Here is a 144,179-nt window from a genome sequence, read left to right as displayed (position 1 = left end):
AGTTATGAGTCAGAACCTACCTGATGGCACCTAATAACAACAACAACAGGTGGTGAAATGGTTAAGTGCTGGACTGCTAAATGAACGGTTGGCAGTTCAAACCCACCCAGAGGTACCTTGAAATAAAGGCATAACAATCTGCTTCTGAAAGGTCACAGTCTTGAAAACCCTGTAAAGGGCAGCTCCACTCTGCACACACGGGGTCCCCAGGAGTTGGGATCTGCTTGATGGCAACTAACAATAACCTTAAAGTAAAAAAAAAGGAAAAAAGTCTAGTGGTGAAAGGGAGAGCCCCCATTCTTTCTGAGGGGAGTGTTTGGGCTTATGAGGCTCTCTTCTTCCTACAGGACTGCCTGAGAGCAGCTCCCAAACCGTGCTCTGTGCTGTCTCCCACCCTAGTGAGTGAAGTAGGCCCGCCCTCCTCCTCTCGGGGTGGCCAGAGCAATGCTCAGTGTTCACACAGCATTCCTGTCTGCATCTTAATCGTGTTTGGTAGTTGCTGTTGCTAGCTCCTGGCACAGGCATGGTGATCTTGTGTGCCTCAGACCAGTGCTGCCTGGTCCTATGCCATCCCCATGAGCCGTTGTGGATCAGACCATCGTGATCCATAGGGTTTTCTTGGGTGATTTTCAGAAGGAGATCACCAGGTTTTTCTTCCTAGTCTGTCCTAGTCTGGAAGCTTACTGAAACCTGTTCAGCATCATAGTGACATGCAAGCCTCCACCGGCAAACAGAAGGTGGCTGTACATGAGGTGTATTGTTCGGGAACCAAACTCAGGTCTCCCACATGGAGGGCGGGACTTCTCCCACTGAGCCATTGACACCCACATCCACATTTCATGTTTCTGAAATCAGGATGCGCTTACAATCGCCGTGCACGTTGAAGGTGGTCGGGTTCCCCACCCCCCAAAAAGCTGATACTAAATTGACAGTGCATCTTACAATCAATGGTGCCTCAGACTCTAGAATATTCAATAATTCAAAGGCCCAAGAGTCCATGCTGCTTTGACTGTGACATTAAAAAAAAAAAGAGAGGATTTGCGCTGCTGTCTCCAACAGCTCTTCTCTTTTTGCAGATGTGCAGAAATAACCACTAATAAACAAATTCCAAGCTCTATTGGGTAATTCCTCTCGAAAAGAAACAAAAGCAACTGAGGAGTATCTGGATGATCATAGGAATTAGTGGGACAAATATTTGAGGGAGTACATTTGTAGCCACACTTAATAGTCTGAGTTCAGCAGGGAAAAATGGCCACAGCCAGGGGCCGTGGCGGAGGGGCAGGCTGCAGTGTGCCCCTTGCTGGCTGTGGGCTGAGAGTGCCTGGTGGCTGTCGACACAGCTTCTGAGTCTTCTTCACAGCAGCCCTGTGACCATCGTTCAGATGTGGAAACTGAGTCTCGGGAAGGGAAGGTGGCTTCCCAAGGCCACACAGCACAGAGGTGTGTGGTCAGGACTTGAACGCAGGTCATTTAACCCCATGGCCCCATAGAGGTCCCAAGAACACTGCCCGGGATGCTTAATCCCCAGATGTGATCCCTTCCTTTAAAGTTCTTCCTTGCAGGAAGTGGCGTGGGATATCACCTCCCTGCTGACCACACCCCTGTGTTAAAGAGAAGTCAACAGTCAGGAGTACGCTCCTGAACCTACCTTATTTCCAGCTCTGCTCTCCAGGATGTGCTGGGAAGTGATCCTTTAATATCCCCTGTGACAGCCATCAACTTCTGGCAACTTTCAGATATTAAAATGGCTCAGTCCGCAGAAAAACTAGATGGTGCCCAGCTACAACTGATGACTGCCCTGACAGGGAACACAACAGAGGACCCCCGAGGGAGCAGGAGAGCAGTGGGATAGTGGGATGCAGACCCCAAATTCACGTAAAAAGACCAGACTTAATGGTCTGACTGAGACTGGAAGGACCCAGGTGGTCATGGTCCCCAGACCTTCTGTTAGCCCAAGACAGGAACCATTCCCAAAGCCAACTCTTCAGACAGGGATTGGACTGGAGAATGGGATAGAAAATGATACTGGTGAAGAATGAACTTCTTAAATCATGTAGACACATGAGACTATGTGGGCATCTCCTGTCTGGATGGGAGACGAGAGGGTAGAGGGGATCAGAAGCTGCAGAATGGACACGGAAATAGAGAGTGGAGGGAAGCAGTGTGCTGTCTCATTGGGGGAAACTCAGTTAGGAGTACATAGCAAGGTGTACATAAATTTTTGTATGAGAGGCTGGCTTGATTTGTAAACTTTCACTTAAAGTGCAATAAAAATTAAAAAAAAAAAAAATGGCTTGGTCCAACCTCCAATCCAGCTGGCCTCGGCCTAGCCCAGCACTCTCCCTCGCCTCATGGTGAGGGGCTTCATCCCGTTCACCCATCTCTCTTCTGGGTCCCTGCTCCAGCCCTGAAGGCTGGGGGAGGGCCAGCAAGTGTCCTTACCACGCTCCTTCGGTTTGACTGGTCTTTGTGTCATGCAGTCTTCGGGTGGGGTGGGGTAGGTTGGGGGCGGCTGCCACCTCCTCCCAGGCCCAGCAGGCCGTGCCCCTGTCCTCAGACAGGAACATTCAGAACCCAGGCCAGATGTCCCCCAAACTCCCACCATCCCACGTGGGCTCACACAGTCCTTCACTCAGTCCACAGCCAGCCAGACACAGCAGGACCAGGCTCTCCCTCTGGGCACCCCAGGTTGGAAGAGGCACCCCCAGAGCCCACCTCCTTCTCCTGGCCAGGGTTGAGGAGAGCCTGATAATGTCAACCTTTGCACCTCCCCCCACCCTTGTCCTCTCCTCCTCCAGGCTGGGGAGGGATGGTGTGAGGGCTGGTTCTGGTCGCTGTGACGAAGGAAGCTCTCATTAGAATGCGAAAACTCAGGCCTTTTATTTGCAGGTGTGGGCCTCGGTGCCCACGGTTTGGGTTAGGAAGCCAGGGAGCAGAGCTCACCTCTCCTCAGACAACAGCTTAAACACCCTGATTCCCCCCATTTCAGTAGCAGCATTCTCACCTTCCGTGCAGGAGACCCGGTTGGATTCCTGGCCAACGCACCTCGGGCACAGCCACCACCCATCGGTCAGTGGAGGCTTGCGTGTTGCTATGATGGTCAACAGGTTTCAGTGGAGCGTCCAGACTAAGATGCAAGAGAAAGAAAGGTCTGTCGATCTACTTCTAAAAATCAACCAGTGAAAACCCTGTGGACCACAACAGTCCAATCCTCAGCTAATCACGGCAGCGTTTCGTTCCATTGCACGTGGAGTCTCCATGAGTCAGGAGTCGACTCAATGGCAGCTAACAGCAATACCTCCCTGAAGCAATGCCAAAAAAAAAAACACCCCAAACCCATTGCCATCCAGTCGATTCTGCCTAGTAGTGACACTATAGGACCAAGTGGAACTGCCCTATAGGGTTTCCAAGCAGTGGCTAATGAATTTCAACTGCTGACCTTTTGGTTAGCCTTAGCCGCTGAGCTCTTAACCACTGTGCCACCAGGACTCTTGAAACAATACATGTACACGACGTTTCTTTCAGCGCTGGATGCGTGCGTTTTCACGGTCTTCCATCACTTAGTGTAAGGCCGATGTGCAAACTGAAAGGTGGGTCCTCACCCTTCCCAGCTCATCATGTGTGCAAAGACACAAGGGAAGGGTGACTAGACCAAGGGCCCACAGACAGGTGAGGTTTAACAGGTGACCAAGCCTCCCAGATTCTCCAGAAAAGCTACGACCCCAAGTCTTTTACACCTCATGCCTCAGAAATTGTCAAAATGTCCCCCAAATCAAATTTCAGCTACAAAATGTTCTTTCCCAAGCTGTCCCCAGGCCCTCAAATAGCATAGAAACCCTTTGAGAGACCCTCAGTCCAGATTTAGTGTTCAGAAAATACAGCCACCAAATGTGTAGACCCTTCCATAAAGACCTGGCCTCATTCCAGACTCCTTTTACCCAGCAGGGGAGAAACCTGGTTTCTACTGCTCTCCAGACACACATGAAGGTGGTCGGGGCTGGGCCCACCCCACTGTAGGCCAGGCAAACCCTGCTGTGCCAACAGACTTGGCTGACACCCAGGCAAAGTGGACAAGCATGAAACGATGATGCCTGGCCCTCAGGGTGCCCATCCCTGTGCTGAAGCTAGTGTGAGCAGCCTGAGGAGGGCAGCCCTAGGTCCCTGCTGACCTCTGGGCCTAGCTCCTCACACCAGATCCCTGCCCATCTGGACTTGAACATACCTCAGCCCTGGTGGTTATTAGAATAGTGATGCCATAAATATGGTTTTAGTAAAAGGAAAGAGTTTCTCTTACTTGGGGAGAGGCGATGGGGGCGTGACAGGGTCCAGCCAGAAAATCCAACTTCTGCCTTTTTCGAGACAGGTTTGTTGTTGTTGTTAGCTGCTGTCTTTAGTTTGCTAGGGCTGCTGTAACAGGAATGCCACAGTGGGTGGCTTTCAAGACCAAAACTTTATTTTCTCACAGTTCAGGAAGCTAGAAGTCCAAATTCAGGGTGCAGGGGGGTAATCCTTGTTTCAGTTTCTATAGCTAGGCATTTCTCTATTTCCTGGAGACCTTCAGGTGGCATCTGTCTTGCCCCATTTGTGCTTACTTCTCTCTAGCCTAATATGCTCTTCTTAAGTCTTCAAGGCGGTTAAACTTAAGGCACACTCTACACTGGTATGGTCTCAATAACGTAACTAAGAAAACCCCATTCCCAAATGGGATTACATCCACAGGTATAGCGGTGAGGATTCCGACACATATTTCGGGGGACACAGTTCAACCCATAACAGCTGCTGACTCATGGCACAATGGAACGAAACGTTGCCTGGTCCTGCGCCATCCTCATGATAGTTGTGGATTGGACAATGTTCTACTGTGATCCACAGGGTTTTCATTGGCTGATTTTTCAGAAGTAGATTGCCAGGCCTTTCTTTCTATTCTGTCTCAGTCTAGAAGCTCCACTGAAACCTGTCTACCATAGGTGACCCTGCTGGTATTTGAAATACCAGTGGCATAGCTTCCAGCATCATAGTAACATGCAAGCCACCACAGTACAAGAAGCTGGTGGCCTTTATCTTTACCCTGAGGGTAATGTAGTCTCTACCTCATGGAGTCACTGTGAGGGAGTCAATTACATGTGGAGCACACAGCAGGCACACACACACACACATACACACACACACGCCCTCATGTACCCGCACTGTGAATAGCTTTTAACGAGCATAGCTTTCAGGCCCTCAGAGCCAGCAGAGTCCTGACAAGTCACCTAGTCACACAGTCCTGACAAGGAAATGGTGGCCCAAGGGGAGGCCATGCTCACGGCTCCTGGCAGAGTGGACAGCCCTCGGCCTCCTCCTCCGTCACTGTGCGCTGTCCTGTGTTTTCTTCATTACACCAGTTAATTAACAATGTCAGGAAAGACTATTTAATCTATCAGCCTCCTATTACAGGAAGGAAACAATTTTAAAACAGCATCTAGAAATGGCCACTTAGGGTAGGTGGGCACAATGATACTCAGCCCCCACTTCCCCAGCCACATTTCCATAAGGGGTTTTTTGAGATGTGTGTGGGTGTGTGTGTGTGTGTGTTTAGAAACAAACAAGTCTGAGTCACAATTTAAATCTAAGGAAGGGAATTTTCAAGCGAGTCTTTTCAGTTCCAAATCTGTGGGCCCAACCAACTTGGGCCATCTATTTACTTTGTTATCCAGTTGCTGGCCCGAGAGATGAAATATGGGAGTAGAGAGAGGGAGGAAAAAACCACCATGTGTAAAGAAATGAGGAACAAAATCCCCCATCCAAACAAAAACAAGTAGGTCTCGCCACAACTTCCTCTTCCTCGGCTGCCTGTCGCCACACCTCACTTCAGCTGAAGTAAACACACAGGCGAGGAAAAGGCAACTCACTGAGCGCTGTACTTCCCCACACACGGCTGGTTCCTGGAGGGGACGCAGGCGTTTCCCAGCCTCGGCTAAGTGGCCAGATGTTTTCCTCATTAAGACCTTCCTGGGGCAGAAATGAGGCTTGACTATTTAATGCTCTAGTAGATTAGGAGTCGTTTTTTCGAGGCCTGGGAACTGTCTCCTTTCAGTTGCCTTGAGAGATGAAACTCTTAACATGTACTCTATCTAGTACATAGCATCATCCACGAAACACGCTTGCCAAGAATGCTCACCCTGAATCCAACCTCACTGCTCAGCCAACTTGCAGTTTACAGGAAATACTAAAGATAGAGGAATAAGCTAAGCGACACCAGCAAGAAACAATCACGTAAATCCAGAACATTCTCCACGACAACTGTTTGGGACTCTTCAGTCAATCTCATGAGATGAAAAAAAAAGTAGGAGGTAGTGTTCTAGACCAAAAGGCCACAAACTCACCATCAAACCCAACGTGTAAACCAAGATTACACACCAGCTGCCATGGAGTCAACTTTGATTCCCGGCGACCCCATGTGTACCAGGTAGGACTGTGCCCCACAGGGTTTCTAATGTCTGACTTTTCAGAAGGAGATCACCTGAGCCTTCTTCTTAAGTATCTCTAGGCGACTCAAATCTCCAACCTTTCAGCTGAGCATGTTAACCATTTGTACCACCCAGGGACTCCAAACCAAGATTACAAAACCAGAAAACCAGACTGTTACTGTTGAATCAATTCCAACTCATGGTGACCCCAATGTGTTACAGAATAGAACTGCTCCATAGGATTTTCTTGGCTGTAATCTTTACAAAAGCAGCTCGTTAGGCCTTTCTTCCACGGAACTGCTGGGTGGGTTCAAGTCACCAGCCTTTAGGTTAGCCACTGATCTCAAACTGCTTATGCCACCCAGGTCCAAACCAAGATCAGATCCTAGTTAAAACAACATCAGAACAGTTGTAACTGACATTCTTGTGGCAATTGGGAAAATTTGAATCTAAACTGGATGTTAGATTAGGTTATGGAGTCACCAATATTTTCTTAGGAATTGTATAGCTATTGTCGTTATAACAGAGAGCTTCCTTACTATTGGATGCAGGCAGGCTGAAATATTTAGGGATAAAGTGTCATGAGGTCCATAACTTACTTTTAATTGGTATGGGCCTTCAGGGTGCCCATCCCTGGGCTGAAGCCAGTTTGTATGTATAGATACACAGAGATGAAGCAAAGATGATGGATATACAAATATGCATTGTATAACTCTTTCAACTTTACAGTGTTTGAAAATTCTCATATTAAAAAGCTGGGCAAAAAGGGCTTTCATTGACGGTGACGAAAAAATTTGGAAATGGAGAGTGGTGATCGCTGCCCAACATGGTGAATATAGCTAATGTCATTGAATTGTGCATGTAAAACTGGTTACAATGTTTTATTACATATATTTCACCACAATAAAATTTTTTTTTTTTTAATTTTTAAGTGTTGAATTTTATCAAATAATTTTTCTGCCTCTGAGGAGTGATTGGACATGGTTTTTCTCCCTTAATTTGTTGTTGTGGTGAATCACATCAATAGATTTCGTAATGTTAAGCCAATCTTGCTTTCTTGAAATATGCTCAACTTGGTCACGATGGATTTCTTTTAATATATTGTTGGATATATTTTATTTATGATTTTAATCTGTATTCATAAATGAGATTGTGTAAAAAAAATTTCCTCCTCACACTGTTCTTGTCTGATTTGGGTTTTAAAGTTATAATGATAACAATTTTAAAAAACCTAACCCATTGCCATTGAGTCGATTCCCACTCATAGCGACCCTGCGAACTACTGACTCTTTTTTCTAGAGCCTTTTGTTTAATTATTTAATATCTGTAAAATCATTTAGGTCTCATTCTTCTATCGTTGTACAATTTTAACTATACTATCTATTTAAAGTCTCCTTTTTTTTTTTTTTGCCTATTCAGTGTTTCTACTCCTTTTTCAAATCAGCTTTATTAAATTTTTTCTTGAAAATATTCTATCCGACCTAATTTTTCAAGCATATTCACATTTTACAGCATTTTTTTATTAAGTTTGTAGTCTCTGCAGCTACATCTTAGTTTTATTCTTAACGTTTTTATTTGCTCATCATGTCACCCTCTGTTTTTTTAACCAGTTTGCCACAGGTTTGACTGGTCTCTTCAAAGAATCATCAACTTTGTCTTTTTTATCCTTTCTATTGAATCTTTTTTTATTGTGTTGCTTTCTGCTCTGATTTTTAATATTTCCTTCTTTCTGCTATCTTTGTTTTTACTGTTGTTCTTTAACATTTGGAGTTAAGAAATAATTCAGTAATATTCTGTCTTTAAGGCTATAGTTTTTCTTTATGTATCATTTTAGCTGCCCTCTACAGATGTTATGTAATATTTTCATTATTAAATTTTGAGTATTTGCAACATCTATTAGAATTTCTTCTTTGATACATTATTTAGAAATACAGTGTTCTAAATTTTCTTACATACGAAATTTTAGAAGTTATTTTTCTGTTTCATTTTTGGTTACTAAATAAATGATTTTCTTTGTGTTGACAACATTCTTAACCAAAGTTAGTAACTTTTAAAAATTGTTAAATTAGGCATTTTTTCTAGTAATTTAATTAAAAAATTGCCCCTCCGCACCACTAGCAGCAGTGACATCATGTTTTGTTTTTTTTAATCAATTGCAAAGCGAAAAGGCAAAAGGTTCTGCGGTATACAATGTTCATTACAAATCCTAAATAAATTGTTGGTTCCTGAAAAAGAAAGTCTGAGGAAAGAAAAAAAATTAAAGAAAAATAAAGACAGAGAAAACCAAAAGAATAAAAATAAAGAATAACTATTTTTAAAATTAAAAATTTTTTATAAGTTGAGGAAATTTTATTCTAGTTAGAAGATATGCATTCTACTTTGTCTTCCGAAAAATGTAATTGAGAAAATATTGCCAGGATGTTTATACCAAAACTAAAATCTGTTGCCATTGAGTCAATTCTGACTTATAGCGGCCCTATAGGACAGAACAGAACTGCCCCACAGGGTTTCAAGGCTGTAAATCTTTATGGAAGTAGACTGCCACATCTTTCTCCCACAGAGTGGCTGATGGCTTGGAACCACCAGCCCTTTGGTTAGCAGCCGAAGCTTAACCGCTGCATCACCAGGGCTCCTTGGTACATGACAAAGCTAGTACTAAAGGAAAAAGGAAAGGAGAGCAGGGGAAAAGTAAAAAGCAGGGTAGTGGTGACTTCTCAGGGGAGGGTAGGGGAAGAGCAGAGGCATAAATGGAAGCTGTCAGTTCTCTGGCCCTTGGGTTGTGTGGAGGCTTCACGGGTGTAACATGGCTTTCATAAATGAATAAATGAAATGAATGAGGACCATGCACGGGCCAACAATCCAAAAACCAAAAACATCAAACCCGTTGCCATCAAGTCAATTCCGACTCATGACGATCCTATAGGACAGAGTAGAACTGTTCCCTAGGGTTTCCAAGCACCTGTTAGATTCAAACTGCCGACCTTTTGGTTAGCAGTTGTAGCTCTTAACCACTATGCCACCAGGGTTTCCAGACAAACAATAGTGGCTCAAATTTCAAGTAAAATAAAATACCGTCCATTTCCTCTATTTGGTTACTGTGAGTGTGAGTGATGAGAAAATGTTCACATGTCAGAGTCTTCAGCCCTCTGGATATTGAAATAAAACAATTATACTTATTCTGGGATGTTTCAATTTATCTGTTTAGCCCTGGTGGTGCAGTGGTTAAGCGTTCGGCTGCTGTCCAAAGGTCTGCAGTTCGAATCCACCAGCCACTCCTTGGAAACCCTATGGGCAGTTCTACTCTGTCCTATAGGGCCACTGAGTTGGAATCGACTCACTGACAACGGATTTAGCTTTTTTTATGGGCTGTTTTGATTTATCTGCTCATTCATTCATTGCACAAACTGCTATGTGCCAGATACGTAGGTACACACGTACATATTTTATAACGTCAAACGCTGTGAAGAAAAACAAAGGGGCTTGGGAGCAGCGGGTCTAGCCTTTTGCCCTAGGGCCTGGGGAGAGGTCTCCTCCAAGGTGCCCTTTCAGCGGAGACAGGACGGAGCTGGCAAACAGCCATGTGACCTGGCAGAGCAGCAGTAAGCACAGGAGAGGCAGGAGGGCACTTCTGTGTCCAGGGAACAGAAAGAGGCCAGAGCAGGTCGAGTGAAGAGCAGGGGAGAGTGATTATGGGTCAGAGAGGGTTTTGAACCATGGTAAACACTTCAGATTTGGTGTGTTGGAAGCAACCAGCTGGTTTTGAACAGGAAGAGATATATCTGCTTTGTACTTTTCAAGATTAACAGTTGAGTGCTGTTCTCGAAAGAGTGACCAAGCCGGTTGCTGTCAAGTCAACTGGGGCTCACGGCAGCCTGTGTGTCAGAGTAGAACCGTGCTCCGCAGGTTTCCAATCGCTGGCTTTTCAGAAGCAGATCACTGGGACTTTCTTCCAAGGCACCTCTAGGTGGACTGGAACCTCTATCCTTTCGGCTAGCGGTCAAGTGTGTTAAACTTTTGCACCACCCAGGGGCTTCTGAAAATAGTGAACCAGAACACTATTACACCCACAAAGGCAGGGGGGATATTCGAAATACAGTGCAACTTTCAAGACAAGCGCTCCTGTCCAGGCAGAGCGAACACTGGTCCTTGAACAAGAGCCAGGGGCCTGAGCGTTCTTACAGGGCAGGTGTCTAATCCTCCTGGATCTCAGTGAGGTCTCCCAGGTCAAGGAGGGCTGGGGCAGGAAGCATTGGAGGGCTCAGGGGAGTGCCTATTTACCCACCTGTACGGAAATATTTTAACGAAAGAATGGATAAACACACAGCTGTGTAAAGATATGATGAATATAAATAAGAACAAAGCATGTCTCTATTGAACTCTGTAATTCAGCCAAGATAGACCTGAAAGTTTAAGGTAACCCAATCAGGGTCATCAATGAGCAGCTCTACTTCTTCCCCAGCTCCCTTTGTCCATGAGCGATTCAGGAATAGTCTGTCTTTAGCCCAGCTCATGCACACAATCAACAGTTACTGAGCTCCTAGCACGTGTCAAACACTGTTAGTACTGCGGCTATAACAGGGAACAAAACAGGCAAGGTCATAGATCTCACCGGGTGCACATTTTAATGCAGACGGACAATAAACAAACAGGCATAAAGGAAATTTCAGCCTGAAGAAACAAAAGCTCTTGGTGAAATTGTGACTGGGATACTGGGTAGATACTTTAGATTCGGGAAAGAAATCAGAAAGAAAAAGATAAGATCAAAGAACTGGTTACTGCTGCATTCCCAGGCCCCAGAGAAGTGCCCACACGTGGAAGGTGCTTAATAGATATTGGATGAAAGGTAAAAAGAATGCTGTGGAATATTACTGTATTTTTATGCAAATAGCACACACTTTCTACATTTGTTTGACAACCACTCCCTACCCCTGCAAGGTATTTTCATAAGCGCTGGGTCATGGATTGAAATATGTCCCCCCAAAAATGTGTGTATCAATTTGGCTGGGCCATGATTCCCGGTATTGTGTGATTTTTCTATATGTTGGAAATCCTGCCTCTATGATGTTAATGAGGGAGGATGGGCGGCAGTTGTGTTAGTGAGGCAGGACTCTACAAGACTGCATTGTGTTTTAAGGCAATCTCTTGAGATATAAAAGAGGAGTGAGCAGTGAGACAGGGGACCTCATACCACCAAGAAAGCAGTGCCAGGAACAAAGCGTGTCCTTCGGACCCAGGGCCCCTGAGTGGAGAAGCTCCTAGTCTGGGGGAAGATTGATGAGAAGGGAAACAGAGAGAGAAAGGTTCCCCTGCAACTGATACCCTGAATTTGGACTTCAGCCTACTTTACTCTGAAGAAATAAATTTCTCTTTGTTAAAGCCATCCACTTGTGGTATTTCTGTTATACCAGCGCTACACACACACACCCAGTGCCCTCAAGTCGATTCCGACTCATAGTGACCCTATAGGATGGAGTAGAACTGCTCCATTGAGTTTCCAAGGAGCACCCGGCAGATTCGAACTGCTGACCCTTTGGTTAGCAGCCATAGCACTTAACCACTACGCCACCAGGGTTTCCATACCAGCACTAAATGACTAAAACATGCCGCTCTGCCAATTTTTTTTTATTGGCAAACAAACATGGAAGATGCGCACTAGTTGCATGAAAATACGGTATTCAGGCATTAACAAGAATCAGGGGTATCTGTACCACCTGTATAGAGAAAGAGCTGGAAGAATATCTCCTGCATGGTTAATGCTGGGAGGGGAGGAGAAGTGGGCTTGCACTTTTTACTTAATATACTTGCTTATTGTTTACATTCTAAGGGTACAACTCATTTTGAAATAAGACTTTTCAAAAGATGCATACATTGATTATCTGCATCAGGAAAAGTGACCTAAAGATGGAGTGTGGATATTGGTGGATAATACCTGTCTTAGGCTGGGTTCTCTGGAGAATCAAAACTAGTGAAGAGTGTATATATACATATATACAGACAGAGAGACAGAGATATAAAAAAAAAAAAAAAGAGAGATATAGCTCAAGAAAATGACCCATGTGGTAATAGAGGCTGCAAGTCCCAAGTTCTTGGGTCAGGCATCAGGCTGGAGGCTTCTCCTGACTCATGTAGCTACAAGGGCTGATGAACACAAGATCAGCAGGCAATATGGCAGGCCACTGGCTCAAGCTCCAAAAACTGGAGGTCAGGTGATAATGAGCTGGATGCTAGATCCAGAGCAAACAGGTGAGCTTTGCCAGAACATTCATATACATATAATGGATGCAGGCCACATCCCTGAGGAAACTCCCCTTAGAACTGATTGGCTGATCACATCAGATCACATCATGGAGGATGACTACATCATTGTATAACTTTCAAATTACATCATTAAATAACTGCCAAATCACTGAGAATCATGCCCTATCCAAGTTGACATACAGAATTAACCATCACAGTCCACCCCTTGTCAACTTGTCTGTGATGCTGGAAGCTATGTCACTGGTACTTCAAATACCAGCAGGGTCACTCATGGTGGACAGGTTTTGGCAGAGCTTCCAGACTAAACACACTAGGAAGAAGGACCTGGCAGTCTACTTCTGAAATGATTGGCCAGTGAAAACCTTATGAATAGCAGCAGAACGTTGTCTGATATAGTACCAGAAGATGAAGCTCTCAGGTTGAAAGGCATTCAAAATATTACTGCAGAAGACCTGCCTCCTCAAAGTAGAGTTGACCTTAAGGATGTGGATGGAGTAAAGCTTTCAGGACCTTCATTTGTCGATGTGGCATGACTCAAAATGAGAAGAAACAGCTGCAAATTTCCATTAACAATTGGAATGTGCAATATAGAAAGTACGAATCCAGAAAAATTGGAAGTTATCAAAAATGAAATGGAATGCATAAAGATTGATATCGCAGGCATTAATGAGCTGAGACGGAGAGGTATTGCCCATTTTTAATTGGGCAAAAATATGGTCTACTATGCCAGGAATGACAAATTGCAGAGGAATGGTGTCGCGTTCTTTGTCAAAAAAATTTTTCAAGATCTATCTTGAAGTACAACACTGTCAGCGATAGGATAATATCCATACACCTACAAGGATGATCAGTTAATAAGGCTATTGTTCATATTTACCCATCAACCGCTAAGATCAAAGATGAAGAAACTGATGATTTTTACCAACTTCTGCAGTCTGAAACTGATTGAACATGCAATCAAGATACATTGATAATTACTGGTGATTGGATGTGAAAGTTGGAAACAAAGAAGAAGGATCAGTAGTTGGAAAATATGGCCTTGGTGATAGAAATGATGCTGGAGATAGCATGATAAGATTTTGCAAGACCAACGACTTCTCTTTTTTCAACAACATAAATGGTGATTATGCATGTGAACTTTGCCAGATGGAATACCCAGGAACCAAACTGATGACATGCGTGGAAAGAGACAATGGAAAAGCTCAAAATAATCAGTCAGAACAAAGCCAGGAGCTGACTGTGGAACAGACCATCAATGGTTCATACGCAAGTTCAAGTTGAAGCTGAAGAAAATTAAAGCAAGTCCACAAGAGCCAAAATACAGCCTTGAGTATATCCTACCTGAACTTAGAGACAATATTAAGAATGGCCTTGATACATTGAGCACAAATGACTGAAGATCAGATGATCTGTGGAATGACATCAAGGACATGATGCATGAAGAAAGCAAAATCATTGAAAAGACAGGAAAAAAAGAAAAGGCCAAAATGGATGTCAGAAGAGACTCTGAAACTTGCTCTTGAACACAGAGTAGCTAAAGCAAATGGAAGAAATGATGAAATAAAAGAGCCAAATGGAAGATTTCAAATGGCAGCTCAAGAATACAAATTATTATAAGGAAATGTAAAAAGACCTGGAGTGAGAAAACCAAGAGGGAAGAACACACTCGGCATTTCTCAAGCTGAAAGAACTGAAGAAAAACCTCAAGCCTCAAGTTGCAACACTGAAGGATTCTACAGGGAAAATATTGAATGACACAGGAAGCATCAAAAGAAGAAGGAATGCACAGAGTCACTGTACCAAAAAGAATTGGTCGATGTTCAACCATTTCAGGAGGTAGTATATGATCAAGAACCAATAGTAGTGAAGGAAGAAGTCCAGGCTGTACTGAAGGCTTTGGCGAAAAACAAGACTCCAGGAATTGACGGAATGCCAACTGAGATGGAGGTGCTCACTCATCTATGCCAAGAAATTTGGAAGACAGCTAAAAGAGATCCATATGTGTGCCCATCCCAAAGAAAGGTGATCCAACAGAATGCAGAAATTATTGAACGGTATCATTAATATCACAAACAAGTAAAAGTTGCTGAAGATCATTGTAAAGTGGTTGCAGCAGTCATCAACAGTGAACTGGCAGAAATTCAAGCCAGATTCAGAAGAGGACACAGAACCAGGGATATTGTTGCTGATGTCAGGCGGATCTTGGCTGAAAGCAGAAAACACCAGAAAGATGTTTACCTGTGTTTTATTGACTATGCAAAGGCATTCAACTGTGTGGATCATAATAAATTATGACTAACATTGTGAAGAACGGGAATTCCAGAATACTCAGTTGTGCTCATGAGGAATCTGTACATAGACCAAGAGGCAGTTGTTTGAACAGAAACGTGGTTTAAAGTGATGAAAGGTGTGTGTCAAGGTTGTACCCTTTCACCATACTCATTTGATCAGTATGCTGAGCAAATAATCCAAGAAGCTGGACTCTGTGAAGAATGCGGCATCAGGATTGGAAGACGACTCATTAACAACCTGCTTTACACAGATGACACAACCTTACTTGCTGAAAGTGAAGAGGATTTGCAGCACTTGCTGATGAAGATCAAAGACTATAGCCTTCAGTATGGATTGCATCTCAACCTGGAAAAAACAAAAAGCCTCACAACTGGACTGTCATGGATTGAATTATGTCCCCCCAAAAATGTGTGTATCAACTTGGTTAGGCCATGATTCCCAGTATTGTGTGGTTATCCCCCATTTTGTGATTGTAATTTATGTTAAGAGGATTAGGGCAGGATTGTAACACCACCCTTACCAGGTCACCTCCCTGATCCAATGTAAAGGGAGTTTCCCTGGGGTGTGGCCTGCACCACCTTTTCTCTCTCAAGAGATAAAAGGAAGGGGAAGCAAGCAGGAGTTGGGGACCTCACACCACCAAGAAAGCAGCACCAGGAGCAGAGCGTATCCTTTGGACATGGGGTCCCTGCGCCTGAGAAGCTCTTCAACCGGGGGAAGATTGAGGACAAGGACCTTCCTCCACAGCCAAAAGAGAGAGAAAGTCTTCCTCTGGAGCCGATGCCCTGAATTTGGACTTTGTAACCTACTTTTTTTTAACCTACTAGACTGTGAGAAAATAAATTTCTCTTCGTTAAAGCCATCCATTTGTGGTATTTCTGTTATAGTAGCACCAGATGACTAAGACATGGACCAATAAGTAATATCATGATAAATGGAGAAAAGACTGAAGTTGTCAAGGATTTCATTTTACTTGAATCCACAATCAAGGCCCATGGAAGCAGCAGTCAAGAAATCAAATGATGTATTACATTGAGCAACTCTGCTGCAAAAGACCTCTTTTAAGTGTTAAAAAGTAAAAATATCACTTTGCAGACTAAGGTGCACCTAACTTAAGCCATGGGATTTTCACTTGCCTCATATGCACGCAAAAGCTGGACAATGAATAAGGGAGACAAAAGAATTGATGCCTCTGAATTATGGTTTTGGTGAAGATCATTGAATATGCCCTGTATTGCCAGATTGAACAAGTCTGTCTTGGAAGAAGTATAGGCTGAATTCTCCTTAGAAGCAAGGATCGTGACACTTAGTCTCACGTACTTTGGACATGTTATCATGAGGGATCAGTGCCTGGAGAAGGATGCCATGCTTGGTAAAGTGGAGGATCAGTGAAAAAAAAGAGGAAGACCCTCAACCAGATGGACTGACACAGTGGTTGCAACAAGGGGCTTGAGCATAACCTGATGTGAGGATGGCACAGGACCGGGCAATATTTCATTCTGTTGTACATCAGGTCACTACAAGTTGGAACAGACTCGAAGGCACCTAACAACAACAACAACAACAACAGTGTCCTTCAGGGAGGTTCCAGAAAAGGGCTGTAGTGCCGCCACTGTTCACTTTCAAGGGTGCCTGCATGTTGCACAGAACCATCTGTAAACCAGGCACGAGTTTTCTCTTCTTCAGTCAACTGATCATAAGGAACTCCCCATGAGGCCATAGGTGCAGACTGGAAGAGGGCAGGTGTCATGGATTGAATTGTGTAGCCCAAAGATATTTGTCAACTTAGCTATGCCATGATTCCCAGTAGTGTGTGATTGTCTACCGTTTTGTCATCTGATGTGGTTTTCCTAGGTGTTGTAAATCCTACCTCTAAGATGTTAATGAGGTGGAATTAGTGGCAGTTATGTTAATGAGACAGGACTCAATCCACAAGATTAGATTATGTTTTAAGTCAATCCCTCCTGAGATATAAAAGAGAGAATTGAGCAGAACCACATACCACCAAGAAACAAGAGCCAGGAGAATAGTGTGTCCTTTGGACCCAGAATCCTTGTGCTGAGAAGCTGCTTGACCAGGGAAGATTGATGACAAGGACCTTCCCCCAGAGCCAACAGACAAAGGCTTCCCCTAGAGCTGGCACCCTGAATTTGGACTTCTAGCCTCCTATACTGTGAGAGAATAAATTCCTCTTTGTCAAAGCCATCCACTTGTGGTATTTCTGTTACAGCAGCACTAGATGACTAAGACAGCAGGTAATGTGACAGGAGTGGAGACCCTGGGCATTTTGGCCACTTCCTCATGCAACCTACTGGTTCCTTCAGGTCCTGCTCAGGCCCGATCTCATACATACCACTTCCATTTAATGAGGGAGAACCGCTGTGCATGTCCAGATTTATGGCTCTTTGGGTCAGACAACACCCAGTTCATGATGGGCAGCTCAGACCACAGGGTGACTTGGTGGCCCGTGGTTAAGCATTCAGCCTCTACTAGGGCCCAGTAACAAGCCGAATGCTGTTTCTCAAAAGGAGAGTAGTTATCTGCAGAGGATGGCAGGGCTTTGCTCCAAAATCCTAAGGGTCTGTGCTGTGATTCACCAATAGGGGCCTGTCAAAGACTCTAAACAGCATCTCTATCTGCCGCTGACCCTTCAAACACCACTGGATCAGCCAGATCATATGGCCTATGTGGCAGACCGGCTTGCACCGCAGCCTGAACTTGTTTTAAAACGTTCTCTTGTTCTGGGCCCCACCCAACCACTGGCAGCTTACTGAGTTACCTGATAAATAAGCCAGAGTAGCACACCCAAACGAGGGATGCATTACCTCCAAAATCCCAAGAGACCTCCTTTTTAATTGTAGGAGGGACCAGATGTAACAAATTATCCTTTACTTGAGAAGGAATATCTATACATGCCCCATACCACTGGACTCTGAGATATTTCACTGAGGTGGTGAGCACCTGAATTTTTATGGAATTAATTTCCTACCCTCTATGAGTTGGAATCGACTCGATGGCACTGAGTTTGAGTTTTTCAGAGCACACAAATGTTTTACCAATAAATCCAGAGTCACTGACACTTCTTTCTTACTAGGTCCAATCAGATAATGTTATCAACGTAATGGGCCAGTGTGATGTCTTGTGAAAGGGAAAGGCAATCAAGGTCCCTGTGGACTAAATTATGACATAGGGCTGGGGAGCTGATAGAGCCCTGAGGCTGGATAATGATGGTGTATTGCTGGCCTTGCCAGCTGAAAGTAAACTGCTTCTGGTGTTCCTTTGAAAACCAGAATCAAGAAAAAGTCGCTAGCTGTATCAATAAATCATACCAGATATCAGGAAATGTATTAATTTGCTCAAGCAATGAAATCACATCTGGAACAGCAGCTGCAACTGAAGTCATCACTTGGTTAAGTTTATAATAATCCACTGTCATTCTCCAAGATCCTTCTATTTTTTTGCACAGGCTTAACAGACAAGTTGAGTGGAGATGTGGTGGGAATCACCACCCCTGCATCCTCCAAGTCCTTGATGGTGGCCCTAATCCCTGCAATCCCTCCAGGAATGCAGTATTGCTTTTTGGTTTACTATTTTCCTAGGTAGGGGCAGGTCTAATGGCTTCCACTTGGCTTTTCCTACCATTATAGACCTCACTCCATTTGTCAGGAACCCAGTGTGGGGGTTCTGCCAGTTGCTGAGTATATCTATTCCAATTATGCATTCTGGAACTGGGGAAATCACTACAGGATGGGCTTGGGGACCCACTCAACCTACCATGAGATGGACATGAACTAAGACTCCATTAATAACCTGACCTCCATATGCCCCCACTCTGACTGGCGGGCCACAGTGATGATTTGGGTCTCCTGAAATTAGTGTCAGTTCAGAGCCAGTATCGAGTAATCCCCCAAAAGTCTGATTCTTTTTCCCAAATGAACAGTCATTCTCATAAAAGGCCATAGTTCCCTTTGGGGAAGGCTGGGAGAAAGATTAATAGTATAAATTTTTGGCAGAGTAGTGGGGTCCTTCTTCAAGGGACCCAGCTTCCACTTCATTCAAGGGGTTGTGGGTCCGTAAACTCACTCAAGGCTAGGAATTGATGGAGGGGCTTGACTGTCTATTCTGGTGATTTGAGTTAGATCGCCATTCACTTGACCGAGAATTATTTTGCTTGTACAGATCAAGTAAATATTTAGTAGACTTCACATCTATTTCATTCCTAGGGACACCATGACTAAGTAGCCAATGCCACAAGCCCATAGGAGTCAGACAATTCTGATTACTACTTTGACTCTGCTGTCCATTACAGTAACCACACCCACCTCGTCTTTGTCAATATACTGCTGCCACTTGACCCCTACCCCCACAGGGTCCAATCAACCCCATTGTAATTAGGCGTCTTAATTCAGCTGGGGCAGTACCCACTGTCAAATCTGATTTACATAAAATGGCAATCACAGCAGTTTTCAAAGATGCTGGGGCTCCCTTCACAAATTTGTTCCTCAGCGTTGTGGTAAAAGGTGTGTCCTCTGGGAACCCCATGTGTGGTTCTGTGGGTCTAAACATATAAACCCAGTTTAACATGCCAATTTCTCTAAGCCTTTTGATTCCTTCTTCTACAGTATACCAGGGAAGGTCTGGTACTTCAACTTGATTTAGTGTAGGCCACCGCATATTCCACACTTCAGAGAACCAACCAAATAATCTATTAGATCCTTTCCTAACCTCTCAAGCTGAAAGATCAAATGAAGAATCTGTGCTTAGTGGGCCCATATGATATATGCTCAGACTGATCCAACTTTTTATATTCCTTGCACTGTTATCCCACACCTTTAATAGCCATTCCCCACATATATTCCCCAGGTTTCTGACTGTACATATTAGAAAAGTCAAGAATTTCTTTTGGAGTGTAGCATACCTCCTCCTGGGTCACACTTTGTCATTTATCTTTTGGGGCTTGCTGGGGCTTAAGTCTAGGTATAAGTCTAGAAGCCAAAATGCGTGGTGGGGGTGGGTCCTGGGACTATTCAGCAAAGTCCTATAAAGCATCTACCTCAGGCAATGCCCCAGGCAATGACTCAAACACCACCCCCGGCTATAGCTCAGACAAAAGCTCTTCAGACACAGCTGGGTTAATCTCATCAGCTGGGTGGAGGGGATAATGGTTTTACTGTGGAGGGTGGCTTAGCCAACAAAGATGGAGTAACCTCTTCAGATGGGAGTAAGAGGGCTGGTTCTGTTGGCAGGACTGATTCAACAGAATTTAGGAGCTCAATGTCCCCAGCTTCCTGACTATCTGCCATCATGTCCCATCCTAAGTTTCAGGATCCCATTTCTTCCCAATCAATACCCTCACTTTAACTTCAGACACCATTTGAGGTTGGGAATTCAGCTGGCATTATAATTTAGCCACTATTATGATAAGACTCTGGGTTTGGTTTTTGCAATACGAGCTCTGTGACTACAAGAAATAAGGCTTTCTCTCAGAGCACAAATGACAACTTTGAGGTCTTTTATGTGGTACTTGAATTGTAACTCTGAAGCCCTGAGCTCATTTCTGTCTTTCACCACTTTGTCTAGCAAAAGTAGGACCAACCAACCAACTTTCCTATACTTCTAATTCTGATAAAACTGCAGAAAAATATCAAATATGTGATCATCCAGAGCCTTGCTTCTCACCAGTAGGTCACTGACCTATTGGTGGTGATATTTTCATATTAATATTGCCCCCTTTACTACTGGAAGCATAGCCGTCAGCACCTGTAAGACTAGTCAGACTTTAGAACCAATTTAAAAAACTCACCCTTATGATTCTGTTTCTCTGGAATCACTCTTGGTACCAAATGTCATGGGCTGGGTTCTCCAAAGAAGCAAAGCCGGTGAAGCATATATACACACAGAGAGAGAGATTTACCTCAAGGAAACGGCTCATGCAATTGTAGAGGCTGGCAAGTCCCAAGTCCGCGCGCGGGTCAGCTGTCAGGCTGGAGGCTTCTCTTGACTCACATAAATGTAGCGGCTGGCTCACAGGTCGTGGAAACTGATGAATCCCAAGATCAGCAGGCAATATGGCAGGCTGCTGGCTCATGTCCCAAGAATCAGAGGTCAGGTGGCAATGAGCTGGATACAAGATCCACAGCAAGCAAGACAGCTTTGCCAGAACATCCATGTATGTATTGGATGCAGGGCACATCTCTGAGGGAACTCCCCTTACGACTGGTTGGCTGATCATACCAGATCACATCATGGAGGATGACTACATCATTACATAACTGCCAAACCACTGAGAATCATGGCCCAGCCAAGTTGGCACAAAACCTTAACCATCACAGTGCCCAATACAAGGGCCCTTTACAGGTGATAACTCTTCCAACATTTGGGCAAAGGTAGCTCATTCACAGGCAGTGCTACCAGCCAAGCTCCGTGATACTTCACTGGGTCTCTTGTGTGTCCAAGGAAATCCGTGTGTAGAGCATGTTGCTTTTCCAATGCATGCGTGTTATCTCAGAAGCAAAGGGCAGAAAGTGTAAAAGTGGAGATAAAGGAGAAGTATTGCATCCTGGTGGTGCAGCTGAAATCCCATGCCAGGGTGTGCTGGAGTTTACGGAGGAAAATTAGAGACACTGCCTCGACACACTCTCGATCCAGGGAAATTTCTTAACGGTTTACAACAAAAAGAAGAACCGGAAAGGATGATGCTACCCTTTCTTGTTTTATACCCTAAAGAGACTTGCTTCTCTTTGGGAATTTTGCAAACCTGAAACAAAAACATCTGTACTGATGTTGTGTAAGTATTAGAAAACTGAAAAACAAAACCAAAGACAAACCAGCTGCCATTGAGCCAACTCTGACTCACGGCAACCCCACGTGTCAGAGTAAAACTGTACTCCACAGGGACTTCAAGGGTTAATTGTTCAGAAGTAAATTGCCAGGCCTTCCTTCTGAGGTGCCTCTGGGTGGACTTGAACCTCCAACCTTTTGGTTAGCAGCTAAGCGTGTTAATCTTTTGCATCACCCAGGGACTCTAGAAAACTAGCAAGCATATCCTAAATTCTCCTGGGCAGTGTTGGTCCCAGAGCCGCACCATGCATGACTGCACACAAAACACTGGAAGGTGGGATGCCAGCAGAAGAGATCCTGGGGTGAGGGCTCCCTGAGGCCGACAGGCAGATCAGGTGACTCAAACTCCTAAAGGACGCTGTCATTCTCAGTGCACTAATGGGAGTGGGAGGGAGAGGTGATCAACATGTATGTGAATCAGCTTTCAAGTATTTAATTTAATTAGACAAGGAAAATGAAGTTTCTTTAAAATTCTTCCTTGGTATTAACTTCTGTCACGAAGCAGCCTAGCGTAATTGGTAAGAGTGAAAAAGTGATTATCGAGACTTAAGCTTATTTATCACAGCGACTGCACCTTTACAAAGTGAGTTTTATGGTTCTAAACCCTCCACCAGAGCAGGCCAGCCCCAGAGCACGGATTATAGTCGTTTCATGAACTATGACTACCTCTAATAAGCCCTGGTAATAGGGTGGGTGGCTGGGGAAGAGAGCAGGTAAACCAACAGCACAATTCGGGGCTCACAGCTCGCTCTTTTGCCCATTCTCGTCCGCTCCTGGCTTATCGTGTTAGAATCATTTGGTGCAGATGGTGGGAGGTCGAGGTGCCCTTAGCTCATCTTGTCTAACCTGGGCAAAGGACCTGCCCAGAGCCACACTGTCAGTTAACAGCAACACCAGATTTCAACCCCAGCCCTGTGGTGCCCAAGTCACTGGTCTCTTTCATCTTCAGCAAGGTCATCAGAAAGAAAATGGAGCTGCATCTTGGGAGCCCAAAGTAGACATGTTCTGCAGCAGCAACCCTTTGTCTCTTTTCTGTGTTCCTTACTGGTTTTTCAGGTTCCCTGGGTGGTGCCAATGGTTCATGCAAGTTGGCTGCTAACTGAAAAGTTGGAGGTTCAAGTTCACCCAGACGCACCTCGGAACAACGTCCCGTGAAAGATCACAGCCACTGAAAACCCTATGGAGCATGCTTCTACTCCGACACACGGGGTCGCCATGAGTTGGAGCTGACTTGTCGACAACTAGTTTATTGGTTTCCCATTGTATTAGTGATTGTCGTTCGTCTTCTCTACTCTTTCAGGGTCTCAGTATTTGAAAGGCAGGCTCCAGACCTCATTTCTCTCCGATCACCCCGGGCTTACCGGAGAACACTGTGTCTAGCGCCTGAGCATGACTTTGTTCAGTGTAAGAAATAACTCTCCACATTAGTAACCAAGGTCACCGACATACTTTAGAAGTCAATTTCCTCCGCTAAAATACAAGACAGTAAAAGTCAAGGGAGTGTTTGGATGTTCACAATGTGCCGAGCTCTTCTGGGTTCCAAAACTGAGGGAAAAACACAGACCCAGCCCACAAAGAACTTACAATCAAGGGAGGTGAGAGAGCAATTTTTCTTTTCATTTTTATATTTTAAAATGTTAAAATAAAGGCACAGAAAGATAATAGCACAAACACCCAAGTACTCATGACCTAAACACTTAAATGACATATTCACTTCACCTCTCTCAACCCAAAACAAACAAATAAAACCATTATTATAGCCGGCTAGGAATTGTTTATAATCCTGGACTGCTAGACCAGTAATTCAGCCCCATTTTCCCTTTAGAAAAATATTCAATTAGGAGAGCTAGGGGAGGCAGGGGCTGGAAAGAGGGCTGTTGAAGTCCTTCAAATAAAAAGACCTGAAATATTTTATCGAGCACCTTTTCATAATTGATTTCAGATCCCTCCTCTCCCTTACATCTGGGAAGGGGTGTGGTTAAGAGGCCATGAGACTGACAAAAGGGGTAAGGCAGGCCAGCAGCAGTGCCCCATCCAGGGACCCCTAACCAGGCTTTGGAGCGAGGGGTACGCTAGGCTGGATGCCCCTCCAGTAAGTTCCCTCAGAACCTTTGGGAACACCATGGCTATCCTGGCCACATGCGTCCTCCCTGCTTCCCCACCCCCAAGGCCATCGGCCACTCCTCATTCATCCTAGTCCTGGAGCCGGCAGGGGCATGTGTAGTAGTTCGTTATACTTCGAGGAGAAATTTTGGACATTCATTTTCCTTCAAGTTGTCTGTTTTTCCACTTCACAAACGGGAACCGAGTCGTTTTAGCAGGCAGATTCCATCCAGAGAAGATGCCTCTCGCAGTACAGCTTCTGGACCAGCAGCAGAGGTGGCATCTGGTATGTGGCTACAGTCACCTTCTGTTTTTTTTTTTTTTAAATGCTGACACGCAATTTTTTTTTTCTGAAAGCTGGTAACACCCAATTAGCTCCCAAGAAGTCCAGGAAGTCCAGGCTACATCCAGGGCTGGGGAGAGTGTAGGTCGGGACTGTGATTCTATTTGTGCTGCCCCAAGCTGCATCCAGCTCCAAGCCATCCCTGGATGGCTCAAATCGTTAAGTGCTTGGCTGCTAATGGAAGGGTTGGAGGTTTGAGTCCACCCGGAGGTGCTCAGAAAGCCTGGTGATCTACTTCCGAAAAATCAGCCACGGAAAACCTTGTGGAGCAATTCTACTCTGACACACGCAGGGTTGATCTGAGTTGGAATTGACCTATTGACTTGATGGCGACTGTTTGTTTTTGTTTTTAAACTGGTCATTTGGCAAGGTGTTTTCTGTCTGCTATCAGCACTTGGGGCAACACTGCTGATTCCTCTTTCCATCTTGGGAGGCTCTTGGCAGGCAGCCTCACAGGCAGTGCCGAGGCACATGCTGGCGGAGGCAGCTGGAGCCGTTGTTTCTCCCACCCTTGAGCAGGCCAGGGCTGTCACGATTAATGCGTAGCAGACATGCTGTTTACGAGCTGCTAAACGAGGCTGAAGAACAATAACAGCAGGGCAACACAACTACAGGCTACTGGTTTTGTCTGTGCCCAACTTAAATTAAGTTGCAGAGGATAATTGGAGACATGCAGGCCTAGACAGAGTCAGCTCGCAACGTGGCAGGGTAGATCTGTATTCTTTGTTAACTCGCCACATACAGTACTATTCGTGGCTGTCCACGCAGGTAAGGAGGCTCATTTTTATTACACATGGGTTCTGAGAACCACCACAACTTTTATTCCCAACTCATGGACAAGTGGGTAGGTGATTTCTGTAACATCTCATAGTGATTATTGAGCTTCTTTCTCTCTCTCATCTTTTTTTTTTGGCCATGGAAGAGCCCAAATACCCTACAGCAATGGCTTTCAAAGTGTGGTCCCTAACATCAGCATCACCTGGGAATTTGCTAGAAACGAAAATTCTGTCCCACCCAGACCTGCTGCAGCAGAAACACTGGGGGTGGAGTGTAACACTCATTTTTTAAAGTCCTCCAGGGGCTTCCAAAGATGCAGAAGTTTGAGAACCACCGCCCGAGTACATAGAAGAACAAGCAGTCAGCTGGTAACTGAAAGGCTGCTGGTTTCGACCCACTTGGGGGCTCTGGGCGATCTGCTCCTGTACAGACGGCAGTTCTACTCTGTCACATGGGGTCACTGTGTCAGAACTGACGCCAAGGCCCTCAACAACAACCGTATTGTATACAGTGCCCAGCACCACCACCATCCGCTGCCGCCCAGGCGTGGCGACCCCATGTGTGTCGCAGCAGAACTATGTTCCACAGGATTTTCAATGGCTAATATTTTGGAAGCAGGTCACCAGGACTTCCTTCCAAGGTACCTCTGGGTGGACTCAAATAGCCAACCTTTTGGTTAGTGTCCTAATTCCACACTCCAGGAACTGTGTACATTTTGAACTTGGAAAGGTGAAAGTCCTTGGCCATGCACAACACCCCTCGTCCATTTCTACCCACCTTAGTCACCCCACACCAAGCCTGCTCCTTTCCTCTATTGTCTCTGTACCTGCCGCAGCCCCGCCTGAATGCTCCACTACTCTGGCCCCCCCATCACAGGCACTCAGTAAGGAACACAGGTGTGATGCCTGTAAAAGGTATACAAGGAATCTCCACATGCAGGATTAAACTGGAGGGCAAAGGGACCCCTTTCAGAACCTTTATTATGTAATTTCCTGGATATACTCCGACTTGAGGAATATCTCAACCTACATACATGCAAAGATTAGCTTCTCCTAAGCTGGCATTTTATTATTGTCCATTAAAACAGAAGGCGATTAAAAAAGCACTTTTTAATTAAAAAAAAAAGTTATTAAATGGAGTAGGAAGTAACAGTATCCGTTAATCTTAGGAAGTTTTTTTTTTGAACCCCCGAATAGCTTCCTGAACATCAAGCATTTCCACGAAGCTAGCCAAAGTAACTTAATTACAGGCTTCATGAGTAAGTGCTTCCACAGAACTCTCAAAGGAATTGGCAGGATCCTTACATAATATAGGGTTTGGAGGTTCCACACAGGAGCCTATATACCAACCCTTTTATCTTAATGCACAAAGGTGTCCCAAAGAGAATGCAATGAGTTAAACACCAAGGGGAGCCAGTCTGGCTCAGGGATGAGGCAACTGCCTGGAGGCTGTGACTTCTGTTGCCTGCACCCCACCTGCCCGGTCCTGGCCCCCAAAGGGTTCTGCTCAGGATACAGTGGCTCCCAGGGACATTCCTGGGCAGTGGAGCACTCTCACAGGCAGTAACATCACAGCTCATCGTCCAGAACACTCGGCGTTGCTACTGCTCCTCAATGCTCTTTCTTCTGTTTCCGCACAGGCAGAAAACCAGGTGGGCATTGCAATGTGGGAGCCTTCTGGAAGCTGGGTCAAGGACAATGCAGTGCTCAGACATCTAAGCAGCAGAGCCTGACCCAGCATCACCCCAAACCTTCAACCTCTTATACCCTTGGGGTTATCTCCTCTCTGCTAAAACATGGTGGCCAGACTCCCTGAGGTCCCTTCTAGCTCAAAATCTCTAATTATTTGTATACTGTTTCTCTGCTCTCTAAGACCTTTTCACTCAAGACTGTAATGCCCACGTAGAAATATTTAAGTGGCGATGAAGAGAAGTGGAGGGGAGAGTAGGGCACAAGGGAGCAGTCTCTGAGTGGCAGCCTGAGGCAGGGCCAGATGGACACTGGAGGGCAACGGGGGTAGGGGGCAGTGTGTGCACACCCCCACACCACCTGATGCAACTCCACATGCTGGGGATCTGTGCAAAGCACATGGGCAAGACTACAGATGGAGAACTGCATGCCTCCTGCCATCAAGCGCTGGGCCTGCAGAGCAAACCCAGGCTGTCAGTCACTGTCCATAAATCACATACTGGGCTGTTCCTTAGTATCAATGGGAGTCTGACCCTTGGACAATTTGATCAGGCCACAGACCCTTTTCCCAGAAAAAGTAACACGCACACATACAACATCTTGCATTTAGAGAGGTTTCGAGCCCTGAGGAACACAAGTACATAAGAAGAACATGGCAGTGGGAGATTGGAGTCATAATATGGGTAATGAAGTAGGCCTGTGGGGACCCATTAAGGGTAATTCCAATTCAGAGGCTGGGGCAGTGTTCCTGGAAAGAAGGCAGGGGAAGGGAAGGGTGGGGCCGAGAAGCCCACTCAACTACTGCGTCTTCATCTACAAAACTGTCATCACACCTACCTTGCAGGCGGGTGCTGAGACTAAAGAAACGCAAAGTCCCTTAACATGGTAGGTACTTCAACACTTCAAATGTTGATTCCCTTCCAGTTTTCCTACCTGCCCAGGTCCCTCACTCCAGACATCTGCTAGACCCGTGACTACATGCAGGCATTGTTCTAGGCTGTTGGGCCACAAGGCCTACGGCCCAATTCCTGCCTTCCAGAGGCTTCCAGGCAGTGGGCAGAGAGAGACAAGGCAAACCAGTTTTCCCACTAGACAGAGGGACTCCAGGGCAACCCCTCTAAATAGGACTTTGCAAGGGACAAGGCAGGGTCAAGGATGGGAAGCCAGAGAGAAGGGGCATTCTCACGACTTAGTCTTCAAGCTGTCCCCAGAGGCAGCCTTAGCTACCTATTAAGGGCCAAGTGGCCTTTTCCTGTTCACCCTGCCACAGAACCACCAGGTAATATCTGCTCCTCAGCATGACTATCTCAGCTCCTCCTCCCCTCAACAGTTTCCTATCCCATTCTCGATGCAACAAATCCCGTTACTATGAATCCCCATTACTACAAATCCACCTAAGTACTCTTGATGCCCACAATCTTACCCAGCCTCTCTCATGAGGCAGCAACAGGGCTGGTCTTACATCCCTGGGAAGGGACAGGGCTGCTGTCTCCTCCCTAACACACTAATTTTGTCAGGGCCTCCTCCCTTTTCATCCGAGTCTTCATTCTACTTACTGAAAACTACATACCTTTGGCATGGGTGGCAACACTCATTTGTCATTTATACACTAAGGGACAAACAGGTCTGTGGACAGATTTAATCAGGGGTGTAGGGTGTTCTGATTGGCTGCTTTCATTTACCCCGCAGGACTAGGATGTAGGACTGTGGCAAAACTCCCTGGCCCTAGGCAAGGCACTGTTCCCCATCCTTTAGGGGCTTCAGGTGCACCCTTGGAGTCTGTCATTGGACTGCAAAGTGTATCCAGGCCCACTCCTCCAGCAAGGTGAGGCCCAAGGCAAGGGATTTTCATCTCTCCCCCACTGATGTTAACTCAGCAGGTGGAGGCCCTAAAACTCATGCCCAGAAGCACCTGCAAGGTAGGTAGGGGATAGAGACAAAGAACTTCAAAATCTACCCCTTGTTGGGTCTAACAAGAAGGTAGAAGATAAACAGCCGTCCTGTCATTGGCATATTCACAGTGATTTTAACCACAGGGCCTTGTAATTTTCTACGGATAGATTATTTGAGCCAACAGTACCTTGTGGGACAGAGCATCATTCATTACCCCAGTCTTAACATTCTCTAAGTCAGCAACTATACTTGGCCCACCACAATTGAGTCTTTACTTACCAGATAAAGACTTAAACCAAAAAACCAGCTGCTATCAATTAGGTTGATTCATGGTGACCTCCTGTGTGTGTTCAAGTGTTTTCAGTGGCTGATTTTTCAGGTCACCAAGCTTTTCTTCTAAGGTGCCGCTGGGTAGACTCCATTCTCCAACCTTTCAGTTAACAACCCAGCACATTAAACACCAGAGAAGCCTCCAGATAAACAAATGTCCATTTTAACCCTTTTAAGACCCTATTATTTTCCACTTTGAATTTGTTGCCATGTGTTTTCATTAATGGACGCACGCTGAATCATTGTGTAGGTAGCAGGGATTTTTTTTTTTTGCTTGCCCCCTTTCACAAGCCTACCGAGTCCAATGGGACAATACACAGTCCAACTAAGCTGAACCCCAAAATTCATAGAGGTCCACTGGCATCACCTGGGACATGTGTTCCCACATAAAATTTTTCTACCCAAAACACACATACCTCATACAATACCCTGTAGAAACAGTAACTTGTAGCACATGACTCTTTCGTTTGGTTTCAAACAGTCATAAAGCCCTCTGTCATGCAGTCATTGGGAAAGCTGCTTCCCAAAAAACCTAAGAGCTGGAAAAAGTGGGCGGGCAACTGTATATCTCACAGATCATGAAAGAGTTAAAGTGTACACAACAATTAAGGAGTTGTTATTTAATACAAGAATATTTATTATAATTCAAATTTATTTCTAAGACAAAATATCCAAGTTCCTCTGCCTAATCTTCCAAGTCTTTTTAAATCTCAATGTACACATATAAATGCGAGGGATCATTAAAAAAACAAATAAAAGGAGGGTGGTATATCAATCTCTTAGCTATCTGTAGTAAGAGCTGAAAGGAAAAAAGAAAGGTAGGCTGCTGTATTCGATTATTCAACTCATAAGCATGCAGAGCAAAGCAAAAACACAACACGACCAGAAGGAATTCTTATTGCCACACTCACAAGGCTGGCAAACGGCACCCCGAATCTAAACTGATTCCTTTCAGTTAAGATGACTCAAGAAGGCATTGTGGAGGTTAAGATAAAATGCCAACAAAACATTTCATAGGAAGTAACAGGCAGTGGTATGGGTATGTGGGCTTTAAATCCAGAAAGTATGCATAGGAAATCCTGAGCCTTGCCAACTCTTGCCAGAAGCAACTCTCCCATTACTGCTCTGTATACAGTGGGTCAATTTCTGTTCCATGGAACACAAGAGATGCAAGCAAGAGCAGAGGCACTCTCATCCAGGGAGAGCTGAAGGATAGGCAAGGGGTTGAGAAGGCCCGGTTTCTTCTAGCTCCTGTTGTTGTTAGTTGCTGTCGAGTCGATTCTGAATCATGGTGACCCCATGGGTACATAGTAGTACTCCTCCACAGAGTTTCCAAGGCTGTGACCTTTTGGAAGATAGCCTCTGGGTGGTTTTGAACCACCAACCTTCCGGGTAAGTAGTCCAGCACATAACTGTTCACTGTTACCACCATCCAGGGATCCCTTTCTAGCTCCTACCCTACAAGTAATTAAATGCATGGCTGTAGCTACTAAATCATGTCAATTCTCAATTGCTCAGCTTTCCTACTTGTAAAAGGAAGGGTCTGGATTAGATGATTGATTCATTTGAAAGAGCGTGAAGAGCACCCACCATGTGACAGGTGCTGTGCCAGTGACAGACACTACAGAGAACCGAAATGGGTTAGGAACATGTGGTTCCAGGTACAACTGACAATAGAAAATGACAACTAGCTACACGAGTGCTTTCCTAGCACATAAAAAATGGTAACGCTTGGACAGTATATGGAAAACCAGGGAAAGAGCATGTAGGGGGGTGGAGGGTCAGGGCCTCCACTTGCCTCAGCTCCCATCTGCTGCTCTAAGAACCCAGGAGAGCGCAATCAGAACAGAGCTCTTTCTCACACATCCACACATGCACGCGCTGTCCTGCCTCCAGGTGGACTGTAGTCAAACCTTTGAGAGGCCCAAAGCACTAAGGGAGCTCAGGGAGGGAGATTCCCAAGGGATAAAATTTCTTGCTACCAGAGTTCAGTGCTCTCTGCTTTTGAAGTATGCCACCTCAGTGCCAATGGGACAATTCATCATGAAGGTTCATTACCCAGTGACTATGATGGGGGTGGGGGTGGGAGGGAGCCACAGGGAAGAAGGACCAGAAAAGGCAATACTGGCAAGAATGAGAACTACACTTATCTGAGGTTTGGGACTAGGATATGCTGATAACTGTCATCCGCTTGGCCTCTGGTTTCCTTGTAGGTTTGAAAGAACACAGTTACATGCTGGTGACCAACAGCCACATGTAGCTAAAGCTCTGGAAAACAAATTCTTCCAGCAAATACTGTTTGAGAGTCAGGCAAGTAAGACCCAGGGCCTATCCTCAGGGAGCTCACAGCCTAGTAGACTCACAGCAGATGATGTAAGAACAGTGGCAATAAACCTGGGAAAAACGTTTATTACCTGTTCCTCTCTGGTACTACCCAAGATGGAAAATGGACTAATTTACTAAGCAGTCTTCATTTGTTCATTCCAAAAAAACATTAAGCTATATTTCTAGCCAGGTGAGGTAGTTTGGGAATTCAAAAATCAGCATATGGAAGCAACACGGGGAGAAGTCCACACTTCTAGTACATCACTAGAGGGCTGTGTGACCAGAATTAAGAGAGGGAACATTTAGAAACCTCTACAGAAATCTGAAATGATCATGAACAGTAAGTCCAAACCTGCAAGTGCTTTTTTTCTGGTCATCAAAAAGAAAACTGAGCTGTGACGTGACCCAAAACTATCAGAGAGGAAGAAAAGCAACATTAGCTCAAGACGGAGCAGCAAGAGAAATGTGGCAGATAAAACAGGGAATCTCCGGAGGTGGACTACCCTGGTTTCAGTCACACAGGGTCATCTACTCATATGACCAGGTTTCTCAACTTCAACTGAATCCCACTGTCCATATGCATTTTATAGATACTTGTCTTCTAGAAGAATGTTATGATTCTATAAAATGTTCTATTTCACAGAGAAGTGAATCACTTCATTACTGTTGCTGCTGCTTCTTGTTACGTACTGTCCTTTCCAGTCACAGCAACCCCATGTGACAGAGTAGAACTGGGCCATAGGGTTTCCTAGGCTGTAATCTTTACAGGAGCAGATCACTAGGCCTTTCTCTTGCAGAGCAGCTGGGTGGGTTCTAACTGCCAACATTACAGTTAGTGGCCAAATGCTTAACCATTGCGCCACCATACAAAATAAATAACAATGATATTAATTTAAACAATTTCCTAATTAAAATCACATTTTGAAACATAAAAAGGTACTAAGTGAATTTTAAAGATACTAGAACAAACTGAGATTTAATTTAAAACCTATGTATAATAACCACAAACAATTATGTGGTCTTTTAAAAAGGTCATAGCTGCAGGAAAACAAATGATTGGCTTTAATCTGATCCTTTTATTTCCCATAGCCTGTGGGTATTCAGAATGGACAAGTCGCAGCTTGTGGACACACAACTGAAACCCAGCCCGAGGGACTCCAGGCACAGCTGAATGAATGACGCTAAAGGAATATACATCTGAACGCTCACATGAAAGATACTCCTTCAGGCAACGAGACCAGGCGCCACAGCCACAGGGCCAGGAGTCTGGGTTCTAGGGCCACGCTGAGGATCCCTCCAAGGGCCACAGGCACATTGCTGCCTCAGCCTTTTCAAATATCATTCAGAGTGCTGGCAAGAATTATAACATTCTTCTAGAAGACAAGTATCTATAAAATGCACCGTGGTCTTCAACAAATATATGACAAAACACTGAATACTATTTACCAGTGTACAGGGAGAGCCATGGAGTTTGGCAGCGCCCATATGCTGGCTGAGCCTCTGTGTTGATTACCAATAGGTAATGGCAGAACAGCTAAAGGGTAGACTAAAGAAAAACCATCTTCAGATTCCAAGAGTCTACATCGCCTCAGGCCTAAATCTCAGAATCTGGCAGTGAATGTTTAGAAACTTTACTGGTATTTAAGCTAATATAAATTCTAAGGTCAAAATTTGTAAACCTTTACTGCTTATCCTTTAAAGAACACACAGAGTTACGCTGAGTTACATCAACATAGGCAGATGATACAAACACATTTTCTTTCATCTCTGATACCCAACTACATGGGATGTGGAAATATTTTATCAAGTAGACAATCTGCTTTGTCAATAGCTAGTAAACCAGTTTTGTAAACCGCCTTTCAGCTGAAAAAACAATACACTACTTACATCATATTGGAGAAGAAATGACCTCAAGATTTCCAAGCAACACAGCTCTTTTTCAAATCTGAACTCCCCTGCTGATCATTAGAAATAGTTTCAAATATCCCATCTCTGGCCTGCACGGATGCTAAACCCTGGGTAAGTCTGCAACAAGGTTATATCTGCAATGTGTAGTCTCTGGTGCTGAACAGTCTATTCTCCCTTTCTTTTAACACACCATGATTCATACCAGTTTGCAGTCTCTCTCGGATCAAGCCGTATCTATGCTACATAGAGGAGGGGTGAAATTCAAAGTAGTTTTGCTTCTATCTCCTGCAGGCTAGTCAGTGAACTCAAATTCATTGCTCTGACTGCATTTATTCTCCTGTGTTTAGAGCTGCTGTGGGCCAAACCCTGCCCTCGGTGGGTGAGTGCGTGTGAGGCAGGCAGGCACACAGCCCAGCCCGGGAGTGTGATGGTATTTGCACTAAACAAACTGGAGAGTAAGAAGCAGCTCATGGATGACTATCTAAGTGCTGATGTTTTCTGTATCACACTCTTACACAATTCTCAGAGATCTAAAATGCTGATGAATCAAAAACAGATTTGTTTCCTTTCACGAGCAGCTGGAAATATTAAAATGTTCAGACAGACCAGAAATAAAACCCAAGTCCAATATGTTTTCAACCAGATTTAAATTTTTTTTTTTAATTCAAATTGACCCAAAGCAAAACTTACATTACAAAGGAAGAACAAAATACATTGTGATAATAACACACGAGGAGTTACATGAAAGCTAGATTTTGGGCAAACGTCCTCATCCCAATCACATTCTGGGCTAATAAGCGATTTTGCAGAAAGTGAGACTCTCGATTTCAGATGGTCCACTCTGGTCATTAAAGCACACATTCTTGCCTCTTAGAGGGGTACCCGACAGATCACACCAGTCTCCATCCCGCTCCAGCTGTGCACTTGCTACTGCCAGAACACTGACTTCTCCAGTGGAAATGCCGTTCCGAGCACGAACGAGAATGGATTAAAAAACAAAACAGTCGATCGAGTCTTCCAAACTAACAAGCATGGGTTATTATTCTGTAGTAAATAGTTTAGAAATATGGAAATTAAATAATCTAAAAAACACTCTTACTCTGCTGTACATTTATAAACACAAATATTTACAAAAAAAAAAAACTCAAAAGATGAGGTTTGCAGTTCATTAATAATTATAATCTTTTGTGAGCTGGTTTCTTTGGTGTATCTGCCAAATATATTTTTATAAAGGTTTAGCCATAGGCTTAAATAATAAATTTTTAAAAGAAATGTAGAAGGATCAATGACAAATTTGGTATGCTCTGAACATTTTAGTCAAGATTCTGGAAAAACCAATCAATTGATTTTCTGAAGATACTTGCTCTCTTTACTCATTCTGTGACCCCAAAATGCTTCACCATCAAATGCAAACACAGACCTACACATCCACCCCTGTATTCCACCAGCAACCAACTTCGAGACATTTTAGGTATTATTAAGTATGACATGTGATTGGGATATTTATTAATAGCAAAAATAAAGCATCCTTTTTAAGTCTCCAAATAAACCGAAGTTCAAACAATAAATAATGAAATTATTTCTTCATTGAATAGAAATGCCAATTCCAGGAAGAGCTCTCATAATTTCTTCTGAAGTCACAGCAGCAAAACAGAACAAAGAATTTATCTTAATCTGACCTTTTTACTTGGAAGTTCCTGACTCAAGCTCAGTGGCTAACGCAGTTTGGAAACCTTGGAACGGTTGGGGAAAAAAAATAATTGGAAACTAATTGAGTAATACACACATGTGAGGAAACAGGCCCTGTGCAAATGTAAAATTAACATTTCTACTCAGAGCGCAGGACTCCCAGGCACCCTCCTGCCTCCTCATCTCCCTGGACCTGGGGTTTTAGGAAGAAGTGACTATTTTTGGACACCGCTACTGTGTCGTAACCCTGACCTGGGTATTGTTTAAAGAGTGAGGACACACTTCTGCCCCTTTCTTCACAACGAACTCTTACTCGGAGATAACTTTTTCGAGATACTTTTACTGGGGAAAGGACAGACCACCCACTCCTATCGATTAGGCTCAAGTTACAGTTTGGGGATGGTTTTGAAACCAGCCACACTCTGGCTGGCTGGCTGGCTGGCTGGCTGGCTGCCTGCCTGCCTGCAAAAGAGCCCACGGACCACACCAGCAATCCTCAAGGTCATCCTTTTTCCGAAGCTGCCCATTCTTCAGACACCTATGCCCCGTCTTGGCGCAGCAGGCCAGACTGTCCAATGCCACAGCTATTCTGCATCCAAGAGGACACACCTTCTACCTGGGAAATGATCACTGCTGGCTCTGAAAACAGAAGCTAGAGCAGACTCCTCTCATTTCTGGTCTCAGTTATACCTCTCAGCTGAAATAATTTCATGCTCAATGACTTAAAGCTAGACATTCAGAGAAGAGAAGCCCTTCATCTTATAAATGTCTGTCAGCAAATTTATCACTGATGTGGAAATATTCTGATGTTTTTCAAGCACTAAGAACAATACTGGACATTTGAGAAGGTTTTTCTCAAGCTAAGATAAGGCCAAATCAAGCACAGAACACATTTCCAATAGCATCATCTTCAAGCCCTGATGCCTCTGGAAACTTATTCTGTTGTCACAGACACTTTATCATATCCGTGTTTACCCTGCAAACATAGGCCAGATCAACCCAGAAAATACGGTCACTCCCCTGAAGAGTTTCACTGTGTAACCTCGAAACAGATTGGAAATGTTTACTTAGCATACCAGGAATTAACCAGACTTACAAATGTGCATCCATTAGAAATTTTACTCTTTAATTTTTTTTTTTTTAAACTGGGAAGAAAAGAAACACCATGAAAATGTCCCAAATTATTTAACTGTTAAAGCCAAATGATTTAACAATATTTGGGGCTATTTTTAGGGAATACTCTACCACCAGGATGTGAAATTTTCTGTCCAAAGTGAAGTAAAAAGTAAAGCTTAAAATGGAAATGGCAACTGACATACTATGGCTCTGCGATGAAAATGAAAGTCATGGTTCCTGCTCTCACGGGCATGGCGAAGCTGGCTGTGGAATGATGGACACCAAAGGAAATACTGGATAAAATACACCAGGAAGGGTATTGCACAGGAGGCACTGTTTGAAAAACAGAATACACTGGCTTTATAAAGTGATCTCTTTTTCCCATTAATTTTTTAAAAGCACAATTCAGCTAGAGAGAGAGTTGAGACGCAAAGTCTCTGGGTAGTGTACTACAGTTGTTAAAAAAATAAGTTAAAAACAAGAGCACACCAACAGGGAAGCAGAGGTTTTGGATTTACGTTGTCCGAAAGCTACATCAATTAGGAAAAGAACAGTTTGAAACAGCCAATTTATACTCATTAAAAATGAATGAGGTGACAGCATCACTTTTGGAATTTCTCAGGGCATCTTCCAATACAACACAGGACCCCCTGGGTGAAACTGGGCCTCAAAACGTTACTTTAACAAGTGCTTTGCTGGTTTAGAATGGACGCCAATAAAACCAGAAATAATTTGGAAAGAGTAAGTTCTCTACCCTGAACCTGCTTGTTTCATTTTAGAAAAACGATTCTTCTAAATGCAATATTGTATAGAAAGCTTGGACCTCGTAAACTTGGACCAAGAAACCAAATTAAGACCTTCGAGCACGTGGTGTGTGTGTTTATACATATAAAAACCCCTCCCCTACAATGAAAACCAAACAAACAAACAAAAAAGCCTAAAAGTGTATACCTGCTTTCTGACTTCACAGCAAATCAGAAATTGCATAGGATATACTTTGTGCAAGGCAAAAAGCCTTTTAAGTATCTGGAATATAACTCCTAATCCCGCTCACAGTTCTGTGAATATCAGATGTCATCAAATTTGTGTTTTAAGTAGTCTTTCATGACCTTGGCAATCGGTAGTTCATCAAGTAGCTTTAGGTTTTGAAGGCCTATACACTGTCGAATTTTAATTCGGCACAGGTCCTGCAAGTTTCTGGGCTGCCCTAAAAAAACAGAAAAAAGAAAATGTTACAAAGCTGTAAAACAAATATTTAAGGTGAGCTTTTAGGTTCTGAAAAGAATTAACTTATTTCTCCGGGAAGTGACTTCACACGCAAAGCACTGGATAAACGTCAACTAAAGGAAGCGGCCTAGGTACCTTCCTCGGATGTCTCACATAATCCTTTTCACAACCCTGGGATGGTGGACACTTTCATCTCCATTTTACAAATGAGGATACTAAGAATCAGAGATTTTAGTAAACTGCTCCATGTCAGAGAACCAAGTAAGGCGTTAGACTGAGACGGAGGCCAGTTCTTCTGATTCTCAGCTTGCTGTTCTTTCTGGACGAATCAGAAAAATTGCACTCTTGTCCTGGCTAGGGCTCTCACATGCTGGGTGACTGTGTGAGCAAATCGCTGCATTTCTCAGGGCCTCGGTTTCTCCACCTCAAGTGTGAGTTGGATGCTCTCTACTGTGACTTCCCCACCCTCCACTTTCAGCTGTGTCGAGAACCCTGGAGCCTAGGTACATAACCGATCTCTGGGAGCCTACCTGCACACGGTGATTCTGGATGGGGCAACACCCAGATGAGGGGATGGGGAGGAGAGAGGCAGGGGGCAGGTTGCAAAAGCACCCCCAGCTATTCTGAATCTATGCGTCTGCAGCCTCAAGGCCTGACCTCCTGCCAATGAAAACCCTGCTATAACTTAACACAAAAACAAAAATTATAAAATCCAGTTTCCTTCACATTCAAATACTTTGACCAAAACAATACAGATGACCGCAAACACAAGCAAACTTCTCAGCAACAGCACTTCGACAGCGTTTGGAATCAAACCACTTATGCCTTCATATTAAACGGTAGCAAAAGCCAGCGTACACTGGATGCTGACTCTGTGCTATGTCTTGTCATATGCTGACGTACAGTACTCCTTTAATCCTTTTATGAGGCAAGTACTTTGATCATCACCCCCGTTTTACAGATTCCCTGAGCCTCAGAGAAATTACATAACATGCTCAGAGTCAAGTAGAACCCCATACACTTCAGTGGTTCTCAAACTTCTTTGTCTCAAAATCCCTTTATACTTTTCAAAATTATTGAGGATCCAAAAGAACTTTTGTGTATGTGGCTTACATCTATCATTATTTAACATACTTCAAATTAAAACTGAGAAATTTTAGAAATAGTTATTAATGCATTTAAAAATAACAAAAATAAGCCCACTAGATGTTAACATAAGCATATTGTTATGGAAAATGGCTATAATTCTCAAAACAAAAAAAATCACTGAGAAAAGCGGCATTCTTTCACATTTCCACAAAGGTCTTTAACATCTGCTTTAACAGAAGACAGCTGAATTCTCAGTACGCTTCGGCATTCAATCTATCGTGATAAAATCACAGCACGCAGTCTCTGGAAAACTCTACTCACACTGATGAAAAAAGGAACGTGAAGAAGTATTATTATAGTATTATCAGTTTTATTACAAAAATCATTTCGACCTCACAGAGACCCTGAAAGGGCCTCGGAAAAATCCAGGGGTCCCCAGACCACACTTGGAGAAACCGCGGCAGTTCTGAATGCTTTATCCCTTACTTGAATTGTATTTGTTTGCAGCGGTCAACATTATTCAAAATTAAGCAGTTCTTCTTAAATAAAATGGCTCCTTAAAACTCAGCCCTCTGCTCTGTAAGGACTCTACGAACACGTGCTTTCCAAGAGGGTTACTTAATGTGCGGTCTCTTAACAGAATCTCAAAAGACGCTACTGCTTTCCTGGAAATACCTGGGAACTGGGGTGTGTGTGTATCCACAGATGTCTGTAACAGGAGCTGTACATGGACACGACACATGCACTCATGTGTCTCTTGGCAGGGTCATGTCATCTTCGTCTTTCAGATCTCTGCCCAGGTGGGACAAGGTCAGGTTCCCCACCAGGTTCTCTCAGAGCACCTCGCCTCTGTGGCACTTAACAAGGGCGTGAGTTCACATTTACCTGGGGGTGATGTACTGATGCCCACCTCCCCCTCCTTGTTCCACATGTTTCACGAGGGGAGGACCATTCTGGCCCCACATGCCAATGCAAATCCAGTGCCTGGCACAGGACCCAACTAATACTGACTGAACGAATGAATACTTAATAGTTTTGTCCTTTAAAGTGTAAAAGAGCCGCCTCATCGCAACACACAACAATGTCAACAGCAAATCATTTTCTAACCTGTTTTGAATTGTTTTTCACTATTCAAGGACTATACCTTTATGAAGAGAACAGGTTATCACTGTCATTTTTCAATAACTGCTTACAGTATTTGATCTTCAAAATGCAAACCAGAATATGAATGAGATGGGATTCTTTTTTTAAAGTAAAGAATTTGATTTTCTTAATAGATGGCAGGTTCTTTTCAAGTAAAGTTTTAATAAAAAGAACCACAACAGACTGACGCAAAAAACAGATGTGGAAAAAATTGACGTATATAAATATATATGTATACTTAAATGAAAACATATCATCTAACAAAGTAGTAAAAATGAAATTATCGGAATTTGCTTAGCTAAGGTATAAAAGGAGGGATCAAGACAAAAGGTTACCTACTGGGAGATCTTCTGATACAGCCTCATTTGGGGGCAGACTGTACTCTCTAAAAATGCCCACGACTATCTCCTATACCTCATGCTCTTTTTACGATGTGACTGGACATTCCTGTCATTAAGAGATGGGGTTGTCGAAGTTCCCTTCCCTTCAGTCTTGGTGGGCTTGTGACTATGGGGAAAGCAGTGCTGTAAGACTTCCAAAGCTAGGTCCTAAAAGGTGATATTGCTTTCACCTGGCTAGTAGGGCACTCACTCTTGGAACACAACCACCATGCCACAAAGAAGCCCAAGCAGCCTATAAAAAGGAACTGAGGTCACTGGCAACAGTCCTGGCTGAGCTCCCAGCCAAGAGCCAACACCAACTTGCCATCCATCTGAGTGAGCCATTTTGGAAGTGAGCAGCCCCCAGTCAAGCTGCTCCAGATGACACTGTGGAAGAGAAATGAGATGTCCCTACTGACCACTGACCAAACTGCACATATATGAGTAAAATAATGGACTACTGTCTTAAGCTACTAAATTCTGAAGCATTAGATAACTGAGTGAGATTCTGGGACTTGAAAGTGGGGTTCTACCATAACGAAAATCTAAAATAATGTAGCTTTGGCATTCGGATAAGCAGTGGGAAGAACCTGGAAGGACACTGAGAAAGCAATGAGCAAAAACCTAAAAGGCTTTGAAGCAAGTGTTAAGTGGAAGCCTAAGGGCTTTGAAGAGGCTGAAAGTTCTTCGGTGAGGAAAAGGAAGTTTTAAAATGTTACTGGAAGCTGGAGGAAAGAGGATTCCTGTTATGTAATGGTGGAAAGTTCAGCAACACTGTCACCTGTGGTAACGTGGAAAATAAAAAATGTCCTAATGACTTCAATGATCTAGTTAAGGAGATTTCCCAGGCAGAATACTGAAGTATCACTGACTTCTTGTAGTCTATGACAAAATGCAAGATGTAACAAACGGTTAAATATAGAAGAGCCAAGACTTCCTGGGTTCAAAAGTAAAACTGTTTTTCATTCCCAGGTAAATGATTCTCAAACTCAGGGAAGACTTCAGGTCAAAGATTAAATCCAGGATGGACTATGAGATCTTTTGTTAAGACCTCAGAAAGAGCTAAGGCGGAACCTCATAGAGCCTTCAGACTGACGAAAATCCCTCCACGGACCTTAAGGATCCTCTTCACAGGTCCTCTGCATTAACAGCAGGGCTTTGAAGAATATTAAGGGCATTGTCCCATAGCAGTCTCACAAGGAGCCCAAGGCAGAAAAGGTCTTTTGTCTAATTTGAGTATATTATCAATTGATACGCAAAATACCTACTAAGTTTTTAAAATTAGCTTTGACTGACAAGAACAAAGAGTACAAATTGCAGAGGCTTTTGGGTCCTCAAACTTACATGGGCAGGAGCAAGCTGAGAAAACTACTCAAATGCAAATATGCACTACACAGTTATGGAACCAAAATGAGCTAGCAACACCAACTCTCAGAACTGAACTCTAAACAAGAACTGGTAACACGTGCCTGGCTGGATTTCAGAACTGCTAGGGACCAGCTCCTGTTGTGTGCTTCCAATCATCCCCCTTTTTGAACGGGAATGTCTACAGTGGTTTCCCTAAGCCTTTCCCATCTCTGTATGCTGGGTGTATGTGGGACTCAGAAATTACCCCTTTAGTTCACAGCTCTTCTGGCTGAGGTGAACAGACTGAAAGAGCTGTTTTTAGGGAATTATGCCCAAGAAGCATGATCCACATCTGGACCTGATTTAAATGACAAGATCTTGACTGAGCTGATGCCATATGCTGATGAGACATGGGCACAATGGATGAGGCAATCAGTCCACCTTACACACATGGAAGGGATGCAATGTATTGTGGCCAGAGTGGACTATGGTAGACTGTATCTCTCAAAGACAGGCACAACAACATCTCCCATCCCATATGCTCTTTTTACACTGTGATTGACTACACTGTGATTCCTACTACAAAGACAGGGGTCTATTTTCCAGTCACTTGAATCTGGGCAGCCATGACAAGGTGATGCTCTATGACTTCCAAGGCATAAAAGGTGATACAGCTTCTGCCTGGCTCTCTTGGGACATTCATTATTAAGGCATAGCCATAAAGACGACCAAGTAGCCCATGGAAAGGCCCGTGTGGAAAGGCACATGACCCCATTGAGCTGTTGGCCAACTGCCAGCACCAACATGCCCACTACATGAGATAACCATCTTGAAAGTGGATCCTTCAGCCACCAGTTGAGCTGCCCCTGCTGATACCACATGGAACACAGATGAGCTGTCCCCATTGAGTCCTCATGAGGAATATGATTGCTGTTTTAAACCACCACTTTTCAGGATTGTTTCTTATGCAGCATCAGATAACATAAATATGTTAACATCTGATTCTAACTGGGACTATGATTCAGCCTCTTAAAATAATGAATTCAAGTTATTTTTGTTTAAAAGAATTTAAAACATGTGACTACTAAATCTCACTGGTACATACAGTAATAATAAACTCTTTTTAAAGTCAGGGTAAGGTCTAAACTTTAAGATTGCCTCACTGGAGTTATGAACTTCATGACTTGAAAATTCAACATCTATTTTACTTCTACTCAAGGTGAGAAGTATTACTTTATAAGTAGATAGTATGTTAATTCATGCCCTGTGATTTCTTTTGGGGTGAGAAAATGAATGGATCAGTTATCTTCAAGGAAGCAGAAGATACTGTTCAGAGAATTCTAAGACCCTGCTGTCAAACACCATGTAGTTTTCCTCGAGGCCAGAGTACTACTGCCTTAGAACATGCTAACAGAAAAGTGATTTCCAGTGTTAAGCCCTGGTTCCTGCATCAGTGGCTTTCAGTTATGTTAGAGATGGTTAGAGCATTTACTCACTCTTGGTTATATCTGAATAAAGGAGGACAAAGGATTACAGACCAACACCAGGGAATCTTATTATACCAAACATAGAAAATTTGCATAAACCGGTAAGAGAAAAAGGTAAATGTTGGCTCAAATAGTGTAACACTGAAAAGTGTCTTATTAACTGGGTCTTACTTTGGAAAAAAATATTTTCAATGAGCACTTAGCCTTAATGCTCCCTTAAAACAAAACATGCGAGAGGTAGTCTACCTTGAAAAAAAATTCCCAACTAGAATTTGAAATGCCAACTGCCCATTTCAGAAATAAAGACACATAATAAAATACAAAGTGACTCAATATAGAAAAACAGATCATGAAATCAAACTGATACTTTAATTCAAGGGAAGCTGCTATAGAGCTACCATCCCCAGAAGTTATTTATCTCTGTGTGAGCCTTTCCCAGGGAAAAATGCACTATCTAGGCCTAAATATGAAGTCTTTGGGTGGTGCAAGCAGTTAACGAGCTTGGCTGCTTAACTGAAAGGTTGGAGGTTCAAGTCTACCCAGAAGTGTCTTGGAAGAAAGGCCTGATGATCGACTTCTGAAAAATCAGCCATTGTAAACTGCTGGAGCAGTTCCACTCTGACACACAGGAGGTCACCATGAGTGAGAATCAACTGGAAGGCAGCTGGTTTGTTTGGTTAGGCCTAAACAGTACTGGAAAGTTTTACGCAATTTGCTATTGATTTTTCTTTTCCTTGAACAGTTTGTTGTGGCAGTCCATTAATATTTTGGGAGTATCTAAGTCTTTTAAAGATTTCTTGCCAATGTAAGATTTCTGTCTACATAATTACCTTTAATGATAGAGGTATACCACAGTGGTTAAAAGCACAGACTCTGGAGCCCGATTGCTAGGCTTGAATTCTGGCTCAACCACTTACTATCATGTGTGATCCTGGGCAAGTTACTCAGACTGCTGCCTCAATTTCCTCACTGATGAGTGGAGGATAATAATAATACCCACTTCGCAGGTTTTATAAGTTAAAAGAGTTAATTTTGATAAAGTGCCTAGAATAGTGCCATTCACATAGTAAGAGCTACATAAGCATTTGGTTAACAAAGTTTTAAATATTAATTTTTAAATACTTGTAAAGATTACGTTTGCTTCTCTTTCTCAGAAAAGTTGAGGGCCACTCCTTGGAAGCTGAAGTCTCCATCTTCCTGGTGTTAAGATAGTAACAAAATCTGAGAAGATGGTGGAATAGCCAGACACTTCCAGTGAGCCCTCTTACAACAAAGACCTGAAAAAACAAGTGAATCGAGTATATTTATGACAAGCTAGGAGCCCTGAACATCGAAGGCAAGGTTAAAAAAAGAACTGAGGAGCAGGGGGAGGAAGAGACGGTTCAGAAGTGGAAAGGAGTTACCGGACCTGAATCACTGGGAGCCCTCAGGCACCATTCCCGGGAGCGGCTGTGGCGGGCTGGTACTAGCGTTCGGCCGCAGTTTCCTCAGGCAGAAGCAGCCAGCCACACAGCCTACTCACACCTCCGGAACCAGAGAATAGTGCTCTTGGCAAAAGCTAAGTACTAGCATATATTTTACCGCACCACCCGCCAAGACAGCTTCGGTGGCTGTTGATTTCCCTGGGCCTAAGATAGGCCCTGTTGAGCACCTAGACCGATCCTCCAGGCCCTGGAGAAGGAATAAGTTCACAATTGGGGGAAAAGATAATTTGCTAGCTCCACTAACCAAGGGAGCTCAGGACAGAAGCGGCTCCTGTCTAGGCAGAAGCGGTCATTGGACTTTGAGTACCTTTCCCTCTTCATGGACCTGTGTGGTCCTATTTCAGGAGAATAGGCCCTTGTTGGCAAGCTACAACTCTTTCGGCTGTGCAGTGGAGAGGTGGGTGTTTGATGTTTCACACTGCACTGCTTATTAAACAGGGTCCTCACCTACCCACATCAGGGGCCTAAGGACTGGTGGCTCCACTCAGGTCACTCAGCCACTTGCAACAGGGGTCCAAAGATAACTGGTACCTCCCAGTCCTTACAGCCAAAAACATGGGGTTCCCATGGTCCGTCTGCAGAACCCACCCACCTGTATGCTCTAAGGAACAGGGACACGCTTTCCTCAGAGACACTTGGGGATGGTTCTCAGCTCCCTGCCTTGTTCAGAGAGTGACTGCCTGCTGCAACAAGAGACCGGTACCTACACCAAACACCCCTGTTCCTCTAAACAAGAGCCTGTACCACACACTTGATGATCAGCTACCTGGACACCTGAGCTGAATTCATACAAGAAAAGCAAATGGACTCCTGGACTGACATACCCGATAACAGCTCTAGCCATCTGGGGACAGGACATCAGAGCTCCAAAGGCAAAAATAATCAAGCTAGCTCACTCAAGCAATCCATTTGGGCATATCAAAACAAAACAAAGCAAGCAGCTATGACACAGTAAACAAACATAAAATAAACTAATACAATAACTTATAGATGGCTCAGAGACAACAATCAATATCAAGTCATATAAAGAAACAGACCATAATCGCCTCAACAAGCTCTCAAAACAAAGAATCAAGGGATCTTCTAGATTAAAGTGCATTCCTGGAATTACCGGAGGCAGAATACAAAAGATTAATAAACAGAACCCTTCAAGACCTCAAGAAGGAAATGAGGCAATATGCAGAACAAGCCAAGGAACATGTGGATAAAGTAGCTGAAGAAATTAAAAAGGTTAATCAGGAACATAATAAGAAATTCAGTAAGTTGGAAAAATCCACAGATACACAGCAATCAGAAATTCAGAAGATTAACAATAAAATTACAGAAGTAGACAACTCAATAGAAAGTCAGAGGAGCAGAACTGAGCAACTAGACGACAGAATTTGTGAACTTGAAGATAAAGGAATTGGCACCAATATTTTTGAAGAAAAATCAGATGAAAGAACTAAAAAAAATGAAGAAACCTTAAGAATCACGTGGGACTCTATCAAGAGAAATAACCTACGAGCGATTGGAGAACTAGAACAGGGAGGGATAACAGAAAATACAGTGAGAACCCTTGAAGAGTTGTTGGCAGAACACTTCCCTGATATCGTGAAAGATGAGAAGATATCTATCCAAGATGCTCATCGAACTCCACATACGGTAGATTTTAAACCAAAGTCACCAAGACATATTATAATCAAACTTGCTGAAACCAAAGATAAAGAGAGAATTTTAAGAGCAGCTAGGAATAAACGAAGAGTCACCTACAAAGGAGAGCCAATAAGAATAAGCTTGGACTACTTAGCAGAAACCACGCAGGCAAGAAGGCAATGGGATGACTTATATAAAAAACTGAAGGAATAAAATTTGCCAGCCAAGAACCATATATCCAGCAAAACCGTCTCTTAAATATGAAGGTGAAATTAGGACATTTTCAGATAAACACAAGTTTAGGGAATTCTTAAAAACCAAAACACAAGAAATACTAAAGGGATTTCTTTGGTTAGAAAATCAATAATATCAGGTATTAACCCAAGACTAGAACACTGGGCAGAGCAATCAGATGTCAACCCAGACAGGGAAATCACGACAATAAATCAACATAAAAAAAACGCTCAAAACAGGGAAACAGCGATGTTATCGTGGAAAAGAAGACAACATTAAAACAAAGATGGACTAAGAAATGTAGTCATAGGCCTTTCATATGGACAGGAAGTCAAGGTGATACAAAGAAAAGAAAGTTAGGCTTAAATTAGAAAAACAGGGGTAAATAATAAGGTAACCACAAAGGAGACAAACTATCCTACACGTCAAAATGAAACAAGAAAAAAATAGAGACTCAGCAGAAATAAAATCAACAATGAATTTGAGGAAAAGATAATATATAATCTACTCAGCACAAAAAATTAAGTGGGAAAAAGAAACTGTCAACAACACACAATAAAAGACATCTGAATGATAGGACTAAATTCATACCTATCCACAATTATGCCAAATGCAAATGGACTAAATGCACCAATAATGAGACAGAGCATGGCAGAATGGATTAAAAAACAAGAACCATCTACATGCTGCCTACAAGAGACACACCTTAGACTTAGAGACATAAACAAACTAAAACTCAAAGGATGGAAAAAGTTTATCAAGCAAACAACAATCAAAAGAGAGCAGGAGGAGGCGGGGCCAAGATGGCGGACTAGGTGGACGCTACCGCGGATCCCTCTTGCAACAAAGACTCGGAAAAACAAGTGAATCGATCACATACATAACAATCTATGAACCCTGAACAGCAAACACAGATTTAGAGACGGAGAACGAACAAATATGGGGAAGCAGCGATTGTTTTCAGAGCCTGGAGCCAGCGTACCAGTCAGGCGGCTTCATTAACATCCGAATAGCCTGAGCCAGAGGGAGAACTCTGATAGGGATCTGACTGCATTTTTTTTAGCAGATTTTCTGGAAAAACTAGTTTCCCAGTGATGGCTCGGAGACAGCAGTCCATATCAAACCACATAAAGAAGCAGACCATGACAGCTTCTCCAACCCCCCAAACAAAAGAATCAAAATCTTTCCCAAATGAAGATACAATCCTGGAATTATCAGATACAGAATATAAAAAACTAATTTACAGAATGCTTCAAGACATCACAAACGAAATAAGGCAAACTGCAGAAAAAGCCAAGGAACACACTGATAAAACTATTGAAGAACTCAAAAAGATTATTCAAGAACATAGTGGAAAAATTAGTAAGTTGCAAGAATCCATAGAGAGACAGCATGTAGAAATCCAAAAGATTAACAATAAAATTACAGAATTAGACAATGCAATAGGAAGTCAGAGAAGCAGGCTCGAGCAATTAGAAGGCAGACTGGGACATCTGGAGGACCAAGGAATCAACACCAACATAGCTGAAAAAAAAAATCAGATAAAAGAATTAAAAAAAAATGAAGAAACCCTAAGAATCATGTGGGACTCTATCAAGAAGGATAACTTGCGGGTGATTGGAGTCCCATAACAGGGAGGGGGGACAGAAAACACAGAGAAAATAGTTGAAGAACTCCTGACACACAACTTCCCTGACATCATGAAAGACGAAAGGATATCTATCCAAGATGCTCATCGAACCCCATTTAAGACTGATCCAAAAAGAAAGACACCAAGACATATTATCACCAAACTCGCCAAAACCAAAGATAAACAGAAAATTTTAAAAGCAGCCAGGGAGAAAAGAAAGGTCACCTTCAAGGGAGAATCAATAAGAATAAGTTCAGACTACTCAGCAGAAACCATGCAGGCAAGAAGGCAATGGGATGACATATACAGAGCACTGAGGGAGAAAAACTGCCAGCCAAGGATCATATACCCAGCAAAACTCTCTCTAAAATATGAAGGCGAAATTAAGATATTTACAGATAAACACAAGTTTAGAGAATTTGCAAAAACCAAACCAAAGCTACAAGAAATACTAAAGGATATTGTTTGGTCAGAAAACCAATAATATCAGATACCAGCACAATACAAGGTCACAAAACAGAACATCCTGATATCAACTCAAATAGGGAAATCACAAAAACAAACAAATTAAGATTAATTAAAATAAATAAATAAATAAAAATAAAAAATAATACACATAACAGGGAATCATGGAAGTCAATAGGTAAAAGATCACAATAATCAAAAAGAGGGACTAAATACAGGAGGCATTGAACTGCCAGATGGAGAGTGATAAAAGGCGATATAGAACGATACAAGTTAGGTTTTTACTTAGAAAAATAGGGGTAAATAATAAGGTAACCACAAAAAGGTATAACAACTCCATAACTCAAGACAAAAGCCAAGAAAAACGTAACGACTCAACTAACATAAAGTCAAACACTATGAAAATGAGGATCTCACAATTTACTAAGAAAAACGCCTCAGCACAAAAAAGTATGTGGAAAAATGAAATTGCCAACAACACACATGAAAAGGCATCAAAATGACAGCACTAAAAACTTATTTACCTATAATTACGCTGAATGTAAATGGACTAAATGCACCAATAAAGAGACAGAGAGTCACGGACTGGATAAAGAAACACGATCCATCTATATGCTGCCTACAAGAGACACACCTTAGACTTAGAGACACAAACAAACTAAAACGCAAAGGATGGAAAAAAATATATCAGGCAAACAATAAGCAAAAAAGAAGAGCAGTAGCAATATTTCTGACAAAATAGAATTTAGACTTAAATCCACCACAAAGGATAAAGAAGGACACTATATAATGATAAAAGGGACAATTGATCAGGAAGACATAACCATATTAAATATTCATGCACCCAATGACAGGGCTGCAAGATACATAAATCAAATTTTAACAGAATTGAAAAGTGAGATAGACACCTCCACAATTATAGTAGGAGACTTCAACACACCACTTTCGGAGAAGGACAGGACATCCAGTAAGAAGCTCAATAGAGACACGGAAGACCTACTTACAACAATCAACCAACTTGACCTCATTGACTTACACAGAACTCTCCACCCAACTGCTGCAAAGTATACTTTTTTTTCTAGCGCACATGGAACATTCTCTAGAATAGACCACATATTAGGTCATAAAACAAACCTTTGCAGAGTCCAAAACATAGAAATATTACAAAGCATCTTCTCAGACCACAAGGCAATAAAACTAGAAATCAGTAACAGAAAAACTAGGGAAAAGAAATCAAATACTTGGAAAATGAACAATACCCTCCTGAAAAAAGACTGGGTTATAGAAGACATCAAGGAGGGAATAAGGAAATTCATAGGATGTAACGAAAATGAAAATACTGCCTATCAAAACCTCTGGGACACAGCAAAAGCAGTGCTCAGAGGCCAATTTATATCGATAAATGCACACATACAAAAAGAAAAAAGAGCCAAAAGCAGAGAACTGTCCCTACAACTTGAACAAATAGAAAGTGAGCAACAAAAGAACCCATCAGGCACCAGAAGAAAACAAATAATAAAAATTAGAGCTGAACTAAATGAATTAGAGAACAGAAAAACAATTGAAACAATTAACAAAGTCAAAAGCTGGTTCTCTGAAAAAATTAACAAAATTGATAAACCATTGGCTAGACTGACTAAAGAAATACAGGAAAGGAAACAAATAACCTGAATAAGAAACGAGAAGGACCACATCACAACAGAACCAAATGAAATTAAAAGAATCATTTCAGATTACTACGAAAAATTGTACTCTAACAAATTTGAAAACCTAGAAGAAATGGATGAATTCTTGGAAAAACACTACCTACCTAAACTAACACATTCAGAAGTAGAACAACTAAATAGACCCATAACAAAAAAAGAGATTGAAACGGTAATCAAAAAACTTCCAACAAAAAAAAGTCCTGGCCCGGACGGCTTCACTGCAGAGTTTTACCAAACTTTCAGAGAAGAGTTAACACCGCTACTACTGAAGGTATTTCAAAGCATAGAAGATGACGGAATACTACCCAACTCATTCTATGAAGCCACCATCTCCCTGATACCAAAACCAGGTAAAGACATCACAAAAAAAGAAAATTATAGACCTATATCCCTCACGAACATAGATGCAAAAATCCTCAACAAAATTCTAGCCAATAGACTCCAACAACACATCAAAAAAATAATTCACCATGATCAAGTGGGATTTATACCAGGTATGCAAGGCTGGTTTAATATCAGAAAAACCATTAATGTAATCCATCACATAAATAAAACAAAAGATAAAAACCACATGATCTTATCAATTGATGCAGAAAAGGCATTTGACAAAGTCCAACACCCATTTATGATAAAAACTCTTACCAAAATAGGAATTGAAGGAAAATTCCTCAACATAATAAAGGGCATCTATGCAAAGCCAACAGCCAATATCACTCTAAATGGAGAGAACCTGAAAGCATTTCCCTTGAGAACGGGAACCAGACAAGGATGCCCTTTATCACCGCTCTTATTCAACATCGTACTTGAAGTCCTAGCCAGGGCAATTAGGCTAGACAAAGAAATAAAGGGTATCCGGATTGGCAAAGAGGAAGTAAAGTTATCACTATTTGCAGATGACATGATCTTATACACAGAAAACCCTAAGGAATCCTCCAGAAAACTACTGAAACTAATAGAAGAGTTTGGCAGAGTCTCAGGTTATAAAATAAACATACAAAAATCACTTGGATTCCTCTACATCAACAAAAAGAACACCGAAGAGGAAATAACCAAATCAATACCATTTACAGTAGCCCCCAAGAAGATAAAATACTTAGGAATAAATCTTACCAAGGATGTAAAAGACCTATACAAAGAAAACTACAAAGCTCTACTACAAGAAATTCAAAAGGACATACTTAAGTGGAAAAACATACCCTGCTCATGGATAGGAAGACTTAACAAAGTGGGAGGCCTCACTCTACCTGATTTCAGAACCTATTATACAGCCACAGTAGTCAAAACAGCCTGGTACTGGTACAACAACAGGCACATAGACCAATGGAACAGAATGGAGAACTCAGATATAAATCCATCCACATATGAGCAGCTGATATTTGACAAAGGACCAGTGTCAGTTAATTGGGGAAAAGACAGTCTTTTTAACAAATGGTGCTGGCATAACTGGATATCCCTTTGCAAAAGAATGAAACAGGACCCATACCTCACACCATGCACAAAAACTAACTCCAAGTGGATCAAAGACCTAAACATAAAGACTAAAACGATAAAGATCATGGAAGAAAAAATAGGGACAACCCTAAGGGCCCTAATACAGGGCATATACAGAATACAAAACATTACCAAAAATGATGAAGAGAAACCCGATAACTGGGAGCTCCTAAAAATGAAACACCTATGCTCATCTAAAGACTTCACCAAAAGAGTAAAAAGACCACCTACAGATTGGGAAAAAATTTTCAGCTATGACATCTCAGACCAGCGCCTGATCTCTAAAATCTACATGATTCTGTCAAAACTCAACCACAAAAAGACAAACAACCCAATCAAGAAGTGGGCAAAGGATATGAACACACATTTCACTAAAGAAGATATTCAGGCAGCCAACAGATACATGAGAAAATGCTCTCGATCATTAGCCATTAGAGAAATGCAAATTAAAACTACGATGAGATTCCATCTCACACCAACAAGGCTGGCATTAATCCAAAAAACACAAAATAATAAATGTTGGAGAGGGTGCGGAGAGATTGGAACTCTTATACACTGCTGGTGGGAATGTAAAATGGTACAACCACTTTGGAAATCTATCTGGCGTTACCTTAAACAGTTAGAAATAGAACTACCATACAACCCAGAAATCCCACTCCTCGGAATATACCCTAGAGATACAAGAGCCTTCACACAAACAGATATATGTACACCCATGTTTATTGCAGCTCTGTTTACAATAGCAAAAAGCTGGAAGCAACCAAGGTGTCCATCAACGGATGAATGGGTAAATAAATTGTGGTATATTCACACAATGGAATACTACGCATCGATAAAGAACAGTGACGAATCTGTGAAACATTTCATAACATGGAGGAACCTGGAAGGCATTATGCTGAGCGAAATTAGTCAGAGGCAAAAGGACAAATATTGTATAAGACCACTATTATAAGATCTTGAGAAATAGTAAAAACTGAGAAGAACACATACTTTTGTGGTTATGAAGGCGGGAGGGTGGGAGAGGGTTTTTTATTGATTAATCAGTAGATAAGAACTGCTTTGGGTGAAGGGAAAGACAACACTCAATACATGGAAGGTCAGCTCAATCGGACTGGACCAAAAGCAAAGAAGTTTCCGGGATAAAATGAATGCTTCAAAGGTCAGGGGAGCAGGGGCGGGGGTCTGGGGAACATGGTTTGAGGGGACTTCTAAGTCAACTGACAAAATAATTCTATTATGAAATCATTCTGCATCCCACTTTGAAATGTGGCGTCTGGGGTCTTAAATGCTAACAAGCGGCCATCTAAGATGCATCAATTGGTCTCAACCCACCTGGAGCAAAGGAGAATGAAGAACACCAAGGTCACACAATAACTAAGAGCCCAAGAGACAGAAAGGGCCACATGAACCAGAGACCTACATCATCCTGAGACCAGAAGAACTAGTTGGTGCCCGGCCACAATCGATGACTGCCCTGACAGGGAGCACAACAGAGAACTCCTGAGGGAACAGGAGATCAGTGGGATGCAGACCACAAATTCTCATAAAAAGACCATACTTAATGGTATGACCGAGACTAGAGGAATCCCAGCGGCCATGCTCCCCAGACCTTCTGCTGGCACAGGACAGGAACCATCCCCGAAGACAACTCATCAGACATGAAAGGGACTGGTCAGCGGGTGGGAGAGAGATGCTGATGAAGAGTGAGCTAATTATATCAGGTGGACACTTGAGAGTGTGTTGGCAACTCCTGTCTGGAGAGGGGATGGGAGGATAGAGAAAGAGGGAAGCTGGCAAAATTGTCACGAAAGGAGAGACTGAAAGGGCTGACTCAAGAGGGGGAGAGCAGGTGGGAGTATGGAATGGGATGTATGTAAACTTATATGTGACAGACTGATTGGATTTGTAAACGTTCACTTGAAGCTTAACAGAAGTTAATAAAAAAAAGAGAGCAGGAGTGGCGATATTAATTTCTGACAAAATAGACTTTAAAGTTAAATCCATCAGGAAGGATAAGAAAGGACACTATATGATTAAAGGGACAATACACCAAGAAGATATAACCATATTAAATATTTATGCACCCAATGACAGGGCTGCAAGGTACATACAACAAACTCTATCAGCATTGAAAAGGGAGATAGACAGCTCCACAATAATAGTAGGAGACTTCAACACACCACTTTTGGTGAAGGACAGGACACCAAGAAGCTCAATAAAGACACGGAAGACCTAAATGCCACAATCAACCAACTTGACACATACAGAACACTCCATCCAACAGCAGCCAAGTATACTTTCTTCTCTAGTGCACATGGAACATTCTCTAGAATAGACCACATATTAGGTCATAAAGCAAGCCTTAGCAGAATCCAAAACGCTGAAATATTACAAAGCATCTTCTCTGACCATAAGGCCATAAAAGTAGAAAACAATAACAAAAAAAGCAGAGAAAAGAAATCAAACACCTGGAAACTGAACAACACCCTGCTCAAAAAAAGACTGGATTATAGAAGACATGAAGGATGGAATAAAGAAATTCACAGAATCCAGTAAGAATGAAAACACTTCCTATCAGAACTTTTGGGACACAGTGAAACCAGTGCTCAGAGGTCAATTTATATTAATAAATGCACATACAAAAAGAAGGCCCAAAAATCAAAGAATTATCCCTACAACTTGAAGAAACAGAAAGAGAGCAACCAAGGAAACCCTCAGGCACCAGAAGAAAACAAATAATACAAATTAGAGCAGAACTAAATGAAACAGAAAACAAAAACAACTGAAAGAATTAACAAAACCAAAAACTGGTTCTTTGAAAAGATCAACAAAATTGATAAACCACTGGCCAAATTGACAAAAGAAAACAGGAGAGGAACCAAATAACCCGAATAAGAACTGAAATTACAAGAGACCCAACTGAAACTAAAAGAATCATATCAGATTACTATGAAAAACTATACTCTAACAAATTTGAAAATGTAGAAGAAATGGATGAATTCCTAGAAACACACTACACAAAATTCTGGCAAATAGAACTCAACAACATATCAAAAAAATAATTCACCATGACCAAGGGGATTCATACCAGGTATGCAGGTATGGTTCAACATTAGAAAAACAATTAACGTAATCCATCATATAAATAAAACACAAGAATCACATGATTTTATCAATTCATGCAGAAAAGGCATTTGACAAAGTTCAAAACCCATTCATGATAAAAACTCTCAGCAAAACAGGAATAGAAGGAAAATTCCTCAACATAATAAAAAATATTTATACAAAGGCAATAGCCAACATCATCATAGATGGAGAGAGCCTGAAAGCATTCCCCCTGAGACTGGGAACCAGACAAGGACACCCTTTATCACCACTCTTATTCAACATTGTGCTGGAGGTCCTAGCCAGAGCAATTATGCTAGATAAAGAAATAAAGGGCACCCAGATTGGCAAGGAAGAAGTCAAAGTATCTCTATTTGCAGATGACATGATCTTATACAAAGAAAACCCTAAGGAATCTTCAAGAAAACTACTGAAACTAATAGAAGAGTTCAGCAGACTATCAGGATACAAACAAACAAAAAGCAGATAGATTCCTCTACACCAACAAAAAACATCAAAGAGGAAATCACCAAATCAATACCATTTACAGTAGCCCCCAAGATGAAGAAATACTCAGGAATAAATCTTACCAGAGATGTAAAAGACTTATACGAAGAAAACTACAAAACAGTTCTGCAAGAAGCCAAAAGAGACCTGCGTAAGTGGAAAAACATACCTTGCTCATGGATAGGAAGACTTAACATTGTAAAAATGTCCATTCTACCAAAACCGATCTACAGATTTAATGAAATTCCGATCCAAATTCCAATGACATTTTGTAATGAGACGGAGAAACAAATCACCAACTTCATATGGAAGGAAAAGAGGCCCCGGATAAGTAAAGCATTACTGAAAAAGAACAACAAAGTGGGAGGCCTCACTCTACCTGATTTTAGAACCTATTATACCACCACGGTAGTCAAAACAGCCTGGTACAACAACAGATACATAGACAAATGGAACAGAATTGAGAATCCAGATACAAATCCATTCACATATGAGCAGCTGATACTTGACAAAGGCCCCGTGTCAGTTAATTGGGGAAAAGATATTCTTTTTAACAAACGGTGCTGGCATAACTGGATATCCATCTGCAAAAAAATGAAGCAAGACCCATACCTCACACCACGCAAAAAACGAACTCAAAATGGATCAAAGACCTAAATATAAAATCTAAAACGATAAAGATCATGGAAGAAAAAATAGGGACAAGGTTAGGAGCCCTAACACGTGGCATAAACAGTATACAAAACATTACTAACAATGCAGAAGAAAAACTAGGTAACTGGGAGCTTCTAAATATCAAATACCTATGCTCATCCAAAGACTTCACCAAAAGAGTAAAAAGATTACCTACAGACTGCGAAGATGTTTTTAGCTATGACATTTCCGATCAGCGACTGATCTCTGAAATCTACATGACACTGCAAAAATACAACTACAAAAAGACAATCGAATTCAAAAATGGGCAAGAGATACAAACTGGCAGTTCACTAAAGAAGATATTCAGGTAGCTAACAGATACATGAGGAAATGGTCATGATCATTAGCCATTAGAGAAATGCAAATCAAAACTACAATGAGATTCCATCTCTTTCCAACAAGGCTAGCATTAATCCAAAAACGCAAAATAATAAATGTTGGAGAGGCTGTGGAGAGATTGGAACACTTATACACTGTTGGTGGGAATGTAAAATGGTACGACCACTTTGGAAATCAATTTGGCACTTCCTTAAAAAGCTAGAAATAGAAGTACCCTATGATCCAGCAATCCCATGCCTTGGAATATATCCTAGAGAAATAAGAGCCTTTACACAAACAGATATATGCACACCCATGTTCACTGCAGCACTGTTTACAATGGCAAAAAGATGGAAGCAACCAAGGTGCCCATCAATGGATGAATGGATGGATTATGGTATATTCACACAATGGAATACTACACATTGATAAAGAACAGTGATCAATCTGTGAAACATTTCATAACATGGAGGAACCCGGAAGGCATTATGCTGATTGAAATCAGTCAGTTGCAAAAGGACAAATATTGTATAAGGCCGCTATTATGAGAACTCGAGAAATAGTTTAAACAGAGAAGAAAATATTCTTTGATTATTAGGGGAGGCAGGAGGGAGGGAGGAAGGGAGAGGGGTATTCACTAATTAGATAGTACATAAGAATACCTTAGGCGAAGGGAAAGACAACACACAATACGTCAGCACAACTAGACTAAAGCAAAAGCAAATAAGTTTCCTGAATAAACCCAATGGTTCTAAGGCCAACGTAGCAGGGGGTGGGGGTTTGGGGACCATGGTTTCAGGGGACATCTAAGTCAACTGGCATAATAGAATCTATTAAGAAAACATTCTGCATCCCACCTTGGAGAGAGGCGTCTGGGATCTTAAACGCTAGGAAGCAGCTACCTATGATGCATCAATTGGTCTCAACCCACCTGGACCAAAGGAGAACGAAGAACACCAAGGACACACAAAGAAACTACAAGCCCAAGAGACAGAAAGGGCCACATAAACCAGAGACTACATCATCCTGAGACCAGAAGAACTAGATGGTACCTGGCTACAACCGATGACTGCCCTGACAGGGAACACAACAGAGAACCCGAGGGAGCAGGAGAGTAGTAGGATGCAGACCCCAAATTCTCGTAAAAAGACCAGACTTAATGGTCTGAGACTAGAAAGACCCCGGTGGTCATGGCCCCCAGATCTTCTGTTAGCCCAGGACAGGAACCATTCCCAAAGCCGACTCTTCAGACAGAGATTGGACTGGACAATGGGGTAGAAAAAGATGCTGGTGAAGAATGAGCTTCTTGGATCAAGTAGACACTTGAGACTATGTTGGAATCTCCTATCTAGAGGGGAGATGAGAGGGCAGAGGGGGCTAGAAGCTGGCGGAATGGACACAAAAAGAGCGGAGAGAAGGTGCGGGCTGTCTCACTGGGGGAGAGCAATTAGGAGTATATAGCAAGGTGTATATAAATTTTTGTATGAGAGACTGACTTGATTTGTAAACTTTCACTTAAAGCACAATAAAAATAAAAAAAAAAACTGACATGTTAATTGCACTCTGTGATTTCCAAATTATTAATTAATTAATCTGACAACAGTCTTCTGAGGTGGGTCAGTTTTTCATTCCTACCTTTTTAAAAGATGAGAAAACAAATACAAAAGGTGATCAACTGTCAAAAGTCCCGGCAAGGGTAGTGGGAGAGCCTAGGCCCTGAAGCCTCAAGTTCTGGACCAGACATTGGGAAGGTGACAGTATTAACGTAACAACAGATGCACTAACAAACTATCTATGAGACAAAAACTTCCTAAAAGAGATTCTCAAAATGCTCTGCATATGTAATCCTCTCTCCTAAAAATACAAAATCAAAATATTAGGAAGTGCTGACAAGTCTCTTCCCTAACATAACTCCTCCAGGAAGATCATTATCTCAGGCGGCCTTGCTTCCTCATCTAAGCACTTTCCCATCTGCCCTCCAGAGGGGAAGATGGCAGGGGGGCTGGGCTATGACCTTCATCTGACCAGTGAAGAAACTCAGGCACACAAAGACTAGCTGCCCAAGGTCACGAAGTAGTTGACTGGTTGACAGTAAAAGAGCAATTGGTAATATATTACTGGGAAACAGTCCTGGCCAACTAGATGGCACTCATGGTCTCCAAGTCACTGCATGACCTGAACGTGGCAGAGATGTGAGGACTTCTAACTGTACAAAAACAAGTGCAGTGATGAAGTGAGCAGTGTCATTCACTGTTACTCCTTCAATATACAGGTATTGCCTCATCTTGCCGTATACCAGCTCTGGTGAATGAAAACCTGGCTAAATAATAAAAAGAAATGAGGACTACCCACTGTAATTACTGTTATTTCTAAGACTATCTAAGGAGCTTTATTTTCAGGAATTCCACTTTAGGAATAGAAAGTTATGATTGAGGGAGGAATACTTATTTTGTTACAAACATATCGCTCAAAAAATGTTTACTGAGCACCTACTATGTGCTCAACAATGTACTACCCTGAAGATTAAAGGCGTGAGGAAAGGGAAGGAGGCAGCTGCAGAGAACAAATACGTAAAAGAAAAAATCAACAAGAATGTGCACCCTGTTTGCTAGGCATCTTTGGAAAAGTAATTCCTACCTGGTTAAATAACAACTGCCTTGCCATGAGATTATAACCCATGGGTGAACCTGGGGGGGACACCTCACAGAGAGTAAAATTTAAGAAATTATAAACATTTTGGGGGATGCAGAAAAACTACAAAGTATTAGTACTAACGAACTACAGTGGAATTATGTAATAGTTCAAAGGGTCACTAGTCCTTCCATTCTGTGAAGAAGCCCATTATTAATAATTGGGCTGGTATAAAAAAAGAAATCAGCTTTTGAAGTATAAATCTAGTCCAGCATAATTTACAAAAGCAGGACTAGCAGCATAATTCAGAAAATTAACTATCCTAAAGCACCTCCCTTTAGCATTACCATTACTGCATTTATGATAGGCTGAAGTACTTTATTTAGATAAAAGTATCTGGATTCATAAAGGTAGACAGACAGGCAAAACATCTATAAATAACCAAAGTGAAGAAAATGAAAGCAAAACCACGTCCCAGGCTTTTGGTGTTTGTTTCTGGGTGGCAGAAGAAGTTGGGGTAGAGAAATAAAGAGATTTCACCTCCTCTAGATTTCTTTGTACAATCTATTACTCCTTCAGGAGTGTTCTCCGTCTTAAGTCATCATCTGGAATGATTTCCCATGCCCCTTTGTTTTACCTCAGCTTTCCAATTTAAAATCCCACCATAAACATTTTATTCCTTTGCTCTTGCCTCAGAATTCCGTCACAGGGACTTAGTATGAAACGTGTTAAGCAAATCTTTTAATACAAGGCAATTTCTAGCTCCCCTTAAAATAGAAATCACAATATTCTAAAATAAAAGGCTACTCCAATTTAACTCTTAGCTGGGATCCAAATGTATACAATTATCAGCCATAATGACATTTGTCTATTGGTTACATTTCTTTCTCAGGCCAATCAGCTATGATTTTCCATCTTCACTAAGCCAAGCTTAAAGCCATATATGGTTTACTAACAAGTGACCAGAAATTTCTAAATGCCTACATCAAAAATAGAAGTAATTCAAATACTATGAAAAAAGTTCAGAGTAAGGCAATATTTTCTGTATCAAGGAATCTTAAAATGTGATCTAACTTAAAATTGTAATATTTACGTATTTCTAAAAGTGATCTTAGCAATTAAGACTGAAAAATATAATGAAAGTACAATGTAGATATCTGGAAAAATCCCCAATTTATTTTTTAAAAATCAGTAATCTAAAATAACCTTAGTTACAATGTGTTACAGAAGTAATTTCCCTGATACACACTACAAAAATCAAAGACACTGATGAAAGAAGAATACGAAAGAAGCTCAGGAGTCAGAGGCACCTCGTGTAGGGGTGTTGCTTTGTGTGACCGTTTATTTGCTCATGTAACTGTCACTGTACTGGATTCAGCTGAGAAAGTCACAGCCTAAATTTTTATTTTCTTAATACTAAAAAAAAAAAGGACATAATTTTCATTCTTACTCAAGTTTTTAAAAATGTTTAAAACCTCATTTTAAAAATTTAACTTCTGTAGCAAAAACATAATACTTGACTACTGCTGCAACTTAAAAAGAGTATCTTCCATGTTACTGCCGTATTTATAAAATAGGATTTTTAAATACCTATGGTTGATGCTCTAGAGAGCAACTAACTTAAGTACTTGGCAGATCAGGCCTCCTCTTGTGTATAACAGTTCACACAACTCAATTCCCCATCCACTTTACCTTTTAGAAATATGAGCCATTTGATTCCTTAAAACATACAAATTAAAATACAACACAGTCCTCTCTCTTACACACCACGGAAGCTCACTGAGTAGTTGCTTCAAGTGTCTGCTGGAAACACAAATTACTGCATCAACTCCAAACTCCTTCCGATATTAAACACCAACCCAACCAGCATATTCTCTGTCTTTAAGGATAATCTGCACCAGGCCTTGCCATAGGAAGAAAGATGCTTTGTACAAGTAGGCTGTTCACGCCAGTAAAGAAAGTTAAATGGTCTACCAGGACTTTCTGGAGCCTTGGCTATGCTACTGGGCACTGTCAATCTCTAAAACCATGACCTGTACTAGTCTTCCAAACTGATCTGAGTGGTGAATCAGTTTTATCCCAAAGCATCTGGTATAACCACACTTCTGGAGACACACTTCAGGAATCACTGCACTCTACAAATCCTAAGTAGTAAACATGCTAGCAAAGGGCATGCGATAATTTAAAATATTTTATTTTAGCCACAGATTGTAACTGTAAATAGTAGAAAAATGTTAAAGATTCATCAAATTCTAAAATGCTGTGCTAATGAGATGCCCTTAAAAATGTGAATGCGGAAACTGTACATTAGTAGGTCTCAACTTTTTAGTCTGAAGACCATTTAGGTACATCTTAGAATTGGTGGACCTAAAAGAATTTGTGTTCATATGGGTTGTATCTATCCGTATTTACCATACGTAGAAAGTAAAACTGAGATATTTTAAAAAATTGATTAATTAAAACTGATAATAAAAATTCACTCAGTTGAAATCCCACATTTTGATGGGAAAAACAAAACAAACGTTCTCCAAAACAAAAAAGATCTTGTGAGCAGAGTGTGCTGTCTTACATTTCTGCATGTCTCTTCAATGTCTAGCTTCACAGAAGACACACAGCTGCTTCTGCGTTCCGTCTGCCGCCATATGCCGTCTGGAGAGAAGCACCTAAGTCTAGCTGCACTCAGGTATGCAGTTGGAAAAGGAAGGGGTCCACACTTTGAAAAGCAGTATTTTACATGAATTAAAAAAAACGAAGAAAAACCCACATGCAGCAGGATATCATCCCCTTTAAGAGTAGTTCGTGCCAACAATTTTCAAAAAAAATTTTCAAAACTCTCCGCATCCTCAGAGGCCATGGTGCAGCTCCCCCATTCTCAGAAGAGGAACCTTAGACCCACGAGGTAAGTAGCTTTCCCGTGTTCACAAAGCTGACCACACAGATCAACAACATCCCATCTTTTTTCTTCTTTTTTTTTAAATAAAATTAAAAGTTCTCGCAAATCACTGCCTGATGGTGCAACTTTCACATGGAATTCCTCTATTTCTTAAAAGATCTAATAATCTGAATAACCTTGGTGGGTACATTGACTAGGAGAGTTTATTTTGTGGGGCAGGGAGATGATGAAACACACCACTAACAGTCCAACTCTCCAGTTGAGTTCTGTAATCTCTAACCACATCCTTGGGTTAAGCTTTAATTTGAATTGCTCTCTCATGAAGTTATCATGTACCTCTTTAACAACATTTTCTTGGGCTTGCCCATTTCTTGTGCACGAATATTAACCTTCTCTTTTGAAATGAGCAAACATTCCTATAATCCGCTGGTTGGAGAATCTGAAGTCATCTCATAAGGCAGAGCTTCCGCGATACTCTCAGCTTTGCTGTGTTTGTGCAAACACTACTGTAACAAGTTATTCCTACGCTTAAATAAGTGGGGGGGAGAGGCGAGGTAATACAGAGATGCACAAAAATGCTAAAATGTATTAATCTCGTGGGAATTCAGATTTGCACAATGATGCCTCATACTAATTAAGGAAACGAAGTGCAGGGCAGGGCCGGAACCAGAATGAGGCAACTGAGGTACCTAGGGTGCAAAACTTCAGGAAGGGCTCATTCTCAGGGCTGTGCAAGTGCCATGTTGGCAGCTGCATGACCCCAAGAGTGAGCGCCTCTTTACATTTCACACCCTGGGCACCTCACTTCCTCTTCCTCGTCCTGGCCCTGGAGCCTCGGCCCGCAGTAGACCTGCATCAAAATGACTGTCAACCTCTGTCCTCACTGCCACTTGTACCTATGACTGGGCACCTCTTCACTATTCTGTTTTCCTTCAAATTTATTTGTTCCACTCTTATTTTTTGTTTTCAAGCAAAAAAAAAAAAAAAACCAGAAAACAAAAAACTAGCCTCATAAATACTGCCAACCAATCAGAAAACATCTTTCCTTCTGCAAGGTCATCTTCCCTATTCAGGTGTGATTTTTTACTCTTCTTAGCTGTGTTGTTTGTTCCTGGACACAGGGAAGCTGCTCCTTCGCTCCCTGCAGTTTTGGAGGAGGCTATGCTGAGTTCAAGCCATTCCAGAAGGTGGAGGCTTTCGGAAGTCTGAATGTCGGAACCTCGGTCTGGCTGTAGGGAACGATAACAGCAGCTCCTGGTGGCTTCTCCTGCCACTTGTTATCCACAAGACATCAACAGAACACGACTTTATTACTAAGACACTTGACCTGCTCCGTCTGTATGCAGCCTGTACCAATGCTACTTCCTCTGAGACACCCACCTTCAGAGTTTTTATGGTACGTTTTCCAAAGAGCCTTAGCAGGTTTTAAATTCCAGGACTATGATTCTTCTTGGTCTCTTTCAATCTAAACAATATGCTTTTATTCAAAATGGTGCAATGAACAATAAAGTGGTCCTGAACCAAGACCACCGAGGGACAGCTCTGCTGTCCTCACCCCTCAGGAGCCTGAGCTCTCAGATTTTAAACCAATTTATGATGGAGCTGCAGTGTTCAGCTGAGCTAGAGGCTGGAAGGAGCTCGCAGATTGGACTTGTGGCTTTCTGATCTACCTTTCTCTCCCCCTGGTTTTCCAGAGAGACCTTGGTGGAAAGCATCAGCTACGGCTAGTCCTTCTAACACATAATCATTCTTCACTAGGCAAAAACCCTACGAGTCAAATAACACACAGGTGAAGCAGAAACACTCAATCAGCTTCTGGCAGGAAACAACATTAGAGAGTCCAGAAGTAACCAATTATGCTGAGGCACTTGAAGGGTAACTTTGGCCTTAAAAAGACAGATGACCCCTCACTTCTGAGAAGTATCTACTCAGTCACCAGCCTCTGCATGTGCAGGCAACAAAATGACCGCCACTTACTGAGGACCTCCTAGGTGCGGGCTCTTTTCTGTGCGCACTGGAGAACACAGACACAGAGAGGCCGCCCTGTCGGATACTCTATCTACCCCTAATTTTCAGGGGACATGTGAACCCCTTTTTACTCAACAGTCCAGCTCTCCAGCCAACACTGCTGTGGAGAACTCAGCAGCTCTGAGGGCTCAGGATAAGGGGGGTGCGGACAGCGTGAACACATTCGGTGGCTCCTCCCATCCAAATGGCCATGCGTCTCCATACTGCAGGCTCTGGACAATGTCTACAGGATGGAAAAATGGGTCTTAGGTGGAATAAGAGCCTGAAAGATTCACTCTGCTGGGAACATGGCAGCCTTTGCTGTTCATCCATTCTCACTTTATTGGTAAAATATTTTAAGAAACATATAGCACTTAAAATGTGTCAGACAGTGTTCTAAGTGCATTTTAAATATTAACTCGTCTAATCCTCATAACAAGCCTACAGATGGACATTATTATTTTCCTATTTTTAGATGAAGACACTGAGGAACAGAGAGATTAGGTTACCTGCTCAAGATCACAGCTAATATATGATATAGTATTTGAACTTGGACAATGCCGGTATAGCTCATGCCGTTAAATACCGAACAAAGTATTTATCAAAAGGGGCCCAAGACATTTATGTATGTAACAAGGCAGCCACACTAATTTAACCAAGAATCCCTAGTGTAGAAGCCAAAAGAACAACATAAGATGTCCAGAATTTTTTAAGCGTAAAATATACTTGATAGGATATGCTTCATGACCAAATCCTAGCCTCAAGTTCAAGAGTAATCTTATCTTTCACAGTACCCAACATCCCTACCAGTGCTATAAATGAAGACTGCTAGAAAATGTGCTACATTTGCCATTTCATTCCATCTTTTCCTAAACGCGCCTAGATCTGAGTCAGGGTAGGCTGGCATAAGACCAGGCGCTGCAGTACCACACATGTAACATCTGCCATCTTTGGCTACTTCTGTGTGGGTCGAAAGTTTTCTGCAAGGGACCACCTACCAGGCTGCCCAAGACAGAAAGATCTGTGCTGATATCCAATATGGAAATTACTAATCACTTGTGGTTGTTTAAATTGTGGCTCCCATATTAGAGTGTGTGGAGAGAGACCGTTTCTGTCGTCACAGAATGTTCTACTGGACAGCAGCAAGTTCAACCTTGAGCACCATTTCTTTTAATGCTTTAGTCTGAATACATTTTGTGGTAATAATTTCATCTTTTCCCATATGAATATACAAAATTCAAATTATGTATGTATTTTTTATAAAGCAACTTTTTACTCCAAAATCCACTATCAAGGGGTAGAGTGGACTATTTACAAGCAGGTCAGGTAAATCTCTCAGGCCCCAGCTGCCTGGCATCTAGAATGTTACTGTTTCTTCTTCTATAATAATGACTAAAAGCTTAGAATCAGGTGAGGAAAAAGGCATTCATTAGAAAGGGCAGCAAAGCAAAACCTAACAATTTTACAGACATGTGGGACATTCAGCTCTGGAGCACACACTTGACCGGTCATAAGAAGACTGACATGAGAGGGCAGCTATGTCCATACAAATGAGCCACGCCTATCAGAGAAACAGCTTGGACACAGGCACTACTGCACAAGGTGTGTCAGATTCTTCTAGACTTAGACAAAGGAGCCCACACAAGAACAGGGCAGACACAAGGGAAGCCCTATGGCCCAGAGACAGCAGCGCCTAAATTTCCACTGAGATCAAATCTTTTCTTACCACAGTTTCTAGGATTTTTAACCTCCATTACTAGGACACTTAAGAACACTTCTGTTCCATCTCACATGGGTTCACCTCATAACAAAGCAGAAAAGCCAAAATGTGAACAGCAGTTTCACAATAAAGCACAAATTCTAGAACACTTCCAGAATTAAAGAATTTATATCCCAAACTTCTCCTTCTAATTCCTCAGTATAAAATCCACGTAAGCCTGGAACGACTATCCTTCTGACCAGAAGAACTGCCATCTTCTATCAAGATCTCTATTAATTAGAAAAATTCCCCTCTCTCTGTCCTCTTTTCCACTTCTTCTCTCACCCTACTGTCTACCCCTACTTCTGCTGGTAACACAACTGATATTTTATGAAATCCTGTGATGCTATATAACTCTCTATTGATTCAGATGAATGCTGTGTTACTTACCATGCAGGGTTTACATCAATGACTAACATCTAGTTATTTTAAGTTGTAAAAACACCTTAAGTGTCTTTACAAGCTGCAAAAAAAAAAAAAAAAGATGCAATAATAGCAATAATTATATTACATACTTGTTACTTCTTGTAAGAAATCCAAACACGGCCGACTACTTCCAGAAATACTTATTGAAACAGCCAGCGGGGTCTGTCCCTCATAGTTCCTTGTGTTCGTGTCCGCTCCATAATTATATAACATCCGTGCACAAAGCACATCATCCCTAAGGGCAGACAAGTGTAAAGGAGTCTGTCCATCTTCTAAGCGACCCAAGTTTGTGTCTGCTCCTCTCTGAAGGAACATTCGGCAGTAAGAGTGATTGCTTTTGATCACAGCGTAACGTAACAGGAAACCATTCTGAATGTCGATGTTGGCATTGTGGTCCAGGAGGATTTTCACACAGCTTGACCTCTCTCGGATAATGGCTAGCTGCAGCGGTGTTGTACCTTTATCACTGAGCGGGTCGACCTCGGCCTTGAACTCCAGGAGGAGTCGGACGAACGAGTCCCTTCCGTAGTGAGCGGCCACATGGAGGGGAGTCCAGCCATCATTGCTTTTGGCATTAATGATGTCACTCCTGTACTCAGACTCTAACATCAAACGTGCAATCCGAGCCCGGCCGTGCATGGCTGCGTAATGAAGAGCAGTGAAGCCTCCGATTAAGTCCTTCACTGTGGGATCAGCTAGAGTTAAAACCAAGACGAAAACATTAGCCGACTCTACAACAAAACAACATGGCACAGCACACTGCAGCCGATTCTCATACAAAACTCAAAACGACCAAACATTACAGCGAACACAAAGTACTTCTTGCTTTAGCTTAACTGAAGTCTAGTTTTAAGAGAAAATAAATGTTTCTTTAGTAGAAAGCTAATGAGCCTGAGGTAGCAGAAGGAGAAGGACTGGCAACGTGTTTACAGAGATACATAGAAAACATACAGTTCCGATGACCACGTCCTCCCTCTTCGCTAATTTAACCGACGGCTTCGGCCACCCCACTCCCTCATCTCTGTGTTGTTGCATGTTTCTCCTCTGTTCTGAACTTTTGGTTTTCTTTTCTCCTGTGCTGCTTCTTGGCCTTAAAAAGCAGCATGTGTAGCACACCTGCTGCTCGGAATTACGGATGTCCTGTGGTCTGGCAGACCATGTCCCTTCAGGGTGCATCAGGTAAAAAAAAAAAAAAAAAGGTTTTCTGTGGTCCATAAAAATCCCAGGGCATGCAAGATATGTTAAGTGATCTTGATAAAGGATATTTTCATAAGAGAAAAGTCTATTCTGAATTATAAGTTTAAGAAGAACTTCGGAATTTGCAAGAATTAAGCAGCACACTGTGTGAAAACTTGGAAGAAACCTCGGCATTGCATAATTATTATTTTCTAAAACAGTTGCAAAAACCCCTCCTAAAGTGACCCACTTCTGGGGGAAATAAAGAAACTACAATGATTTATCTGCTACGTGGACTCTTCAAGTCAGATTTTCATCACCTGGCTCCAGATCTCTCCTTAAGCCAATAGTCAGTTCTTTGCAGGTCTCAACCCACTGGCATCCTGAGGGCAGTGGGCAGAATGGGGTCAAGAACCAGTCTCCCATTCTACGCAGGTCATTCCCTGGAACCCGGCAATCTCATGCGGAAGATAAATCGGCCAGATCTAACTACCTAAGATTAAAATGTTTCCTTCTTATATAGCGTACCCTTCCTTTGTGGTAGTCTGCTCATGAAAGACATATTTATGAATAATTAAAAAAAAAAAGCCTTCAAAATTATGTAATTAAACACTAAAATATTGTTTAGCAAAATGTTATTTAGTTCCAGAACACGTTATGACTGCTGGATTCTTAGAAAAATTTATGAGAAAAAAACTATATATAAAGTAATACTTATAAAAAAATAGAGAATGAAAATTTCAGTTCAGAAGTAGTTGCTAACAAAACCTATACAAAGTAACTAACATTTTTAGGTAGGCTGTATCAGTTGAATTTCATTTATTATCAAATGATAGCACACAATGGTAATATTAATTTTATCCATTTAAAGAAAATGAAGGTATCTGTCTTGGTCTTAAATACATATATTCATACACACACACACACACACACACACACACACGGCACCTATTTACTATGTGACTCAAAAACGAAGGCAAGAATATTTTAATAAAGCATTTTGCTGCCATCTACTGGTAAGGAATGAACATGAGCTACTAACGTTTCCATTTTGACAGATGATGCTCAGCCCTCAAGTCACTCAAGTACGTTTCAGACACCTTGCTTATCTAAAGCAGGCTAAGTGCAGACAGGCAGAAAATCTGAAATACTCCTCCCATTCAAATCAAACAGTAACTCTTGCCAAGACATCCATTTCTAACCTGTACCTGACCAATCAACTGCTTCCAGGCATCCCCTCTGAATATGTAAGAATACCTTGTTCTACTTCTCCCACCTCCCCATCCACCAGGAGTGCCTTTAAAGCACCAGCCAGCATCCTCAGTTGCACCCTTCTATCTTCGGTTTTCCACCTTGGGTCTTTTTTTAGGTTCTACTTACATTTGGCTGCTATATATACTGAGCTAGGAAAAATACAGCTTGTCCAGCACAGCAATGACCTCAGTAAAAACCGTTCATAATGCATTAACTGAGCATGCGCCGGGAACATAGCACAGAATGAGGAAATGTAGGGTCACAAAGCCTAAGACTCGAATAGTTGCTGTCCTCAAGGAATTCTCAACAAAATGGAAGGTATGAGGCAAATGAAAATGCAAACAAAAATTTAAGGATTATTGTTAGATAATGCAATAAGAAGATCCTGTTTTTTTTTTATTTATAATAGTAAGAGAACCTACAAAGCACCTAGACATAAATTTAGTCAGACATGTGCAAGGCACATATGAAGACCTCTTTGACTGAACTTGACTCACTTCACGTGTGTCTGCTCAGATGTTCCTTCATCAGAAAAGCCTCCTGTGAACACTTCGTCTAAAACAGAAGCTCTGCCAGCCCCATTTCTTTGCTCCTTTAGCAAGCTCCCCCCAACCCCAGGTGTGACCTGTTTTAAACAAATTGGAACAAAGTTCCAACAAATCTATTTATATCTATTGAAAAATTTAAATACATATATAAATTTTTTTTTTAATTCCTTATGATTATGGCTTCTTTTTTCCAAGAACTTTTGTGAGTTGTAATAAAATTCACCCATTTTAGGCGTATGGGCTGATGATCTTTCACAACTGTATGCCATCGTGTAACCCCCACCACCACCACCATCAAGACAAAGAACTGTTCCGTTATCTCAAGAAGTCCCTTCCTTCATCTTGGCAGTCAACTTCTTGTCCTGATTCTGGGCCCCAGGCAACTACTGACTCAGTGACCTTTTCTAGGATTTCATGTAAATGCGATCATGTAGCACGTAGACTTTTGTCTACCTTATCCATGTCAACTGTTCCTGTCTCCAAGCTAAGAGCAGTGAAAAGTGGGAATTTATGCCATACAACTCTCCTCCTCTAAGTATGGTCGCGCAATCAAAATGTGCCCTGTCCACGCTTTACTGCCTTCAGGCATCATGTTATCTGTGACAGGGTGGGCCCGATAGGGTCTTACTCAGCCATTAACATAAGAGTACATTCTAGCTTTATTTTTACTTGTATTGTTAGTACACATCTGTTTTCCTGTTTTCTCTCTAATCAGTCTTTTCACACTAAAATGTGAAGTTTATGACAGCAGAGATCTGTCAGTTTTGTTCAGTCCAGGGTCTTCCACCTCCTAGAATGGCAGCTGACACATAATAATAAATGTTTCATTACCATCTGTGAAATAAATGTTGCTGAGTAAAAACATCCGAAAAAATGGAGAGACTTAACATGTGCCTGGGCAAGAAGACTCAATTTTTCCTGAACCTATAAATTCATCTAATCCCAAACAGAATTTTTATGCTGATCCTACAGTACATCTGAATGAGAAAATACGCAACACTAGCTAAGAATGCTTTGTAAAAAGGCAGAAAAATTAGAAGGAACTTGTCTACTGAAAAGACTAAAGAAAACAGCTGATACAGGAAGAGTCAAGGAAACACAATGTAGAATCCAAACAGGTTTATGTATATAAAACAGTATCCGGAACATGTTAAGTGATAAATAAGTATCTACTGAATGAACAAATCAGTCAGTAAGTATGTGTGAATTCTGGAAGAACAGACTATTCAAGCACTCACATATACATGCAAAAAAAAGTTATTAAAGTTCTAAAATTGAAAAAATAAAATTGAGGCAAGGCTAAAAGGAATTATAGTGAGAGCGTCTACGTCTTGGAATGGAGAAGTTCTTCCCGAGATATATGCATATGTACTCAAATAAAAGGATATCTACATAACATAGCGAAGTGGAATAAAGCCAGCTGCAGAATAAAGACCATCTTAGAGGAAACAAAAACATCCACATTGGTTTGTGCCATAGAGAAAGACCTGGAAGTGTGTGTCTTCTAGATCTTCTCTAGGGTACAAACCAGTAAATGAAAACTGCTAAGAGGGAAAAGGGAGAGCGATTTCCACTTTTTACTTGACGTACTTTATACATGAATTCTTCCTAGAAAAATAAACAATTTTGTAATTAAAAAAAAAAAAAAAAGATGGAAAAGCAATTGTATGTATCAAGCAGAGTATTCCGTATTCTGGTACCTGGGCCTGAATATTAGTGAACTGAAGTCAGGGTTTTACAAAATTTATGTATAGACAGTTACCTTAGTTCACTTAAGGAGTGATCACTCTTTTTAAAAGTTTTAGAAATCACCAAATGCCATTAGCTAACTTATACAATACTCACAGGAACTGCTTGGAGGTTTAAAAAAAAAAACATATGGATTGTGTCATAAGTTAATATTATCATAGGAAAGAAAAGCAAAAGTGATGGAGAAAAAAAAACTTAGATCAACACCTAAAACTGTTAACAATTCACCACAGAATGAAAGGCTGGAAAGTCAGATGCTACAATGTTTCCTAACAGTCTCCTCCTATTACAGAAAAAATACTTTTTCATTAATGATAAATAACTAATATTAACATCAATCACAGAATTTCAGCTTCTCTTTCATACATTTTTAAAAACCATACATAATTGGGACCATACTCTAACTTACTTAACCTTTTCTTTGTATTTGGGTACCGAGAATGCCCCAATGTATTAAATTCTATAAAATGAGGGGTAAACATTTTATGCAGAAGGAATATCCTGCATTTAAGACTGTTTCCATGGAATAGATTAACAGAAGTGAAATTATTGGGTAAAAAGACCTACCAGTGTTAAGGCTCTAACAGGTACTACCCCACGACTATGCAAAAGTCCTCTCAGAAATTCCCACAACAATGTACCTGTTTCACTACATCTGGGGTCGTCATTCCCAAACTCTCTCATTTTTGAAAAGCTAAAAATCGCTTCTCACCATTCTGCTTCGGATCTGATTATTCCCTTATGCTCCTACGCTCACATTGTGCTCCACTGAGAGGATTTCAACCACTTTATCAAGACAATGAGACCTGGGATGCTTTTCTCAGGTGCTATGGGAATTTCCTTTATAGACTTATTTTCTAGAGCTTCAGTTGACTGCCTTCCAGGCCAATTTGCATATACGCCAAATCTGAAGATTAACAAATGCACTATAAAAAACATGTTCTCTTCATGTTATTTTCCTGAAAAGCCCATCTTGGTCTTAGAAGTTTTAGGAAGATTCAAAAATGGGAAAAATGAAGCTATAATACTGAGTTTCTTATAATTCCCACCCTTGTAATGGAGACTCAACCCCCCAACTCGAACGGCACACTACTCTGGTCAGAAACATTACCAGGATTTGTAGTGTGACTATTACATGCATTCCATTTTGTTCGAAAACTGAAATATTTTTGAGCTTTACCAAACCTTGAGACTTTTCATCTTTTTGAAGCAGGATACTATCATTTACCAGTGCCAACCAACAGAATTTTCTACAACAGCGGAAGTGTTCCATATCTGCGCCACCCAATATGGTAGCCACTAGTCACATGTGGCTACCAAGACTTGAAGTGTGGCTAGTGTGACCAGGGAACTAGTTGTTTTTTCTTAATTTTAATTTAAATAGCCACATTTGCACAGGTTGAAACTAGAAAGACAGCCTCACTTTCTATTCCTTTCAGAATACACATACTGTTACCTAACTCAACATGCTCCTTTTCTCAATGAAACTGGGTTTCTTCTACTGCAGTACCAAGTATGGCTTCACAAGGTGCTGCCTCGCCACAGTCCCTCCCATGGTCACATCTGTTACCAGTCAAAGAGAGTATGGCATCTGCCATACTACAAGGTCACGGGCATCTCTTAGCTCTGAGTTTTGTTCGCTGTGTATGACCACCCACCAGTGGTTTTACCACGCAGATGTATACACTTGACAGGGGTAAAGTCTGACTCTTCAGTATACCTGAGATAAGTAATTTCTAGTTGGGTGAGGGGACCTACGTTAATCACCTACGTCTTGTTTTTAAAACTGCTGTCTGGTTAACTTTCCCTTCCAAAACTGCTCCTCTCTTACTATTTCAGTATGTGGTAACTTTTTTCTTTCTGTTCCTCAGGCCCAAAACCTCAGGGTTATTCTTCATTTCCTTTGCTCCCTCCTCATGTTTAGTCCATTGCCAAACCCTGATGGCTCCACTTCCAAAACATACCCAGAGCCTACCACTTCTCACCACAGCCCCTGCTACCACCTAGAACACTATCATCTCTCGTCTGAACTAGTCCAAAGCTTCCTAACAGGTCTTCGTATTTCTCCTTTGCTCCCCAAAATCTACTTTCCAGAGTAACCACAGTAAGTGCCTATCATTCTTCAGTTGAAAAGCATTTCACAGCTTCCCATTCTCACTCGGAACAGTCCAAAGTCCTTTTCTGAGCCTTCGAGGCTCTACGTAACATGGCCCCTAACTTTCCCTTCAGCCTCATTCACCCGCCTCCCCCATCATCTCGCTCCAGCCCACTGTCATTGCTACTTCTAGAAAATGCCAAGCACATTCCCACCCTTGGGTCTTTGCAGCACTTACTGCTGCCTTTACCTTGAACACTTTCTTCCCAGATACCTGAATGGTTTGCTCTTCATTTCTTTTAGGTCTCAGTTCAAACGTCCCATGAGAGGCCTTCCCTTATTTAAAACAGCGTCCTGTACCTCTTTATCGTGGTGCTTATTACCACCTGGCATCGTGTTGTGAGAAGCCGTCAAGTTGGCTCAGACTCATAGCAAGCCTGTGTGTAACAGAAGGAAACACTGCCTGGTTGCTCACAATAGTAGGTATATTTCAGCCCACTGCTGTAGCTACTGTATCAATCCACCTCGTTGAGGGTGTTTATTTTGTTAACCTTATACTTTATCAAGCATGATGTCCTTCTTCAGGGATTGTTCCCTCCTGATAACATGTCCAAAGTACGTGAGATAAAGTCTCGCCATTCCTGCTTCTAAGGAGTATTGTGGCTGTACTTCCTCCAAGATGGATTTGTTTGTTCTTCTGGCAGTCCATGGTATAGTCAATATTCTTCACCAACACCATAATTCAAAGGCATCAGTTCTTCTTCAGTCTTCCTTTTTCATTCTCCAACTTTCACATGCATATGAGGCTAATGAAAATGCTGACTTGGGTCAGGCACACCCTTAGTCATTAAAGTGAGAGCTTTGCTTTTTAACATTTTAAAGAGATCTTTTACAGCAGATTTGCCCAAAGGAACATACCATTTGATTTCCTGACTGCTATAAAAATAAAAAAAAAAAAAATTTTTTTATTTCCATGGGTGTTGATTATTAATCCAAGTAAAATGAAATCCCTGACCTTAATATTTTCTCTGTTTATCACGATGCTGCTTATTGGTATGGCTGTGGAGAATTCTTCTTTTCTTTATGTTGACGTGTAATCCACACTGAAGGCTACAGCCTTTGACTTTCATAATTAAGTGCTTCAAGTTGTCTTCATTTTCAGCAAACAACTTTGTGTCATATGCATATCACAGGTTGTCAATAAGTCTTCCTCCAAGCCTGATGCTGTATTCTTCTTCATATAGTCCAGCTTCTCGGATTATTTGCTTAGCATACAAATTGAGTAAGTATGGTGAAAAGATACAGCCCTGCCGCATACCTTTTCTGATTTTTAACCATGCACTATCCCCTAGTTCTGTTGGAACAGCTGCCTCGTGCTCTATGTACAGGTTCCACATGAGCACAATGAAGTGTTCTGAATTCCCATTCTTCGCAATGTTATCCATAACTTGTTACGATCCACACAGTCGAATGCCTTCACATAGTCAATAATTAACACAGGTAAACATCCTTCCAGCATTCTCTGCTTTCAGCCAAAGCCCTTCTGACATCACCAATGATATCCCTCGTTACACATTCTCTTCTGAATCCGGTTCGAACTTTTGGGAGTTCCCTGTCAATGTACAGCAGAAGCCATTTTTTAATTATCTTCACAAAATTTTGCTTGCATATATTAATGATATTGCTCAATAATTTCTGCATTCTGTTGGATCACCTTTCTTTGGAATGGGCACAGATATGGATCTCTTCCAGTTGGTTGGCCAGGTATCTGTCTTCTAGGTTTCTTAGCATAGATGGGTAAGCACGTAAAAAGTTGCATTCGTTTGTTGAAGCATCTCCATTGGTACTGTAATTCTTGGAGCCTTGTTTTTCACCAGTGTAGCTTGGACTTCTTCCTTTAGTACCATTGGTTCTTGATCATATGCTACCTCCTGAAATAACTGAATATCAACCAATTCTACTTGGTAGAGTGATTCTGTGTATTCCTTTCATCTTCTTTTGATGCTTCCTGTGCTGTTCAATATTTTGCCCAAAGAATCCTTCAATATTGCAACTTGAGGCTTGAATTCTTCAGTTCTTTCCGCTTAAGAAATGTTGAGCCTATTCTTCAATTTTGGTTTTCTAACTCCAGGTCTTTGCACATTTCATTATAATATTTTACTTTGTCTTCTCGAGCCACCCTTTGAAATCCTCTGTTCAGCTCTTTTACTTCATCATTTCTTCCATTTGCTTTAGCTACTCTACATTCAAGAGCAAGTTTCAGAGTCACTGACATCCTTTTTTTGTCTTTTCATTCTTTGTCTTTTTAATGACTTTTCACTTTCTTCATGTATGACGCACTTGATGTCATCCCACAACTCGTCTGGTCTCCGGTCATTAGTGTTCAATGCATCAAATGAGTTCTTGAGATGGTCTCTAAATCCAGGTGGGATGTACTCAAGGTCACACTTTGACTCTTGTAGAACTGTTTTAATCTTCTTCAGTTTCAACTTGAACTTCTGCATAAGCAATTCATGACCTGTTCTGCGGATCTGACTGAGGATATTGAGCCTGACCTTGTTCTGATTGAGGATATTGAGCTTCTCCATCATCTCTTTCCACAGATGTATTCTGTGTATTCCATGTGGCGAGGTGCACACACAGTCGTCGTTATTGTAGAATTCTACCATGAGATCTCCACTGTTGTATCTATCACCAAGGTCTAATTTTCCAACAACTGATCTTCTTTGATACCAATTTTTGTGTTCCAAAATCCATTAATTATCAATGCACACTGACTTGCATGTTTGATCAATTTCAGACTGCAGTATTTGGCATTAGTTTGGTACATAAATTGAAGATCGAATTACCTGGCATCATATATTTGTTTTGTTTTGTTTTTTACCATCTCCTTGTGCCATGAGGGCAGGAACTTTATTTTGCTCCTGCTTTTCCCGGCCTCAGAACACAGCCTGGACAAAACAGGAGCTCAGTAAGTATGTCTTCAAAGCAGGACGCAGAGAGATGAGACTACAGGCCTGAGTAGGCATCAGGTTCACCTGCTCTTCATGCCTTATGTACGGGGCCCTTCCAATACAGCAACCCATTATAACCAGTGAACTTTCTAAAATACCAATCTACTTCCTCCATTCCTCTCTTTCAAATGTTTCAACTGCTTGCCACTCTTTCTAGAATGAATCATTGGATATGCTCCAGCCATATTAAACTTTGTCCAGTTCCTAAAATCAAACACGCTCCCTCTCTCCTTCAACCGTTCACACTCAAGTGTTCCATCTGCCTGGAATAATTCCATATCCCCATCCTTCTAGCCCCCAGCCCTGCTTTGCCTTTCAAAATTTCAATTCAAACCTTACTTTCTCTAGGAAGCCCCATGCTACCCCTAACAGACAGCGGGGTCCTTGCTATACACGCCACTTACCTCACTCTATTGCAGTTGCCTTGTTTTCTTATGGGCAATACAGAATCATTAAGAGTGGATTTACATTCCAGTTTCACCTTCTTCAGGAAGTAAATGACCCTGGGCTAATTAACTAACCACCTATTTCTGCTTTCTCAAAGGGGAAACAGGAAAAATGACAATACCTATCTCACAGAGTTGTAGCAAGAAATTAGGCCTATATTAAATGCTCAGTTAATTGCTGGCTATAAATCTATGTGCCCACTAGACTGTGAAGTGCCAGAAAGCTGGCACCACACTAGTGTGCTCATCTCTGTATCTGAGCGACTACCCAGAGCCTGGCATAGATTAGGTGCTCAGTGAACTTTTGCTACAACTATGCAAGAATAAGTGGTTTATACAGACCAACTGACCACCTCGTTTATCTACATGAATTCTATTTCTCTGCCTCATTTACACACACACACGCACACACGCGCACACACACACACACACACACACACACACACCTTTGTTTACTGGGTGATTCCCTGACTTTCCCCATTTGGATCTCTGATTTCATTTCACAAAATAAATGCATTAACAGGAAAGGATGAAGCTTAGAAGGTCCTAAAGAAATTAAGTGGCTTTAGGAAAAGAACATGTATAGGCATACCTCATTTTACTGCACTTCAAAGATACTGCATTTTTTTACAAATTGAAGGTTTGTGGCAACCCTGTGTTGATCAAGTCTATCGGCACCATTTTTCCAATTCCAACAGCATGTGCTCACTTTGTGTCTCTGTGTCATGATTTGGTAATTCTCACAATATTTCAAACTTTTTCATTATTCTTATATCTGTTACAGTGATCTGTGATCACGGATGTGTGATGCTCCTATTGTAATTGTTTTGGGGCTCTACGAACCGCGCCCACATAAGATGGCAAACTTAATAAATGTTTGTGTTCTGACTGCTCCACCGACTGGTCGTTTGTCTCTCTCCCTCTCCTTGGGCTTCCCTATATGACAATATAGAAATTGGGCCAATAAATAACTCAACAATGGCCTCTAAGTGTTCAAGCGAAAGCAAGAGTTACACATCTCTCCCTTTAAATCAAAAGCTAGAAATGATTAAGCTTAGCAAAGAAGGCATGTCTAACGTCGACGCGGGCCAAAAGCTGGGCCTCCTGCACCAGTTGTGAAGTTGTGAACGCAAAGGAAAAGTCCTTGAAGGAGACTGAAAGTGCTACTCCAGTGGACACACGAAATCATGATAAGAAAGCAAAACAGGCTTGTTGCTGATATGGAAAAGTTTTAGTGGTCTGGATAGAAAATCCAAGCAGCCACAACATTTCCTTAAGCCAAAGCCTAGTCCAGAGAAAGGTGCTACCTCTCTTCAATTCTACAAAGGCTGAGAGAGGTCAGGAGGCTACTGAAGAAAAGTCTGAAGCTAGCAGAGGCTGGTTCGTGGAGTTTAAGGGAAGAAGCCGTCTCCGTAACACAAAAGTGCAAGGTGAAGCGGCAAGTGCTCATGTAGGGGCCGGAACAAGTTATCCAGAAGATTTAGCTAAGCTAACTGATGAAGGTGGCTACACTGAACCCAGATCTTCAATGCAGACAAAACAGCCTTATGTTGGGAGAAGCCATCTAGGACTTTCACAGCTAGAGAGGAGAAGGCAATGCTTGACTTCAAAGCTTCACAGGACACGCTGACTTTCTTGTTAAGGGCTCATGAGCTGATGACTTTACATTGAAGCCAATGCTCACTAACCATTCTGAAAATCCCAGGGCCCTTAAGAATTATGCTAAATCTACTCTGCCTGTGCACATCTGTTTATACGTTTTACTGAATATTTTAAGCCCACTCTTGAGACCTACTGCTCAGAAAAAAGATTTCTTTCAAAATATTACTGCTCATTAAAAATGCTCCTGGTCACCTAAGAGATCTGACGGAGATGTACAAGGAGATTAATGTTTTCATATCCGTTAACACAACATCCATTCTGCAGCCCATGGATCAAGGACTAATTTTCAACTTTCAAGTCCTATTATTTAAGAAATATATTTTGTAAGGCTATAGCTGCCATAGATTGTGATTCCTCTGACGGATCTGGGCAAAGTTAAGTTGAAAGCCATTTGGAAATGATTCACCATTCTAGATGCCATTAAGAGCATCTGTGATTCACAGTAGGAGTTTAAAATACCAGCATGAACAGGGGTTTGGAAGCAGTTGATTCCAACCCTCATGGATGACTGAAGGATTCAAAGCTTCAGTGGAGGAAATAATTGCAGATGTGGTGGAAATACCAGGAGAACTGGAATTAGAACAGGAGCCTGAATATGGGACTGAACTGCTGCAATCTTATGATAAAACTTTAACGGATGAGGAGTTGCTTCTTCTAGGTGAGCAAGGAAAGTGGTCTCGTGAGATGGAATCTACTCCTGGTGAAGATGCTATGAACACCACAGAAACAACAAGAAAGGATCTAGAATATTACATAAACTTAGTTGATAAACCAGTGGCAGGGTTTGAGAGGATTGACTCCAATATTGAAAGAAGTTCTGCTGCGGGTAAAATGCTATCAAGCAGCGTCACACGCTACAGAGAATCTATCTGGAAAGGAAGAGTCAATCGATGTGGCAAACTTCGTTATTGTCTCACTTTAAGAAATTACCACAGCCACCCTCAACATCAGCAACCACAACCCTGATCATTCAGTGGCCATCAACATCGAGGCAAGATCCCGTACCATTAAAGTTGACGACTCGCTGAAGGCTCAGATAATGGTTACCACTTTTTAGCAATAACGTATTTTTTAATTAAGGTATGTACTTTGTTTGTTTAAACACAATGCTACTGCACACTTAACAGGTGGCAGTATAGTGTGAACTTAACTTTTACATGCACTACTCTACCCATTGCCATCTAGTCAATTCCAACTCATACTGACCTTATAGGACAGAGTAGAACTATCCCATAGGGTTCCCAAGGAGTGCCTGGTGGATTCGAACTGCCAACCTTTTCATTAGCAGCCATAGAGCTTAACCACTATGCCAGCAAGGTTTCCTGATAGGCACTAGGGAAACCAAAAAAATTCATGTGACTCGCTTTATTGTGGTATTCACTTTATTGTGTTGGTCTGGAACTGAGCCACAGTGTCTCCCAGGTAATCTCACCGCAGCACTAGCCCATTTTCAATAAATTTTTTTTTTTCGACAAAAGGTGCAGTCTTGCCTCTCTCCAATTATCTTATGTAACTGGCCAGCCTGTTCTTTTTGTTTGTTTTTGTTTTTTCTCTCTCTCTTACTTGTTGGGAACAAAACAGACATGAATTCTACCCTCAAGAAGCTTCAGACTAACTGGAGATAAAGACATTAACAGAAAATTATAAAACTAATGCACCATGCTTGTGATGGGTACTGTAATGAAAAGGTACAGGGAATAAGACCACCATGTAGCAGAGGCATCTGACCTAATCTGGATGGTAAGAGAAGATTTCCCTGAGAAAGTGGAAAGTGAGACTTGAGAGACGAATAGGCATGAGGAAGGTAAAGGGGCCAAGCCTGGGGTGGGCTTAAGAGTGACCCAGGCATAGTCAATCGGCATAACATAGTTCTTAAAGTTGATGTATTACCTCCCAGTATGTTGAGTAGTGTCTGGGGGTCTGAAAAGCTTACGAGTAGCCATCTAAGATACAACTATTGGTCTTTACTTGTCTGGTACAAAAGAGAAAGAAGTAAACACAAGAATCAGAGAAAGAACTGGACTATGGGACTGTCTACATGAACCACTGCCTCCTCGCCCTTGACATGAGAAGAACTAGATGGTACCTGGCAACCACTACTGAACATTCTAATAAAGAACATGATAAATGAATAAATAAGGGAGAAAAATGTGGAACACAACTTCAGATTCTTAAAAAATCCTATTGAAGCTGAAGGAGTCCCCAAGACTATGGCCCTGAGTTACTTTTCAAATCTTGAATTGCAACTATCCAGTGAAGTCACCTTTAAACTAAAAGTCACCTTTAAAATAAATAACAGTTTAGCCCAATGAATAAAGGCTGTCACCCGTGAGTACCGGGTTTTTAAAAACAATTTTTTTAATTATCTATATAAAACCAAAGGGTCAACAGCTATCACTTTAAAGCGTAGGTGAGAAGGTTGTGGAGATAAAGTCAATGGAAGTAAAACAACTAGGACAGAAACAATGAGAACGTTGACACAATGTGAAGAATGTAACCAGTATCACTGATCATTACGTCTAGAAACTGTGGAATGAGGGTGCATTCATTTCCACCAAAAATAATACAGAAAAAAAAAAGGGTGACCCTGGCAATCACTGGATGCATGAGAGAATGCCAGAGAGGCTGTGGCTCATCGCTGAGGATGGAAAGTAAGCAGAGGTAGACAGTGCAGGGCCTTGAAGAGAGCATTCAGGGTTTTGGATTCATCCTAAGAGAAATAGGAAATTGCTGATGCATTTTTAAAAGAATATAATTTAATTTTTAGAAGATCGCATTATTTGGAGATGGCTGGAAGGTGCAGGATAGGATGCCGGGTTGAAGGGGACCTCGGGCAACAGAACCCCTTGTACAGGGGAGGGTCACAGTCAGTAAAACACAGTCAGTAAAACATAATTTATGTTCAAAACACACACAACACGATACCACATTTGCTTTGAGTACATGTAATAATATCAGGAAATGCTCTAGAAAGTTAAACACCAAAATCATATTCATGGTTACTTTTGGGCAGGGTCAGGCAGACCAGAATAGGGAGTTAATCAAGTGGGATTGTGGTTTTATCTGTCTTTTTTTTTTTTTTTTGGAGGATTTCTTTTGCTTGTAAGGAGACAAGATCATGTATCCTAAGAAACAGAGCTTTTTAATTATTTTTTTTAAAAAGTGAGGATGGCACACAAGTATTGGTCTCTGTCCATCTGGAAAACATGAGAAAGAAGGGAACCCAAGAATCAGAGAAGGAACTGGACTACAGGGCTAACTGTCTATATGAACCACTGCCTCCTCCAACCTTGAGACCAGAAGGAACTACACGGTACCCAGTTACCACTTCCAAACGTTCTGATCAGGGACACAACAGATGGATCCTGATATAAAGGGAGAAAAATGTGGAAGAAAACTTTAAATTCTTAAAGAATCCAGACTTACTGTGCCTATTGAGGCTAGAGGAGCCCCTAAGACAATGGCCATGAGTTACTTTTCAAACCTTGAATTAAAACTATCCCCTAAAGTCACCTTTAAACTAAGTAACAATTTAGCTCAAAAAGTAAGGATTGTCACACTTGAGTATTGCATAAACAAACAAAAAAAGTCACCTTTATAAGACCAAAGGGACAACAGCTATCTTTAAAGCACAGATGAGAAGGTTGTGGGACAGGTAGCTTAAGTTAATGGGAGTGAAGCAACAAGAACAGAAATAAGGATAATGTTGACACACTATGAATAATGTAACTAATAATTATGTCTAGTAACTGTTGAATGGGAGTGGGTTTTGCTGTATATATATTTCACCAAAAATAAAATATTAATAAAAAGATAAAAGTGAGGCTGGCAGAAAGGAAGAGGGACAGGACTAGTGGAATAAAAAACTGTGTGTTCTGGATTGGTAATAGTTGTATGAAGTATTCCCAGAATTTTAAGTGTTCTGATTCTACATCCATCTTTTCGTTTTCTCAGATCTTCTCCTGGCATCCCTCTTACACTGCTCCTTCATTAACTGCAGAAAACAGGGGTTGATGGCAGCTCACGTTTTAGGGAGAAAGGGGTATGACCAAGAGTGGCAGGGAGGGATAAGACAAGCCACAAAAGACGCAGCCCAGCGGATGGCTGCTTCCTGTCAACAGTCAACTATTTCTGGCACGTAATTCCCATCCGGGGCGGGCACTGAGGCATCTGCCTAATGCTCGTCTCAGGCCCAGCACCATCTTAAAATTAGTTCATGGTTACATCCATAAAATTCATATGTCTACACAATTCATATCACCCTCATGAGACCTGTGGAATGTCTAATACTTTATGTACTTCACTATGCAAGCAAGCGTGTCTATTCTTGTAACAAAGTATACCCTAGAAATGAAAATGAATTACTATTAACGAGCAAATCAGGACCTAGCCCATGTAGAACTTGAAGTCCAATGAAGCTGCTTTATGCCATGATTATGAAGAAAATATGGGTACAATAAAGTAAATCAAAATTCACCTAGATGAAAAGTAAATTCGTGTAGCACAAATAACAATTTAATTTTTTTTTTTATGAAAACAAAGTTTTCCTAAGCAAAAACAAAATATCAAAGCAAGGTTTTAATTGCATCTCTCTCTATCTATATGGGGAGACCTGATGGTGTAGTGGTTAAGAGCTACGGCTCCTAATCAAAAGGTCGGCTGTTTGAATCCACCAGCTGCTCCTTGGAAACCCTATGAGGCAGTTCTACTCTGTCCTGTAGGGTCACTATGAATTGGAACCGACTCAATGGCAATGCGTGTATATAAACTCGCTGCCGTCGAGTCGATTCCGACTCATAGCGACCCTATAGGACAGAGTAGAATTGCCCCATAGAGTTTCCAAGGAGCACGTTGTGGATTTGAACTGCTGACCTTTTGGTTAGCAGCTGTAGCACTTAACCACTATGCCACCAGGGCTTCCATTGTGTATATACATGTGCGTGTGTGTGTGTGTGTCTATATACGTATATACTCAAAATTAGACTTCAAATAACCAATCTTTTTGTACGATACCTAGAAACTACGCACAATTCTGAAAAAGGTTAGTGCTACAAGACAATAAAAAAAAGCATCAATAAAAAGATGTAAATTCAAAGAAAAGAGTATTACTAGGGTCATGATGTTTAAAGGGACTAGGTCTGTCTGCATGAGCAATTATCAACGAGGAAAGCTTGTGCCATTCTCCACTGTGGTTACCACAGCCACTTCTGCTTTTGAAACACAAGCAATTAGACAAATCTAAGAAGAACTGATTAGTTGGGATAAAGGGGAAACCTGGCTGTATATTAATTACAGTGGCAGAGGAAAAAAAGAACATTCACCAAACTGATCTCTTAAACAATCTGGTTTAAAATAAAACTCAGGGTAATTATGATAAATCTTCACAAGAGAGAACAAAATGTTGAGTACTAATTAAAGGGAAACATTAAAAATTGCATCCACACACACATGCATACACATATTTTAAACTAAATATCATTTCATTTGAAGTTTCTACTTGGGAAAAGGGTTTGCTTCTAGTAAACTCACCTCCGTGTTCCAGAAATACTCGGACACACCTCTCTTTGCCTCTTGCTGCGGAGAAATGAAGCAGGGTCCAGCCATTAGCATCTCGGCCATTTGGAGAATAGCCTTGCTCTAACATCTTTCGTACGGTGTGAACATCCCCAGCAGCCACTGCAGCCTGAATCTGCAGTTCTTCCTGGAGTTCAGGGTTCCTCCGGCAATGGTGGTGTAACATCCTAGCTGAGTCCACTTTTCACCAAGGATTCATTAGGTCACAGGGATCAGCCTTTAAGGGCAAAATGCATGACATTTAGAATAACTGGCACCTGTGTCCATTAAATAACAAAAAATTTTCCACTGCTAAATCACGTAAACTTTAGTAATAATAGCTCGTACTATGACTAATTAATAAACATGTATATGTTCAGATCAAAACTTCCAGCAATTTCCCTAAGATTACAAAGAATTTCAAAAAGAAACCCAGGCTTAAATCTCTGAACTCCTAAAATGAAATTTCTCTCGTGGCCTTCTAAAACACTCAAAGCAAACAACATATGAACATAACATCATTATTTTAAATAAAATGGGGGTGACACTAGGCAGCAAAAGATGAGGTAAACAGAGGAGTCAGACGAAGACCCACCTTAGAAGTTCTGATTTAGCTGATGCACCACTGATGAGATTTAAGTAATATGCCATTCAAGGGTCTGAGTTAGTAAACAAGGAGCATCAAATCCACAACTCGTAGACGTACAGCCAGTCACTGTCAAGCCTGACTCATGGCGACCCCATGTGTTTCAGAGTACAACTGTGCTCACAGGGTTTTCAATGGCTACAAGCTTACAGATATGTATCATCAGCTCTTTCTTCTGAGGTGCCTGTGGGTGGATGTGAACCACCAACCTCTCAGTTAGCTGCAGAGCACACAACCATCTGGACCACTCAGAGACTCCTAAGGACTCTTAACTAAGCATTAAAAAAAAAAAAAGCAAAACTCTTTAGGGTCCATTCCTAAAGTATTTCAACTATATTTTATTTATTTTCAGTCCAAAGGGTGGAAGGTTTGGGGTGCAGAGAGGGAAGGGTGTGGGAGGGGTTAAATAAATCAGAGTAAAATGTTTAGATGATATTTACCTTTCTTTTGCTTACTTCTGCTCCACTTTCTACTCTCCCCACTGTGTTATCTGATGCCACATCCTCTTCTACACTTCTCTAATTTGTTTTTCAGATGTTTTACTCTACATTCAGAGTTGTTGTTAGGTGCCGTGGAGTCGGTTCCGACTCACAGCGACTCTATGTACAACAGAATGAAACACTGCCCAGTCCTGTGCCATCCTCACAATCATTGCTATGTTTCAGCACACTGTTACAGCCACCGTGTCAATCCACCTCATTGAGGGTCTTCCTCTTTTTCACTGAACATCCTACTTTACCAAGCATGACGTCCTTCTCCAGGGACTGCTGCCTCCTGACAACATGAGATGAAGTCTTACCATCCTTACTTCTAAGGAGTATTCTGGTGGTGCTTCTTCCAAGACAGATCTGTTCATTCTTTTGGCTGCCCATGGTATATTCGATATGCTTTGCCAACTACATAATTCAAAGACATCAATTCTCCCATCTTTATTCATTTTCCAGCTTTTGCATGCATACGAGGTGACTGAAAATACCATGGCTTGGGTCAGGCACACCTTAGTTCTCAAAGTGAGATCCTTGCTTTTCAGAACTGTAAAGAGGTCTTTTGCAGCAGATTCGCCCATCATAATACATCATCTCATTTCTTGACGGCTGCTTCCATGGGCGTTGACTGTGGATCCAAGTAAAATGAAATTCTTTACAACTTCAATCTTTTCTCCATTTATCATGATGTTGCTTATTGGTCCAGTTATGAGGATTTTTGCTTTCTTTATGTTTAGGTGCAATCCATACTGAAGGCTGTAGTCTTTATTTTCATCAGGAAGTGCTTCAAGTGCTCTTCACTTTCAGCAAGCAAGACCATGTCATCTGCGTATTGCAGGTTGTTAATGCATCCTTCTCCAATCCTGCTGTCATGCTCTTCTTTGTATAGTCCAGCTTCTGGGATTATTTGCTCAGCATACACCCCTGACCCATACCTTTTCTAACTTTAAACCATGTAGTTACCCCTTGTTCTGTTCAAAAGACTGCCTCTTGGTTCCTGAGTACAATAAGTGCTCTGGAATTCCTATTTTTCACAATGTTATCCATAGTTTATCGCAATCCAGAGAGCTGAATGTCTCTGCATAGTCAATAAAACACGGGCAAACATCTTTCTGGTATTCTCCGCATTCAGCCAGGATCCATCTGACGTCAGCAATTATATTCCTCATTCCACATCCTCCTCTGAACCTGGCTTGAATTTTTGGCAGTTCCCTGTCGATGCATGCTGCAACTGTTTTTGGATGATCTTTATCAAAATTTTACTTGTGTGTGATATTAATGATATTATTCAACAATTTCTGCATTCTGTTGGATCTCTGCATTCGTTTGCTGAAACATCTCAAGTGGTACTCCTTCAATTCCTGGAGCCTTGTTTTTCGCCAATGCCTTCAGCACAGCTTGGGCTTTTTCCTTCAGTACCATCAGTTCTTGATCGTATACTACCTCCCAAGATGGTCAAACGTCCACCAATTGTTTCTGGTACAGTGAGTCTCTATATTCCTTCAACATTGCAACTCGAGGCTTGAATTTTTTCTTTAGTTCCTTCAGTTTGAGAAATGCTGAGTGTGTTCTTCTCTTTTGGTTTTCTAACTCCAGGTCCTTGCACATTTCATTATAATTCTTTATTTTGCCTTCTCCGGCTACCCTTTGAAATTTTCTGTTCAGTAATTCTACTGCATCATTTCTTCTATCCGCTTTAGCTACTCTACATTCGAGAGCAAGTTTCAGAGTCTCTTCTGACACAGATTTTGGTTTTTTCTTTCTTTCTTTTCTTTTCAATGGCCTTTTGCCTTCTTCACCTATGTTGCCCTTGATGCCAGTCCACAACTCCTCTCGTCTTCGGTCACTAGTGGTCAATGCGTCAAATCTATTCTTGAGATGGTCTCTAAGTTCGTATTTTGGCTGTCATGGATTATGCAAAGTAGCACAATTCAAATATTCAAAGCAGCAAGATCATTTAAGACTATAAGAACCTAAGCAACCTGTTTGATTAACCACACGAAATATTATTTTAAAGGAAATGTGGTACAATTGCTTCCCACTCTCTGTAATAGGTCACAAAAGCGCTTGAATCCAATATAAAATGAGCTCTCCTTCGTGCAAACAGGAAAAGTCTAAATTAAATTGGTGGAAGTTTGCACCTTTTATGTGTGTCTATACAAAAGAAATTTTTTTGATGAGTTTTTTAAAGTTGTAAGTAAATACAGAAATTTTAACTAACATGTAAAAGAGCTTCTAGAAAGGCATTCTATCTGGGCTAATTTTAAGAAACAGATTACACTCGTCTCTTAATTAGTAGCCTCCAGTTCCAAAAATAAACAATGTATGTGATAAAACCCTTTCAAGACATTTTGTTCTCATGTGTAGGGTAGACATTTCCTGATAATCTCGTTACCAATAATACCTTATCCTGCCGAACTTCCTATTAGACATGATACAAAGGTAAACTTAAGCATAGCTCACGTCAAATCGTCACGGTTTAAAGAGCATATTCAAATGCCCTATGTTTTATACATAGAAAATGGTGTCCTTACACATGCATAAGTGACATAATTTAAAAATAGCAGCCTAATGCTACAAATAGCTATTTCCTCAGAGAAAATCCGGAAACAAAAGATTTCCTGATAATGTGTGTGAGGGGGCAATCTTTCCAACAAGCCGAGCTATGGTCTTCTCCGCTCCTCCCCTGCTAGCATCTTTAGGCTTCAAAACAAACCATCCCCTTATCCCCCTCACCTAATAGTTTGTCTAAATAAGCAGCAGGGTTTCAGAGATATAATTCCAGGCTTGGCACCCACATGTCTGACCCACCAACCACCTTGCCTCAGTGGTCAGGTGGGAAGATCTACGTCGTGCCCTGTGTAGTGCGTGTGTGAGTGTGCCTGTGTGTGTGTGCCTGTGAGTGTGAGTGTGCCTGTGTGTGCCTGTGTGAGCGTGCCTGCGTGCGCGCTGCATGTCACGTAGGCTTTGGAGGTATAAAAATGGCTGGAGGAGGGACTTTCGGAGTCCCTCAGCTAAGGTGCTTGGTGGGAACACATAGCAATTTTCTCTTCCCACCTAACTAAGCCTACCTAGCCAGGGAGGACTGGCTGAAGGCAGACCCTGTTAGTCCCCTGTCTCCAGTACAAAGTGGAACACGGCGTAGAAGAGTCAGCATCTCCACCTGGACAGCCGTTTACAAGTCATGGGCAGGGCTGACTCAAAATGGATCCGTACTGCTCTGGAGTGCTGTGTGCTTCTTGTTGTCAGTAGTAAAATCTACTTTCCATGAGCATCTTGTGGGATTCAGAGGCATCTTGTGTTCCAGGAACACTGTGTGTGTTTAGGCTCCGATCAGAAGGACATGATATTCATGGAAGAATCACTATTAGCAATCGGTCCCCTTTCTCTAATGGCCGTCTGGCTATTTAGGGATCCAGGGCAATCTGTGAGTGCATCGCAATTTGTTTTCTTAATAAACATCTTTTTCCCCCATTTCATCACTTACTTTTTCTACTGACACTGCAATTAAGTCCCTTGTCTTAAAAACTTTAAATCCAAGAATCCTTTAGAATAGTTTTTACTTTTTAATGCCTTAAGAAAAAATGTTGATGACCATCAGGAGAAATTAATGATATTATTATATTCTTATTACAATCATCGTAATAAGCATGTTTGAATGTGATGATTGTCTTAGAGCTTAAATGAAACCTACCATGCAAGGAAAACATTCAAGCATTATCAAAGCAAACCCGGATTTCTTTGAGTGAGTGCCGCGTTTAGGATGTATCAGCTGACGCAACAGAGAAAAGTAAAAGCTAAATGGTTCTTCCCCAAGACAGCAGAGATGAGTCTGAATCCAGCCCTAAAACTTACCTTACGATCGAGTGTCCCTTGTCTTGGTATAGGTGTTGCCTAACAACCATTGTGCACATACAGCATCGTGGAGAGGGGGCTCAGTGTGTGTCCAGACTACAGACCGTAAGCTTTCTTAACCTGAAGTCAAGAAAAAATAACAATCAAAGGAAAATTCCTAAAAAGAACAATCATAGCTGCCTGCAGAGTCTACCCTTAAAAAAAAAAAAAAAAGATGAGCTTAAATTTCAGCACTTCAGAACATCTACAGAGTAGAAAAAGAACTCAGATCGATCTTAGAGAAAGTTATCGCACTATGTATTTTAATCTTCGAGGTGCTTTTTTTTTTTGAAAAGGCAGCTTTTTTAAATAAGAGTAACCATGGGAAAAAATGTACATACTTGGAATTTGGATGTAAGTACAGATTCTTCTTTCTCTTCTATTCAGAATACGTATTTCCAGATTTACTTCATTTGAACAACTTTTTAACTGCCAGTCAATCCATGCTCTTCCTAAATAGGACTAAAGTGAGAATATGTGTATTCATTTATGGTGGCCGGATACAAAATGAAATGTATGAAGACTAAGGAAGATTGTATCTTTAAAGGTTGGTTCTTCATATGTCCTAAAGGCATCATGTTAATCACTTTGAAATTACCATTTTTTTTTTTATGTATGCACCAAAGTCCCTGAGTGGCGCAAACTGTTTGCACTAGACTACTAACCTAGAGGGTGGTGACAGGAAGCCATGCAGCGTTGCCACGGAAGGAAGGCCTGGTGATCTGCTTCCACAACAATTATAGCTACGACAACCCTATGGAGTGGTTCCACTCTATAATACACGGGATCCCCATGATTCAGAACTGACTTGATGGCAACACATTTGGGTTTTTTTGTTTTTACATACACGTCAGGTTATGCAAAGCATTAACAACAGTTGTGTTGGCTCGCCACTATGAGTTCTGAAAGGACACTTTCTACATCTAAGAGAAAAAGGATCTTCCTCCCTGTCAAATCCTAGCTCTGTGAATTCCATTAAGGATAAGGACCTCCACAAAGAAAACTATCACACGATACATCAGAATCGCTCTAAGAATTACTTATGGGGAGAGCTGTTGCCCCATTCTGGTGGCTTTGGGTGTGCCAAGCCCTCCACCACTTAAACTTTCTGGCAGAGAGAGGTCGGGCTAGCTGGCGACCTGATGTGTTGTGGGCAAAAGCAGTAGTCGTAGTTGCTACCAGCTGCAAACCATCTGAACTACACAAATTGACCAATTTTCGACCAATCCAAATCCGTACAGTCCATTTGTAACCTTTCTTCTTGTCACACCTTATTTTTCCTTGTCAAACTTCCCCAAAGGTCAAAGGCTTTGCCGACTTTCACTTGGAAATAAAACTTGGTCTAAAACTATGTGTACTATTCCTAAATAGAATAAATAATTTCTATTATTTCCAATAAATGACACAATCAGAATGCCACCTACATGGCAAGCTGTAAAAAATACATTTCCTTACAGAAATGGCTGATTCTAAGACTAGGGCAGGAAATACACAAGATGAGCCTGGAGTATTTTTTAGCGCCAGAAAGTAAGAAAGCACACACATAAAAGCACAATGACAGGGTATATCAAAGGGCCAAAGCTAGAACAATTTGAGTGACAAAATAAAGGTGTACTTGATTGTAACTCAACATACAAAATAAATACCAGCAAGTCTGTATCGATATTCTCTATTCGTCCCTCAAGGAGATGAAGCGTAACTCCCCACACGCCATAAGTGTGGACTGTGCATAGCGATGTCATTCCAAAGAGTACAGTAAAGAAAGGTGAGAAAAAGAATAACTTTACGGTGGAGAAACCAGACAAACGCTACCTCGGCCAGGTGACTAAGGTCAACATCTACGGTGACAAGTCACGTTGACAGAATGGTATGACAACTTAACTCTGTGAACCTTCTCCCCAAAGCCCATAACCTCAGCCTAATCATTAGATTAACATCAGACAAATTCCAATTGAGGGTCATTCTACAAAATACTCGACAAGTACACCCTTGAAAACTGTCAAGGTCATTAAAAACAAGGACAGTCTGAGAAACTGTCACTGCCAATAGGAGCCTAAGGAGACATGACAACTACATGTAATGTGATATGCTGGATGGGATCCTGGAACAGAAAAAGAACACTAGGTAAAAAAAAAAAAAAAAAAAAGTAATAGAACTATGGAAATCTGAAAAAACAGTGGCCTTTACTTAATAATAATATTGGTTCATAATCATGACAAATGTACCACACTAACGAAGATATTAATAAGAGAAAAATTGGGTATCAAGTATATGGGGACTCTCCGTACTGCCTTATTTTTCTAAAAACCTAAAACTATACTAAAAGTTCATTTTAAAAATGTAGGACAAGGCCTCCAATGGTGAGCCTCAGGCATTTCCACCAGGATATCTGGTCATCCTTCACATGAGCTATGTCATGGATTGAACTGTGTCCCACCAAAGTATGTTAACTTGGGCCATGATTCCCAGTATTCTGTGGTTGTCCTCCATTTTGTGATTGTAATTTTCCTGTATGTTGTAAATCCTGTGGTTAATGAGGCAAGATTAGATTATGTTAAAGAGAATATGGTGGCATTATAACACCCTTACTAAAGTCACATCCCTGATCCAATGTAAAGGAAGTTTCCCTGGGGTGTGGCCTGCACCACCTTTTATCCTACAACAGATAAAAGAAAAGGTAAGCAAGCAGAGAGGGGGGGACCTCATACCACCAAGAAAGCAGCACCAGGAGCACAGCATGTCCTTTGGACCTGGATCTCTGTGCCTGAGAAGCTCCTTGTCCAGGGGAACACTGAGGACAATGACCTTCCTCCAGGGCCGACAGAGAAAGCCTTCCCCTGGAGCTGACACCCTGAATTTGAACTTTGTAACCTACTAGAATGTGAGAGAATAAATTTCTTTGTTAAAACTATCTACTTGTGGTATTTCTGTTATAGCAGCACTAGATAACTAAGACAAGCTACATCTATATTTCCAGAACTAACATTACTGGATGTTACTGCTAAGTGTGTCCTCAACACCCTTTGCCTCCCAAGGGAAGTGGAAATGGTCGAACATGGTTTCAAGTCTGTAAGAAGCTGTGTTGTTTTGGGGTTCCATCCATCCAATATCACTTCCATGGAGGACTGTGGGGGTGAAGGGAAGGAGGATATGAGAGCTGGGGGTTGAGGAGGATATAAACTGACTAATAATACTGAAGCACTTACTGATAAAGATCAAAAACTACAGAGCCTTCTGTATGGATTATACCTCAACCTAAGGAAAACAAAAATCCTCACAACTGGACCAATAAGCAACTTCATGATAAATGGAGAAAATATTAAAGTTGTCAAGGATTTCATTTTACTTGGATCCACAATCAACACCCACGGAAGCAGCAGTCAAGAAATCAAACAACGTACTGCACAGGCAAATCTGCTACAAAGACCTCTTGAAAGTGTTGAAAAGCAAAGATATCACCTTGAGGACTGCGGTGCACCTGACCCAAACCATGGTATTTTCAATCACCTCATATGCATGCGAAAGCTGGAAAATGAATAAGGAAGACCGAAGAAGAGTTGACGCCTTTGAATTGTGGTGTTGGCAAGGAATACTGAATATACCATGGACTGCCAAAAAAAAATGAACAAATCTTTCTCAGAAGAAATACAGCCAGAATGACTCTTAGAAGTGAGGATGGTGAGACTTTGTCTCAGGTACTTTGGACATGTTATCAGGAGGTAGCAGTCCCTGGTAAAGGACATCATGCTTGGTAGAGTAGAGGGTCAGCAAAAAAAAGGAAGACCCTCAATGAGATGATGGACAGGGTGGCTGCCAACAATGGGGCTCGATCATAGGAACGATTGTGAGGATGGCGCAAGATCCAGCAGTGTTTTGTTCTGTCGTACATAAGGACTGCTATGAGTCAGAACCGACTCAACAGCACTTAATAACCACCACCAATGTTAAGGTAGGCTTTATCTTAAAGATAAAGTGACTGAATTATTTCTTCCCACAAGAAATACGCACTGGTTTAACTTGTGAAAATTCCTTATGTGCTACTTCAATCAAACGAATGTCTACTGAATGCCTGATAGGCGCTAAGCATAGTGCTAGGCCTAGGCACAGGCACTATCACTGGGTAATATTTTAATAAAAACTCTGCAAGCTTAAATAATTTTAGAAATTTTAAGATTATTTTTCCTTGTTCTGACAATACCAGGCGCTCTAAGTAATAACTATAAATTTAAACCATAGACACCTTCTTTATATGTACCCAGTACATCAGTCTTCACAGGAAAAAACACACACATACCACGTGCACATGATCACTGGAAGCTGCAATACCTTGAACCATGGGGGACAGTAATTCCTTACCAAGATATCTTGATAGTCCAAAGCATCTGACATGTAATTCAGTTTCTCTTGGTATTATTTTATGATTAACATGTAATAAGAGCGTAGCTGTTCGTGTACATATAAATAAGTGGGGGGGGGGGCGGGGGAAACAATCCACTGAATTAGAAAGTAAATACTACATCCAGTGGTAAATGTACCTGTTAAAAACTACAGAGAACTCCAGGTATGAGAATGGAAAAGAGCCTATTTCCTCTCAGGGGTGCAAGTCTAAAATCTGATAGCTCATGAAAGTCACCTATGGTAAATAAACAATAAATAAATGACTGATGACGGAGGTAATTTTCTAAATATTCATTGTAAATTGTTTTAAAGTAACGATGACTTGCGGACTCAGAACTCCTGATACTCTGAGGGTACAATCTTTACAAATTCCATCCCAGTCAAAAACACACACACGCGCGTACACACACACACACACACACCAGATTTCAGAATTACATCAAAATGAACCATTTCCCCAATGCATATTACTTTTATATAGGAAAACTTTTTGCCTAAGGTTAATATTGTGTTTAAATTTTGTTCATTTATCTTTTCCACACTACATGGGGTCAAAAGAAAACAGTCTAGGCTTCCCAGCTTTTATACTGTTGACCCTATTAGAAACTATAAATTTATGTAAATTAAACCCCTAGTTTAAAACTCTGGTTTCCTTAGAAATGACAAGCGAACATCATTTAAAACAAAAATTTCTTGTGTCACATAGTTAAAAAAAAAAAGTCTATATTCTTAAGTACGAAGAATAAAATAAACATACAAAAAATGTATTTAAGGTCTGTGCAAAATTATACATTGTCACCAAATATGGCGTCATGTTCCCAACTTCCTTTAGCATAAATGATTAGTCATTAATGGCTTTTGGCATTAAGAGTCCACACATTTTTGATTAAGGGATGCAAGTTAGAGCTGAGTTTCTGATTTCACACACTAGAAACAAGGTAACAGCTTGCTACTCAAAAAAGAAATGAGCATTTCCTTGCAAAGTAAACAGAAATACAGGACAGCAAGAAAATAAGATCAGCAGCTCCAACTGTATTAGCTCTGAGAAAAAAAAAAAAAATCCACCAATGGCCCAAAAGACCTAAGAGCAAAGACTGGCTCAGAAACACCGTAAGGCCCAATCAGTGTGTGCAATGTGGCTGACACGTATGCCGAGGAGCTCACCTTGTCTCATCAAGAGCTTGTAGCCCACAATGCATTTACAAGTGTCATGTAGTATTATCACTCAACAAAGTCGACTTAGTGCTTATGTTCCAAATCAAACAAGGGTATTCCTATTTTCCCCAAATTACCGGACCTCGCTGTATAACGTAAGGATTAATCATGCACGACTCATCCATAAGTCACCTAAGTTCCAGCAGAAGAAACAATTTTCATGAAATGTGGATGAGGCGACAAAGAAAATTTTACAAATCACTCATACAGACATAAAGTCAAAGTTTAAGCCACCAGTACAGTCATGCGTCACTTAACGTCCACTATACATTCTGTGAAATAGAACATTGCGTGATTCGGACCTTGTGAAACACCGTATCGTACACTCAGCAAAGCCACCTGGGATACCTTTTGTTTCACTTTCAAATGGATACTCCTTTGCCTCTTGCTATCACTAGCACTGGTTTTGCTGCGTTTGGGAGGCAGGATGCACTTCACAGTAATATTTTCAAAAGAGAATTAAACAGAGATAACGCAACAACATTCAAGAGATGATACGTGAGATTGGACGCTGCTGCCTACAAGTGAAAGCATGCACTCATACGGTAAACTTTTTACTTGTAAATAGGGAGAGTTCACATCAAAATAACGATAGAAAGTACAGGACAGTACTTACATAAACCAGTAATACAGGCGTTTGTTATGACAATCAAGACATACGTGTTATAGGTTAAATACAGCGCAACCACTTTGTATACTACAGACATGAGACATAGGTGTTGGGTGCAAGAAGCTGTTGCGTTAGTTACCTACGGTTATGTCTGCTATGTTCTGTTCTTCAATTAGAATTTCTGAATTCTATTATAACCTTATAAGAGCACAGACATATCTGTGATTGGACACTGTTCCAACAGACATTTATGCAGCACATGACTGCATTATAAATGAGTGCTTGCCGTTACCCTATTAATCCTATGTCTGGCAGTATCATCTTGCGGTGGTCTTGTGTGCCTTTGAGTCAATTCCGACTCACAGCAACCCTATAAAACAGAGTAGAACTGCCCACAGGGTTTCCTAGACTGCAATCTTTATGGGGAGTCCTGGTGGCGCAATAGTTAAGTGCTGGGCTGCTAAGCAAAAAATCAGTAGTTCGAACCCACCAGTGGCTCCGTGGGAGAAAAGACCTGGCAATCTACTCCCATAATGATTTCAGCCTAGGAAACCATATGGGGAAGTTCTACTCTGTCCTATTGGGCAACTGCAAGTTGAAATCGACTCCAAGGCATATAACAATCTTTATGGGAGCAGATCACCAGGTCTCTTCTTCCGTGGAGCCGCCAGTGGGCCCATCACTGAACAGCATCAATTTAAATCAATTTTTCTCCCTATGTGATTATAAATCTGTATTTGGTTACCAAATAAATTAGATGACTTTTTTTTTTTTAACCACATGACTGGCAAGTTAACTTACATGTTCAAAAAACATAAACTACCTAATGGGCTAAGTGGGTAAATTAATACTCAAATATTTTAAACGTTCGGCGTAACTTCAACCAAATATTCTCACTCATGCTGATATTAGGAGCATAACAGACGCTGACAATTTATAAATACCCCCTAACATTAAAAAGGAAATCTTGTTGCGCAGTGGTTGATAGGGCTGCTAACGAAAATGCTGGCAGTTTGAATCCACCAGCCACTCCTTGGAAACCCTGTGGGGCAGTTCTACTCGGTCCTATAGGGTTGCTGTGAGTCAGACTGACACAAAGGCCATGGTTTTTTGTTTTTTTTTTTTTTAATAACTTAAAAAACTATTAAAAGCTCAAAGGACCAATGAGATATAATTTAAGCAATGAGAAGGAACTGACTGGAAACCAGGGCAAAGCAGTGACCTCTTCTGACCTTACATGTTTGATTCTGGCCACAGACCTGGCTTCCTTACCACCTGGGGGTAGGAGGCAGACCCCTCAGAAATGAAACCTTCTTAGGGTTAAATATCAGAAAAAAAAATATTTCACTGAGAAGGCTTGAATGGAAAATACATATTTCATTTTTTCCTTTCAGCATACTTCAAATATTTTAGCATTTTTTAGAAGTCCTAAAGCAATCATTAGGTATCTCCCAGTGATTTCCATATTTAAATAACAAAAATTAGCCGTGTACTTTTACAGTCTGCTGAGTAGCTTTTACTGAAGTGAAGTTCTCAATTACCTTTGATTCCTTATATATACATATAAAAGCTATCCTAAGTTTTCATTGTGGAACAGTCATCTGTAGATACTGATTCTAAATCCTACTCAGTGAATATACTCTCACTTTTGGTGTCCAGTTCTAGGTCTTAAGACTCTGTAAACCCTTTAGAAGTATCTTTAACCATGTTGGGACAATTAAAAAGATCAATAAAGACATCAATTTCTTTTTGTGGAAGGCAGAAAGTCCAGTGTATCTGAGCAAAGATTTCTTGACAACTTCTACTATTTTAAAAGCTTCTTTGTCCTAAACGTCCTAAACAATCTGAGCTATTAAAATAACTCAAAGATCAATAAGTCACCTTATACTCTGCTATCACTGGATATCAGAAGACTAATACCTCTGGCCAATTTCTAAACTGCCTTGTTGTATGACTTCTTTCCTGTGTCTTTAGGAATTACATGCATGTCCTAAACTTGCCTTTGGTGCATTTTCAAAAGCAGCAACAAAATACAGCAGAAATGTAACCACACAAATTAGGCACTTAAATTTCAATCTATACACCAGTGTTCACCGCAGCACTTTTCACAAAAATCAAAAGGTGCAAACAACCCAAGTGTCCATCAACATATGGATAAACAAATCAGGTATGTATACACATGGAGTATTACTCAGCCATGAAGACAAACGGAGCTCAGATGCATGCCACAACATGGATGAACCTTGAAAACATGATGAGCCAAAAACATCTGTATGATCATACAAGCACTATATGATTTCACTTATGTGAATTAAGGAAATATGCAGCAACCAAAGATTACTGGTTACCAGGAATGGGAGGGAGGGAGGAAGGGAGAGATTCTGCATTGAGTTTATGTTAATGGTGGTGAAATACTTTGGAAAAGGACAGCAATAATGGGGGCACACGAGGAACAATGTAATCAATGTCACTGAATTGTAAATGTGGAAGTTATACTGGAGAATGTTCTGATGTGTATATTTTCTCCACATTAAAAAATAATTCAATCCAGCAAATTCTCCATTAAGGGTTTTGTAATGAGAAATCTTATTCATGAAGACCTCCAAAATTCAACCCGATTTCTAAACACACTAAAGTATCTCTTTAAGTTCCTGAATCTCAAATGATTGCTAGCAAAATGCAGTTTAAATTTGTATAAGTTCCTGTAGTGAATCTGAAGTGTAACAAATATTATTTATCTTCTTATAGCAGTTTCAGAGCCCATTCGCATCTGCCACACACAAGTAAACGCCCTAAGTTGATTTACATAAGTGCTTGAGGGGCAGGTACTGTCTTCATACCATTCCTGCTATTAAGGTCTACAGACCCACTTTTGACTGCGGGGGGGGGGGGGGAAATCAAATTATTGCCTGAAACTCATGAATTTCAACCCATTGCTCTACCTTCCTCTACCAAACCCTTGTCAGTAAGGTAAGGCAAAAGATTTTCTAACAGAGGTAGAGGAAAAGTGATGCGGGGGCGGGGGGGGGGGAGTAAATTGTGGTTTAATTAAAAAGCAGAGTCATTCAGAATTAACAAGCAATTAACAAGGAATTGTGGAATTCCTATGAGAATAATGAGGCGGGGAAGCTACAAAAAAAGTCTCAAAGCCTCAGGGCAAAGTAAATGGCATAGTGTCCCAAAAGATAATGCAAAACGCGGAAACACCGTACAGAGAGAAGGGGGGAAAACACATCTCTGGGGTAGAAAAGTCATTCAACGGCACAGGCAATGTTTTTGTTTTTGCTGAAAAACTTGGGGCTAGGAAAGGGTGCACTCCCAGGCAACCACCCTCAAAATAAAGCACTGCCTAATGAAGTGAAGTAGGGGCCAGGAATAAACAATGGGGGAGGGGAGGGCGGTGCTCACTACCTTTCTAGCGGATGCTGGTTAGAGGCACTCCGCCGGCTTCTTCTCTGTTGGGTGAGCAGAACCCTTCCTGCTCTCTCGTCTCCCCTAGCCAGCTCAACCCTGGAAAACAGAAATAAGTGAGTGGTGCAGCGCCCCAGGAGCGAGGAGGAGGGGGCTCTGAGGACGGGGAGCTAAGGAAGGGGCTGGAGAGTGGTAAGGTCAGGCAGGAAGGAGCAGTGGTTCTCCCCCTCCCAGCCTCCGAGTCAGTCCCTTCCTCTCGAGGGAGCTCACTGACTTTACCTGTCTCCTCAGCTGCTGCTCCTCTTCCTCCTTGCAGCCTCCTCCACACTCACTAACTTCTCCATTGAAGCTACACCCCAGGCAGGGCCGGACACGGCTGTTCCTGATCCTCCTCGGCGCCTCACGGCCCCAGCCCGGGGAGCATCCAGACAGCCGAGCGGACGGGGGGCGGCGGTCTCGGTCGCCGGGCAGCCTCGGGGCAGGGGTGCAGGGAGGAAGTCTAGGCTCGGGTGGGGGGGCAGTCCCGGTACGGGGGCTCGGAGCAAGGGCTGCCGCGCTCCGGGCCGGAGGCTCCCAGCTACGAGGGGACTCAGGCCGTCTCGGGACAGCAAAGTCCCGGGTCATACAGGGTCCGAAGTGCCAGGCGCGGAGACTTCGGACGGGGGGCTTTCGAGGTGCACTTTGCACTGGGCCACCCCCGCCCCCTCCCTCTCCCTCCAGCACTTTGGGGTCACTGGGATGGACCAAGCCTCCAGCAGCCAATCAGCGGCCGCAGTGGAGCCTGAGCCCGGAGCCGTAAACCAGGTCCGGGGTGGGTGGGGGTGGGGGGTGGGGGCGACTTGGTTGGTTGGTTGCTTCCTTCTCGCCTCCTTTCCCCCAGTAGCCCCCACCCCCTGTCTGCCGTAAAGCCGCCTGCGCATTCGCGACAGTTAGAGGAGGCCTGCCCATCGAGGCTGGGACTGGTCTCCGATTGGCCTCACTCACTTCCCCCCGGCTTCCCCGCTGTGGCCTCCGAGGCCCCGCCCCCGACGGAGGGACTCTGTGCTGTTGCTAAGAGACCTTGCACGCGAACGGGTCCACTGCGCATGCGGGAGGCGGAGACCCGTTTGCACTCTCCGTGAACTACGGTGCCCCGGAGGGGGCAGGCGTTCTAGCGATGGCGATGCCCAAACGCAGCGGCGTTGGCCAGGCGTCTGACAGGTAACCGGAGCAGCTGCTGATCTCGGCGGCGGGCGAGGCGACTGTGCAGACGGGCCCCGGACTTAAGGTTGGGGAGGCGGCCAGAGGCGAGAAGGCGCCCTGTACCGCCGCAGCTCCTCCGAGGCGAGAGCCGGGTCCTTCTGCGGGTCTGTCCGGTCCCACCAGCGACCAGACTGGGGACGGCTCGCCTGGCCTGGAAGGGGGGACTCTTTTGGGAAGGTGGTACCGGCTCAAGGACTTCCCTGCAAGGATAGCGATCCTCACGGATTTCTATGAGTAAAGGTAAAGGGGAAGTGGGAAAAGCAGAGATGAGGACATAGTCACACCGGATTATTAAGTGCGTTTGTTCATTTAACAAGTGTGTACTGATTAGACACTGTTCTGGGCTTTGGGAAGACAACAGTGAGCGACAGAGATGCAGTCATTTGCCCTTGTGGAGGTTTCGCTTTAACAGGGGGACGAGAAATTATCAGGTAGCAGGAGGTTATGTGAAGAAAATAAAGCTGCGTAATGTGTAGAGTTTGACTAGGAGATGAGGAGCTATTTTAAATAGGTTGTCAGGAAAGGCCTCTGAGAAAGTGACGTTTGAACAGCGATGAGGAGCTAGCCTTGCCAAGATCTGGGGGAAGACTTTTCCACGCAGAATCAAAAGTGCACACTCTGATGCTGGGAAAAGCTTGGCAGCTTACAGAAACGACAGGAAAGAAGGCCAGCATGGCTGAAGCAAAGTGAGTGAAGGGGGGAATGATTGGTAAGGAGTTGGCCAATGAGGGCAGATGGCAGATCTTGTAGGACCCTCATAAGCCATGGTTGAAGAGTTATGGTATCTAGTTTGTTTTGGAAAAATCACCACTGGATGCTGCTGGAGAAGACTATAGAGGGGAGCGGGGCTAATGCAAACCTGGAAGGCTGTCTGAGTTATCTAGTGCTGCTGTAACAGAAATACCACAGGTGGATGGCTTTGCCAAAGAGGCATTTATTTTCTCACAGTTCAGGAAGCTAGAAGTCCAAATTCAGGGTACCGACTCTGGGGAAACGCTTTCTCTGTCAGCTCTAGAGGAAGGTCCTTGTCTCTTCTGAGCTTCTGCTCCTGGGCAGTCTTCATGTGGCTTGGCATCTCTCCTCCCCCATTTCCACTTTCTTAATCTCTTCATTTTATATTTTGTTTGACATAACAAAGAACCCATTCCCAAATGGGATTATAACCACAGGAACAAAGGAAAAAAAAAAGTTGCCATAAACTTGATTCATAGTCAACCCCATAGGACAGAATAGAAATGCTCTGTAGAGTTTCCAAGGAGCGCCTGGTGAATTCGAACTGCAGACCTTTTTGTTAGCAGTTTTAGCGCTTGACCACTACGCCACCAGGGAGGTTAGGATTTACAACACATATTTTGGGGGGCACAATTCAATCCATAACAAAGGCTGTCCTAGTAGTCCAGGCAGCAGGTGGCATTGTCTTGCACTATGTTGCCCAATAGTCCAGATATTTGGCTGCCACCATTGTCCTCGAAACCCGATTGCCATCGAGTCACTTCTGACTCTTAGCGACCCTATGGGACAGAGTAGGACTGCTCCATAGGGTTTCCAAGGAGCAGCTGGTGGATTCAAACTGCTGACCTTTTGGTTAGCAGCTGAGGTCTTAACCACTGTACCACCAGGGCTCCATTGTCCTCAAAGGCCTTCCCAATTGTATATAAAGGAAGTATTGCAATGTATCAACTGTTTTTATTAATAAAGTATGCTAAGGAGTATTTGTGGGGGGTCAGAAGTGTTCAATTTGCCTCTGATATTTTCCTTCTCACTATTATTTGTTTATTCAAGAATACTTGTTTGGTCTTTCCACATGTAGGCAAACTGGGCTCAGTCCTGTCCAAGGGAGCTCAAAGTAGAGTGTGGGGGGCCGAACTAGAAAATAGTTGAAGATAATGCTATGAGATAAATACTCTGATAGAACACAGAAGGAGCACTTGGCAGGGCCCCCTGAGCCAGGCTTGGTTTTGTGGAAGGCTTCCCGTGGCTGGAAGTTTAAGGCCAGAACATAATTTGAAGGCTGTGGATTGAGGGATAAGGTTGAGCATGATTTAGTCAGGAAAAATAGTCTGGGCAGAGGCTGAGTCCTTAAAATGCACAGTTTCCAAAGACCTCAGAGAAAGTCTAGAGCTCAGTTTGTGAAGGGCACAGAATTGAGAAGACCCCAAGAGTCAGATTTTCAGGGGTCCAGTAAGCTTTGTTTGTGGTTTGGACTTTATCCTAAGGAAAGTGGAGAGGTTTTTCCGAAAAACGTAATTTTAGCATGGGACAAAAAACAACCACTTAGGAATCTGTTGTAGTTGTCCAGGGCACACGTGATATACTACAGAAGTGGCAGTGAGGATTGAGAAAAGTGGGATAAAGAGAGGGGTCCGTGAAGATGCTCAGGTGTCTAGATGGGTAACCAGGTGATAGGGATCCTACAAATGCAGGAGAAAGCACGTTTAAGGGGGGACAGAATGAGTTGATTTGTGTAGAAGGTGCCTTTGGGACCTCCAAGTGGCGCTTTCCAGGAAACAATCAGATCCTCGAATGTGGAGCCCAGAAGAGAGCTAGGCCATAATTATGGACTCTGGGGTCATTAGCATGGAGGTAGTGATGGAAGAAATGGAGAGTTCATGAAATTGTCCTAAGGAGAGACAGGATATAGAGGACTGACTACTTCAAGGTCCCAACATTTAAGAGGCTGGTTGAGGAAGAGGATCCTACAGGGGTGACTGAGAAGGAACCTCCAGAGAGGGAGAAGGAATACCTACAGAAATTGGTTTGTCCAGGATTAGCGTGTATTGAGAAAAAGGCAGAAATATTTTTAATGGGAGGACTATACAAATATCTGTAATAACATACACTTTTCATTTAATAATTTGCCCGTTTGGCCGGCAACTCTACTGATGAAATTGTAAATGAAAGCCCCTTTCAAGAAAAAAAAAAAACTTATAAGGGGAGAGGAGTGAAAAAGTGTATTTTACGGTCTCATTCATGATATGAAAGACATTTGAACAGTGTAGGTTAATGAACAAATTAATATTCATCTTGTTGTGAGCCCCAAAGATTTCTTTCCCTCACTCCATATAAAGCTATTCTGGAAATAAAAATGTTTAAAAGAACATCCTTAGTAAACGTTTGCTTGGATTGGAAAAAATAAAAATGTTTTGTTTCATTCAGAGATTGCGAATCATGCAAGAAAAATTTTTAATCGCTTCTGGCTGTTTCTAGAAACCAAGTCCACCTGGAAAGCACAATTATATCACCTTCAATTCAAAAGAATGTATGTTAGGCTCTGCAAGCAGCTTCAAACAAGGTTTTGGACCAGTTCTGCCTGGTTCAGTCATGGCCAACAGCGAAACCCAAATGGACCTGAATTTTTTAAATATGGGTGAATCTAAAGGGGAAAAACTATTGATCCAAGCCCTGGTAGAAACTTACTCTCCATCCTAGAAGACACGGGCAGCCTGCACGTTGCATAGCAACAAAATCTCTTTACCGGATGTGTTGGAAGCAGGTATGCCCTGCTCAAAAATGGCGGCCACTCAAAGACCGTGCTGCTTTGAATGTGTGTCACTCTCAGCAGTGCTGGCTATAGTCCAGTCTCCTGCATCAGGAGCCTGAAAGGGCTCACTATGCCACTTTGGAGCCTCCCATTCCAGGGCTTCAACCCGTAATTTTTCACGTTTCAGTTATTGTTCCGCTTCACCCAAATTTTAAAAATCAAAAAAATTGAGCCTGTTCCAACTTTGCTTCATCAGCCGTGACTGAGCTAGTTCAAAGCCCTGGTTTCAAAACAGAAATTTTGACAAGAGTTTGGAACAGTGGTACTTTATTTGGAATAAAATGGTGGTGGTGGTTGGTTACCGTCGAGTTGATTCCAGCTCGTGGGACTCCATGTGTACAGAGTAGAACTGCTCCGTAGGATTTTCAATGGCATGTCTTCCTAGGTTCTTCTGAGTGGGCCCAAACTGCCAGTCGTAACCATTTGTGCCAGCCAGGGAACTCTTGAAATAAAGTAACTCTTCCTAAAGAAACTGTTTTGAAAGTTACCACATATTTTTGGGTGTACAGTTTCCAATTTTGTAAAAATTGGCTGTTTTATTTTTATTCTATTATACTTCTAAGCAACCATATTTCATATTAACTTCTAAATTTTGCCTTCTCATTGAAGTACTTAGCAGATTATAATAGAAACTAAAAAAAAAAAAAATTTTTTTTTTTAGTTATATTCAGCAACATTAAATTGTATGATCTTTCAACTCTGCTATAATTTCTCCCGGTTTGTTATACAAACAATAACATCACAGCAAGTTTGGAAAACACCTGTAATGCTACAATGAACACCTTCTTTTGCACATTCCTTTTTGTCTTTAAACACTTTTCACAGAGGTATAATCATGATTGTACTATAAATTTCTGGACTTCACCTGTAAATTCCACCTGAATTAATTAATACTTCCTTCTAGGAAACCTTGATCACTATATCATGTTTCCATTATTCTTAAGGTTATGGAATTTCAAAGTTGCAAGAGGCTTTAGAAATCATCTAGTCCAGTGATTTTCAAATTTTCTTAGCAATGGGACTGCAGTGTTAAAAAAAAAAAAAAAGAATTAAAAGTGGTATTTCATTAGTGGGAATGTAATTTACAAGCTGCATTTTATAATATTTACTGATTATAGAATCGGCTGTTATTGACTCCAAAAAGAACAAAAGGGAGACAAGGAAATCAGTCAGTTGTTGTGGAGAATATTATCAGTCTTATTGTAATCCCAGCACCTGTGAAAATTTAGATGAGATGTTTGCCAAATACTGATTCAACCAAGAGACTAAGGTCTAGGAGCTTCAAGGGAAATGATACCTCAATTGTCTCCTAATTTCCAGTTCTTGGATATCTGACCACTTCTGTGTTTTTCACTTAAAATCCTTTGTTCAAGTTACAATTTTTAAAATGGTTGAGAAATATAATTATAAACTAGGAACATTATATTACCAGAATTTCACAGAATGTGCTAGTAGACATAATTCTAAAGTGCCTTATTAAATTGGTGCTGTCAAATTTGATAATTCTAAAATTCCAACTTTTCATTATTTAAGAGAAGCTTAATATGCAGAATTTTTTTTTTTTTTTTTACCAAATTGAGATTGATTAGGTTTTAACAGACATACTTCATTTCCCATTCATTTAGGTAAATGTCAAATTCACAAAAATGGAAACAGTAATTTTACAACATAGGCACTAAGTAATTGACAGTAAGCATTTTTGATGTTTTAGTTCATGAAATCCTACCTCAACCAGGATCGAGTTTCTTCCCTGAATAGAAAGCCTTTATTGTTGAAAAAATGCCCAAGTCCCTCCTCAGTAATTCTGATTCTGTTGGTCTCCAGGGGGACCAGAGCACAGTGATTTTTCCTAGTGCCCAGTGATTTCAGTGTGTGACCAGTGTTGAAAACCACTGCCTAGAGTGCTGTGTCCTGGCCGTTAGAGAGCTTGGTGCTCCTCATGGGGAGAATGAGCTGTTTATGTGTTAGACGACAGGAGGCACCTTTCCTAGGACTGCAGAGGGTATCCAGGACCTGGATTTTGTAAATAGGTCCACCAGAAACACAGTAAAATGGAATCCCATCTCTGCCTGCTAGCCTTAGTTCAGCTATACCTGGTGGGAAATGGAGCTGGGGCTGGATAGAGACCTTGGCCCTACTGTCCCAGGGGAAAAGATGCTTAAAGAAAGGAAGCTAATTCGTGGCTTTTGAGTGTTCTTTTAACTCTTACCTTGTTAATTTAAGGAATTTTTTTTAAGGGTAGTTTTAACTTTCACTTTACTTCAACCGATTAAGATGTGACTCTGATGTGTGCAGGTTCTGTCGAGCACGTTGTCAGGTTTGTAGGTAAAGAACAAATGAGCTTAGAGCCCACTTTCTGCCATGGATGCTACTATGGTCATTATTTGTAATTTTTGATGGGCAATTTTTATTGTAATTTAAAATTCAGAGTTAAAAATAACATGGGATGTTTATATTTTTAATATCAAACAGTACTAACAATAAACTTCGGAACCGATTTTAGAATTATTTTATACATAAGAAATAACATGGGATGTTTATATTTTTAATATCAAACAGTACTAACAATAAACTTCGGAACCGATTTTAGAATTATTTTATACATACACACTACTAAATTAAATGAAGGTAATAATCTGAGAACTTGGCGGAAACAGTATTTCCAGCCATGAATTTATTCAGCATTTATTAAGTACCTACTTTTTGTCAGGCATATGGATTACACCTCAACATAGAACAGAAATTCTCACAGCTGGACCAATAAGCAACAACATGGTAAATGGAGAAAAGATTGAAGTTGTCAAGGATTTCATTTTACGTGGATCCACAATCAACGCGTGTGGGAACAGCAGTTAAGAAATCAAATGATGTATTGCATTGGGCAAATTTGCTGCAAACGAACTCTTTAAAAGTGTTGGGGAAAAAACAGTGTTGAAAAGCAAAGATGTCATTTCTGTTTATTAACACTACCACCCATCTGTCATTTTGCAGTACTGTGGTAGCTTGCATGGTGGTGTGATGCTAGAAGCTATGCCACTGGTATTTCAGGTACCATCAGGGTCACCCATGGTGGACAGGTTTCAGGAGAGCTTGTAGAAGACAGACTGGGAAAAAAGGCCTGGTGATCTACTTCCAAAAATTAGCATGTGAAAACCTGTTGTTGTTAGGTGCGGCTGAGTCGGTTCCAACTCACAGCAACCCTACAACAGAACAAAACACAGCCCAGTCCTACGCCATCCTCACAGTTGTTCTTATTTTGAGCCCATTGTTACAGCCGTTGTATCAATCCATCTCTTTGAGGGTCTTCCTCTTTTTCATTGACCCTGTACTTTACCAAGCATGATATCCTTCCCCAGGGACTGATCCCTCCTGACAGCATGTCCAAATGGATGTTAAATGCTCTAATCCGTCAGTTAGTTCAGTACTCTGAGAACGAAACTACTTCATTACTTGTCTAAAGCCAACATGGGATCTTCATGAATCTATTAAAAGCACTGCATTCACTGATACCTGTGTCCTGCCCAGTTAGAGGTGAACTGGGATGATGCCTCTGGAGCCCTGGTGGCACAGTGGCAAGTGCAGCTGCTAACCAAAAATTTGGCATTTTGAACCCAGAACCCACCAGCACTGTGGGAGAAAGAGGTAGCACTGTGCTTCTGTAAAGATTTACAGCCTCGAAAACCCTATGGGGCAGTTCTACCCTGTACTGTAGGGTAGCTATGAGTTGGAATCGACTCGATGGCAGTGGGTTTGGTTTTTTTTTTTTGGTTTTGGTGATGACTCCAGTCAGATCGACAAGTTCTTGACCTCTTGCTTTTGCCACTTTGCCTCTTTGAGACCATGACCTGCACCTCCATTCCCTCTTTGAGTGGCTCCATGTCTGTTGGCTGGTTCTTACTGCATTCCTTATCAAGAATCTGATAACCAATGGTTTACACTTGCGCCTAGCTTAACTTCCACCCCCTTAAAAAATGGGGAGGAGGGGTGTTTAAGGATGGTGTTTGTCTCAATAAACATATTCATTCTGTTTTAAAACTTTAAACCGTAAGTAGAGGTGCAGAGTAAGTCAAAGAAAGGAGTGTGTGCAGGCTGTAGCGTCAGACCTGCCATGTGTGACCATGCTTCCCAGGGTCTGCTGGGGCATACTAAATACGGGTGAGTGTTCTTTGTGGATATTCCAGGTACCACCGTTATTCTCCTTCAACACATAAGGAGACTGAGATGCACGGAGTAACTTGCTCGAGTTGCCTCAGTTTGATCCAGATCTCGTGCTCTTGCTAACATACCACTTTGACTAAAAAAAAAAAAACACTTTAAGTATTGTTTCAAACATATATTTTAAGTCTTTTACCTATAATTCTGTATTAACTGGCTTTTCCTTCACGCTAAGAGGAATTTCTAGCCTGACCAGAGTCCTACCGATATGAGTTTAATAAGAGGACAGTTTACAAAACTGCGAGGTTTAAATGTTTTCGGTGCCTCAACAGTAACCAGGAACTTGTTAGAGAAATCACTGGGCCCCATGCCAGAACTGCTGTATCTGAAACCCCCGGGGGCAGGGCCTACCATCTGTCTTTCTAGCCTCCCAGGAGGTTTGGGTGTATGCCACAGTGTGGGCGCCATTGTTTTAGGAAATCATCTAGGGCTGGTATAGTAACCGTGGGCTTGTAACTGCCATTACCCACCGTAGGCCTGCAGGTAAAGGGGAGGGGCAGTTCCTGGAACGTGAGGGAGTTACCAAACGCAGCCACGTCTTCCTCAATGTACAGGGTTTTGCCTGGCATGAGTTTTCATTTCTCTGTGATAAATACCCAGGAGTGTAATTGCTGGGTTATATGTGGTTGATGGTTTAGTTTTTTTAGATAAACTGCTAAGACGTTTTCCACAGCAGCTGAACGATCTCACGTTCCTACCAACAATGGATGACAGTCCCTGTTGCTTCACATCCTCCTCAGCCTTGGGTGTTGTCACTCTTCTTTATTTTAGCCATTCTGATGGATGCGTGTTGTTGTTAGGTACCATCAAGTTGGTTCCAACTGATCGAGGCCCTGTGTACAACAAAACAAAACACTGCCTGGTCCGGCACCGTCTTCCCAGCCCTGCATGTGTTTGAGCCTGTTGTTGCAGCCATCGTGTCAGTCTATCTCTTTGAGAGTCTTCCACTTTTTCGCTGACCTCCGTGACCAAGTATGATGTCCTTCTCCAGGGCCTGGTCCATCCTGATAACACATCCAAAGTTTGTGAAGTGAAGTCTCACCATCCTTGCTTCTGAGGAACATTCTGGCTGTGCTTCTTCTGAGACAGATGTGTTCATTCTTCTGGAAATCTGTGATATATTCAATATTCTTCGCCAACACCACGATTCAGAGGCACTAATTCTTCTTCAGTCTTCCTTATTCATTGTCTAGCTTTCGAATGCATATGAGGTGATTGAAAGTACTGTGGCTTGGGTCAGGCACACCTTAATCCTCAAAGTGACATCTTTGATTTTCAACACTTGAAAGAGGTCTTTTACAGCAGATTTGCCAAATGCAATGCATCGTTTGATTTCTTGACTGCTGCTCCCATGGGCATTGATTATGAATCCGAATAAAATGAAACCCTTGACAACTTACATATTTTGTCCATTTATCATGATGTTGCTTATTGGTTCAGTTGTGAGAATTTTTGTTTTCTTTATGTTGAGGTGTAATTCATACTGAAGGCTGTGATCTTTGACCTTCATCAGTAAGTGCCTCAGTCCTCTTTGCCTTCAGCGAACAAGGTTGTGTCATCTGCACAACACAGGTTGTTAATGAGCCTTCCTCCAGTCTTGCCGCCCTGTTCTTCATATAGTCCAGCTTCTGGGATTATTTGCTCAGCATACAGGTTAAATAAGTATGGTGAAAGGATACAACCCTTACACACACTTCCTGATTTTAAACCATGCCGTATTCCCTTGTTCTGTTTGAACAATCTCCTCTTGGTCTATGTACAGGTTCTCATGAGCACAGTGAAGTATTCTGGAATTTCTGTTCTTCACAATGTTATCCATAATTTGTTATGATCCACACAGTTGAATGCCTTAGCATAGTCAATAAAACACAGGTAACATCTTTCTGGTATTCTCTGCTTTCAGCCAAGATCCATCTGACATCAGCAATGATATTCCTTGTTCCATGTCCTCTTCTGAATCCAGCTTGAATTTCTGGCAGTTCCCTGTCGATGTACTGCTGCAACTAACTGCTTTTGAATGATTTTCAGCAAAATTTTACTTGCATGTGATATTAATCATATTGTTCGGTGATTTCCGCGTTCTGTTGGATCACCTTTCTTTGGAATGGGCACAAATGTGGATCTCTTCTAGTTGGTTGGCCAGGTAGCTGTCTTCCAAATTTCTTGACATAGACGAGTGAGCACGTGTAGCGTATTCATTTGTTGAAACATCTCAACTGGTATTCCGTCAATTCCTGGAACCTTGTTTTTTGCTAATGCCTTTTTTTCTTTTCAGTGCAGCTTGGACTTCTTCCATCAGTACCATTGGTTCCTGATCCTATGCTATCTCCTGAAATGGTTGAATGTTGACCAGTTCTTTTTGGTACAGTGACTATATTCCTTCCATCTTCTTTGATGCTTCCTGTATCATTCAGTATTTTGCCTGTTGAGTCCTTCAGTACTGCAACTCAAGGCTTGAATTCTTTTTTTCTTCGGTTCTTTCAGCTTGTGAAATGCCAACTGTGTTCATCCTTTTTGGTTTTATAACTCCAAGTCTTTGAACATTTCATTGAAATGCTTTACTTTGTCTTCTTGAGCTGCCCTTTGAAATCTGTTCGACTCTTTTACTTCACTTCTTCCATTTGCTTTAGCTACTCTATGTTCAAGAGCAACTTTCAATCTCTTCTGACATCCATTTTGGTCTTCTCTTTCTTTTCTGTTTTTTAATGACCTTTTGTTTTCTTCATGTATGATGTCCTTGATGCCATCCCATAACTCATCTAGTCTTCAGTCATTAATGTTCAGTGTGTCAAATCTGTTCTTGAGATCATCTTCAAATTCAGGTGGGATATACTCAAGGTCATATTTTGGCTCTTGTGGACTTGTTTTAATTTTCTTCAGGTTCAACTTGAACTTGCATATGAGCAATTGATGGTGTGTTCCACAGTTGGCCCCGGCCTCGTTCTGACTGATGATATTGAGCTTCTCCATTGTTTCTTTCCACAGATATAGTCAATTTGATTCCTGTGTACTCCATCCGGCAAGTTCCACCATTTATGTTATTGGAGAAAGGTATTTGCCATGAATAAGTCATTGGTCTTGCGAGATTCTACCATGCAATCTCCGATGTTTCTATAGGTTTCTGTAGGTGTGTGGTGGTATCTCATTGTGATTTTAATTTGCATCTTCCTATTGGCTGATTTTGTGCAACATGTCAAAATGATTCTGAGCATTTGTATTCTGTTTTACAGTTTACAGGAATAGATCTAGAAAGGGTTAGAGAGTAGGGCGTGTGAGTTGAATGTTCACATTTGGGATGTTCATTCAAGGTCATCTATTCAACTATTGTCCTAGAGCTTTTGGAGCCCCAGAAAATCAAGGAGCCCCACAGAAGAGTGGTCGAGGGCACAGGCACCGAAGTTAGAATCCCTAGATTCAAATCCTGACCCTGCCACTTAACTAGCTCTGTGACTTAATCTCTCTGTGACTCAATTTCCTTATCTATAAAATGGGTATGAAAATAATAGTAGCATCTAATAACACTGGTTCAAAGCTATTACTAATTTGGGTAAGGTCTGGTACCTAGTGGGCATAGTAATAGCTATTACTATTCTTAAAGCGTTATTATGTGAAGATGGGTGGGAAATAGTATTATTTTTATATTAAGATATGTATGGCTTTACTGTGGACTAGAAAGCAAAATTCAAATAGTTTATAGTACTTAAAAAAAAAAAAAAACAGCCCTCAAATTGTATACTCGTAATGAATACTTCCTTAGGCCACTTGGTATGTAAATTCATTCTCCTCTGCCAAGAGGCATTTTCTTGTCCTAAATAACCACTAGTTGCCCTGGAATCCATTCTGACTCATAAAGACCCCATGTGTTGTACAGTAGAACTGCCCTCTATAGGGTTCTCAAGGCTGTGACCTTTCGGAAGCAGATCTCCAGGAGTTTCTTCCAAGGTACCTCTATGTGGTTTCGAACCACCAACCTTTTGGGTAGTAGTCAAGCACTTAACCGTTTCTGCCACCCAGAGACTCCTTGTCTTAATTTGTTGGTAGCCATAGAGTCAATTCTGACTCCTAGCGACTCCATGTGTTAGATCCCTTCCAGTCCTTTCCAGGCTAAACAAATCTCTCTCCTTTATCCAGCATACATGGCTTTAAAAACTGTCAACATCCTGAGCATCCATCCTCAGACACTCTACTTTGCTAGCATCTCCTAAAAGCTAGGTGTGTAAAGGGTCCACCTTCCTCCAGACCAGCATGGTAATGCAGCTTGTGCCAGCCTATGGCAGCCACTTCAAAAAAATTAAATCCCTTGGCTTGTTTTGTTCAGAATTTGTTCTTTAGTGATGTGATTGCTTTTGCTTTTTTAAAAAAATTGCAGTTCTCAATTTTCTGCTGGGCTATCCACAGACTTTTGTTTTGCTGCAGGTATAATTATGACAGTTTTGTTCTTGTTCACAATAGACACAGCCTAGCACCTATTGTCTTCATCAGCTAGTTGCCCGCCTGGGCCCTGTAGGCATTTGTGACCTCCAATTTATGCTTTCATTTTTTTTTCCTCTGTCTCTGTAGACCCGTTTTGGGTAATTTCGAATCTGTATTTTTTAATTTAGAGTTTATAATCTTCGAATCTGATTACTCACTAGCCACTCTTATCAAGGAACCTGGGTCCCACCAAGATCTAAAACAGCCCATTTTTCCCGAGATATTTATTTATTCACCAGCATTCACTAGTCATGTGCCGAAATGGCTGAGCCATATGAGATTGTCCTTTTTGTAGACCAAAAATAGTTGGATAGTGGCAATTTTAAATGGCTCAACCTAATAGATACTATTTTCATTTGGGGTAAAATTTAAGGACTTGTTTATAGAAATATTATTGGAAGTATGCTCTATTGTTATAGCATTGAAATAAAAATAATTCCATTTGTTGCTGAAAATTATATAGTTGAGCATATGGTATCAGTTAAAACCTAAAATAGTCTGTTTTAAAATTCCGTTACTTTCCCTGGGAAGAAATGTTACTGTTATAACTAAGTTAAAAAATAAAACAATTGAAATGGAATATAGAGTTTGAAGTTGAATATGAAAACAAACTTCTGATGTGTGAAAGACAGAATGCACCAGAGAGCTGAGATGTTTCTATTCAGGCTATTGCAGTAGGGGGAATATTCATTAATGAGAACCTTCTAAAGAAGAAGAAGAAAACTTGGGGTTTTATAAAACAAGGGAGTTCCTGAAGGATGGCGGAGAGGTTAGTCTTATTTCAGAATATGGGAGTCTAGAGTGGTTATTTGTGGGTAGCTCTTTCTCAGGTGTTCATTTATTCAAGAAGAATATCATTCCTTGAGACCAGAAGAACTGGATGGTGCCCGGCTACCATTAAATTTTGATCAAAGATCCTGTAGCAAAATCCTGACCAAGAGAGGGAAAATGCAGAACAGAATTTCAAATTTTCATGGACTCCAGACTTTCTGGCACTACGAAGGTTGGAGGAACCCCTGAAACTATTGCCCTGAGATAACCTTTAAACCTTAAGCCACAAATATGCCCTGAAGTATTCTTAAAACCAAACAATAACTTAGCTTAATTAGTAAGAAAAATGACTGGAGCAGTATGGAGCCCTGATTGCACAGGAATTAAGAGCTACAGCAAGCTGCAGCTGCTAACCAAAAGGTGGGCAGTTCAAATCTACCAGCCGCTCCTAGGAAACCCTATGGGGCAGTTCTACTCTGTTCTGTAGTGTCACTGTGAGTCGGAATCAACTCGAAGGCAACGTGTTTGGTTTTGGGTTTTGGAACATTTTGCTCTCTAAGAACTGTTTATTTGGGCTCAAAGTAACAACAGCAATTTGAAAGATTAGATAGGAACCTCAGGGGGAGTGAGTTTATGTTAATGGGGGTGGAACAACTCAGAAAAGGAAGGTGAGAATGGTTGCACAACTCAGAGAATGTAGTCAGTGTCACTAAATGGCACATGTAGAAACTGGAATTGGTGTATGTTTTGCTGTGTATATTCTCAATAACAACAACAAAATAAATAAAAAATTTTTAAAAAGAACATCATTTCTTCAGCAACAACTCAAGAGGCCATCAGAAACCTCCTAAATGGCAAAAGCAGGGCCTAAGAAGTACTCTCTCGAGCATTCTTGGTGCTGTTCTGAAAAACTAGTTGCCCCATCTGTTGAGAGGTTGTGTTACTATCCTAGGGCTGCCGTAACAAAGCACCACAAACTGGGTGGCTTGAAACAACAGAAATGCATTCTCACAGTTCTGTAGGCTAGAAACCAATTCAGGGTATTGGCAGGGCCAGGGCTCTCTCTGAAATCTTTAGGGAAAGACCCTTTCTCTTCTCTCCCAGCTTCTGGTAGCCCCAGGCATTCCTTGACCTATAACAGCATAACACCTATCTCTGTCTCCGTCTTCACGTGGCCATTACCCTCTGGGCCTGTGAGTTTCTGTGTGTCTTCTCTTTTTATGGGAACACCAGTCGTATCGGATTAGGGCCCACTCTACTGTAGTATGACCTTATGTTAACCAATTATATCTGCAAATAAGGTCACATTTTCAGGTGTGGGGGTTAGGGCCTCAACATGGTTTTACACCAAACCAAACCTGTTGTCGTTAAATCGATTCCAGTTTCATAGCAACCCTATAGGAGAGAGTAGTACTGCGCCATAGAGTTTCCAAGGAGTGCCTGGTTGATTCAAACTGCCAACCTTTTGGTTAGTAGCCGTAGTCCTTAACCACTGTGCCACTAGAGTTTCCAGCATGGTTTTAGGGGGACACAATTCAACCCATAATAGGGATGGTGGCAAAGTTTAGCTGATTAGGGTCCTGATAATCAGGCGTTTTAAAAGAGAGATGCCTGAAATGGAAAAGAGAAATATTAATATAAAAAGAGTTGAACTCTGAGGGTAATCAACCCAGTGGATTTTGAGAGGTTGGTGGAGGAAAACCTTTCCATTATGCATCACCATTCCTTGAGTTCTTGGAAGTTCTCAAGCTAAGATGGTGATGATCTTGGTGATGTCCACAGTCGTGGTTACCTCCTATAGAAGAACATGCATACCTCGAGCATTTTGCTGGACTTCTTCAGTGGTCCAGACAGTGGCTCATCTAGGAAGAAATTTGGCCCATCCGTGGTCTGCTGCGGTGCCGAGTCCTCCTAGGTTTTATATAAAGTCATTAGGCTCTAGATCTTAGGGCTTCTTCAGATCCTAGAGAAAAAGGCCAAGATAATCTGGAGTTCCCATAGGCATCTGGACCATTTCAGATCTCAGGTGAGAGGGAGGAAAATTGAAAGAGTTAGCCTGAAGGATTGTAGCCAGATTTTGAAGAAAACTGGAAGAACTGAAAATTTACTAAGCAATGATAGTTTGGGCAAGGTAAAAGGAATGCAGTCTAATTTACAGGTAGGTACCAGAACTGGTTTATACCTAGGGAGGAGGAAGACAATTAAAACGCTACCAAACAAAGTTTGCATATCCATCAGTTATGCATTTACAAAGAGGTGCAGAATAGCTCAGAGACAATGAAAGTGCCACAATCTGATAACCAGTAAGGGTGTGCTATAATTTCCCGTTGAATCACAAAATTTATCTCTATTCCCAGTCCTCCGAATCAAAAGTAATCTCCAGTTAAGATGATGGCTTAGATAGTGCACCATAACGTCCACCTACTATAAAGACTCAAGAAACTAAGTGAAACAGACATAAATAATGACCTTGGATTCTTGAACATCAATTGGTAGGGCTGAATACCTGGATTGAGCACTGATTGGAAGGAGAGAGAGAATAAAAGCAGTGCAACACAGAGATTCACGGATTGTCCATGCTGTGCCTGCTGGTCCAGCACAGCATGGCCATTTTGGAATGCAGCAAGCAACATCCCTGGATAAGGAGCCCAGGAAGGCAACTTCACAGAAAACAGCCAGAGGCAGAGGTACTGTGTACAGAAACCTGGAAGGAAATAAGGTGGACTGGACATGTGCCAGGGGCTGCACTAACTGCTCTTGACAATGTGAAGTTACCACATTATTCCTCAAGAGCTGGGAAGGGATCCTGACCACCTGACACCTGGTACCTTTCATTTGGGAAGGGACCTGCTCTCACACCTCCACGCAGTCCTCTAAGGGAAGACATACGTGCCTAATGACATAGTACCCCCATGTGTGTGTGACCCACCATACCCACTAGTGAGAGGAGAGCACACCCAGACAACTATCAGCACCAAAGTCATACATAGACCAGTAACAGAAAGCAACAGTTAAAACAATATAAAGGAAAGGAAGCAATCTAAAGAGAAAGGGAAAAAGCTAAGCACCTGATACATCAAAATAAAAACAAAACATAAACAACACCTCAAAGATAGCAGTCAATTCCAAATCATATGAAGAGACAGGAAGAGGCGGCTCAACCAAATGAACAAAATAGAGGAACAGAAAATGTCTATGAGGAAGAATCGATGATATAACTACTGGACAAGGACTTCAAAAAACTATTACATCTCTTCAAAGAGATCAAGGAAAACCAAAAAAAAGTCTAGAAAAAAATCAGGAAAACAATACAAGAACAAAACAAATTTAATGAATAGAATCCTTGAAATAAACAAGAACTTGAAATTCAGAAGTGTAACAATAAACAACTCAATAGAAGGATGCAGAAGTAGAATTGAAACACTGAAAGGAATACTCAGCGAAACAGTCCAAAAGATTTGATTTTACTCAGTATAAGGAACAAACAAAAACAAGACTGAAGGAAAACAAAGCCTATGGGTCACCATCAAGAGGAATAATACACACATATCAGGAATTCCAGAAGAGAAAAAGAATAAAAATTACAGAGAATTTTTGGAGATATAATGGCAGAAAACTTCCCAGAATTCATGAAAATGAAACAGTTTTCATTCAAGCAGTTCAACGAACTCTATATAGGCTAGACCCTCAAGAGAAATTCACTGAGATATATCAAAATGAAACTAACTTTCCACATCCAAAGGCAAAGAAATTTGAGATCAGCAACAAAAAAGCGAAATACACCTACAAAGGGGCCTCGGTAAGACTAATGACTGATTGCTCCTCAGAAACCACAGACAATAAGGCAATGGGATGACATATACAAACTCCTGAAAGAAAAAAAAGGTCAACCAAGAGTTGTATACCTAGCAAACCTGTCATTCAAAAATGAGGGTGAAATTAGGGCATTTCCAGATACATAGAAATTAAGGGAATTAGTAACCCCCAGACCAGCCCTACAAGAAATATAAAAGGGAGTTCTTCAGAAATAAAACCAACGACATCAGAGAACAACCTGAGGTAAAGACACGTGACAACCACCTAAATGCTTATAATGGTAGTTGAAAATCAGCTACGGGTATCCTAGTCACCTAGTGCTGCTACAACATAAATACCACAGGTGAATGGCTTTAACAAAGAGAAATTTATTTCCTCACAGTAAAGTAGACTAAAAGTCCAAATTCAGCTCCAGGATAAGGCTTTCTGTCTCTATCAGCCCTGGAGGAACATCCTTCTCATCATTCTTTCCCTGGACTAGGAGCTTCTGCATACAGGAACCCCAAGTCCAAAGGATGCGCTCTGTTGCCAGTGCTTCTTTCTTGGTGGTATGAGGTCCTCCAACTCTCTGTTTGCTTCCCTTTCCTTTTATCTCTTGATGAGGTGCAGGCCACACCCCAGGGAAACTCTCTTTACAGTGGATCAGGGACATGGCCTGAGCAAGGGTATTAGAGTCCATCCTAATCCTCTTTAACCACAGGTGGAGATTGTGATTTATAACACACAGGAAAATCACAAAATGGAGGGCAGCCACACAATACTGGGAATCATGGCCTAACCAAATTGACACATATTTTGGGGGGACACAATTCAATCCATGACACAGGGAACCTGAGATATAAAGTTGTAAATGGTGACAACATCTAAACAAAAGGAATGAATGGTGTAGATATAGGATTTCCATATGTTGAGGAAGTTCAGGTGGTTTCAAGATGTAACATTGTTTTAAATGTAAGAAATTAAATATAAACCTAATGGTAACCACACAAAAAGATTCATAAATTTACTCACCAAAATAAAGAACAAAAACAAAGACTCAGTAAAAACAAAAACAGCAATAATAAATGAAAGAGAAAGAAAATTTGTATGTAAAAAGAACCTGGCACAGAAAGTAAAGAACCATCAGAAAAAAGTATAACAAAATGGCTGAAGTAAACCCTTTCCTATCAATAATCACGCTGAATATAAAACAATCAAATGCTCCAAGCAAGAGACAGAGACTGGCAGAATAGATTAAAAAAAAAAAAAAATTACCATCCATGTGTTACCTACAGGAGACACACTTTAGGCACAAAGACATAAATAGGTTTAAAGTCAACGGATGGAAAAAAAATACCAAGCAAACAGTAACCAAAAGAGAACAGGAGTGGAAATATTAAAATCTGACAAAATAGACTTTAAGTCAAAATCCGTTATAAGAGACAAAGAATGACGTGATAAAAGAATCAGTTCACCTACAAGACATAACAGTTACAAACAGTTATGCACCCAACATCAGAACCCCCAACAGCAAACTCTAACAGAATTAAAGAGAGACATAGATCTGCAATGATAGGAGATTTTAATACACCACTTTCAATGATGGACAGAACAACTAGAAAGAAAATCAGTAAAGAAATAGAAGGTCTGAATAACGCTATTAACCAACTGGACCTAACAGACATATATAGGACACATCACCCAACAGGAGCACAGTACACATTGTTCTTCAATGCACATGAAACATTCTCCAGAACAGACCATATTTTAGGCTACAAAGCAAACCTTGATTAATTTAAAAGGATTTAAGTCATACAAAGCATCTTCTCTGACCATAGTGGTAAAAAAAAAAAAATTTTTTTTTTTTTTTTAGCTAAAAATCAGTAATAGGAAGAATAAGGAGAATAAGGGCAAAAAAAAAAAGGAAGCTAAATAACACTATTAAGAAACTATTGCTTCATAGAAGAAGTCAAGACTGAAAAAAATATTTAGAATCAAACAAAAATGAAAATACAACATACCAAAATATTTGGAATGCGGTGACAGCAGGGCTCAGAAGGAAATTCATAGCAACAAATGTCTACATTAAAAGAAGAAAGATTCCAAATTGACAACTTAACCCAACAACTTGAACAAGTAGAAAAGGAAGAGCAAAAGAAGCCCAAAGCTACCAGAGGAAAGGAAATAATAAAGATCAGAGCAGAAATAAATAGAAAACAGAAAAACAGTAGAAAGAATCTATAAGATCAGAAGTTGGTTCTTTGAAAGGATCAATAAAATATACAAACCACTGGCTAGACTGAAAAGGAAAAAAAGTGGGAAGATGCAAATAACCAAAATAAGACACAAAATAAAAGACATTACAGCAGGTCCAACTAAGATAGATGATCATAACAATACAATGAAAAATTGTGCTCCAACACATTTGGAAACTAGTACTACCCAAAGCAATCTATAGATACTATGCAATCTTAACCAAATTCCAACAACCTTCTTTACTGAAATGAAAAAACTAATCACCAACTTTATATGGGACGGTAAAAAAAAAAAAAAAGCAAACCCAGTGCTGTCGAGTCGATTCTGACTCATAGCGACCCTATAAGAGGCCCAAAATAGCCAAAGCACTACTGAAGAAGATCAAAGTAGGAGGCCTCACTGCCTGACCTCAAAACGCAGTATAAGCCACGGAAATCAAAACATCTTGGTCCTAGTTCAGTAGTAAATACAGAGACCAGTGGAGTAGAATTGAGAACCAGAAATAAATCCACCTATCCACGGACATCCGATTTTCAACAAAGGGTCAAAGTCCATTCAATGGGGAAGAAACAGTCTCTTCAACAAATGGTGCTGGCAAAATTGGATATACATTTGCAGAAAAATGAAACATGACCCATACCTCATACCATACACAAAAGGTAATTCAAAATAGGTCAAAGACCTAAATTGTTAAACCTAAAACTATGAAGGTCTTAGAAGAAAACATAGAGAAATCTGTGGGAACTATTTTTTTTACCAGCAGAAGACAAAATAGGTAACTGGGACTTCATAAAAATTAAATATTTATGCTCATCAAAAGATCTTATCAAAACACTAGAAAGATAACCTACAGACAGAAAAAAATCTTCTGGAATGACATATCTGATAAGGGTATAATTTCGAAATATATATATAAAACTTCTCCAATTGAACACAAAAGGATAAATAACCCAAGTAAAAAATGGGCAAAGGACATGAACAAACATTTCACCAAAGAGGACATTCAGGCAGCCAACGAACAGGAAAAAAAGATGCTTTATGTCAGTAGCAATTCCCATTGCTGTCAAGTCAATTCTCACTCATAGCAACCCTATAGGACAGAGTAGAACTGCCTCATAGAGTTTCCAAGGAGCGCCTGGTAGATTCGAACTACCAACCTTGGTTAGCAGCTGTAGCTCTTAACCACTATGCCACCAGGGCTTCCCAGCAGCAATTACCCAGACGAGAGAAATGCAAATCAAAACTACAATGAAACACCATCTAGCCCATGCTAAAATGGTAAAAAAAAAGAAAACACATGTTGGCAAGGATGTGGGGAGATTGGAACCCTCATCCACTGCTGGTGGGAATGTAAAATGGTACAACTGCTATGGAAAACAGTACAGCAGTTCCTCAAAAATAATAATAATATTATTATTATTATAAATAGAGCTACCTTAAAAAAAAAAACAAAAACAGAGCTACCTTATAACCCAGCAATTCCGCTCATTGGTATATGCCCTAGAGAGCTAATAGAAGAGACACAAACAGACATATGCACACCTGTGTTCATTGCAGCACTTCTCACAATAGCCAAAAGATGGACATAACCTAAGTGCTCATCAGTGGATGAATGGATAAACAAAATTTTAAGTTCCCAAAACACCTTGGAACATGGATTAACCTAGAGGACATTATCCTGAGCGAAATAAGTCACTCACAAAAGGACAAATATTGTATGATCTCACTTTTATAAAATGACAAGAACATCTGTATGTACAGACCAGCATTTATTGGTGGTTACCAAGGGTGGGGGGGTGTGGAGAGGGGGATTTGTTCCGTAGACAGTAGTCATTTTTTACTTACGATGATAGAAAAGTAGCACAAAATATGGGAGAAATGTGCACAGCTTAACTAAGATAACTGATGCCACTAGGTCGTGCACATACATAAACACACAAAAGATGTTTAGGTAAAAGCTGTGTTATATATAATTTTGCAACAGCAACAACCAAAATACGTGTGTTTATATGTATCCATACACGTATAAATATGTATACACACAGGTGGGGACACACACACACATATATAAAATAAGACAAAAAGGGTGACAGAAACTGATACTTCTTAGACATAACCAATCACCTTGCAGGATTAGTTTTCTTGGTTTGAAGACTTTGGGTCATTTATGTGGCACAACTTTGTCAGTTGGCATAATGTAGTTCATAAAGTTTGTATTCTACATCCTAGTCTGTTGAGTAGCTTCTGGGGTCTTTAAAGCTTGCAAGTGGCTGTCTAAGATATAACTATTGGTCTCTACTCATCTGGAGCAAAAGAGAAAGAAACCCAAGATGACTCAGAGAAGGAACCAGTCTACAAGACTAATGGTCTGTGTGAACCACGGCCAGAAAAACTAGATGGTATCCAGTTACCAATGCCAAACGTTCTGATCACTTCTGATCAAGACCACAATAGATGGATCCTGATAGAAAGGGAGAAAAAAATGTGGAACAGAACTTCAAATTTTCAAAAGTTCCAGATTTATTGGACTCACTGAGATAGGAAGAATCCCTGAGACCATTACCCTCTTAAAGCCTTGAACCTGTCCTCTCAAGTCACCTTTTGCTAAATAGCAGTTCGTAAAGCAATGAATATCATCCTTGAGTACTGCATTGTTTTAAGAAGTATCTATGTGAGACCAAATGGTTAACAAATACTCTAATGCATGGCTAAGAAGGTTGGAGGGCCCTGAGCCTAGGTTAACAGGAACAGAGCAAGTAGAACAGAAATAATGAGAATATTGATGCAATGTGAAGAATGTAACCAGTATCACTAAACAATATGTGTAGAAATTATTGAATGGGAACCTGTTTTGCTGTGTATACTTTCACTGAAAATACAATGAAATATTATTAAAAATAAAGCTTCTTTAGGCTAGAAAGCCTAGCCAAGACCTTACCATCAGCTTTTGCCTGTAGTACCCATAAATTTGGGCAAATTCCTCTCTTCTTAAGGTCCCAAAAATATTGTAAGTTTCCTGGGCCTTCTGGGAAGTGACCTTCCTTACTCATCTGGGAGGCCGGGAATCTTGTAAGAGAATTTGTAAGTGTTGGCTCCATAAAGTCAACTTTACTTCCTTAAACATGTCTGGTCATATCTGATTAAATGAGCATCATTCTCAAATGTGACATCCAGGCGAGGCCTTGGCTGTAGTATGTACAGTGTGATTGATTACTGTTGTGTGGCCTTTCTAGCTATAATCCCATAACTCTCACCCAGGTGATTGGGTGGGACTGAGTGATAGGGTAATTGTGGCCCACTAAGAGGATTGGTCAGTTTTGCTATCCCCAGGCTTGAAACGAGCCACCACAGAGTTGGGAAAGAGAAGAGCCCACCACCACCACGGAAGAAGAGACCGGCAGGAGAGACTTGCAGGAGATGGTACGGTGGGCTTCCCGGCTCATGGAGCAAGAAAGCTGAGTATCTGTGAGCAGAGACAGCGCCAGATCCACGAATTTGGGAGTTTCCAACCTCCACAACCATGTGAGCCATTTCCTTTATAAGGTTAGGTTAGTGAGTTCTGTGAGACATTACAGCAAATTAGAGAACCCAAAGACAGGAGGAAGTATGCTGAGGGGAGAGGGAGTAGTTGATGTTAGAGATGATGGAGTGGGGACAGCAGCTGGGAAAAGTTGGACATTTGGGACATCCTTAACCTCTGCCTCCTAGGAACCGGCTTTGTGCTGATTCTTATAAAAAAAAATTATCCCTTTACTGTGATTCCGATTATGTCCTGATAACAAGGAGAGCGGATTCTTATTGAACCTATGTAAATAATTATATTGCCATGAAGATAAGAGTGCAAATTCCAGAGATGGCAGACAGGGAAAATAAGATATTTTAAAATGTTTCATTTTAGTTTACAAAAGCATGGTACTAAATTGTTATAGCTTAAGAGAAAAGGGGTTCCTTATATATTCAAAAAATAGAACTTTAAAACATTTTTAAAAATTTTCCAGATGAAAACCACAATCACCGCTTGTCAGATCATTCAGACTTGTGTAATTCTTGTTCTGCTCCATCTTGGGAAGTAATCTCATTAACCCATCTGCTTCTCTACAAAATTTCTAAACATCCTGACTCAGTCCACTGGTATGGTTTCAAAATTGTTTAAACAATGCCTTCAGAAGTCTCTACCCAAAAGTACTGGCTTAGCCTTTTCCCACAGGGCTCTGAGAGAGTCCTTTGTTGAAGAGGAAGCACTCTGGGATGCGTACGAATAAAACAAAAAATAAAAACTACTTGTAAATAACACAAGACTTAACATGTCTGTGGTTAATTTATTACTGATAGTTTTCAAAAGTGAAAGATCTGATAAGAGTTCATTATAAGAGTAATGCAGCCGACAAGAAAATTTGGTTGCTCCTGTGGCATGTAAAACAAGATAAAAATTCATCCAAAAAGAGTTTTAGACAAAATATCAATAAACCTTATGGTTAATCCTCTTTTCAGGGAAGAGGGGCTATTATATCTAATTTATAAAAATGGATGAACATAACCTTTACAGAAGAAGAAAAAAAAAATCTTCAGATTCAACATAGAAGACCTTGACATAATATAACATGAATATACGGAGAATATCAAGTAGAGATTTAGTCTTGGAGTTAAGTCCTAAAGCCTAGAGTAAATCTCGAACATCTGTGTATTGCTAAAACTCCAGGGATAGGTGATGTGAATCCCCAGTTGGAGACCACTTGTCTAGAGACGCCAGACTCAAAGGAGTAAAATTGCAATCAAGTTAACATTTTAAAAAGTAGCCGAAATTGTGACGGATCACACTATACTGGTGGGGTCTAATATCAGCCAAAAAACACCAGGACTGATGAGTAGAAACATATCATGAACAGCAAGTGCAAGGCAGTTCTCTAGGAACTTCTCATTTAGCGTACAATTTCTAAAATATTAATAACATTTTACCCCAGAAATTTAACCAAGAGAAGGCTGAGCATCTCTCCTGATTTGACAGCTCTCCCCATGACAGATACGAAAAAAAAAAAAATCATTTCTATCACCTCTCTTTTTTACAAAGTCAAAGAACAAATCCTTTGTGATTTTTAAGGGGCCCTCTGTAAAATCTCAAAGATACGGTTTGAGGTACAAAGATATCATTTAGGATTCAATTTTAGAAGGACAAAATATCATAAGTCAGGGAAATGACACAAGATAGGAATCGATCCTGGGTTACTGAGAAACAGCACTTAGCTTCTTATTTAACCAAATTGACAATAAAAGATTGTAATATGATTGCAAAGAACCTCGCCTCTTTCCTATATGAGAAATTTTTGTTTCCTTAAATAATCAAGGACATAATGAAGTCAATATAAACTATAGGAGGTTATTCCGGTGAGACATAGACTTTTATCCTTAGCAAAAATGCGTGCTGCTCACCTTGCTGACAATGTTCTGTCTCTGGAGCTATTGCTCCTAGTAGAGTTTGAGTCACATGTATTAATTATAACCACAGTAACTCCTATTTCACAGAGAAAACTGGGAGAGAGAATTACAAACTGTCAGACACTAGCATTTTGCAGCTAACTAGCACATCTCACAGCTTTCTGTAGCCATTGTTGTTAGTTGCCATCGAGTTGATTTGAACTCTCGGAGACCCCATGTGCCCAGGGTAAAGCTGCTCAGTAGGGTTTTCACAAGCCTGTGACCTTGCAGAAGCAGATCACCAGGCACCTCTGGGTGGGTTCGAGCCACCAACTTTTCAGCTAGTAGCTCAGCACTTAACTGCTTGTGCCACGCAGTAGTACAACTTCTCAAGATGGCAAAAGTGAACACATTAACAGACCCAGATAGATAGCCTTTCTTTAGCAGATAAAAATAAAAAGCAAAGTATATAAATCATGTTTAGTAACCCAGGAATCAGTATTCTGTTACTTTGAAATGATCTATATGTATAATGAATATCCATTAGTTAATCCAATTTAGTATTAGGCAAAAGTTTTAAGTTACCCAAAAACCCTGGAAATTACTATCTTCAAGCTGACATAATTACTGTTGAAGTACAGTTTGTCAGAAAAATGATTCAGTTTGGTTAAACACAAATTTATGTTTTTTATAAGCTTAACCATTAAGTAGAAGAAACGCTAGCTTATTCAATGAGTAAATCTGCAGAAGCTGAGGGAGAACATGCCAAGTAGAGTAAAAATCTCTGTGTATATTAACACTTAGAATTCAGAGAAGACAACTTTTTATTAAACTAGTCTTGTTTGCCAAGGATTTCCCTAATTACGTGAACTTGAATTCTTAAAACATTTCTTAGTTTTTTTAAAGAATACATTTTTCCTCTCTATTTTACATTGAAACTATAACAGATTCAGTTTCCTTAATTTCTGGGAATTGTACAAAAAAAAAATTTTTTTTTTTTGTAGGAATATTCAGTTTATATAAGTACTTGTTTATCTCTAAGCCAATCAGAATACAGCTGTTTTAAGAGACTTTATAATTTATTACATTTACATTAATTTATACCATTTGGAGGTAGGAAAATGTTACACACTCACACTGTGAGAGGTAAAGGCGTTTCTGAATTGCAGATGTGTAAACATATAGACATAAAGAATTTATAGCATGAATTCTGAAATTTCAGCCATGGGTTAAACATAAAGTTAGAAACAAAACTCACTAGTCTAGATATCCACTTCCTCATGAGCATGAAATTCTTGATTGACATTAGCTCAAAACAGATAAACAGAAAAGACTGACAAACCAGATTCTCTGTCCTCTTTCACCCAACTGAGACAAGATCTGTATAACCATTTATGGAGATAAATGGTTAATCCATTTATGGAGATCCCTAGATAGATCACATAACATAGCACCAGGAATCTGGTCACTGTTGGATCCTAAGATTGCCAATCAGGAATGGAGCACAAAGGGTTGGGAAGAGGTATCATTACCTGCGTGGTGGAGTAAGGGAAGATCCAAAGGAGAAGTTGGATCCTATCAGAGCCACAACACCAAAATGATGAAAGACAAAATGGACTCAGCAATTAAGGACATTGTAAGGGTGGAGGAGGGTATTACCTGGGAATATGGAGGGCAGGATGGTCCTTTGTGCTTAGCCCTTCCTTGGAACACAAAAGGGTAGGGGGAGTTCTTAACCATCACTGTTTTCTAGGTTCACAGGGCTCAGGTAAAGTTCAACATGTCAGAGGGAACAACCAAAAACCAAACCCAACCCACTGCTGTGGTGTGAATTTCCAACTCATAGCTATCCTGTAAGACAGAGTACAACTGCCCTATAGGATTTCCAAGGCTGTAAATCTTCACAGGAGCAGACTGCCACATCTTTCTGTGGTGGAGTGGCTGGTGGGTTTGAACCAACAACCTTTCAGTTAGCAGCCAGGCACTTTAACCACTGTGCCACCAGAGTTACTAATATTTTGTTATGTTAATAAATCACATGGGATGCACACCACATGTGAAAGCAGGATTCACAGAAAAGTTATCAAAAGTTTTATTCATAACTTTAAAATCTGTAGGTTTCTTAATACTTATTTCTGTACTAGACTGTTCAAAATTAATCAAAACTCGAAGAAATTGAATTTTAAGGTTATTCCGAGCAGTTATTGTATACACATACAGAGAGACCATTCTCCAAGCAAATGGCTTGGAGAAGGCCAGTTACAATGAAGCTTATAAAGAGAAGGGGGGGAGAAGAGTAGAAGATCAACCGTTAGCTAATCGTAACATGATTGACTGAACCCTGTCCTCTCCGGATTACTGAGATCAGTGATATCAGATCACAGTGTGATCTCTGGCCCTCAACCCACCTGCGGCATAGTTTTTTGAGATTTCAATTAAGAGATCCTAGAGTCTTTTGAAGGAGCCCAGGTGGCACAGTGGTTAAGAACTATAGCTGCTAACCAAAAGGTCAGCAGATCGAATCCACCAGCCGTTCGTTGGAAACTCTATGGGTAGTTCTATTAGAGCTGTAGGGTCACTATGAGTCTTAATCGACTTGATGGCAATGAGGTTTTCTTTGTTTGGTGGTACAGTGGTTAAAGTGATCAACTGCTAACTGAAAGGTCATCATTTCCATACCACTAGGGACTCTGCTGGTGAAAGATGTGGCAGCCTGCTTCCCTAGAACTTTACAGCCTTGGAAACCCTAAGGGGTTGCAATGAGTCAGAATTAACTCAGTGGCAGTGGGCTTAGAGTCTTTGTAGTAGGAGCCCTGACGGTGCAGTGGTTAAAGCGTTTGGCTGCTAACCAAAAGGTTGGCAGTTCAAACCCACCAGTCACTGTGGGGGAGAAAGATGTGGCAGTCTGTTTCCATAAAGACTTACAGCCTTGGAAACCCTATGGGGCAGTTCTACTGTGTCCTGTAGGATCATTGTGAGTTGGAATCAACTCAAGGGCAATGGGTTTTGATTTTAGTGTCTTTTTGCTTGCTTGCTAAAAGTGAAGAGGAAGCACTCACTGATGAAGATCAAAGACTACAGTCTTCTGTACAGATTACACCTCAACATAAAGAAAACAGAAATCCTCACAGCTGGACCAAAAAGCAACATCGTGATAAACAGAGAAAATATTGAAGTTGTCAAGGATTTCATTTTACTTGGATCTATAATCAACACCCCTAGAACCGGCAGTCAAGAAATCAAATGGCATATTGCATTGGGCAAACCTACTGCAAAAGACCTCTTTAAAGTGTTGAAAAGCAAAGATGTCGCCTTGAAGACTAAGACGTGCCTGACCCAAGCCATGGTATTTTCAGTCGCCTCATATGCATGTGAAAGCTGGACAATGAGTAAGGAAGACCGAAGAAGAAATGATGCCTTTGAATTACAGTGTTGGTGGAGAATCTTGAATGTACTGTGGATTGACAGAAGAAGGAACAAATCTGTCTTGGAAGAAGTACAGCCAGAATGCTCCTTAGAAACAAGGATAGCAAGCCTTCGTCTCTCGTACAGTGGACGTGTTACCGGGAGGGACCAGTCCCTGGACAAGGATGTCATGTTTAGTAAAGTAGAGGGTCAGTGAAAAAGAAGACCCTCAAAGAGATGGATTGGCACGGTGGCTGCAACAACGGGCTCAAACACAGCAAGAATCGTGAGGGTGGCGCAGGACCAGGCAGGGTTTTCTCCTGTCGTACACAGGACTGCTGTGAGGTGGAACCGACTGGATGGCACCTCGTGACAGTCTTCTTCATAAGGTCAGGTGGTAATGGTTTTGTTGTGACTGTTCTTTTCTGGCAGGAAAAGACAAATTTGCATTGCTTTGGAGCAGCTTCTGGTGGAAACCAAATCAATGCTTTTGCAGTTTTTGGGTCAAGTTTTTTAGGTTAACATTTGGCTGTGTTGTGTGGGTAAGAAAAACCTTAAAGTAAGATGTCTATTACTAATTTTCCTCTTTGACAAGACTAAGACGGACATCTTGTCTTGTAGGGATAATCAGCAATTGAAATTCCTTGAAGCTAAAGGAGTGGGGGAAGCCAGCGAGGAGAGAAGGATTAAGGCTAGGTCAGTGGGCCATGATTGTACAAATGAAGTGATCGCCCTCTGCGCTCCTTCCTGAGTACTGAGGTTATAAATGGGTTGAGGTACAGAAGGGAAGTCTGGATTTTATTAAAGGATAAACTTTAAAAGGATAAAATCATGACCCATATAAAATGAACACACAGCAAAGATTTTATGTAACTCATTAATTAATGAGGGGACAGGCAGGCGTTATAGCCCTTTCAAAGGAGGAGTAATAGAAAGACCAATTTAAATGGAGCAAAGGAATGTTGAAAGCAATTTACAAATAGAGACAAAAGTGGCCTGGGGCAGGGGGAGGTGCCCTCCACTAGACTATTTATTTGTATGTCTGTAGACAAGAATTGAATTGTTTGCATTGTTTTCAGTTGCCTACAATTTACAGATGTGTAAAATAGCCCGAAGGAAAGAAGGGGGAGGTGGCCTTTAAGACCAGGTCATTCCCGGAGGCTTCAGCATTCCTTTGAGAAAACCAAAGCCGGTACCCTGGAGTCCACTCAGACTCCTAGCGACCCTACCTGTCAGTCATCTCTTCTGCCTATTCTCTTCCAGGCCTGCTCTACAGCAGCTGGGTCCCTTCTCAGACACCGAGGAGCTGGTTGCCCTTTCTCTGCCTTAAAAACCGTGTCTGACCCAAAATGTCCTTTCCTTCTCCCTGCTCCTTGTCAGAGGTGTCCACAACTACCAAAAAAAAAAAACCAGAATGTCTAAATTTGCATCTAACTACAAGTACAGCTGACTCCATGGCACCTAAGGACAAGTGCATTTTGCAGATGTTTGGATTGCTTTTGGAAGCCCTGGTGGCATAGTGGTTAAGTGCTACAGCTGCTAACCAAAGGGTTGGCAGTTTGAATCCGCCAGGTGCTCCTTCGAAACTATGGGGCAGTTCTACTCTGTCCTATAGGGTCGCTATGAGTTGGAATTGACTCGACGGCACTGGGTTTGGTTTTGGTTTTTGGATTGCTTTTGCCTAATGTCTTTTCTCTTGGGATGGAATTTTTAAAGTTTTTATTTAATGTTATAATGATTATCAAGGGTTCTTTCTATTATATGATTTTAAATTGGAAATTAATCAGCAATAAAAATAATGTAATTGTACAATTTAAAGTTTATTATACCTTTGGCCTCATAACTGTTCTAGAGTAAAAATATCACAAAGTTTAGCAACGCAAACAAGGTTTTATTCGGCATATATTCAAAAAGGCAGAAGTTGGAAATCCAAGAAATATTACAGAATAACCAAGAATGGGAAGCCCTGGTGGCATAGTGGTTAAGTGCTACGGCTGCTAACCAAAGGGCTGGCAGTTCAAACCCGCCAGGCGCTCCTTGGAAACTCTATAGGGCAGTTCTACTCTGTCCTGTAGGGTCACTATGAGTTGGAATCGACTCGGTGGCACTGGGTTTGGTTTTTTGGTTTGGAAGCAAGAATGGGAACACGGACACGCATGCTGCTAAAGCCCTGTCTGCCCAAGTCTGAAGAACCTTACACGATGACTAGTATGTATTAACATTACAAAATGGGCCAAACCATCGAAAGCATCTTTTGACAGATTGGCTAAAAACTGTTAAGTCACTGTGATTCTACATTTTGAATGGTGTTTCTGACAGGTTTCAGTAATGACAGGAGGGTCTTCATTGGTCCAACAAATCTGTTTGCTAAATGCTAATAGAAAAAGGTAAGAGTGGAAAGTATGTGGGTCTTTTGTGCTGTTTTATTAGCCTTTTTTTTTTTTTTTTTTAGCTTATGTGAAAGGTTCCCTAAAAGGTGTTTTCCTAGTTATTGTTTTTATACCTCAGGGCCCAGTTGATGTGTCCTTGTGAGTCCATCTCAGCTGGGTCACATTTTAGGACAGGGAATAATGGCTCCAATATTATCTCCTAAGTCATAACAATATAACTTTAAGTTTTTATCCATAAATACGAGGTGAACAACAACAACTAGAGTGGGAATACTACAGTCCTCTAGTAGGTTGCTCTTGTAAGCTGCCATCAAATTGGCTCCTGACTCTTGGTGACCCCAAGCACAGCGGAATTGGACCATTTTTTGACCAGGGTTTGATTGGCTGATTTTTGGAAGGAGATCACCAGGCTTTTCTTCCTGGTTCGTCTCAGTCTAGGAGCTCCACTGAAACCTGTTCAGCATCATAGGCACACACAAGCCTCTACTGGCTGGGAATCCAACCAAGGCTAGCGTTCTACCACTGAATTATCACTGCGCCCACCTAGTGGGTAGAGGCCAGTAATGCTGCTAAATATCCTACTATGCACAGGACAAGACCCCTGCAACAAAGAATTATCTGGCCCAAAATACTAATACTGCCAATGGTGAGAAACTCTTGAGAGCCCATGGAAAGATGTTAGAGGAAAGCTGAAGCTTCTGATGTGAGAAAATTAAAAATAATTATATGTTCTTAAATCAGTATAGAAGGCATGCATTCCACTTTTACGGTCTTAAAAATGACGTTCTTATCACCAATTTTCCATTTAAGAAATTAAGCCATGAGCAATACTTTTAACTCGAGAGACTTAGTGATAGAGTGGCAATAGTTACTGTTCTTTGTAATTGATGAATAACACTAAAAATTAAAATTTTTTTTTTTCTGTTTCAGGTTTTACTGAAGAAACATCTTAGAAATTCATCTCACTCCCAACCTTCTTATATGATACATTTTGGAAATCAAAATGAAAGCTTTCTGTGAAGTTTTAGAACAGTTATACAAGAAGGTACTTCTTGGAGCTTCACTTGAAAATGACAGTCATGATTATATCTTTTATCTCAACCCAGCATTTCCAGACCAAGATTTCTCTACAATGACTCCCCTAAAGTGGTCAAACACCCAAGGTGTCCAAGGCACTCATCAGCCATGCTCTGTCAATTTGGCTCCCATTTCTGTAGCACTGGCATGTTTGAAGAGACCCTCTTGGATGAGCAGTTCCCGAGAAATAACGCTGCTTCAGTTAACAGTGATCAAAATGATGATAACCAGAATATTGTCTATGGAAACTGAGTTCCATACAAAGGAGAAATACAGAGTTATAATTAAAATTCTCTTAAAATCATCTGAAGTGGATTCTAAATTAGTAAGCCATTTGGTTTTTTTGTTTGTTTTTTTAAGATTTAAATTTTTTAAATAAAAGTTTGAAAAACATTTACCAATAGTTAATTAAATACTTGCTTTTCTACAGACCTGTATGTTCCAAAATTCAGATAAATTGTTATCTCACATGGCTGCAGAGTGTCTTGCATTGCTTCTGTATTTCCAGCTGAGAGAAAAGGTGAGCTAATTAATCAAATTACATTATTATTGTCCTTACAGTTTATTTAAAATTGCTCTGTCATTTGATGTTATCCTTCAAATATTTGTGTTAGTAAAATGTTTTGCTCATGTAATACACATGTAAATCCATAAAGTGGGAAAATAGAATAATATTATAGTGGCTTGTGTCAAGGGCTGGAATCTTAAATATATTGTAAGTCATTATATCAGGTTCTTAACCAAGGGGTGGGTTTTAGGGGATCAGTGCATGTCTTGAGATCAGAGATTCCACAACTTTGCTCAGATTCTCAGAGAGTAAGTAGGCCCCATTTCCCTATCTCTCTACTCCTCGGAAAAAAAAAAACAAAAAACCTCTGCTTGACACCAAGGTCATTTTCACAGATTTAATATAAATAAATTCTAAGAATGGCCCTCAGCATAATAAAAATGATACAAACAAACTCAGCTTTAGGTTTTTCTCTTGCCTCTGAATTAGTTAATAACCAAATCTATGCATCTTCTTTCAGCTATAATTGTTTATTTATTTTTGAAATAACTTTTTTTTTTTTCTGAATGCAAAAGGTGATGTTCATGGTGGAAATGGAAAAAAGTATAAAGAATAAAACAAAAATTATACATCATTCCACTACAGGCAGTCCCTGGGTTATGAAGGTTAACTTACGGACAACTTGTACTTCAGTAGTAAGAACGGACTGTCACAAAGCCTATTATATTAAAAATTTTAGCGAAATGGTTTGTCATAACGAACGCATGCGCTACTTCATGACGCTCATGAAAACATCGCATGGTTTGGAAGTGTTTCCTAAGTGTTTTATATGGATGAAAACCAAACCCACTGCTGTAGAGTCGATTCCAACTCATAGCAACCTTATAGGACAGAGGAGAACTGCCCCATGGGGTTTCCGAGAAGCAGCTGGTGGATTTGAACTCCTGACCTTTTGGTTAGCAGCCAAGCTCTTAACCACTGCGCCACAGGGCTCCTTTCTATGCGTAGAAAGGTCAAATATATACTGTATACAAACATTTGACTGACACTAAATAAGAACCCTATGTACCTGTTCCGACTTACTTACAAATTCAACTGAAAGACAGACTTAGGAACAGATCTCAGTTGTAACCCAGGGATTGCCTATACCTAGAAATGACTACTACTAATATTTTCATGTTTCCTTCTGGTCCTGTATTTCTTTGGCATATTGAATTCCTTGACTTGCAGAATATATTTCTGTTCCTTCTTGTTTTACCAAATATCATCATAACTTTTTTTGTAAGTTAATAGGCAATGTTATATAGAGTTGTGGTGTGCATAATGGCTAATTGTAAAGAAAATATTGTATCATAACTCACTACCTTTATTTTCTCACTCATAGATAACATTAAGCAATTCCTGGATTACTTTTTGCCAAAAAAATCTTTCTGAATACTCTGAAAGTAATAAGGTAGTATACTGCCTCCAGACTCTTACAGTTGTAATAAAAGAAATCTTTAAACATCCATGCTCACAAAAAACAGGTGGGAATTATTTGTTTTTTATAAATGATTGCCATTGTCTTGCTCCCAGGGAGCATTATATTTATAATGAAGATCAGACTTATTTTACAACATCTGATCTGTCCTGACGTATGACAAACTAAATAATCTCTCTCTGTGTTTTTTTGATTGAAAATACATTCTTTTTAAAGAAAAAAATTGTAAGGGAGAAAAATTAAAGCTTTTCATTGCTGTTATTCCTTGCATAGTCTGATGCTATTTATGTTTGTGAAACTGATGATAACAGTGGCTATTAGCAGTTAATCTCTGTAACCTCATTTGTTCACGTTAGAGGTAATCCCGATCTACGATTTCATCTTGTAAAATGATTAATATTTACAAAAATTGATTTGTAGAAGTGTGTCTTAGAAGCTTTTGTTTTCCCCGTTGTTTATAATTACTATTTTTATAATTCCAGAAATTCTGAAGCAGTTCCTGATGCCTTTTAATACTACTTTTGAAGTATTTTACAATTCCTTATTTTCTCAGCGTTTTGAAAACTGCCAAGAAACTTCTAAAATAATAAACAGCTTGGTGTGTTTCCTGGAGTTGCTTGAACTTCTTATAGCTTCCAGAATCTACCTCAAGTCCCATTTCACTTGCCAGAGGATTTTCTTTCTGGAACCTTCTTATGTGCTAGACGTTCTTACCTGGCCTACCCCAGCTTTCGTCAAAAGGAAGTTGATCGTGTTTGTTAAAAAGTGCCTTCTCTGTAAAGTGGGTGAAGACCTCTTCCGTGGATGTGTTCCTGTCTTACTGCCACTAGATCATCTTCTAGATGTGGACATGTTGGCTGTAGCGAACACTGTTTTGCAAGCTGTGAGTTTAGGGTGGTTGAGGACATTGTCTGTTCATGGAAAACCTTCCAGCTTTGGAGGCGATGACTTTAAGCCTGGATGTGAAAGGAACTCTGGACCAGATCATGTAATCCTTAGAGCAGCGACCTTAGTTTTAATTAAATCCTTAGAAATCAAGTTTCAAAATTGTACTTCAGCAAATGAAATTCAAGGTAATTCTCTAAAATCCTTTTTATGTAATTTGTAATTATGTACATAAGTAAAATAATTCATAATTATCAAATCTGAAGACCAGTGTAATTATAATCATAAATTCCACTGATTTGTTTAATTAAGCTGGTTATGTTTTATTAACTTCTTTTCGAAAGTAAAAAGAGAGCTAATATTACCTTAAGAAACAGCTTTGTGTGGGCTAAACTGAATTTGTGTAACATAATGAATGGCTTAGGTTAAAAAAAAAAGCAGCTGCTGTTACGCGTCACCTCACAAGAAGTGATATAAGTCGGTTCAAATTCATGTGTTTGTAGTATCTTGCTCTTATTATCGTTCGTCAAATTAGTATACCTACTAATGTGGACTAGTGATGATTAGAAATTGAAATTAATGTGTCACAAGTTACACTGACAAAGAAATTGTTGCATATAATTTCCTGGATGTTAACTCAAGTCCAAAGAAGACCACTTAAGAGTGTGACATTCAATTTAACTGTTAGGGAAAACATGTTCCCCATTTAACTTGAGAAAAACAGAGTGTCTTTAAATAAGCAGCATCAAAAGGGAAAGCTTGTTTAAATTGGAAGCACTGACTTCCCGAATTGCTTTGGGTAGCATTTCGCTTTGAAAACTACATGTTAGATAAAAACCTGTGCAGTTGTAATTTAAACACTAGGTGGCACGTTTTATATAATTCAGAGTTTTAAACTGCAGTTAAGACTCCCCAAGACCTTTTTTGTTTTTTTGCATGCATATCTTAATAGTAGTACTATTTTTTAATGCTATAAGCAAACAAACAGGACATTCTTTTTCTGATATTGCTGAAGCAGTAGTTTTTCTTTGGTTGCATCATTGCCTCTAGTAACAGATAGTTGTAGCATCCAAAGAAGAGATTTCTGTTATTATTCGTTTAGTTGTATGCTTTTATATAAATAACATAATGTAATGTCATATAATATAAATAAGAATTCAGGTTAGAGGTGATACTTTTATTTCTCAGCCATAATTACTTATTTGACATCTACTGTATTTTTATGCAGGTAACACACACGTTCTACGTCTGTTTGCCAACCTCGCCCTCCTTCTGTGAGCTATTTTCAGAAGCACTGCTATGCCAATTTTTTTTTTAAGCGTGCTATAAAAAAAATTAATATAGTGTGCTTATGAAAATGCCTCATGGGCGAATGGCAGACAAGTGTAGAAGGGATGCATTATTTGCAAAAAAACGCGGTATGTCAGATAGATGCTTTGGCTGTGCATTTTAACTGTATGCTTTTAGGCGAGCCGCGCTTCTTCTTTGAGCCTCAGTTTTTTCATTTGCAAAATCAAAATAGTCTCTAACTCGCAGAACTGTTTGAAAGTATGAACTGTGATAATGCGTTTTAAGTGCTTTATACGTTATAAATTTATATATAGACAAGGTGTTATTAATGTATTCAAGCACTGTTGCCTACATTTTGAAATTTCCATTTTTTGTAGTTGGTTTACAGAGATATATGTCCGAGTTACTGAACTTCTTAAAGCCTCACCTCCAGCCCTCTCTGCAATCGCATAGTCCATGTGAGTGGCTGTCTAGGGTCTTCATAGAACAGGACGATGACATGCTGGAGGCTGCCAAAGCGTTGCTGGGCATCTACCTGAAGTTGACCAGGTTGGTATAGTTGTACGTACTTGTACTACCTATATGCCAGGAAAGCAGGACACATTTCTAATAATGAGCTACACATATTTACTTTCCATCCTTTGGGAGGAAAAAAAAATCCCTAAAATGATTGCGGTTTCCTCATGAGTTCCAATTCCTTTCTTTAACCCTGTCTACATGAAAACAAGCTTACATTTGAGCTCTCATTATGAAAAGTTGGCTGGCTGGGCAGATTTGGGGTACTAGAACTGGACTGGGATGAGAAAACACGGGTTCTGGTTTACTGGTTTTGCCTGTGTGGTCAGGATCTTAGTGTAGTTGATGTTGAAGAACTCTTGGCATCTTTAAGACCCACTGTTGTGTACTCAGCTTCTGGAGACTTTAACTACGATTTTTACCTTTGTAAAGACGAGTGTGAACTTGTCAACACTCAAAGGAGATATTCTGGATTTTTATTTTCATTTATAGTTGAATTTGAGCTGATTATCTTCTTAAGGCCAATATCTGAAATTGGTTAGGAAGTGGTATTACTGATGACTTTTTATGCCAACCCCGTTTCTGCTTTATTAAAACATGTATTTGGGGGGGGGTATATGTTCTTGTGTCAAATATCTATAATTGGTTATGAAGTTGGTAACTGATGATGACCTTTTACACTATCTCTGCTTCTGCTTTATTAATGCCCTAGAGTATTTGCTTTATTTCCATTTCTTTCTTGGCCTGGGTCAAGGGGATTTCTCACTAATGATTGTCGGTGTGGTATTTTCTGCCAGTACTTCCTTGTATTATGACACTGTCGGCAGTGGCTGCTTTCAGACTGCAAGTGTTTGGGGCCAATTTGCAAAAGGGTTCTAATCAAGAACACAAAATTCCTGCATGTGTTTTGAATTAGGCTAAAAAATGGTCAAATACAAATTCCTCTGAAAATGCACATACCTGTTAGAGTATCTTCGTTGTCCTCACAGTTGGCTTCTTAGGCCTCCGGATGGAGGAAGCTTGTGAATTACATTCACTCTCTGTGTGAGTTTCTAACTTTCTTACTTCAGTGTGTCCAGGGAGGCATGTGCTTGTGCCATGTGTTTTGGGTTTTTTTTTATGTAATTGTATTAGTTATGATTTTTTTCGTTGTAAGTATAGAAACTCAAACTAGTCAGGGGAAAAACGGGGAGAGGGCGGCTATTGGCTTATAACTGGGAATTCCAAAGGGTTGAATTGGCATCAGGCATAATTGTGTATACAGAGGTTCAAAATCATATCATTGATTTTTTTTCTCTTTTTCTCTTTCTCTGACAGCTCTGAATTCATTCTTAGGCACGGCCACCTACAGCTCCAGGCTTATATCATTCAGCCTTACAGCTGTAATCTTTAGTGGCTCCAGTAAAAGTCTCAGGGAAGATCTGATGACCCCAGTTGGGGTCACAGATTCTTGTCAGAGCCAGTCATGTGGTCAGGAGCATGGAGTACTCTGATTGGTCAGTCTGGGTCACATGCCCACCCCTGTTGAGGGAAGTGAAGCAGGAAGAGGAAGTTAGCCCCCAGCCCCACTGTACCACATAAAATTAGTTACCTGTAAGAATGAGGAGTGACACATTGGCCATTCAGTGGTAGAATTGTCACCTTCCATGCAGGAGCTCCAGGTTCATTTCCTGGCCAGTGCGCCAAATGCATTGCTACCACCTGCCTGTCGTTGGAGGCCTGCGTGTTGCTGGGATGCTGCATGGGTTCAGAGGAGCTTACAGCCTAAGATGGACTAGGAAGAAAGACCTGGCAGTTTATCTCCAAAGATCAGCCAATGAGAACCCTGTGGATCACAATGGTTCAATTCACAGCCGGTCGTGGGGATGGCGCAGAACTGGGCAGTGTTTTGTTCCCTTGTCCATGGAGTAGCCATGAGTCAGGGGCTGAGGTAGCTAAAAACAAGAATGAGGAATTCTGCTGTCAAGAGAAGGGATGACATTGGACATTTGTTAGGTAGACAAAAACTCAGTGGACTTCTTTTGCTTTATTGAATCAGATTTATTTAGAGTTTGTGGAGAAAGGAAGTGGTTTTGAATTTTTTTTGTTTTTCTTTTTAAAGAATGAGTAGATTGAAAAGTAATTAATGGGTGAATTATATGGTATGTGAATTGTATCTGGTAAGGGTGTTATTTAATAAAATTAACTAATGTGGGCTGTCTATTATCTTTACTTTCAGAGAATGTTGTGAAGCTACTGAAAGCTCGGCCCAAGAAAAAGAAATACGGAATCGCCACACACATGAGAATGGCTATAATCCTCATTGTGTTTTCTTATTCTTCTTAAAAAATATAGGATTTGATTCTACAGTTCTTCTGGATTTTTTGATTTCATCAGAAACTTGTTTTCTTGAATATTTTGTTAGGTACTTAAAATTACTACAGAAAGACTGGCATGATTTTTTTACCATTTGTAAGTGCTTTGATGCAGCTGAATTAAAAGATGGCATAAGTCTTCGTGGTTGTATCCCCTCACCTGTCCAAGACAGAAGCACCAACCAAACAGAACCACATTATCGGTCTGCTCTTGGTAGTCACACAGATGCCTATGCTCGGATCTCCTGGGCTTCCGATGCTTCTTCCGAACCCCTTAAGAGGCAACATGACTTCCAGGCCATGATGTCCAAGGAGACTCACTCCAGGCTTCAGGCTGCTAGTCTGTCTTCCTCCCCAGCTTCTCAAAGTTTGGTAAATTATGACAGCTCTGATGATTCTGAGGTGGAACTCACAGACCCGTGTTTAGCAAGCAGTAAGCAGACATCTTTACACCAAGAAGCAATTAAGAAGATTCAGGACACATCTGGAACAAGTAGGAGTGAGAAAGAGCTGACCCTAGGGCCTCAGCCAAGGCCTGTGGTTCCAAAAGAACCTAATTCTTCCTTCTCCGTTGATTGCCAAGTAGCCCTAAATAGCACTGTCTCTCAAGTGGGGATATCTTATAGAACAGTTAAATGCTTTGAAGAGCTGCAAGGTGCCATTGACCGTTTGCAGAAGAAAAATCTTTTCCCATATAATCCAACAGCACTTTTGAAGTTGCTAAAGCCTATTGAGACACTATGTAAGAGTATGAGCCCTTTGTAAAACAGTAGCATTTTATTTCTAGGAACTGTTTTCCCTTAATGTACAATTTGCCTCAATGAGGTCATAGTTTAAAAAAAAAAAAAAAAACTCAAAGGGTTTTTTCTTTTTGCCTGCAAAAAGATTCATCAAACGACAAGTCACTTGAGAACAGGTATATACCACTTGAAATTTATGGTTGTTCAGACTTACACAGAGTTGGGATGGTTATTATCTTCCCCTGAGGTATTTAAATGTGATGTGTAAAAAAAGTTAAGATCCTAGCTGTTTTTTTTTTTTTTTTTTTTAAGAGAGGTGATTAGGTCTATGTACATGGTCTGTTCTATGAACATGGAGGCTATTTTTTAAATAAATGTAAATCACTAGGTGATTTTTCTATTTCGATTTTTATATGAATAATTATCTTCTTGAGGGGAGGCAGTAAACTCAAGTTTTGCTATGTTTATTGGGTTTGTGTAGTATGGGCAGCAATGGTGGTATTCTGGTAAATCTATCATTAAAGCACTCTGAAATGCTGTCCTTGAAGTATTTTTTTAATTATCCTTTTGTAGAGAAATAAAAGAACTGAACCTGTCAAACTTTAAAATATGTTTTAAAGCTATAGTAATCAAAACAGTTTAATACTCAAATAGAGAATTGCTAATTAAAGTAACAGCGAATGACAGAAGTTAAAACTTTTGGTAATACACTGTTGGTAGAGATTATACATTGGTGATGTTTCTACCATAATTTAAGAAGCACATATTCCTTTATGTAGAATTCCACTTAGAGGAATTCTACATAAAGGAATTGGAAGAATGTAAATTGGAAGATGTTCAGTGCCAAAAAACTAGAAATATGTGGTTAAGGCAATGATAATCTGTTTACCCAGTGGAATACTATATAGCTGTGAAATGAACGAGGTGTATCCACGTTTGTGGATATGAAACAATCTTCAGTAAAAACAAAAGTGAATAATTGGACTCCCATTTGTTTAAGAAAAGTGGGGGTGGGGGTGCACGGAAGAAATGTATACACAGGCTCACACATTCATATACTTACATAGGTGCTTTTTTTTTCCTTTCTTTATTGTAAAAGTATAGATAACAGTATTTGCCAATTCAGCATCTTTCACAGGGACGATTCAGCGACATCAGTTATATCAGTCACGTTGTGTAATACATATGCTGTTGTGTGTGCCTCAACTATGTACAGAAGAATATTTAAGAAATTCCTATTTAGAAATTACCTTAAGAGACAAGTCTGAAGATTCGACTTTGCATTTATACAGTTCCCAGGGGGATTGGTTCCAAGGCCTCTGCCCGTACCAAAATCTGAGGATGCTCAAGTCCCTTATAGAAAATGTCCTATTTTCACATAATCTACCGCACATCCTCCCTTATATCATCTTTTAAATCATCTCTAGATACTTATAATACCTAATACAAAGTAAACATTACAGTGCTTACACTTAACACTTAATGCTTCCTCAGTCTTTGCGAGCACTGTGTCAGGAACCAGAGGGACCATTTTGCCGCTGTAGGGGCAGCACTGACACTTAAAGGAATTTCAGCTTCTTTCTGCTTTATTGTCTGATTGTGAGATTCATTCTTACGTATCTTATGGCCCACTTCGGCAAACAACGTGCCACTTTTCAAAAGATCTAAGGTTTTAATTTCCTCATCAAAAGATAGCATGTTATGCCCTCCCTTAGCCTTTGAAGACTTGTTTTGACCACTTAATTGCTTTTTAGGAGCCATTTTTTCACAGAAACAAAAAGTGCACAAAACATAAGTAGCGAACCAACGAGATTCGAGGCTAACAATGCTCAAACGATGAGTGCTGGAGAGAGACAAGATCTGTGAAATGGTGGGAGGCTACAGCAGGGGTGCCCACACCTCTTCATTCTCAGTGCACTCAGCGTACTGCTGGGCGCAACAAATTCAAGTTAATCCTCCTTGGCACTCTTTTTTCTCCGAATATTTTCCATCCGTGGTTGTTTGAGTCCGCGGATAGGGCACCAACCTATATGGAGGGCCGACTGTATATCCTTTTGTACTGTATGTTTTTAACTGGGTACGTACGTTTTCTTAATTAAAACAATTTTAAGAAAATAAAAGTTCTTTGTGTCCTTAAGGGTACATGAATTTTAACGCATTAAAATTCATGCTTATGCAGATGTGCTTTTGAGCTGTGTTTCTCTATAATGATAATAAAGAACCTTCAGCCCCTTGTTAGATCTGAAAAAAAAAAGCATTCTTACATGTATGCTAAGTGCTGGTATTTCAGCACATCTACATATATAACTGACTCTTGAGTATAAGCCAACTCATCACACACCAAGCCCCTTGGTTGGTGAAGGTGATTGACATTGGCTTTGCAGTGACTGTCCTTGGCCTTTCAGAGTATCCAAGGGCTGTTCTCAGAGTTGGGCAGAAAAGGAGCATGTGACAAGTGACATTTGCATAGTGAGTTCCCAGTGTGTCCCCAACAGTCATAACTACCCTTCTCCAAGTAAAAGTCCGTGTGACTCCAAGTGAGCAAAATGTATCGTGAATCTATTCTTTTTAACATGGAATTATAACAGATACAGAAAAACATAAGTACACAGCTTGATGAATTTTCACAAACAACACAACCGTATGATCAGTACCCAAACCAAGAAACCATGTTAGTGGCATCCCAGAAGTCCCCATTGTGTCCCCTTGCAGTCCCTATCCACCCCAAAGGTAACCTTAACCTGATTTGAGACAGCATAGATTAGTTTGCTGGACTTTCTTTTACATGAATGGAATAATAGTGTGTATTCTTACGGGCACTTCACTAAAGAAGACATTCAGGTAGCTAACAGATACATGAGGAAATGATCACGATCATTAGCCGTTAGAGAAATCCAAATCAAAACTACAATGAGATTCCATCTCCAATAAGGCTGGCATTAATCCAAAAAACACAAAATAATAAATGCTAGTAGGTTGTGGAGAGACTGGAACACTTATACACTGCTGGTGGAAATGTAAAATGGTACAACCACTTTGGAAATCGATTTGGCCCTTCCTTAAAAAAACAGAAATAGAGCTACCATATTATCCAGCAATCCTACTCCTTGAAATATATCCTAGAGAGATAAGAGCCTTTACACGAACAGATATGTACACACCCATGTTCATTGCAGCACTGTTTGCAATAGCAAAAAGATGGAAGCAACCAAGGTGCCCATCAATGGATGAATGGATAAATAAATTATAGTATAGTCACACAATGGAATGTTACGCATTGATAAAGAACAATGATGAATCCGTGAAATATTTTGTAACATGGAGGAATCTGGAAGGCATTATGCTGAGTGAAATTAGCTGCAAAAGGACAAAAATTGTATGAGATCACTATCATAAGAACTGGAGAAATAGTTTAAACAGAGAAGAAAATATTCTTTGATGGTTACGAGAGTGGGGAGAGAGGGAGGAAGAGGGGTTTTCACTAATTAGATAGTAGATGAAAACTATTTTAGGTGAAGGGAAAGACAACACAATGCAGGAGAGGTCATCACAACTGGACTAAACCGAAAGCAAAGAAGTTTCCTGAATAAACTGAATGCTTCGAAGGCCAGTGTAGCAGGGTTGGGGATTTGGGGACCATGGTTTCAGGGGACATCTAAGTCAATTGGCATAATAAAATCTACTAAGAAAACATTCTGCATCCCACTTTGGAGAGTGGTGTCTGGGGTCTTAAACACTAGGAAGCAGCCATCTAAGATGCACCAATTGGTCTCAACCCACCTGAAGCAAAGGAGAATGAAGAACACCAAAGGCAAATGGTAATTATGAGCCCAAGAAATAGAAAAAAAAACCCACTGCCATTGAGTCAATTCCAAGTCATAGTGACCCTATAGGACAGAGTAGAACTGCCCAATAGAGTCTCCAAGGAGCGCCTGGCAGATTTGAACTGCCGACCTCTTGGTTAGCAGCCGTAGCACTTAACCACTATGCCACCAGGGTTTCCCAAGAGATAGAAAGGGCCACATAATCCAGAGAGCACATCAGCCTGAGACCAGAAGAACTAGATGGTGCCCGGGTACAACTGATGAGTGCCCTGACAGGGAACACAACAGAGAACCCCTGAGGGAGCAGGAGAGCAGTGAGATGCAGACCACAAATTCTCGTAAAAAGACCAGGCTGAATGGTCTGACAGAGACTAGAAGGACCCCGGAGGTCATAGTCCTCAGACCTTCTGTTAGCCCAAGACAGGAACCATTCCCAAAGCCAACTTTTCAGATAGGGATTGGACTGGACTATGGGATAGAAAATGATACTGGCGAAGAGTGAGCTTCTTGAATCAAGTAGACACACAAGACTACGTGGGTATCTCCTGTCTGGTTACTTTTGACTATCATCTGTGGCACACCTGGTGTGCCAATATGGTGCAAAGTACAAACACTGGTCAAAACAAAGTACGGACCCAAACAGGGTATGCAGAGCCTTGTGCAATTGGCTGCAATTTGGTCCTCTTGCCTCACCTGTAGTTCTCCCCACCCACTGTCCTTAGTAGCACAACCTTTTCCCCTTATTTATTCACTTATCAGGAGCCATGGTGGCACACTGGCTAAGATCTTGGCTGCTAATCAAAAGGTTGGCATATCGAATCCGCCAGCTGCTCCTTGGAAACCCTATGGCACAGTTCTACTCTGTCCTATAGGCTCACTATGAGTCGGGATAGACTTGACGACAGAAAGTTTTCCTTATTGAGCCCCATCTTAAATGTTAGATCTGAATAGACATATGCACACCCATGTTCATTGCAGTCTTGTTCACAATAGCAAAAAAGATGGAAACAACCTAGATACCTATCAACAGGTGAATAAACTGTGGTACATACACACAATGAAGTATTACGAACAATAAAGAACACCGGTGAATCTGTGAAGCATCTCATAACATGGATACATCTGGAGGGCATTATGCTAAGTGAAATAAGTAAGTCAATCACAAAAGGACAAATATTGTATGAGAGTACTACTGTAAAAACTCATGAAAAGGTTTACATACAAAAAGAAACAATCTTTGATGGCTACGAGGAAGGGGAGGAGTGGAGATGGAAAAACACTTAATAGATAAGTGGTAACTTTGGTGAAGGCAGTACACAATACTGGGGAAGTCAGCACAACTTGTACAAAGGTAAGGTCATGGAAGCTCCATGGACACATCCAAGCTCCCTGAGGGACAGAATTGCTGGGCTGAGGGCTGTGGGGACCATGGTCTCGGGGAACATCTAGCTCAACTGGCATAACATAGTTTATAAAGAAAACGTTCTAAATTCTACCATGGTGAGTAGCATCTGGAGTCTTAAAAGCTTGTGAGCTGCCATCTGAGATACTCCACTGGTCTCACCACTTCGGGAGCAAGGAAAACTAAAGATACAAGGGAAAGATTAGTCCAAAAGACTAACGGACCACACCTACCATGGCCTCGGCCAGACTGAGTCCAGTAAAACTAGATGGTGCCCGGCTACCACCACTGACAGGGATCACAGTAGAGGGTCCCGGTCAGAGGTGGAAAAAAATATAGAACAGAATTCTAACTCAAAAAGAAAGACCAGACTTGCTGGCCTGAAGGAGACTGAAGAAACCCTGAGAGTATGGTCCCCAGACACCCTTTCAGCTCAGTAATGAGGTCACTCCTGAGGTTCATCCTTCAGCGAAAGATTAAACAGGCCCATGGAACAAAACAAGACTAAAGGGGCACAGCGGCCTGGGGCAGGGACTGGAAGTCAGGAGGGAACAGGAAAGCTGGTAATAGGAGCCCAGGGTTGAGAAAGGAGAGTGTTGACATATTGTGGGGGTGTTAACCAATGTCATAAAACAATATGTGTACTAACCGTTTAATGAGAAACTAGTTTGTTCTGTAAACCTTCATCTAAAGTACAATAAAATTTTTTAAAAAGTAATTAAAAAAATGTTAAATCTGTGAAGCATTCCCCATCTGCTCGAAACCATTCAATCTTA

The 144,179-nt window shown here is 41.1% G+C and overlaps 2 protein-coding genes across 7 annotated transcripts; one reads left to right on the top strand and one right to left on the bottom strand.

Moving 5' to 3' along the window:
• Window positions 1-33,847: 33,847 nt before the first annotated feature.
• On the bottom strand, window positions 33,848-98,568 carry ASB7 (ankyrin repeat and SOCS box containing 7). Of its 2 annotated transcripts, XM_049905493.1 has the most exons (7): window positions 98,107-98,568; window positions 97,828-97,926; window positions 88,535-88,655; window positions 88,155-88,274; window positions 83,145-83,406; window positions 65,761-66,366; window positions 33,848-37,218 (listed from the first exon to the last, which is right to left on the bottom strand). In XM_049905493.1, exons 5-7 carry the CDS (start codon window positions 83,353-83,355, stop codon window positions 37,079-37,081), a joined length of 957 nt encoding a protein of 318 aa, XP_049761450.1. In that variant the 5' UTR covers window positions 83,356-83,406; window positions 88,155-88,274; window positions 88,535-88,655; window positions 97,828-97,926; window positions 98,107-98,568; the 3' UTR covers window positions 33,848-37,078. The 2 variants fall into 2 exon arrangements, with proteins under 2 accessions (XP_049761450.1, XP_049761449.1); XM_049905492.1 differs by lacking the exon at window positions 88,535-88,655.
• Window positions 97,890-140,256, top strand: LINS1 (lines homolog 1). Of its 5 annotated transcripts, none has more exons than XM_049905490.1 (7): window positions 97,890-97,943; window positions 130,258-130,729; window positions 130,835-130,924; window positions 132,297-132,438; window positions 132,875-133,465; window positions 134,945-135,116; window positions 137,302-140,256. In XM_049905490.1, the coding sequence occupies exons 2-7, from the start codon at window positions 130,331-130,333 to the stop codon at window positions 138,200-138,202; spliced, it is 2,295 nt and encodes a 764-aa protein (XP_049761447.1). In that variant the 5' UTR covers window positions 97,890-97,943; window positions 130,258-130,330; the 3' UTR covers window positions 138,203-140,256. The 5 variants fall into 5 exon arrangements, with proteins under 5 accessions (XP_049761447.1, XP_049761445.1, XP_049761444.1 ...); XM_049905488.1 differs by lacking the exon at window positions 97,890-97,943 and adding an exon at window positions 98,769-99,027; XM_049905487.1 differs by lacking the exon at window positions 97,890-97,943 and adding an exon at window positions 98,769-99,309.
• The last annotated feature ends 3,923 nt before the right edge of the window (window positions 140,257-144,179 follow it).

This window comes from Elephas maximus, chromosome 13 (assembly GCF_024166365.1).
Source record: "Elephas maximus indicus isolate mEleMax1 chromosome 13, mEleMax1 primary haplotype, whole genome shotgun sequence".
NCBI lineage: Eukaryota > Metazoa > Chordata > Mammalia > Proboscidea > Elephantidae > Elephas > Elephas maximus.
Note: the sequence above shows the minus strand (reverse complement) of the source record. Positions and strands in the feature narration are given on the sequence as shown.

Excerpts from the sequence above, each read along its gene's own strand:
- ASB7 (XM_049905493.1), bottom strand. The coding sequence starts at position 83,355 with ATGTTACACCACCATTGCCGGAGGAACCCTGAACTCCAGGAAGAACTG. Across the intron at positions 66,367-83,144 it reads AGTATTTCTGGAACACGGAG|CTGATCCCACAGTGAAGGAC; the intron begins GTGAGTTTACTA and ends TTTTAACTCTAG. Across the intron at positions 37,219-65,760 it reads TTTCTTACAAGAAGTAACAA|GGCAGCCCAGAAACTTGCAG; the intron begins GTATGTAATATA and ends CTGTTTTTTTAG.
- LINS1 (XM_049905490.1), top strand. The coding sequence starts at position 130,331 with ATGAAAGCTTTCTGTGAAGTTTTAGAACAGTTATACAAGAAGGTACTT. Across the intron at positions 130,925-132,296 it reads ATTTCCAGCTGAGAGAAAAG|ATAACATTAAGCAATTCCTG; the intron begins GTGAGCTAATTA and ends TCTCACTCATAG. Across the intron at positions 133,466-134,944 it reads TTCAGCAAATGAAATTCAAG|TTGGTTTACAGAGATATATG; the intron begins GTAATTCTCTAA and ends CATTTTTTGTAG.